The 144,179-nt window shown below is 38.7% G+C and overlaps 3 protein-coding genes across 9 annotated transcripts; 1 reads left to right on the top strand and 2 right to left on the bottom strand.

Moving 5' to 3' along the window:
- Positions 1-10,230: 10,230 nt before the first annotated feature.
- Positions 10,231-63,090, bottom strand: CCDC25 (coiled-coil domain containing 25). Of its 3 annotated transcripts, XM_087437364.1 has the most exons (10): positions 62,951-63,054; positions 62,355-62,382; positions 58,024-58,071; positions 53,475-53,514; positions 47,965-48,016; positions 42,763-42,838; positions 38,950-39,053; positions 38,530-38,732; positions 17,207-17,252; positions 10,231-13,550 (listed from the first exon to the last, which is right to left on the bottom strand). In XM_087437364.1, the coding sequence occupies exons 3-10, from the start codon at positions 58,043-58,045 to the stop codon at positions 13,521-13,523; spliced, it is 573 nt and encodes a 190-aa protein (XP_087293490.1). In that variant the 5' UTR covers positions 58,046-58,071; positions 62,355-62,382; positions 62,951-63,054; the 3' UTR covers positions 10,231-13,520. The 3 variants fall into 3 exon arrangements, with proteins under 3 accessions (XP_087293490.1, XP_004433601.2, XP_087293489.1); XM_004433544.3 differs by lacking the exon at positions 62,355-62,382 and having other exon boundaries at positions 62,951-63,090; XM_087437363.1 differs by lacking the exons at positions 58,024-58,071; positions 62,355-62,382; positions 62,951-63,054 and adding an exon at positions 57,984-58,004.
- Positions 63,091-65,067: 1,977 nt separating this feature from the next.
- On the top strand, positions 65,068-91,030 carry ESCO2 (establishment of sister chromatid cohesion N-acetyltransferase 2). Of its 3 annotated transcripts, XM_014789919.2 has the most exons (11): positions 65,068-65,165; positions 65,748-65,813; positions 66,605-67,433; positions 69,549-69,642; positions 75,164-75,221; positions 78,418-78,544; positions 80,425-80,556; positions 81,639-81,728; positions 82,380-82,523; positions 85,484-85,659; positions 89,516-91,030. In XM_014789919.2, exons 2-11 carry the CDS (start codon positions 65,761-65,763, stop codon positions 89,646-89,648), a joined length of 1,836 nt encoding a protein of 611 aa, XP_014645405.1. In that variant the 5' UTR covers positions 65,068-65,165; positions 65,748-65,760; the 3' UTR covers positions 89,649-91,030. The 3 variants fall into 3 exon arrangements, with proteins under 3 accessions (XP_014645405.1, XP_087293492.1, XP_087293491.1); XM_087437366.1 differs by lacking the exon at positions 85,484-85,659; XM_087437365.1 differs by lacking the exon at positions 82,380-82,523.
- A 4,263-nt stretch (positions 91,031-95,293) lies between these two features.
- Positions 95,294-119,223, bottom strand: PBK (PDZ binding kinase). Of its 3 annotated transcripts, XM_087437367.1 has the most exons (10): positions 119,064-119,195; positions 118,799-118,938; positions 118,429-118,474; positions 114,315-114,392; positions 109,961-110,054; positions 105,352-105,494; positions 104,646-104,815; positions 103,899-104,028; positions 96,739-96,918; positions 95,294-96,227 (listed from the first exon to the last, which is right to left on the bottom strand). In XM_087437367.1, the coding sequence occupies exons 4-10, from the start codon at positions 114,370-114,372 to the stop codon at positions 96,028-96,030; spliced, it is 975 nt and encodes a 324-aa protein (XP_087293493.1). In that variant the 5' UTR covers positions 114,373-114,392; positions 118,429-118,474; positions 118,799-118,938; positions 119,064-119,195; the 3' UTR covers positions 95,294-96,027. The 3 variants fall into 3 exon arrangements, with proteins under 3 accessions (XP_087293493.1, XP_004433599.1, XP_087293494.1); XM_004433542.3 differs by lacking the exon at positions 118,799-118,938 and having other exon boundaries at positions 119,064-119,223; XM_087437368.1 differs by lacking the exon at positions 118,799-118,938 and having other exon boundaries at positions 118,342-118,474; positions 119,064-119,223.
- Between the last annotated feature and the right edge of the window lie 24,956 nt (positions 119,224-144,179).

Consider the following 144,179-nt stretch of genomic DNA (forward strand, 5'->3'; position numbering starts at 1 on the left):
GAAGCCCCATCCCACTCCAGATTAAATGCAATAAAATGCATTCATATCACCCACTCAATATACATTTGTATTTGCTATAAAATTTTGAAGTTTTTCTAAATTTTGCTTTTGAAAATTTCATTCATTCAACAAATATTTATTGAGTGTCTACTATGAGCCAGGCACTGTTCTAGGTATTAGGGTATAGAGTTAACAAAATCTCTGTTCTTATGGAACCTATGTGGGATTGAGTTCAACAAATAGAGACAAAAAATACATAGTTGGGCAGATGGTGATAAATGCTATGGAGAAAAATAAAGCAAGAAATAAATTTAAAAAATAAAGAAAGCAAAAAATAAATTAAAAAATAAAGCAAGAATAGGGACAGGGTTGGTTTGTTGCCCATAAAGGCCTCGGGGTTTTAGCAGTTAGTCCTGGCCTTTGGCAATGATTGATAAAGGACAACTGAGATTAGCCCCAGTCGCCTCCAGTGAGATTAAGTCAGTGAGACTGGGAGTCTTGCCAGGAACACTCAGGACTCTGGGCTCAACCTTAATTCAGGGATGATTCATATGTTGTTTGGCTTTGATGAACTCAACAGTTTACAGATGATTACGATTTCGCAGCAGTCAATGCACATTGCTGATTTACGTGTTTAAAATGGAATGAAATATTTATGAATGCTAAATCTAAACATAAGGATGGCATACTAGTATTATATTTGTAGACATTAGTTAAATATGTATTAGGTCGTGCTGGTTTCTATTTGAATTTGAAAGCCACTACATGTTTTTAAAGGTCTCACACTATTTTGCATGCCCTGGAAAAGTGTGCAGATATTGTGCTGGATGAACTGTCCTCTTCAGGAACTCCTTCTGAGGGGCAGCTCCTCCTGTGGACATGAAGATGAGTAAGGACCCAGGCAGGCCTTGCTTGCAGAGTGCTCACTGTTTATGTTCATATAGACTCTAGGCTTCTGCATATATAAAAGGGAGATCATACTCATCTCATAGGGCAGTTTGAGGCTTCAACAAGACCACTCCTGGCCTTCACACAGACCTCTCAACTCTTTGTGCCCTCATCCATATTACCCACAGATCTCTCCTTGAAAAGCCATCCACCAGCTCCCCGCCACGTCCTGCCACTCTCCAATCGGCCTCAGCCCCATTCCTGAAAGCCTGACTCCATTTCACTGTCACAAGCCCCAGTGTTCCAGCTTTATCATTGCGAATTTCCATTCGCTCTCAACCCCTTTCTCTCCCTTGCCCTTCTCCTTAGTCAAAGTGGCTTTCCCTGTCCTATGGGGACATCTCCCACCGCCATCACATTCTATGACCATGCAGGAAACTCTGCCTGATTCCCTGCTGCAGCCTCCAAACCACGAACCTATCGCTGTCCTCCTGCTCTGCCTTTGAAGTTCACACCCTCCGGTTCTGGTACTTTCTCCTTCAACTCTAGTGACTCTGGCACCTAACATGTGGGCCTGGTGCCCTGACCAGCACTGGAGCTCACCCGTGTGGGGATGCCCCACCTGAGCCTGCTCCCGCCCTCCTGACGTCACTCTCTGCTCTGTCTTCAGCAGCATGCAGCACCACTTCCCCAGGCAGCACTGTCACCGTACTCCGTGCGTCCATTCACCAAGGCTCATACTTGGTACCTTCCCTTTCCTACCATAACCACTCACCTCTCATCAGACCGCCAGTCACATACCCTATCCCATTTTTCCTGGTCCATACCTCCTTTTGTTCCATCTGATTTCCTTTCCCTGGGGCCTGGAGCCCCTCAGCCCCTTTGACGCTGCCCTCACAAATGGCCTAAACTCATCTAAATTTACCCCTGAGCTGGTACGCTCTCAGTCCTGGACTACCCTGTCTTCTATCTTCTTTCCTGTTCCTTGGCTGGGAGTGAGTCAGCTGGTGGAGAAAGTTATCGTTCCATCTAAATGGATCACCTACAAAATCATCCTTACTCCACCATTTCCTTTTGGCAATCTGATTCACCTCTCGTAATAGCATGCTTTTCATTACTCCAGTGACTATTTCAACCTCGCCCCCTCACCCTCAAATTCTTAATCCCACTCCTACTGCCAATTTCTTAAAATTACTTCATCCACCACTTTCTGGAAGCCAATCATTACGAGCTTTGTCCTCTTCTCTTCTTTTCACTGAAAATGCCTTCCTTGTCTCAGGGGATTAGCCACCTCTTGTCCTCTCCAAGTCAAACTTCCTGGCCCAGATGAAAAATTGGGTTTTGAAAACTTGTAAAGAGAGGTCACTGAGGCATTACTTGTGAACTTTGAGAAATCGTGGAAAGCAATAGTCAGAAAGTGTACTTCTGATATTCCAGATGTGGAAGTCAATTTCCCACAACTATAGGCTTGGTGAGCTTGCCACCAATCTCAGATAAAATCAGAGAAACCAAAGGGCTGCTTTATATTATTTAGAAAATGCTACAGCAATTACTAGGAGCCAGTGCATGTTCTCTAAGGCTCATTCTGACAAGGTTGCTGGACTGGTAGATCAGGACAATGCCATCAATATATTTTATCCAGATTTCAAGCAAGTATTTTTTGATAACCATGTGAGCAAGTAGGAAAATATAGGCTGGATCAAAGTAAAATTAGGAGGATTTAGTTACTAGGTGAGTGTGCCCAAAGAGTGCTGAATAATTGATTAATCTCAGTCCGAAAGAAAATCTCAGCTTCTAGAAGTTTGCTGAAGGTACTACCCTGAGACCTACCTCATTCAATGTTTCTCCAAATTTTCTGGATGACAATATAGAAGGAAGGTTTAAAAATATGTAGATAATGTTTGTAAAGGGGATTGTGTTTGAGGAAATCATTAAAGCCAGAATTAACTCAATAGACTCTAACAAGATATCTTTAATAGGGGAAATTCATTAAACACATAATATTGAGTGAAAGAAGCAAGTCATAGAAAAAAATTACAGTAAGATTCCATTTATATAAAGTTCAAAACAGGCAGAACCAAACAGTGTATCGTTCTGGGAAATGCATGTAGGGGATAGAAGCCATGAAGAAAAGCAAGGGAATGATCACCATCAAGTCAGGACAGTTGGGAGGGAAGGAAGGGATGGGATTAGGAATAAGCACAAAGGGGGCTTGGAGAGGGGAGCTGTTCTATTTCTTAGCTTGGGCGATAGAACACAGGTATTTATATTATTATTATCCTTGAAAAGAATATATCTTTCCACGCACTCTTTTGGGTGTTTGTTACATTTTACAGTAAAAAAAAAAATTAAAAGAAATAAATCTAAAATGCTCTGGTCCAAAAAACCCCCCAAAATCCCAATGGTCTAATCAACATGATGTGTGGAAACGACTTAGGGGAAGTCTTGTCAACTTACTTAGTTAACAGTGTAGGTCAAAGAGTCAGTTGATCTAGGCGACATGTGAAGAAGAATGGTCTCTACTGTGCTCTGTGCAAGCTGCTGGCATCACGGCCAGGGCCCGGCACACACAGCCGGGGGGCTGCCCTTTCCCTGGGAGTTAGGGGGACTTGACCCACGTGATGTGAGGAGCCACCTTCTGTCCTCAGAGGCCTGCTTTTCCTGCTAATGGCGTGTTGAGGAGCAGTCACAGGTGGCAATTGATGGCTATCTTCAAACCTTTCAAGGCTGTTACTTTGCCCCGAGTGGCTCCAGAAGACAAAATGATGGGTAGAAATCACTGTGAGGCTGACTTTGGCTCAATAAAATAACTTTCTAATAGCCAAATGGCTTTAGAAAGTAATGAGCTTCCCGTCTCTGCATGCATTCACGCTGAGGCTGGAGGAGTTCTGTTTCGGGATATTGTAAAAGGTCCAGAGAGAACAATCAGTTGAGATTGTTGATCTCAGCTATGATCCTATGAAAGAATTATGTGCATTATGCCTGCGAAGGAAAGCTAGAAGTTGATTCTGAAACAAAAGAGGTTTGTTTTTTAATATAAGCATTGTGTTTTGACAGCCATTTTCTTTTTAAATCAATACACGGTGTTGGTTTAGAAGGTTCAGGCACCTTCTACCGCACATTTCTAAGATTTCAATGGCAAAGAGCTCTGAGACCCCTGCAGAAGCACAGCTTTTCCAGATGTGCTTTAAGATTCTTGGTGCCAGAAGGGTACGTGAGGTCCTGTGTCAATCTCCCCTCCAACTGCAAGAACACGATATGGACTCACAAGGACAGCTGGAACCACACCTGGACAGAAGCTGAGACCCACGCTATTCTCTCCTGCCACCTGCTGGCCCTTCCCTTCATCTGGACACTGGTTGTGTCCACTCAGGACAATACATTTCCAGGAGGCCTCTGCTACACAAAACTCCTAGCAGGGAGGGACCCTGCCTACACGGGGAAAAGCTTGGATGACTTCCAGTGGTTCTTACTAAATCTAGAAAAATCGTGAATTCCCAGACAGTGAGGACTGGAAGAGACCTTAGAACTCATTCTAACCTAGAGCCCTCAAACTGACAGCCAGCCCATGGGCGGTGACAGCCCACAGACAGACTTGGTTTGGCCCAGCAGTTTTTAGTTAACATATACAAATTTAGAAATTTGACTTAAAAAGCAGATTCGTAATGTAATTTGCTATTGGATATTCATGAAGTCTTAAAGCTGAGAGCAGTAAGTAGTTGAGTACCAACAACCAGATTACAATAGTGCCAGTCACAAAAGAGTCCTACCCCTGGGCCCTGTTGAGGAGGAATAAGCAATATCCCTCCTTAAATCTACCTTTCTAGCCTATGCCCCACTTCTAGAGGAGCCAGCTGCAGGGGAAGAGGGGAGCATCAGGGAGAGCTGGAAGGGGCGGAGTGAAGAATCAGACCTGAACTAGAAGGTGGGCTGAAGTTTTGAAGTGTATTTGTGATTCAAGTTTTGATTTAAACGAGGCAGGAATTTTTATTATCTAAAAGGAAGTTGTAATTTTAAAATGAAAATGTTCCTGTTCCATTGGGAAGTGATCAGAAAATCACAGAATCGGACCTATTCAACCAAGATGTCAGGAAAGGGTGGGGAAGAGAAAGGGTGTTGAAGAAAGCCACTGCAAGAAAAAAACCATTTCTCTTTTCCTGTCCTATCAAGTTCAGTCCCTTCAACAAGTCAGTTATTAACTGGCTCCTCTTATACAACTTTATTTCCCCACGGCAATTCTTCTGGGAGCTGCCCCTTTAGCAGAGCTAGGAGCTCACAAGTGGTGCATGTATAGAGTGCCCACCTCGCCTCACCAGCCTCCATTTCCATTACCTGCCTGACCCCTTGTCTCGACACAAGGACAGCCATGTTTGGCCACTCCATTGACCTACAGCCACTAGCACACAAAGAAATATAAAGCTGCTTCCCGTGTGGTGGGAACTGGCCTTTCTCCCACGGAGATAGCTGCAATTTGTAAAAATTTCAAGGTCCTTTGGGCTTCGCAGCCTGGGGCAGACTGGCCACCTGTGCCGGGCTGGGACGATAACCAGGGAAAACAACGCACGTACACAACTACCGGGGTGGGACGATAGCCAGGAGGCTCAGTGCACGTACGCCACTGACAACCATTTGTGCATGGAAACACTGAATGCTTGCTCTGTAAACTCTGTAACTGTTTACTCTGGAAAGTACTGATGCTATAAAAACTGCTGGAGATTAAGGCCTGGTGAGAGTCTCACCTGTGGAGGGGATGCCTGGCCCAGGACCTCTGATGATTGGATTCCTGCCCAGCCGTGTCAATTGAAGGGACTCTCCCTGGCAGTGGGGCGTGGATGTTGTGAGTAACCAATCTGATATGTTATCTTTTTGGTCAACCTGGTGTTTCTCTTTCTGGTTGATTTGTGTCATCTCCCTTCAGTCGATGTGGATGTTTTCCTTTTCCAGTCAAGCTGATGCTTTTCCCTCTTAATATTTGACCTACTCGGATCTGTTTGCGAACTATCACCTTTACTATCCTCTATATGATAAAATATACCTTCAGTCCATTTGTTTGGAGTGAAAAGTTTCTTTTAGGTCTCCGATCGAATCCCCCAAACCTCTCATAACACCCCGATAGCACTGGATTTATAATCCTTGCTCTAGTCCTAGTCCCTTTTTCCAGTGGGCAAAAGGAGGCTTAGAGGGGACAAGTGGGGGCCAGCTCAGTGGGGCAAGCGGTTAAGTGTGCGCACTCTGCTGCGGCGGCCCAGAGTGTGCCGGTTCGGATTCCAGGCACGCACCAATGCACCGCTTGTTAAGCCGTGCTGTGGCGGCATCCCATATAAAGCAAAGAAAGATGGGCACGGATGTTAGCCCAGGGCCAGTCTTCCTCAGCAAAAAAGAGGAGGATTGGCATCGGATGTTAGCTCAGGGCTGGTCTTCCTCACAAAAAAAAAAAAAAAAGAGGGGACAAGTGACTTGTAAGTCACATAGAAAAGCAGCAGTTATATTCTAAAATCCACACTCCTAACGTGAGGGGAACTCTAGGGTTAGAAATGGTGCATGGCTCCCTTTCCTTCATTATACTGTGCATACCCTCACCAAACTGTATCTTTTCTCCCATCCTTTCCGCCGCGGTATGAAGAGGCACCAGGACCCTGGGTAACTAAGGTAGCAGGTTGGGAGTGGGAGAGAGAATCAAAGGGGAGGTGGGGCGCTGCCATCTCTAGTTGCCTGAGGCCAGTCCTGTTCCCACCACCTCCCTTCCCAAATTGAGCACAAACTGAGATGAAAGTAAGCGGCTTTCCTCCTTTTCTTGGTTCATTCTCCACTGAGCTCAGGTTTTCACTGGAACATAGGTGCTTCCTGAGAGACAAACTGTACTGTAACTCGTGTCTAAGCAGAGGTGGTTTCGTGGGTGGGGACACCAAGGCACTCCTAATCCATTGTTCCTCTCCATTTCTGAACTCCTGACCTTCCCCTAAAGGCTCAGCCACCAGGTGTGACGTCTGGGAAGCAGCTGGGCATTTCCTCTTGGATTAAAGGCCCCAGGAGGCAAAGGCATAGACAAGTCAAGCCGCTCACCTCCCCTCCTTAGCTGAGCCAGGTACACCCAGGCCAAGAAGCAAGCAGAATCCCCAAGCCCAGCTGAGTCCAGATCTAGAATTTCTGCCTTTAATAAAAAGCTGGTAATACTAGTTGCCTCCAAGAAGAGTGTCAACATAGAAAAAAGAGGCAACAGGGGAACAAAAGGAGAGCATTTATTTGGGGTCTTAGAAATGCAATTCAGGGAACACAGGTTCCCACAGCAGCCAGAAAAGTGCCCCACTGAGGAATAAAAGTCAGGAGTTTTTATTAGCAACAAGGAGAGCCCAGAACAATTACCTCAGTTGTTTGTCAAGATTTACGATTGGAGGGTAAATTTATGTTACAGTTCATTGGCTTACTCAAGGACATCTTGTTGCTACCAGAAAAAGTATATTTTTGCACAGTCTTTCAGAAAGTCCCTTCTCAGTAAATACCTCTTTTTGGCAAGTCAGCAAGGTCAGCACAATTTCATTTTTAACAAGATGGAGTCCAGGATACAAAATGGAGTCACTGCTGTCAACTCATTTCACAAGGGGAACTGGGAACACACATCGCCCTATACCCTTTTTTTCTTTTAAGTAGACTATTTTTTAAAGCAGTTTTAGGTTCCAAGCAAAATCGAGCAGAAGGTACAGAGATTTCCCATTTACTCCCTACCCTCACACATACACACAGCCTCCCCCACTATCAACATCCGCACCAGAGTGGTGTATTAGTTACAATTGGTGAACGTACACTGACACACCATAATCACCCAGAGTCCACAGTTTACATTAGGGTTCACTCTTTTTTTTTTTTTTTTTTTTAAAGATTTTATTTATTTATTTATTTCCCCCCCAAAGCCCCAGTAGATAGTTGTATGTCATAGCTGCACATCCTTCTAGTTGCTGTATGTGGGACGCGGCCTCAGCATGGCCGGAGAAGCGGTGCGTCGGTGCGCGCCCGGGATCCGAACCCGGGCTGCCAGCAGCAGAGCGCACGCACTTAACCGCTAAGCCACGGGGCCAGCCCTAGGGTTCACTCTTGGTGTTGCACATTCTATGGCTTTGGACAAATGCATAATGACATGTATTCAGAGTGATGTATCATACAGAATAGTTTCACGGCCCTAAAAATCTGTGCCCTATGCCCTTTTACATCTTTTGAATTTTGAACCACGTGTACCTATTTTTATAAATGAAAATATTTTAAACATTCTTCCCAACTTGGATTCCCAGGAGATCCTGGGGAGGCCACTCCTCCAGTGGAGTTCACAGCCACTTGGAAGGAGGAGTTGGCATACTCAAGTGAGGGAAGGTTTGCGTGTTTCCTTTACCCTCTTTAATCCCTGATACATGAGCAGTTGTCTGGATAGAGTGAGAGAGAAAAAAGTCCAGGTAATCAACGTACTGCTCTGTTCACTAAGGTTTTACTATATTACAAAGCCCTGAGCAACAACTGGTTTCAAAGATGGCAGCATTAGCCTTTCCACCATGGCAGAAGAAGAACCAAGCAGGGAGGGGCTTCACTTTGTGGGTTGGGGGCAGGAACAAGGCCTTCTCCCTTCTTGTTGACAAAGGAAATGTTTTCTAACCATAGGTACCAGTAAAGCTTTTTGTGTGACCAAATTTAAGCTCTATTTCAGATCTTCTAGCCCTTTCCAAAGACTCTTAAAGCAATTCTAGTTTTAAAATACATTATGTAAGCCTCATTGATGCTGAGTACATTAACCATAAAATAAAGATTTCAGAGTTTTGAAGAGATGTAATTTAATGAAGCTAAGGGCTTCACAACTGAAGATAATTCTGGCAAGGCTGAGCTGGATAAAATGGCATTGCCTCTAATATTTTTCTCTTTACCTTTTTCAATCTGTAATTTTGACCTGTTAACCTTGGATTTGACCAAAGAGCTAAAAAGGTTCAAGACCAACAGACCAGCCTTTAACACCTGAAAAATCCTGTTCCCATAAGCATATCCCAGAAATCACAAGCAAATGTTAGCCTCCTCTTTGTAAGGCAAACTGCTGAGGCAGAAACCAAAATACCACAAGAGTGCGGGCAGCTAAGGCCTCATCGAGGCAGGATGTGAAATGTCAGGCCATTAGTCTTATATTTTACTGCAGCGGTTACAGGATGGGGTTGATGTGGGAATGAAAACCAATACTGACTTTGGAGAATTCCTTTTTTTTTTTCAGCCTTAAATATTGACACCCACTCACCAGGTTTGGGAACTAGCAAAAGCTGCATGGGATTTCTAGGGTGAGCATTCACTTCCCCTGGCCTCCATTCCTTGGCTGTCGACAAAGGCAGAAAATGACAAGGCAGTGCCAACTGGCACATGCCAGTGGCAGAGACCTGTTTCTTATTTCATCTGACTACGGTGCAAAACTATAATCACAACCACCGAGGTGGAAAGCTCTGAGTTCCTCCAATAAGCAATACAACCACGAAATCAGGAAGACAGAAAAACGTAGGTACGTATATTCTAATGCGAGACAGAAAACAGAGGTACGTACGTATGTTCTAATGATAAACATGGTTAAAATATAGCATTAGATAGATATTTGTATTTTCAGTGTACTTCTGAGTCCAAGCATACAAATGGGTCTCTACATTTTTCTATATGAAAATTCTGGTTTCAACCTATATTCTTCATATAGGTTAATTTACTCAAAAACTTACACCCCTGAATTCCACTAACTAAGGCAGTTAAAGCCAAAAGGATGAAGGTATTGCCCTAATAAGAAATTTAACCCAAATATCCTCTAATAAACATTTAAGAACTCAAATATGCTTTTACAGCTGCGAGAGACACTTGAAAGTTTCTGTGGCTCCCTCTATCCCAATTCCTCCCCACAAACAAACTGAGTAACATTAGAATAAGCACTACCACAGAAGGGGTGGATCTATAAACAGAACGCTGGCCCAGAGCCACTACATTCATCAATGATACCATTCCAGCAAGTCTTCACATTTGCAGCCTCATTCCAGTCAAAACCTCAGGCAGACTCCTAGGAACTGTGGGAGGCAGGGAATCAAGTTGCAAACTTCAAATACAATTGCTCCAAGATCACGGCCCTTGAGCTCCAGGTTCTGTTCTCTTCCTGGAATTCTTGGGCAATCTTCCTTTTACTCGTTTACTCTTTTCCTCCTGCTAAGGAGCAAAACTGACTGTTGGAAGGGCATCATCTCAGGTAGCCAAGAACCTCCTCCTTCTTATTTGCCTAACATAAGTATGCACATCCCACCAGTGAGACTGAGTCTTGGAGGAGAAAAGTGAAATCACACACACACTTGGTTATACTCAAACTATAAGTTTTTATTATATTTTACATATCATTCATCCAGGACATAATGAATCTCATTTGTGAAATAATAAATGCACATAAAGGTCCCCTGCCCCATGCTGGGCCCACGTGCATCTGGCAGAGAGGAGCTCTAAGTGAACCTGACGTGAGCCTGCTCAGGCCCAGCAGTGCCGTCCTCATTGCTGAGCTGCCACACACTGGCTGGAGCCAGATGGGTCGAGCCTGACATTTAGCTTGGAATTTAAGATTCTAATTTTATACTTCTGATTATAGTTTGATTGTTTTACAATCTACTTTAAAATCAAAAGGTGGCCTACTCACTCTACTATGATCATTTTGAGTGTGGGATTTGTTATTCACAATGCTGTACGTCAAATCAAACAGAAAAAGCAGGCTTCAAAATCACAGCTCAGGAAAAACTGGAAAAGTGCTCCACTTCTCCATCCTGCTCAGTGTTCCCCATAACTGGTTCCAGCCCAGAAAACAAGAGCTTCCCCTCTCAGACAGGTGCAAAGGCAGAAGAAAGAGCTTTGGTCTTAAACTGGAGGCTAGGGCTGAACTCTCCCTCTTTGATCTTGCTGTATGTGTGGCTCACACCTTCCTTCCTGAGTGGGGGATACCACTGGCACTGAACAGTTAAAAGGCTCACCAAAATCTATGCTTCAAGAAAGAGTTAAAAACAATACAACAAAACAAACAAAAGATATTGAAGGGATTCAACTAAAGCCTACTGCCTATTCTGCTAATGTCAAAACCTTCCATACTTTGGTAAACTTCCCAACATCTGTTCCAGCACAAACACTGTGACAAACCTCCCTTGCCCAGAAATCATGACCCTAGATTAACAAAGGTGGATAAGAAACAAATTCTAAAGCTACAGGAATATAACAGAGTTTGTGAAGCAAATTAAATGATAATGTGAACCTCACCTGCATGCAGATCAAACAGAGTGGGGAAAACTGGAGGCAGAGTTGGAAAGAGAAATCCTCAGGACGCATGAATTTGATCAAGGGCACAGCTCATAAAAATATCAACAATTTGGAATTCTCCTACAGGAAGTTTGGGAAACATGCCAACAGCAAGAAATGAGATGACTTCATGACTCACGACAATGAGTTTGACCTGTTGGCACTGAACCAATGTCCTCAAAAGAAAAGGTCCTTGCTTTCTCTGGGACCACAGGAGCTAGGAGAAGATATTACCCAACACACAGGCAGAGGTAAGGTGGAAATCAGCACAGAGCAGCTGAAAAGATTCAAGAGCTAGGAATTCAGCTCAGAGAATTCAGAAGAGAGGTCTTGACATTTTAAACCAGCCTAAGCTGAGTTGTGAAATGTTTAAAATTTGGACCCCAGGATCTCTCACACTACAGCAAAACCAGATGTATTCTTCAAAAGCTCTATCCATACATATGCTGTAATGTGGGGTACAGAGGAGTCCTTCAGAAGCAGCAGAGAGCTGAGGTGACGCAAGTGATGCCAGAGGCAAATTTTAGATGTTTGCAGCACAGTGTTAAGTGCCTATGGTAACCAGCCAGGAGGGTCACCTTACTGAAGATACACAGCTATTGACTTAGACTCAACCAAGGGTGTGTCTGGAAAAGGTCGTTCACTTTTACCCAGTGGGCATCTCGGGGAGAGACGCATTTATCCGTGAGGGAGGAAGATGATAACCCTGTAGAACCTGCCAGATTGAGCCTATGATACACAAGGTTTTCTACAGCCAGATCACCCTCAAAACGAACTTGGGGAAGCGGATAACGAGCAAATTCTAAGAATTCATATATCGATGTCCTTCCAAATAAAAAATATTATTCTATTTTTAAATCACAAAACTCCAGGCTGAATATCATTAGACATACACACACACAAAATTACTAATTTCTGGAGTCGTCTCTCATACTCTGTCTCAAAACTTGGCCAAGTTCTGCCTCAGGGAATTTTCCAGTTTAACCCCATGCACCAACTTGGGATAAATAGAAACACTGAAGTCTTGGTTTTATCCACAGTCCCAAAGTGCTATTATAGATAGAATCTTTGAGGAGATCATTTTTGCTGGGTTAGAATAGATTTAAGAATAAGAATGCTGCATGTACGGCTCTGGGTGTGGTTAAAATGTGAATCTGTATGCCTCCTGCCCTGCAGGCTTTGTTCTCTTTCCCTTTCATTGTTTTGTTTTGTCTCTTTTTACAGGGGTTGCCTTACACACTGCAATAAAAATATATCTTCTATTCAGAATCACACTGGAGAGCAGGTGGTTTGAATGAGCAGTACTGTTACATATTAAGTTTCTGAGTCTACAATTGATAAATCCGAACTCTGGGTTCACAATTCAAAATAAATATTATTTCAAGGTAAACAAACAAATTACTTGGCTGGCTAGTAAAATGCTTCTTTCTCTCTAAAGTCATACTTACAACACAGACTTTTGCTTTCTGCTGTATTCCAAGACAAAAGTTGGGTAAGCTACATCTTCAAAATGATTTACAGAGCATCCTTTCCTATTTGTCCCCTCAGTGCTGAGAAAGGACTCCAGAGCCTGGAAGTTGTAATTTATGTGGCCTGGGTTACTTGGTGCTCAGTTAAAAACTGCCACAAGGCCCAACCCTGATTAACACCAACTATTTCTTCAAGCATGATGGTACCTAGCTGGAGGCCCTCACTCAGAGAAAGGATGAATGTAGACGCTAGGAAAAGCTGTGAGTTGAGGGCAACTCCACTAACAGACTCAGATGACACAATGGAACGTGAATACTGAAGCCAGCAATCTTCTGAAAATATCACTATATCTTCAAAACCCATATTTTTTTTTTTCTAATCAGGAAATTGGGAGTGTGGGGAACATTCGCATATATTGCTCACCAATACATTCTTCTTAACAGAAGTGAGGCTATTTTAAGAATATGAAAAGCTTTTCAAGGCATCTGTTTTCAGGGACAGACCACAGCAACAGAAATACTTTTCAGAGGTGGCTTGTTCTAAAGTCTATCCCAAGAATAAGGGCAGCCAACTTTCATGAGGTACAAAGACATGTTCAGGCAAAAATATTTTCACTTTCCTAAAGTTATATGCTGTCTTCAAGTCCAACTATATTATATATAACTGATCCTTTTCTGTCAGCAAACAGAAGAACAATTTTCTTTAAAACTCCAAAGTTGGTAATTGTGTAGAACTGAATGTAGAATTTTGGTTGGTTGTTTTTTATAACTCAGAACATAGATGAAATCAAAACATCTGCAACTGTCCCTAAATTCATATCCTTAAAAGGTCCTTTTCTCCATTCACATGAATTCATCTGAATCATTGCCGTCCTGTGGGAAACAAAAAAGTGAAACCATAAAACCCTTCAAAACAATTAACTCAATTTTAAAAATTTACAATTAGTCTTAAGTAACAAGCCTCCTTATGCTTGTAGAGTTCAGAAAGTAAAAAGTAAAATAATTAAATTCACTCATCACTTCTCTATCTTAAACTGTAAGTTGTTTAGAATAACTGGATTAGTAGTCATAATCTCCAAGGTGTCATGACATGGCCTGGATTACACAGCTATGAGTGACCAGTGCTTTCCAAATTATGAAATAAGGCCCAATTGACCTAGTATAGACTGTAACAAGTGTAACTACAAGAAAATGTGATTGCTCCTTCAACAAATATATCATAATATAAAACCAAACAAATATACTGCCTCAGTATCCTTATGCCAACAATGCTACCAATATACAAAAATATTTTTGGCCTAAATTCTATTATTTTGAGCCTCAAGGTTGTTACATAGTTGTGACATCACAAGATGGCTCTGATTTTTTTTTTCTAACTAGGAAAAGTCGTTAGGAAGCCATAGGCTAGTTACCGAGTTAGTTGGCTTGCCAAATTTTTGATTAAAAAACCTTACATAATGGTATACAGTATAAAGGGACTGATTTTATGGTGTGGCTTATAAACAAGTCCTGAAGACCAAGTACCAAAGTAGAGTCCCAGGCTCCTTTTTGAGCTACTGCACACCCTAAGAAAACTGCTCTGACTACCAACATTCACTAATAGCGTAAGTTCTGGTACATTTGCTTGAAAATGTCACAACTTGAACATGTTACTTGTTTCAGCTTCTATCTCTTTCCCATTGCTTGATACCCAAGTGGTTAGAGAATGGGAGAGGACTTGGGCTGAGAGGTATATATGCTTTTCTCCTTCTTAATAGCTCTTTATGGGTAGGGAAATATGAGATAAGGTAGAAAACAATGGTTTCTGCGAAGTTTGGTTTTATCTCCTTTCATTCAGTAGTTTTCTCTGTGCTTCTCTTCAATTAGCACAATGAACTGAGGCCACAGTAAAATTGCCTTAGATAATTGTACAAAGAGCAAACCAATGTTTGTATTCTATGCGAGCACCAGAACTGTGACTGCCTTAGAGTCCTAAACTGAAATACTAGCATTAGAGATGTTGAAGGAGTCACCATATATCCTTGAAGGTCAGCTTTAGGTTCCAGATACTGAGGATGAAACACTCACTAAGATAATTTGGGCTGATGACAATGAAAGTGCATTACTCCCTATAAAAGCTGTGAGGTAGATCTGCAAAGAATTCTGTGTGTCTGGGGATCTGTATTTTGGGATTACAGGAACTTTTAAATATATATCTGAGATTCAAGATTTTATTTGGACAATTTTTATATTTTACATACCCTTTAAAAGTCAACATGTTTTCCAACATAGCAAAATAGGTTTCTTGTCACCCACTTAAAAAGTGATAAGCAAATAAAATGTTAAAAGTAATTGTTTATAATTCCTGATACCAAATTTAGTAAGATTAGAAATTATAGATTGAAGAGAATTATTCCAAATAGGGGAGCAAAAACTCAAAATTAAACCAACTTCAGAGTGGAAGATTAATATTTTTCCTGATGAACCTGCATAAGCTAAATTAAAAATCAAGTCCTATCTTATATAAACACCAGCCTTTAACTGAAAATCAACTGATCACGCTGCCTAGTTGGATCATAAAAGGTCTGTATCCCCTTAAGAGAAGATGGTTATAAGAATTAAAGCCTATTCCTTTGAAGTACGGGGAAAAGCTGTAAGAGTCCTTCCACTGCAAGAGAGAAGAAAAACAACCAGCGCAAAACTTCCTTGGAAACCTGAACCTGATTCAAACCTGGAGCTCAGGAATAGGGGTAGCAAGCAATAGATGGAGAGGAAAAGCAGAGGGTTAGTAATCCTTTGGTCTACAAATCTGATTTCTTAACCCTGGAACTTCTAACATCTGTCACTAATCAGATGGTGTTTGTATATTCATTATATGTGTGTAAGTATGCACTTATTTCTTAATTCCAGAACATCCAAACTTTAAAAATCCACAATGATGGGAATGAAAATGCCTAAGGTCATAATAACATAATATAGGTGCCAGATTTCTGCCGGTAAGTAGCCTCTAAATAACAGAAAACTTCAATAAGCAACAACAAAGACGTTAGATTTGGGGTACGTTAAACCCTTCTGTTTAACTGTTCAACTGTTTTAAGAGTTTCAAGAAATCTAAGAATAATTTCCAGAAGGTATTAAATACATCTCCTCTTTTAATACTGATCCTTTGTGGGAAAATAGCAACTAAGGATTATATGGATAAGAAATAATAATGACCATTTATATTCATAGAGTGACTAAGTCGAGGAAGAACTTTTACATATATGATCTTGTTTAAATTTTAGAACAGCCCCATGAAGTAATATGTCTCCCTTTTACTGCTAATGCATACTCACTTAGAGAAGTTAAATAACTTTATTAGACTTATCCAATTAGTACCTGATAGTTTAAGTCTCTAAACTTCAAATTCAAGGCTCTATTTAATTACATAATGCTGTTCTGGAATTTTCCAGGAATAAATTATAAAGATACATCTCTGACTCATAAAGAAGCCTCATGAATTTAGTTCTTCAGAGAGCCAGGAATAAGGATATTGTTCTTATTCATTTTTAGAAGTAAATATAGATATGAACGAGATGTGAAATCCTACTAACAATTCCAATTCATGCACTAAATACGGGGTTTAACTAGATGACCTGTAAGGGACCTTAAACTCTTTAATTATTTCCAAGCATCTAAAGCAATGCTGTTTAACAGTATTTTCTGTGATGATGGAAGTGCTCTATTTCTGCACTAATATGGTAGCCACTAGCCACATGTGGCTAGTAGGACTGAAGAACTGAATTTTTAAATGTTAGTTAATTTAAACTTAAATAGCCACATACACTGAGTGCCTAGTGCACTGGACAACACAGAACTCAAGCATATATTTGTAAACCATACTATAATACATGTAATACAGCAAATATGTCCACCTAGTTTCAATTTTCTGCAAAGACTGTTTAACAGTTTAATATTAGTTAAATTGTACTATCTCCAGACAATTAAAAATAAATTTTGCGAAAGACAGTACTCACAGACAGCAAGTCCCTGACATAGTTCCAATAAAATAATTAGGTGCTGATGCTAAGAAGACCCTTTCAGTACTATAATATGAATCACCACTGAGGAACACGAAAACCAATGTTGTCACTTAGTCAATTACTTTTTAATTGAAGGTGATAATTTTATTCTCACTCAATTACAATATAGAATCTACAGTCACATTAATGTAGAACATTAATAAATAAAGGCACTTTTGCACGCCTGCAACTAGAAAAAAGGAAAGTGAGGAATGGGGAAGTCCTGTAAGTACTAAGAGACCTGCACTTCAACAACAGACAAGGTACGACAATCTCTCTCCACGAAGTGACCTACTTGAAACCACACACATGAGGAAGTCCACAGGGAAGGAGAGGCAATGCCTAATAGCATCTACCTGAGTGCACAGAGTAGCCAAATCATGGCAAGCCACGTGTAATGTGAATCAACATTGGCCAGTAACTCAATTATTAAAAACTCTTAGTGAATTATTTCAAGGCACAACATTAGAGCAAATAACTTGAACATACCTGATTTGAAGACATATTCTCAACTTTCATTAGTGATGAATAGCTCCTAGAGAAAAAAACACATTCAAAATAAGGTTATCCAGCTGGCAAGTATTTCATCTGCCTATCTAGCACTGCTGAGGGTCTCTCAAAGAAAATATAATCCTTGCCCTCCTCTTGGAAATTACAACATAAAAGGGACAAATATCTATGAACAATAAATAAGACGTGCACAGTACTTTATAATTTACAAAGTGCTTGCTCATACTCATTTCATGTCACCTCCACAACTGTGAGGTAGGTGCATTATTCAGATGAGGAAATTCATCTATAGCCAAGAGCAGATGACGCATCTACTGCCCAGACTGTAGGTGTTACAGGAATTCAAAAGAGGAAACACATCAGTGCTGGCAGGGTTGGAGCACTCTTCTCAGACGAGGTGGAACCCAAACCCAGCCTAACAAGTGGGGAGGATGAGTGAGGGGGTCAGATCCAGAGAATGGTATGAGCAAAGGCAAAGAGATGGCATTTATAATGACATTTCAAACCAACTCAATCAAACTGACTCAAGTGCAGTCTTCTGAAAGCAAAGGAGTGGGAAATCAGGTTGGATGTGTGGGGCCTAATTATGTTGTCCTAATTGCGTGAGTTAACATGATGTGATCAGAAAGAAGCCACAATATAAGATGGAGATGAGATATATGAGATTTGACAAGTATTTATTAAATATCCACAATGTATAAGACCCTGTGCTAAGTCTGGATGGAGGATGGGATGTGAAGAAAACAGAAAATGATGAATAAGACAGTCTACCCCCCCAAAGAGCTTACCAGCAGGGAAAATAAGACCTATTCAGCAATAGCTACAAGAAAAGTTCTATTAAAAATACACAAAGAGACAAAGGGAAATGAGAGCATATAATACCAGTGTTTTAAAGAGCACTCTGTAGCAGACAGAAGAAAGAGAGAAGGAAAATCAAGGGAAGGAGATCAGTTAATAACAGTAATTACCATGTACCAAGTATTCTTTATTTGCTAGGACCTGTGTTATGTGCTTCATAAATTACTGCTAAACCCCACAACCACCTTGTAAGGCAGGGGACAGTATTATGCCCACTGTGCCCACAGGAGGCAGAGTCCGGGAAGTTAAGGAAGCTGTCTATGGTCTTACAGCTAATGAGTGAAGAAGCCAAGTCTGCCTCCTAACTCACACTCTTGCCATCATGCTCCAGTCTACTACCATATCCCAACCCGAGGGCATGAATCCACTATGTTAACAGCTGTGCTGGTAGTGAGAAGGGATAAATCTGAGAGGAATCAATGATGACATCCAGGTTTCCACCCTGGGTGATCTGAAAAAAATAATGCTACAACTGAGAGAAATGGGAAAGTGTTGCACAGATGTGCTTGGTTTGGGACATGCTGCTTTTGAAGTAATGGCGGGACATCCAAGTAAATACGAACCGAAGAAACTGAAAATTAGGGACCAGAGGGAAGAATTGTCACAGTGCAGACAACACGCTGGGAAACATCCACAGAGAGATATCAGTTGAAGCTTGTAAGAGTAAGTGGTATCTATAACAAATAAACAGATAAGATCAATAAGCTGCATGAGCAGAAAGACGTGTTGATTAAAAAGTGGTTAGAGGAGGAATGATGTCAGCATCATGGTGGAGTGAGCTCTCCCCTTAGACTCTTCCCCCTAAGAAACAACAAAAAGGACATTCATATGCCAACAGAGGACATTCATACAACACAAAAGACATCTGAGAGACCCACGTAGCCACACGTCTGAAGGTGGAGGTGCTGAACACCCCAGGGGAACTGGAAGGAGGAAAGGAGATCTTCTCTCCCTCCCCAATGGCAGTGACTCTGGGCTCTGAGAGAAGTGGGGGGAGGGGTGGCCCTCAGCAGGAACACCTTCACTCTCCAAGTTCCCTCACAGCCCATGGCAAAGCCCCACACAGAAGTGACTGAGCTATTGTGGGGGTGTCTTCATCAAGCCAGCACCCCAGGAGAGTAGATAGTGAGGGCAGAGCGAGAACATCCCCAGGATCGCGCAGGAGAAAGCAAGGGCCCCTTCCCCCGCCTGGCACTCCAGCTCAACCTGTTGGCCAGAGTGCCCGGGCAGATGATAGAAAAGCAGCAGCTGTGGGCCAGAAAGCCAGAGATTGCCATGGGCTCAGAATACACAGCTCTTGAGCCCCACCCAGTGGCGGCAGGTGGAAGCTGCGACCAGATACTATCACTATGCAGAGGCACAAATCCATGCTGTCAAACAGTATGAAAAAACATATTAAATCTCCAGACCAGAAGGAAAATGACAAGCATTCAGAAATCAATCCTGAAAGCACAGAAATCTTTTAATCTAAATGACAGAGAATTCAAAATAGCTATCATAAAAAAATTCAATGAGTTTCAAAAAAATACAGATAGACAGTTTAATGAAATCAGGAACTTCTTCACAAAAGAGATTGAAACTATAAAGAAAAACAATCAGAAATGTTGGAGATGAAAAACACAATGGATGAGATAAAGAAAAATCTGGACTCCCTGAAGAACAGAGCTGATATTATGGAGGAGAAATCAGCAGTCTGGAGGACAGAAATATAGAAATGCTTCAGATGGAGGAGGAGAGAGAACTAAGGCTAAAAAGAAATTCTCCAAGGAATATCTGACTCAATTAGGAAATGCAACATAAGGATTATAGGTATTCCATAGGGAGAAGAGAAGGAGAATGGAGCAGAAAGCTTGTTCAAAGAAAAAAATAGTTGAGAACTTCCCAAACCTGGGGAAGGAGCTGGAAATACAAGTCAAAGAAGCCAACAGAACTCCTAACTATATCAATGTAAAAAGACCTTCTCCAAGGCATACAGTAGTAAAGCTGGCAAAAGTCAATGACCAAGAAAAAATATTAAAGGCTGCAAGGTAGAAGAAAATAACTTACAAAGGAACCCCTATCAGGCTTTCAGTGGATTTCTCAGCAGAAACCTTAAAGGCTAGGAGAGAGTGGAATGATATATTCAAAATCATGAAAGACAGAAACTTTCAGCCGAGAATACTCTATTCAGTGAAAATATCCTTCAAATATGATGGAGAAATAAAAACTTCCCCAGATAAACAAAAGCTAAGGGAGTTCATCACCACAAGATCCCCCCTACAAGAAATGCTCTAGAAGGCCCTCATACCTGAAAAAAAAAAGAAAGGGGTTGCAAAGACTTCAGCAAGGAAATAAACAGGTAGAAAAAAATCAGAAAATCGCAGCTCTCTATCAGAACAAGTTAGCAAACACTTAATTATAACATTATAGATAAAGGGAAGGAAAACACCAAAAATAAATACAGCCTCATCATTTTAACCACAAACTCATAACACAAACTGGAATAAGTTGTGACAATAATAACTTAGAAGAGGAAGAGGAAAGGGATGGGATTGGCTTAGTCTAAGGAAATAAGAGGCCATCAGAAAATGGACTATCTCATCTATAAGATTTTTTATACAAACCTCATGGTAACCACTAAACAAATAATCAGAACAGAGACACAAATGGTAAATGAAGAGAAAACTAAGAAAACCATCATAGAGAACTACCAAACTGAATAGGTAGTCTGAAATACACGGGACGAGAAATAAAGGAAATGCAGAAGAACCAGAAAATGAGGGATAAAATGGCAGCATTAAGCCCTCATATATCAATAATCACTCTAAATGTAAATGGACTGAATTCTCTAATCAAAAGACACAGATTGGCGAGATGGATTAAAAAACAAGACCCAACAATATGCTGCCTTCAGGAAACACATCTCAGGTGTAAAGACAAAGACAGGCTCAGAATGAAGGGATGGAAGATGATACTCCAAGCTAATGGCAAATAAAAGAAAGCAGGTGTTGCCACACTTAGACAAAGTAGACTTCAAGATAAAACTGGTAATGAGAGACAAAGAGGGGCAATATATAATGATAAAAGGGACACTCTGCAAAGAAGACATAACACTTGTAAATATATATGCACCCAACACAGGAGCACCAAAGTACATAAAGCAACTATTAACAAACCTAAAAGGAGATATTAACAACCACACAATAACAGTAGGGGACCTTAACACCCCACTTACATCAATGGATAGATCATCCAGACAGAAAGTCAACAAGGAAATAGTGGATTTAAATGAAAAACTAGACCAAAGGGACTTAATAGATACATAGAGAACGCCTCATCCAAAGACAGCAGAATACACATTCTTCTTAAGCGCACATGGAGCATTCTCAAGGATAGACCATGTGTTGGGAAACAAGGCAAGCCTCAATAAATTTAAGACGACTGAAATCATATCAAGCATCTCTTCCGACCATAATGCTATGAAACTACAAATAAACTACAAGGAAAAAGTGAGGAAAGTGACAAAGATGTGGAGACTAAAAAACATGCTATTGAACAACCAATGGATCACTGAAGAAATTAAAGGAGAAATCAAAAAATATCTGGAGACAAATGAAAATGAAAATACACGATACCAACTCATATGGGATGCAGCAAAAGTGGTCCTGAGAGGGAAATTCATGGCAATACAAGCCCACCTTAAAAAACAAGAAAAATCTCAAATAAGTAATCTTAAACTATACCTAACAGAATTAGAAAAAGAAGAACAAACAGAGCCCCAAGTCAGCAGGAGGAGGGAAATAATAAAAATTAGAGCGTAATAAATGAAATTGACACACACAAAAAAACAGTAGAAAGGATCAATGAAACTAAGAGCTGTTTCTTTGAGAAGATAAACAAAATTGACAAACCCTTAGCCAGACTCACTAAGAAAAAAAGAGAGACGGCTCAAATAAATAAAATTACAAATGAAAGAGGAGAAATTACAACAGAGACCACAGAAATACAAAGGATTAGAAGAGAATACTATGAAAAACTATATGCCAACAAACTGGACAATCTAGAAGAAATGGATAAATTCTTAGACTCATACAACCTCCCAAAACTGAATCAAGAAGAAATAGAGAATCTGAATAGACCAATCACAAGTAAAGAGATTGAATCAGTAATCAAAAACCTCCCAAAAAATAAAAGTCCAGGACCACATGGCTTCTCTATAGAGAATTCTACCAAACATTCAAAGAAGATTTAATAGGAGACAAGTCAAGATGGCGGCGTAGGCAGACTCTGAACTCACCTCCTCCCATGGACACAGCCAATATACAACTACTCGTGGAAAAATTACCCCAAGAGAGAACTGAAAATGGGATAAGAGGAACTCCTGCAACAAATGACAATCCTAATTGAGGTGGAAGAGGCAGAAATTCCCTTCTGGAAAGAAAAAACACCACCTTCACAAGCAGCAGCGCATCACGGCCACCTGGGAGCAGCCCAAAGATACAGAGCCCTCCCTGGAGGAGTGGGGGCCTGAGCAGGGGAGCGCTCCCGCTGTAGGCATTTTTTGGACCCAGCACAATAGAGACAAGTAGCATAATATTTGACTTTGCTTGTTACTAAAACATTGGGGAGTACCTCCAGGAAAGCTGGTTCACAAAGAAATTAAAACCGGCTCTTAGGGCCGGCCTGGTGGCGCAAGTGGTTAAGTGCGCGTGCTCTGCTGTGGCGGCCCAGGGTTCGCCAGTTCAGATCCCAGGTGTGCACCGATGCACCACTTGTCAAGCCATGCTGTGGCAGCATCCCATATAAAATGGAGGAAGATGGGCATGGATGTTAACCCAGTCTTCTTCAGCAAAAAGAGGAGGACTGGCAGATGTTAGCTCAGGGCCGATCTTCCTCACACACAAAAAAAAGAAATAAGGATTCTTTCATGGCAATTACAGAAGCTGTCTAGTTTTGGGCCGGCCCCGTGGCTTAGCGGTTAAGTGTGTGCACTCCGCTACTGGCGGGCCAGGTTTGGATCCCGGGCATGCACCGACGCACCGCTTCTCCGGCCATGCTGAGGCTGTGTCCCACATACAGCAACTAGAAGGATGTGCAACTATGACATACAACTATCTAGTGGGGCTTTGGGGAAAAAAAAAAAAAAATCGGCTCTTAAAGGGCCCAGGCACAAATTCACCCATTTCAGAAAGCAACCTAAAATGACCAGCAAGACAGGTGCACAGTGCTTTGGTGAAAAGGGACTCACCTGATAGGCTCTGAGTGCATCTCAGTGAGAGGTGAGACCTCTCCAGGGACTGGGATATTGGCGGCGGCCATTGTTGTGGCCTGGTGTGGGTGTGCTGACACAGACACTGGCAGACGCCACTGGAGCTCTCCCTGGGGCCTGCTAGCCCAGGGCCTGCCCCACCCACTAGAGCACCAACTTAATCCAGCTCAGCCAGGGCAGACAGCCCACACTAGGGACCGGCCCCACCCAACAACAACTTGTGGGCCTGCTAAGTGAGCTGCCTGGATTCTCTGCAGCCTGGCGAGTGGCTCCACCTCTGTGGGGTAGGAGTGGGTGGAGAGTGTGGGTGGTGGTGGAGTGTGTGGGGCTCCCGCCTTGGAGAGACGGGGACCACTTCAGGAGGTCGGGGTGCGCACACGGGGCAAGACTGTGCTGACTGTGTGTGTGGACCTGTGGGCGGCAGGGCTAGTCAGCTGCAGAAGACGTGTGCTTCTCAAAGACCCACATAGGGGGTTTGCCCCATCTTCCAAAGCCTGAAACAAGTGGGTGCTCCCATGCCTGAGGCCAGCCCCACCCAGTTGCAATCCTCAGAGAGCTGACAAGAGACCTAAAGGCTGGAGGCTTATAGCAATTGTAAGCCCCTGAGCCTAACAACTTGCCACGCTGGGAGCTTACTCACTTAAAAGAAATACTGCAACACAAACGTGCTATTAGAACTTGTAGCCAACTGTGCTGGGGCTCCCCACACCTGATAAAGAGACTGAAGGGCCCATAACAACTACAAGCAGCTGAGCATTACAACAGCTGGCCAGAGGCATAGCTCAGCCTCCCTGGGCACCTACAGGGAGAGCAACCACACCAAAACAGGACATATGTAGCCCACATAGGGGTCACTCCTGGAACATTCACAACTGAGGGAAGCGCACTGCAAGGCCTCATAAGGCATCACTTATATAAGGTCATCTCTCCAAGAGCAGGAAACGTAGCAAACCTACCTAATACATAAACACAAACACAAGGAAAGAGGCAAAATGAGGAGGCAAAGGAATACGTTTCAAGTAAGAGAACAGGACAAAACCCCAGAAAAGGAACTAAGTGAAACAGAAATGAGCAACCTACCTGACAGAGAGTTCAAACAAAGAGTGTTAAGGATGCTCACTCATCTTGGGAGAAGAATGGATGAACTCAGTAAGAATGTCAACAAAGAAATGGAAGATATAAAAAAGAACCAATCAGAAATGAAGAATACAATACTGGAAATGAAAAATTCACTAGAGGGACTCAAAAGCAGAGTAGAGGACACAGAAGAATGGATCTACAAGCTGGACAAAAGACTAGAAGAAATCATCCAAGCTGAATAGGTAAAAGAAAAAAGAATTCAAAAGAGTGAGGACAGTCGAAGGGACCTCTGGGACAACATCAAGCACACTAACATCCGTGTTATAGGTGTCCCAGAAGGAGAAGGGTGAGACAAAGGAGCAGAGAATCTATTTGAAGAAATAATAGATGAAAACTTCCCTAACCTACGGAAGGAAACAGACATCCAGGTACAGGAAGCACAGAGAGCACCAAACAAGACAAACCCAAAGAGGCCCACACCAAGACACATCATAATTAAAATGTCCAGAATGAAAGATAAAGAGAGAATCCTAAACGCTGCAAGAGAAAGACAAATTACAGACAAAGGAAACCCCATAAGGCTATAAGCTGACTTCTCAGCAGAAACCTTACAGGCTAGAAGAGAGTGGCATGATATATTTAAAGTGCTAAAAGGAAAAAACCTACAGCCAAGAATACTCTACCTGGCAAGGTTATCATTCAAAATGGAAGGAGAGACAAAAATTTTCCCAGACAAGCTAAATTAAAGGAGTTTGTCACCAAGAAACCAGTAATACAAGAAATGCTAAAGGGACTTAATTTAAGGGCAAAAGAGAAGACCACAAATAGGAAAAATTATCTATTTCCACAATAAGAGGGTAATGGATACAAATGCACAAAAAAGAGGTTAGATATGATATCAAAAACGTAAAATGTGAGAGGAGGGGAGTTAAAGAGTAGAGCTTTCAGACAGAGATCAAACTAAAGAGACCATCAACTTAATATAGATTCCTATATACGTAAGTTAGTGTATATGGATCCCGTGGTAATCACAAACCAGAAACCTATAATGAATACACAAAAAACTAAGAGAAAGGAACCCAAACATAATACTAAAGAAAGCCATCAAACCACAAGGGAAGCGAGCAAGAGAAGAAGAAAGGAACAGAGAAGGACTACTAAAACAGAGAAAAAAACGTTAAAAAATGGCAGTTAGTACATACTTATCAACAGCTACTTTAAACGTGAATGGACTAAATGCTCCAATTAAAAGGCACAGGGTGGGGGCCGGCCTGGTGGCGCAAGCAGTTAAGTGCGTGCGCTCCGCTGCGGCGGCCCGGGGTTCGCCGGTTCAGATCCCAGGCGCACACCGACGCACCGCTTGTCAAGCCATGCTGTGGTGGTGTCCCACATAAAGTAGAGGAAGATGGGCACGGATGTTAACCCAGAGCCAGTCTTCCTCAGCAAAAAAAGAGGAGGATTGGCAGATGTTAGCTCAGGGCCAATCTTCCTCACACACACACAAAAAAGGCATAGGGTGGCTGATTGGATAAAAAAACAAGACCCACATACAGGCTGCATGCAAGAGACACGCTTCAGACCTAAAGACACTCACGAACTGAAAGTGAAGGGATGGAAAAAGATACTCCATGCAAATGGCAATGAAAAAAAAGCTAGGGTAGCAATACTCATATCAGACAAAATAGACTTTAAAACAAAAACAAGAGACAAAGAAGGGCATTACATAATAATCAAGGGAACACTCCAACAAGAGGATACGACACTTGTAAATATCTATGCATCCAATGTAGACGCACCTAAATATATAAAGCAATTATTAACAGACATAAAAAGAGAAATAGACAGTAACACAATAATAGTAGGGGACTTTAACACTCCACTTACACCAACGGATAGATCATTCAAACAGATCAATAAGGAAACACTGGCCTTAAATGACACACTAGAACAGATGGACCTAGTAGATATATACAGAACATTCCATCCAAAAACCGAAGAATACACATTCTTTTCAAATGCACATGGAACAGTCTCCAGGACTGATCACATATTAGGCCACAAAACAAGTCTCCATAAATTTAAGAAGATTGAAACAATACCAAGCATCTTTTCTGACCACGGGGGTATGAAACTAGAAATCAACTATATGAAGAAAATCAGAAAAGCCACCAATATGTGGAGATTAAACAACATGCTACTGAACAACAACGGGTCAATGAAGATATCAAAGGAGACATCAAAAAATACCTGGAGACAAGTGAAAATGAAAATACGACGTGCCAGAAGTTATGGGATACAGCAAAAGCGGTTCTAAGAGGGAAGTTAATAAGCAATGCAGGGCTATCTCAACAAACAAGAAAAATCTCAAATAAACAATCTAACAATACACCTAAAGGGACTGGAAAAAGAGGAACAAACAAAGCCCCAAATCAGTAGAAGAAGGGAAATAATAAAAATCAGAGCAGAAATAAATGAAATAGACACTAAAGAAACAACAGAAAAAATTAACGAAACCAAGAGCTGGTTCTTTGAAAAGATAAACAAAATTGACAAACCTTTAGCTAGACTCACCAAGAAAAAAAGAGAGAAGGCTCAAACAAGTAAACTCAGAAATTAAAAAGGAGAAATTACAACAGACACCACAGAAATACAAAAGATCTTAAGAGAATACTATGAAAAGCTATATGCCAACAAATTGGACAATCTGGAAGAAACAGATAAATTCCTAGAATCATACAACCTTCCAAAACTAGATCAAGAAGAAATAGAGAATTTGAATGGACCAATCACCAGTAACGAGATCAAAACAGAATCAAAAACCTCCCCAAAAATAAAAGTCCAGAACTAGATGGCTTCCCTGGTGAATTCTACCAAACATCAAAGAAGACTTAATACCTATCCTTCTCAAACTCTTCCAAAAAATTGAGGAGGGGGGGGAAGCTCCCTAACTCATTCTACGAAGCCGACATTACCCTGATACCAAAACCAGACAAGGACAACACAAAAAAAAGAAAATTAAAGGCCAATATCACTGATGAACATTGATGCAAAAACCCTCAACAAAATACTAGCAAATCGCATACAACAATACATTAAAAAGATTATATACCATGAGCAGGTGGGATTTAGTCCACGTATGCAGGTATGGTTCAACATCTGCAAATCAATCAACGTGATACACCATATTAATAAAATGAAGAATAAAAATTACATGATCATCTCAATAGATGTAGAGAAAGCATTTGACAAGATACAGCATCCATTTATGATAAAAACTCTGAATAAAATGGGTATAGAAGGAAAGTACCTCAACATAATAAAGGCCATATATGACAAACCCACAGCTAATATCATCCTCAATGGTGAAAAACTGAAAGCTATCCCTCTAAGAACAGGAACCAGACAAGGATACCCACTCTCACCACTCCTATTTAACATAGTATTGGAAGGCCTAATGAGAGCAATGAGGCAAGAAAAAGAAATAAAAGGGATCCAAATTGGAAAGGAAGAAGTGAAACTCTCACTATTTGCAGATGACATGATTTTATATATAGAAAACCCTAAAGAATCCACCAAAAAACTTTTAGAAGTAATAAATGAATACAGTAAAGTGGCAGGAGACAAAATCAACATACAAAAATCAGTTGCATTTCTATACACTAACAACAAAGTAGCAGAAGGAGAAATTAAGAATACAATCCCATTTACAACTGCAACAAAAAGAATAAAATACCTAGGAATAAACTTAACCAAAGAGGTGAAAGATCTGTACACCAAAAACTATAAAACATTGGTGAAAGAAACTGAAGACACAAAGAAATGGAAAGATATTCTGTGCTCTTTAGTTAAGATGTCGATGCTTCCTAAAGCAATCTATAGAGTCAATGCAATCCCTATCAAAGTTCCAACAACATTTTTCACAGAAATAGAACAAAGAACCCTAAAATTTATATGGAACAATGAAAGACCCTGAATTGCTAAAGGAATCCTGAGAAAAAAGAACAAAGCTGGAGGTATCACACTCCCTGATTTCAAAATATACTACAAAGCTATAGTAACCAAAACAGCACGGTACTGGCACAAAAACAGACACACAGATCAATGGAATAGAATCGAAAGCCTAGAAATAAACCCACATATCTATGGACAGCTAATCTTCCACAAAGGAGACAAAAACATACAATGGAAAAAGGAAAGTCTCTTCAACCAATGGTGTTGGGAAAACTGGACAGCCGCATGCAAAAAAAATGAAAGTAGACCATTACCTTAGACCATACACAAAAATTAACACAAAATGGATTAAAGACTTGAATGTAAGACCTGAAACTATGAAACTTCTAGCAGAAAACATAGGCAGTATGCTCTTCGACGTCGGTCTGAGCAACATCTTTTCAAGCACCATGTCTGAACGGCCAAGAGAAACAATAGACAAAATGAACAAATGGGACTACATCAAACTAAAAAGCTTCTGCACAGCAAAGGAAACCATCAACAAAACGAAAAGACAACCTAACAATTGGGAGAAGATATTTGCAAACCATACATCTGATAAGGGGTTAATCTCCAAAATATATAAAGAACTCACGCATCTCAACAACAAAAAAACTAGCAAGCCAATTAAAAAACGGGTAAAAGACCTGAACAGACATTTCTCCAAAGAAGATATACAGATGGCCAACTGGCACATAAAAAGATGTTCAACATCATTAACTATTAGGGAAATTCAAATCAAAACTACAATGAGATATCACCTCATGCCCGTCAGAATGGCTATAATTAACAAGACAGGAAACAACAAGTGTTGGAGAGGATGTGGAGAGGAGGAAACTCTCATACACTGCTGGTGGGAGTGCAAACTGGTGCCGTCAGGATGGAAAACAGTATGGAGATTCCTCAAAAAATTAAGGCTAGAACTACCATACAATCCAGCTATTGCACTGCTGGGTATTTATCCAAAGAAGGTGAAAACACTAATGCATAAAGATACATGCACCCCTGTGTTCACTGCAGCACTATTCACAATAGCCAAGACTTGGAAGCAACCTAAGTGCCCATCAAGGGACAAATGGATAAAGAAGATGTGGTATATATACACAATGGAATACTACTCAGCCATAAGAAACGATGAAATCCAGCCATTTGTGACAACATGGATGGACACTGAGGGTATTATGCAAAGTGAAATAAGTCAGAGGGAGAAGGTCAAATACCGTATGATCTCACTCATTAAGTAGTAGATAATAACAACAACAAACACATAGAGACAGAGATTGGATTGGTGGTTACCAGAGGGGAAGGGGGGTGGGAGGAGGGCGAAAGGGATGATTCAGCACATGTGTGTGGTGATGGGTTGTAATTAGTATTTGGGTGGTGAACATGAGAACATGATGTAATCCATGCAGAAATAGAAGTATCATGATGTACACCTGAAATTTACACAATGTTATAAACCAATGTTACCACAATAAACAAACAAACAAAAAACTGAGAAAACAAAAAAAGATTTAATACCTATCCTTCTCAAACTATTCCAAAAAATTGAGGAAGACTGAATACTTCTAACACATTCTATGACACCAACATCACCCTAATACCAAAGCCAGATGAGGACAACACAAAGAAGGAAAATGATAGCTCAATATCGCTGATGAACATAGATGCAAAAATCCTCAACAAAATATTGGCAAATCGAATACAGCAATACGTTAAAAGATCTTACACCATGATCAAGTGGGATTTACACCAGGGACACAGGGATGGTTCAACATCTGCAAATCAATGTGATACACCACATTAACAAAATGAGGAATAAAAACCCACATGGTCATCTCAATAGATGCAGAGAAAGCATTTGACAAGATCCAACATCCATTTATGATAAAAACTCTCAATAAAATGGGTTTAGAAGGAAAACATCTCAACATAATAAAGTACATACATGACAAACCCACAGCCAACATCATACTCAATGGGGAAAAACTGAAAGCCATCCCTCTAAGAACAGGAACAAGACAAGGGTGCCCACTCTCGCCACTCTTACTCAACATAGTACTGGAGGTTTTGGCCAGATCAATTAGGCAAGAAAAAGAAATAAAAGGAATCCAAATAGGCAATGAAGATGTGAAACTCTCGCTGTTTGCAGACGACATCATTTTATATATAGAAAACCCTAAGGAATCTATCAGAAAACTATCAGAAATAATCAACAACTACAGCAAAGTTGCAGGGTACAAAATAAACTTACAAAAATCAGTTGCATTTCTACACTCTAATAATGAAGTAACAGAGTGAGAACTCAAGAATACAATCCCATTTACATTTGCAACAAAAAAGAATAAAATATCTAGGAATAAATTTAACCAAGGAGGTGAAAAACCTATACAATGAAAACTATAAGACATTATTGAAAGAAATCGATGATGACATAAAGAAGTGGAAAGATATTCCATGCACATGGATTAGAAGAATAAACAGTTAAAATGTCCATATTACCTAAAGCAATCTACAGACTCAATGCAATCCCAATGACATTCTTCACAGAAACAGAACAAAGAATCCTAAAATTTATATGTGGCAACAAAAGACCCTGAATAGCTAAAGCAATCCTGAGAAAAAAGAAGAAAGCTGGAGGCATCACAATCCCTGACTTCAAAATATACTACAAAGTTATGGTAATCAAAACAGCCTGGTACTGGTACAAAAACAGGCACACAGATCAATGGAACAGAATTGAAAGCCCAGAAATAAAACCACACATCTGAGGACAGCTAATATTTGACAAAGGAGCTAAGAACATACAATGGAGAAAGGAAAGTCTCTTCAATAAATGGTGCTGGGAAAACTGGACAGCCACATGCAAAAGAACAAAAGTAGACCATTATTTTTCGCCATACACAAAAATTAACTCAAAATGGATCAAAGACTTGAAGGTAAGACCTGAAACCATAAAACTCCTGGAAGAAAATATAGGCAGTACACTCTGACACTGATCTTAGAAGGATCTTTTCAAATACCATGTCTACTCGGACAAAGGAAACAAAAGAAAAAAATAAACAGGTGGGACTTCATCAGACTAAAGAGCTTCTACAAGGCAAAGAAAACCAGGAACAAAACAAAAAGACAACCCACCAACTGGGAGAAAATATTTGCAAATCATATATCCCACAGGAGTTAATCTCCATAATATACAAAGAACCCACAAAACTGAACAACAAAAAAATCCAAACAAAAGATGGGCAGAGGACATGAACAGGCATTTTTCCAAAGATACACAGATGGCCAATAGGCACATGAAAAGACGTTCAACATCACTAATAATCAGGGAAATGCAAATCAAAACTACACTAAGATATCACCTTACGCCCGTGAGAATGGCTATAATCACCAAGTCAAAATATAACAAATGTTGGAGAGGTTGTGGAGAAAACGGAACCCTCATTCACTGCTGGTGGGAATGCAAACTGGTGCAGCCACTATGGAAAACAGCATGGAGATTTCTCAAAAAATTAAAAATAGAAATACCATATGACCCAGCTATCCCACTACTGGGTATTTATCCAAAGAACTTGAAATCAACAACTCAAAGAGACTTATGCACCCCTATGTTCACTGCAGCATTATTCACTATAGCCAAGAAGTGGAAGCAACCCAAGTGCCCATCAACTGATGATTGGATAAAGAAAATGTGGTATACAATGGAATGCTACTCAGGTATCAAAAAGGACAAAATCGTCCCATTCGCAACATCATGTATGGAACTGAGGCTATTATGTTAAGCGAAATAAGCCAAAGACAAAGGCAAACACTGTGTGATTTCACTCATATGTGGAAGATAAACTAACACACAGAGAAAACAGTTAGGTGTTACCAGGAAGAAGGGGGTTGGGAGGTGGGCACAAGGGGGTGAAGGGGTGCATTTATACAGTGAATGAATAATGTACAACTGAAATTTCACAGTGTTATAAACTATTATGACCTCAATAAAAAAAATAAAAGTGGTTAGAGCAGAGAACCTCAATTCTGGCTGCATTTTAAAATCACCTGTGAAGATTAAAATATATTCAGATACCCAGTTACGGGCATCTACAGCCCAGGTTCAAAACCCACGGGGTCTGAATTCCCACTCCTATGAAGGCAACACACACATTTACCCTTCTTTCGGCCATTTGTTTCCTCTGAGCTCCATCTCATTAATCATATTTGCCTTAATCCTATTAAGCCTACTCGACACTTTTTTGGATGCCTCAAAGGTATTTTCAGATCCATATGTCCATACTCAGCTCATGGTCTTCCCCCTACCAAAATCAGTTTGGTTCTTTTCCAGCATTCCTTAGCTCAAAGAATCACATCGCTATCCACTCCATTGCACAAACTGGAATCCTAGGAGTCATTCTTTTCCCCTGCCCCTCCCCTCAATCCAATCTATCTCCATATCCTGTAATTTCATCTATGAAATTACTTCTCATTGGTCCACTTCTCTCCACCTCCACATCACCCCCACAGTACAAGCTAGCGCCATCTGTCATGTGGATAACTGCAATAGCTTCTTAACTGGCCTAGCCACACCCACCCGCTTTCCTTCCCAAAACACAAACCTTATCATACTACCCCTTGCTTAAAACTCTTAGATGACCTCACAAAACTCTTAGGATGAAGACAAACACAGCCAATGAGGCCCTGCAGAGACTGGCACCTTGATTCATGCGTTCCCTCACTCCTGCTCCAGACATTTGGGCCTACTTTCAGTCCTGTGTTTTGCCTTGCTCCCTCCTATACAGGGTCTTTGCACACACAGTTCTCTCTGTTTAGAGCACTCTTTCCACTTCTTTTTAACTAGCAAACATAGTTTTGATCTTAGCTCAAGGATCACTGTATCAGGGAAGCTAATCTCAGTTACTTATTCATCCATAATATATTGACTAATCACTCACTGCATATGCAAAGCAATGGGTCACATATAAGGGGATATAAGGATGCACATAAGTGCATCTTTGAAGGAGCTTATTAAAACGAAGAGCTATGGCACATACAGCATTATTTATGGAAGGCAGCAGTAGTAGAGTATGAGAGAAACAAAAGGAGGGCACAATTACAGCCGTCATTTCTACATCAGACTATATCATCCTTTTAATCAATGGTCTCATCATTACCTCTTCTACATGTTGCCACTAAACTCATCCTACAAGTCTACTTCTTCCTAATATCCAAGAAACCTATCATGGCTCCTTATCACTTATAAGATGAAATTCTGGACTAAACAAAACCTTTTAAGTCACTCTCCACAGTACCTAATTTTTCATTCTTTTATTTGCCTGTGGATAGCCTTGACTCTGGCCTTGCCAACCTGTTCATTCCTTGCTTTACAGGCAGCATGGTATAAGCAGAAGTATGGACTTCAGAATTAGACTTGAATTTGAATCCCTGCTTTGCCACTTATCTGCTATAACCTTTCACACATCAACCTCCTTGCTGAGGTAATCTTTGCCCCCAAATCAAGTTCACATCAATGTTCAAAGTGATGATACATTTACCTGTGACTTGCCATTTTACCTTGGTCTTATACTTCTCTGACTTTAATCACCTGAACCTTGGGTTCCAATTCCAATTTTCCAGACTCCCAATTTTTAAATATCTCTACCTCAGGCAGCCATAGTCCACACCCTTTGTCTTTTCTGATCTGTTACTCACTTATCCTCTATTAACCACTTTTCCCTGACTATTGCTTATTTCTTCTGGTTTCAATATCCATATGGCGAGCTTGACTTTGATGTTAATAAATGTGCGTTATGGTACCACAGAAGCCAAATAAGTGAAGACAAGGTTAAAATAGAGCAGGTGAGCTTTCATTTGGATGTAATCACAAATTCAACTCCTGAGATGAAACAACATTACTATGACACACTGAAGGGAGCCACAGGTACTCTTCCCTCGCATATGTCAATAAACGGTAGTGTCTACTGGGAGACTCACAGGTACCTGCCCAAAGGACTTCTCCAAATGCTCGCTCTCTAAAACCAAACGCAGACCGACTAGAAGCTGTTCTGCTTCTCTAACTCTCCAGGAAAGTCACTTCTAAGACTCCGACTACTTTCAAAACCTATGTTGAGTCTCTTCCCCTACTTCTTCTTACTTTATGCATGGCTTACAGCATAGCAGGTATGGAAAGGAATCAACACGTAAGGCTTCCTCCCTACACAAAGATTCTCTAAACTAAAGTCCCATTAGATCCTAGGCTGACAGGACAAGTGCGAGCTACAAAAGCTATACAAAGAGCTAGCAAACAAGATGGATAAGTGAGTATTAATATGTGAAGTCAAAGGAAAGGAAAATTTTCATTATTGTTTAAATAATGAAGGTGTTAATACACTGCTGTTATCTAGCCTTCACACTTTGGTGTCCTCCCAACAACTCAAATATTTCTAAAAACTACCTGAAAGGATGATCGTTATGTAGACCTATTCACATTATCACATCATTACTATTTCTGCACACTGAAGACAAGGACTAAAGCGCTCATTTGCAAGAACAAGGAGTTCCATCTCCAGGGGCTACTGCTCTTTTCATCAGAGAAGGAAGTCAGAAGTCACTTGTGAGCAGAGGGCTGATGGATATGATCCTGACTAGAGCTCAAAGAACTTGGAATATGCAATAGCAATTCCAACCATTTTCTTCTCCTGGTAGAAATTAGAAACGAAAAGCTTATTGCCATTCTTGTTCAAAAAGTTGAGGATAGAAAGGAGTCTAGAGTCTAAATAATGGTTTTAGAATTGGAAAGAAGTTGGAAAGTAGCTCTTCTGCTTATGGGGCTGGTATGTATTTCTTCACTGAAATCATCTGGAAACATTGGGGATACTGTCTGGATAAGAATGTCTTAACAAATACCTGTAGAATCCCCCCCTCAAGATCCAAAAGTCAATTTTTAAAGCAATCATAGCAACTAAGGTAGACATTCCTTACCAGATGGTCCAAACAAAAGAATCAACTTATGGTGAAATTTAATGGTATTTTCATTGTCAGAAAGCCAAGTGAAAGACTTTAGAATGAGAAGATTTTACGTGCACAGCATTCAATCTCTTGGGTGAAGAGGCAAAGAGAGAAATTAAAGTGATGCTAGCGCTACAAATGAATAAAGACAGATTATGAAACAAGTGAGAAGCTTAGAACTTCCTGTTGGGATTTCACAAGAGCTGCAGAACACAGCATGCAAACAGCAGCTCTGGACATGCTGAGCAAATCCCCGACAAGTCACCGGATCACCTCCTCACACCACAGCCCTGCTTCACGTTCTGCCACCTTCTGCGGCGCGGGAAAGAAAGACGTTTTTGTGGCATATGTTTCACAGAAATAAACACATCAACTGTTTCTGGTTTTCTGAGGCCCATGATAATACTAAAAATAAAGCAGTAGGGATAAAATTGTATAGAAAAACACGGACTAGAAAAGCGATTTTTAATTTATTCCACTTACATTTTCCTTTTTATGTATATGTACCAGAGTGATATATGATAAAAAGTTATGTCTGAAAAGCAAATGTAAAAAATACAAGTGACTAGTGACAGCTCAGAAAACCAGACTGATTAGATCAACTTTTGAAGCAAACAGTTTGTTCAATAACAATGAGAATTTTTTCCCCCTCAGTTTATATGAATATTTTATATACTATTGACACTATGAAGAAAGTCCAGAAGATACGAAAACTGTGTTTCAGTAGATGGTTTCTTTTGTTTAAATGCTCGCAACTTTTTAAACTAGTAAAATCAAACACACAAAATCCCCTAAATTTTAGTAGTATTCAGCTTAATAGGAAAAAAACGTAATGTATTTTAAGGTAAATTATGACGCCTATATATTACTTGGTTGACTTATATGGAATAAATACCACTTTAGCATTAAATAGACTGAAGAAAGGGCCGAGAGTGGGGTAACACTGTGTGTGAGCCTGAGAATCAGACTGAGACTAGCTATGTGACTTTGAGCAAGTTACTTAACTGCTTCTCAGTCTGTTACCTCTTCTACAAAATGCAGATGATAAAAATATCTGCCTCATATGGCTATTGTTAGGATTAAATGAGTTAATGCAGTAAAGCACAGTGTAGTATTTGGCAGATAACAGAAGTCCAAAAATGTTAGCTATTCTTTCTCACTAAATTTTATAAATAAATTAAATGACATTATATTTCTAACATAGAACATTATGTTTCTAAACAAAATTATGTTAGGTTTGTAAAGGGCAGAAAAAGGCATGTTTTCAATTTTTTCCCTACTCCACACTAAAAACAAAAAAAGAATAAAGTACTCTAAATCTCGCATCACTCAAAATTCCACACATTTTACCACCATGATGGAGTTGATAATTTTTCTTTCACTCGTAACACAGAGCAGACTCACAATTCTAGGTCAAATCAAATGTTTAAATCTGTGCATTAGTCTGTCTCTTGTTAGCAGATTATAGCTCAGGATAATGCTTCTGGAGTTCTCCACTTGTATGTTATATTTAAATGAAGCTACTCATCCCGTGTTAGCAGAATCCCCAACAGGAACAGTACCACTACTTGATCATAATACCAACATTCTGACCGAACAATCTTTCTAATACTCCAGGGTATTCCAAGGAAACTAGGTCAGGATATGACAAGACAGCTCATTTTGATACTACACCATTCCCAAAGGCAATAACACATCAATACCTTTTTTTTTTTTGGTATACTTATCACAAATGACACCTATGGACAACTGCCAAAAAAATCTAGGAATTCTGTGACTAGAAGTCACAGGATTAACTTCTTTCACAAGGAAAAACTAGAGGCCTCTTCAGGGATAGTACTATGCATCTGTTATAGATTCAGTGTGGTAGGCAGACTAATGATCCTACCCAAAAATATCTACAAACTAATCTCTGGAATCTGCGAATATGTTTATGTTACCTCACATAGCAAAAGTGACTTTGCAGATGTGATTAAGTTAAGGATCTTAGATGGGGAGATTATCATGGATTATCTCCATGTAGGTGGGTCCATGTCTTCACACTGGTCCTTAAAAGCAGAGAAGGCTGTGACTATGGAAGGAGGGTCAGAGAGATGCTATGCTGCTGGCTTTGAAGATGGAGGAAGGAGTCATAAGCCAAGGAATGTGAGTGGCCTTTAGGAGCTGGAAAAGGAAACAGATTCTCCCCTAAAGCTCCAGAAAGGAACACAGCCCTGCCAACACCTTGATTTTAGCCCAGTGAGAATCACGCCAGACTTCTAATGTACAGGACTGTAAGATAATAAATCTATGTTGTTTTAAGCCACTAAATTTGTGGTAATTTGTCACAGCAACAATAGAAAACTAATATAGTCAGTATTCCCATGAACTTATACACTGAAATTTCAGGATCCAAATTATATTTTAACTACCATTTACTGTTTAAAAATACAGTGTTTTGGAGTAGGTCTCACTAAATTAATTAAACTTTCAAAATGTAGAAAAGAGGTTTTATTTATTTTTTTGTGAGGAAGATCAGCCCTGAGCTAACATCCATGCCAATCCTCCTCTTTTTGCTGAGGAAGACTGGCCCTGGGCTAACATCTGTGCCCATCTTCCTCCACTTTTTATATGGGATGCCGCCACAGCATGCCCTGACAAGTGGTGCACCGGTGCGTGCCCGGGATCCGAACCCAGGCTGCCTGCAGTGGAGCGCACGCACTTAACTGCTACACCACCAGGCCGGCCCCGAAAAGAGGTTTTAAAACCAGCTTTTAAGAGTTACTAGCACTGGCCTTTAGAGCTAAGATTACTTCATTCAAATACCATAGCTAGTGAATGTTAAACACTTAATATAGCATCTTTTTTTTCCCTGAAGACAATTACAAACCAAACTCTAAAGATCACCTACAATGGTTTATCTAAGAAGAAAATTAGATATTTTATTTCATACACTCTCATATCCTGCCTCTATAAAAGGGCAATTCATTTCACCAACACATTAGTATAAATGCCTTTTTCTAACTTGTTTAAAGCTCTGAGCTTGTTATATGTCCGCCCTCCACCAGTATATCATTCTTAAAGATTAATTCCTGATTAAAATCAGCAGTGAAGAATTTTTGAGGTCAATACCAAAACCGCAGCTCCCACATACCTAAGTTCATCCATTTCCCTCTTCTTCTTCATCTCTTCCTTTTCTCTCCTTTTCATTTCCTGAATTTGGGCTTTTTTCTCATTCCTCTCTTCACGGTCTCTGCATTCTTTCTCTGCTGCTAGGTCTGGGAACCGCTCCATTTTGGTCTTTTCTAATCGGTTCAGGATCTCATTCACTTTCTTCTCCACTGTCACAATTTTCACCTTTGAGGGAGATAGGAGAAGAAATATTGAATCTTTATTATATGTTTTTTCCCCCAGAACAGGGTAGAGGCTTTCCAGGGGCTTAGCAACCCAGCTTAATTCCCTTTAGAAAACATACATCATGCTGAGCCCTCAACAACAAAGGTGTTAGACAGAAAAGTCGGATACTCCACTCAGCATCAGAACTCCGCCTCCTCCAGTGGTGCAGAACACTTACATCCTTTTGCCTGTGAAAGCCTATCTGTCCCACATCCATGTCAGCTGTTTTCTTCAGGTTAGACCACGGTGTATATACCACATTAACGTTGTTCATCTTGCAGCCTGCCAAGAGAGACTGTCTTCAACATGCAGGCAGGATGACACTGAGCAAGGCGTTCCCTTACCCACTGGCAAATTAGCACAATCCAACAAAGGAAAAGGCTTAGAATGAACAAGCCATCAGGTGTTTCAGACCACAAAATACTTTTTTAAAAAACCACCCACAAAAGGCAATGGTAAAGCTGACAACACAATCCAAGCAAAAGTATTACGATGGAAAGCAGGGGTCCATGGATTCGCTTCAGGGACTTCTGAGACTTCCTAAAATTGAGCACAAAATTTACTAGACGTGCTTTTTAAAAAGAAAAGGACCAAACAGGTTTCCTCAGATTCTCAAAGGAGTACTTGATCCAAAAAAGGTTAAGCAGCAAGATAAAGCAAAAAGCACTGGCCTGGGATGCAAGAGACCCGCACTCTACCCTGGCACTATCACAAACCAGCTGTGTCACTTTGGGAACATCCCCATGGCTCTTGGAATCTCATCTGAAACATGAGGAAATTGGACTCGTTTAGTAGCGTTTTTGTTTTTTGTTTCTTTTAGCAGTGGAACCCCTTTTACCAAAGAAGACATATCAAAGTAATCAAAGCAGAGAAGCCCTGGATGAATGGGGTTCCAGGTACCCTGTTCATTTCTCCTCCTACCCCCTCGTTCCCCTCTACCCCTGACAGCCTCCCAGGCAGCTCCAAGAATCACAGTTAAATCATTGGTCCAACACTCTTTAAGGCCCTTTCAAATCAGATGGCAATATATTTTGATGTTTATTAAATCACCATGTACACTGGAGAAATCTGGTGAACACCACCTTACCTAAGTGATCAAAATTAACATCAACAAAAATGAGGCAAAACAGCACCACGTGCCTCTGGACTGTAACGCACAAGACTTCACTTATGTGGTACTCCTGCCTGAAAACACATAATGTGATCCTACTCAAGAGGAAGCATCATACCAACCCAAATTGTGGGATTTTCTACAACTGGTCTCCACTCTAAAAGTGTAAAAGACAAAGAAGTATCTCCAGATTAAAGGAGACTAGAGAGACATGACAAGTAAATATAACACATGATCCTGGATCAGAAAAAATTCTATAAAGGAACGGTAGTGGAACAACTGGCAAAACTTATATACCAACTGTATATCAGATAACAGTATCCTATCCATGTTAAATTTCCTGAATTTGATCATTGTAACGCAGTTACCTACAACAATGTCCTTTTTCTTAGGACATGCTGAAGGGTCGTGATGTCTAGGATTTTCTTTCAAATGGTTCAGCTAATAAAGTTATCATGAGTATGTTAAAGAGAGAAAGCAAATAAATACGGAAAAATTATTGAATCTAAATGAAGGGCATATGAGAGCTGTATTTTTCTTGCAACTTTTCTGTAGGTTTGCCTTTTTTTTCAAAATTAAGTTTTTAAAAAACCTCCACGTACAAGGCACTGTGGGAGATACTAACATGGATCAGACAAGGGATCCTGCCTACCAGGACTAAAGGATGGCAGATAAGTACATACATAACTTCAACTAAAAGTAGAACTCGTCAAATGACACTGGAAAGGTAGAGGGAAAGTGCTAATGTGGTTCAGAGACGGCAGGGGTCACTCAAAGCTGGAGGAAGGGAAAGGCTCTATGGGAGAGGTTAACATAGCTTAGTGGTTAAGACAGAAGACTTTAAAGTCAGACTGTCTGACTTCAAATGCAGCCTCTACCACACTTCAGACCTCTGCGACCTTGGGCAAGTTCCTTAATTCTCTTCAAGCTCAGCTTCCTCATCTAAAAAATGAAAATAATATCCAATTCAGTAGGGCTGATAAGTGAAATAATTCGTAAAGATTTTAGCACAGTGTCAGGCATGTAATTAACATGCAATGTCAGCTATTACTACTATTACTACAACTACTATGTGGACCTTGAAACTTAGCTTGGATCTGGACATGTGATGAGTGAGGAGGACAAAACTGAGGGCAGAGGCAACAATATAAGCAAAGGCACAAGGCAGGAAAACAGCAAATATGTGCTTTGGCTGGAGTGTGAAACATGAGAAGGGAAAAGAAGTCTGTAGTCAGATCAGAGATGCGTAAATGCCATCTTAAGAAGTTTGGACTCAACTGTATAGACAAGGTGGGGCGTGTCACAGAAAGGTCTAAGCTCTTAGAAAGTTTTATCTTGCAAGAGATTATAAAATGAAGATAGAACAGGTTGACCAGATTCTATTACAACAAGCGAGTTTAACCACAACTCCCTTGATTTTGAGCACTGAAGGTGGTCAACCAGGGAGGAAAATACTTGAACTCCACAGTGACGCCAATGGAGCGTACTCAGCAAATCTCACAGCAAAGATAATCTTCTTCACTCCTCAGCATCCTCTGCTATCGACTCACGAGTGAGACTCTTAGCTCCATATTCTGCTAAGTGAACTATCACTGTGGAAGGCTGAAAAGGAGAGAAGAGTAATTCGGTGTCATGACTCTTCCCTCCTCTTTCCTGTTTCCCCTAGAACTAGTAAACTACAAAGAGATTAAGAAGAAAGAGGCGGGGCCAAGAATAGAGTCCAAAGCTCTTTTAATAAAGTCACATCTGCTAGCCAGGGGCATGGGAAGTGGACAAGAATGTATGAAAGAGGTTGCAACACACAAATAAAGAGCATAATGATTGTTTTAATTTTTATTATTTTTATTTCAATAACTGAAGATCTTAAGTGGAAATCTTAAAAACTCTGTTCTACTCATAAAAATGGAACTTCCTAAAACTAACTGCAATTTAATGATTTATGGAGTTGAAAATCAGTGGCTTTACAAGACACTTTCTTTGGCTAGGTATCTGACTCATTAAAGCTGCCAGAGTTAGATTCAGGAAATGCAGTCTAAGTGATGGGGAAGGGGGTACACTGGCTAGCTCCTGTCCTGTAATCACCAATCTCTGGTATCTGCTTTCGGCTATGTGTCTGCCCCATGCTTTTTTTTTTTTTTTAATAAAATTTTTTTTTAAATTTTATTTATTTATTTTTTTCCCCCAAAGCCCCAGTAGATAGTTGTATGTCATAGCTGCACATCCTTCTAGTTGCTGTATGTGGCACGCGGCCTCAGTATGGCCGAAGAAGCAGTGCGTCGGTGCGCGCTCGGGATCTGAACCCAGGCCACCAGCAGCGGAGCGCACGCACTTAACCACTAAGCCACGGGGCCGGCCCTACCCCATGCTTATCGTCTACCCAAACCACATTTCTTTCCAACCTTCTGGATCATCTCCCAACTTCATATCGAACCAGAGAAGGAAAGAAAGAAAAAGTAGGAAAGAGTGGTTTGGAGACTTGAGTTCTAAAATCTAATGACAAGGGAAATAAAGACATTGAACAACACTTAAAATAAGGCCATGAGACACATCTCTTGCTTAGCTATTAACAATTTCCAAAAAAGTCTTTCTACAAATAACCTTAAGGGTAGGCAGGTCTAGACAACCTTCTATTCAAGGTAAGGAAAACAGGGTAAAAAGAGTTGATATACGGCCATGAACATTAGAAGGGTAGGGAGACTAGTTTTCAGTTCTTTTGTAGGTAGCAGAACTGCCATCTTAAAGAACAAAACAGGGAAAGGCATATTACATGTTATCCCTTTGACTCAAGCCAAAGGCAATTAACATGTTCTTTAAAATGTAATCCATTTCAGACACAGAGAAATTGGTGCTAATTCTGAGAACACCTCTAGGTAAACTGACCTTGAATGCTATTGGCCTTCACAAGATGGGCACAGTCCATCAGTACTTCCTTTGGAATGTCTTCTATCTTCTCCCCCTGAAACAAAAAAATAAACCAAATGGTCCACTACCTTGTTACTGACTGATACTGGAGCACAGATAAGGCTTTGCTGCCTTACTAAGCACAATTTTATTAAAAGCAAGGGCTCTTCAATTGTATTTCAAAACATTGAAAAATGAAGTCCATTATGGGAATGTTTATTTAAACTAAGAGCAGGCAGTAACATGGAAAATACCGATACTTAATAAGTGAAAAAAAACCCAAAAACAACAGTATGAAGGAAAACCACCAAAATATTAACTGTAATTATGTCTGAGTAATTTTTCCCTCTTTCTTCTCATTCTTACTTCCAGAACCTTGTGGAGAAATGGTGCCTATTTTTGACAATTGGAACTCTTCTTAGCTGAGGTCCCCATGACCTTCCTCTCAAAGAGACATCTTATAGCTTTGGGTCTCAAACATCTGGTAGGTCATCTGTCCTTAGCTTTAATCAGGAAGCAAGCTCTTGGTGTGTTAGATATAATGATCCACCATAAGGAAGAAATAATATTGATTTATTTTCTCTACAGATACTGTATCAAAGTCAAAGCTGAATAAGCAAAGCCATTCCAAAAGAATAAAAATAGCTCAGAGGCAAAGGCGAGTGGAAATCATCTCAGCACTGGCTCTTTCTACACATGGGATTACAGAAGCACCTCTGTCTGGGAATAAATGTTCTGCCTACCTAAATATTTGAGATAAACTAAGTTTATTCTATAAGGTTTCTGAATTTTTTCCTTATTTTAAATGTTTTAAATGGGAATCTCTCAAATACATAAATTTTAACCAAAAAATAAGTGATTTAAGTTGTCACTACTTAACAACATATCTCATCCCGTGCAATTCCCTGACCACTTAAATAGAGGATTCTGAATTTAACATCTTGATAACACAATGTTATCATTATGAGTATCAGCCATTACACTAGGCTATAATATAGTGATAGAGATGCCTTCGGAGGCTTCTAAAATACACTGAAGCTGATTGACCCTATACTAAATAAATCAAAACAAGTAAGCAAAAAACAAAAAAACAGCTATCACTTTTTGAGTACCCACCACGTGCCAGGTAGTACGTAAATAGTCATAACGAAATGGAAAGTATTATCCTCACTCTGCCAATGAAGAAAATGAAGCTTAGTGAGGGCAAGTAACCGGACCAAGGGCACCCCAATCTAGTAAATGATAGAACTGAGAGACAAACCCAGGACTAAATCTGTGCTCTAACAGCTGGCCCCAGAGTATGGCACTTATGGAGTTCTTGTAGAAACGTAGTTTCCTGGTCCTTGATATCAGGCTATGTCCCAATATCCCTTCTTACCTGTGGCTGTCACTATTCCTGAAGTAATCTCCTTTTTCTATTTTGCTACTTCTAATATAATATGAACAGAGCCCCCCCCCCCCCAAATCATTCAGTTTAGCATTATGCATGGTCAGAGTAAATAACTCTGAGTGGAGAGTCTATGGTACTCTCATAAAGGTCAGATTTTGATTGTGGGCTTTGTGCCATCTCTGTTAATGAGATAAGAAAACTCTAGATAAGTGAGATTTTTCTATGGGTTTTCAAAAATCAAAGAAGCATAGGAAAGAACACTGCTGAAAATCTATGATGTCCAAGGTTTGGGCTGAATTCAACCGAATTCAACAAAAAAGAATGAACACATATAGTGCTTAGCACATGCCAGGCATTATTCTAAGTGCTTCAGTTACGCTAGCTCAGTTAATCCTCACAATGACCCAAGAAGACAGGTACTCTTAGGTCCCTTTACAGATGAGGGACTGGGCACAGTTAAGTTACTCGCTCAAAGTCACACAGCTAGCAAGCAGCAGTCTGGCTCCAGAGTCTGGGTTCTGAACCACTTAGTCTTACTGCATCTCTAACACTTACTTGGTACCTACTAAGTACAGAGGGCTATGCTGTTTACTGCAGGAGATCGATCAGGTAAAAGTTCCTTAAGGAGCACATATTTTTATTGAGCACATTATGTGCTTCAAAAAGAAAATGAAATTAAACCTCTATTCAAACAAGTAGCAACTGGTGGTAATGTGAACTTGGGACTACCACCATTATTTCCATTTCTGACAGAGAAGAATCCAAAGGAAAAAGTTTAATCTGAACCAAAAGGAAACTTGCTAACACCATACTCTATTTTCTCTAAACTTAAAATAGTTCCAAAATGGCAAGAAGTTGCCTAGGAGAAATCAGAAGTTTGTTCCAGCACAGAGTTCACCATCTTCTTCTTCTTTACAATATAGTTTTCAAAAGCATAAATAGTATAAGTAAAGATGGAGCATGATGTTTAACCTTGCTAGTAAATCAAGAAGTGAATATTATAACTATAATGAAGTACCATCTTGTATTTACCGACATGTCAAAAGGTTGCTTTTTTTTTTAAGTTATAAAATCCCAATAAGTGTTTGGAAAACCTATATATAGCAGATAGCATTTTAAACTAGCACAATACTTTCAGAGGGTAATCTGGCATAAAAGGAGTTACCAAACTGTTTATATCTTCTGACTCAGTAATCCCATTTCTGAGAATTACTCTAAAAAAATAATTCAAAAGAAATATCCTAGTTCATAAAAAGATATTTCTTGTTGGGGATTCATAATGCCTAAAACTATAAACAACCTAAATTCTGACAAGAGAGCTTTCATATTAATTGTGGCATATTATCAACTCAAAGCAGCCAGCCAAAATAATAAATATGAAAACAACAGTTACATAAAAAAATTTATAAACTGTCACTTCAGAAAGTAATACAGGGGCCGACATGGTGGTGGTGTGGTTAAGTTCACATGCTCCACTTCGGTGGCTCCAGGTTTGCAGGTTCAGATCCCGGGCACGGATCTATGCACCTGCTCATCAAGCCATGCTGTGGCAGCGCCCCACATACAAAAATAGAGGAAGATGGGCACAGATGTTAGCTCAGTGACAATCTTCCTCAAGCAAAAAGAGGAAGACTGGCAACAGATGTTAGCTCAGGGCCAATCTTGCTCACGAAAAAAAAAAAAAAGTAATACAATCAACCAGGGTATGACAGGATGGAATGTAGACTGAGACAAAAGAATCTAACTGTATTATAAGTATATGACATAACATCACCAAAAAGCATGGGGGGGATAAAGCAGCTTACAAGTAACTTTGGAAAATAGTGTTTTGACTGGAAACTATATGGCAAAAAGACATAAATACTATACTTTAGTTGATAAAGTTGTTTCTTATGGGGATACAGGTTAACAAATCTGAAACCACTTACACATATACTGGAGTCAAATAAATAAGCAAATGGATGGTGAATGGTGGGAGCCAGGCCTCTCACTGTCTGAGAAGGAAGTTATAGATAAGCAAGGAGGAAAGGCTAAAATGACCCCTGTAGTAATGGATTAGTCAGAGACATCAGTATGAGTTTGTATTTAGCTAATGTAGATACAGATGGGGAGACACAGAAACAATCATTCATGTGAGTGCATACACGGGTTAGTATACATACATATATTTCCTAGCTTTGCCAGGTGAGAGGGCCTAGAAGCAATGACCACACGCAGAGTCCAGATTGTGGTTTCTAAATACCATTCCCCAACAAAAGAAACCAGGGTTCCTTGGAGAAATGGCTGATTGTAGGGCCCGGGCAGGGAAAATACAAGATGAACCTAGAGCATCTTGTAGTACTAGAAAGGAAGTACTCAAAAAACAAAAGGACAGAGCATGTCAAAGGAACACAGGAGACATGTTGACAAGAGCTCCAGCCAAAGCTAGAATAATTTCAGCAACAAAATAACATAGTACAAAATCAATACATGAATCTATACCGATGCAAATAAATAACTGAATAAATAAATGTAGAAGAGACGAATCTTCCTCACAGAAGAATTCCAAACAATATATGCAGATATTCCCCACTCCAGGAAGTGGAGCTTAATTCCATCCCCTCTCTCTGAGTATGGGCTGGACTTAGTGGCTTCCTTCCAAATAACAGAGGATGGAATGGAGGAGAAAGCAACCCTACAGTGGAGAAACCTGGCAGACATTACTCTGGCCCAGAGATCAAGGTTACCATCATCAGTGATAAATCCTGTTAATACATGTACCCCTGATGTGATGTGATGAGAACGGCATTTCACCTTTGTGCTACTCTTCCCCCAAAACCCATAACTCCAGTCTAGTCATGAGAAAAACAGATAAACCCAAGTTGAGTGACATTCTATAAAATATGTGACCAGTACTTCTCAAATTGTCAAGGTCATGAAAAACAAGAGAAAGAATGAGAAACCGCCACAGACCAGACACTAGGCAGACACGATAAGTAAATGCAACGTGGGACTCTGGACTGGATCTGGAACAGAAAGAGGACATTAATGGAAAAGCTGGTGAACTCCAAACAGAGTCTGGAGTTTAGTCAACAGTAACGGACCAGTGTTGGTTTCTTAGTCCTGACAAATCTACCAGGGTAACATAAGATGTTAACAATAAGGGGAACTGGGTGTGAGGTATATGAGAACTCTGTACTCTCTTTGCAACTTTTCTGTAAATCTAAAATCACTCCAAAATAAAACATTAAAAATAAAAGCAATACACATAACAAGTATATATACTCTATGACTTAACTATACAAAATATAACATATGGATGTAAAGACAGATTGGAAAAACAGTGGTTTATGTTATGAGGGAACATTAAATTTTTTTCCTTTACTACTATATTGCTGTTTTAACCTTCCCAAAGCCCCGATAACTGGGAACATCTGCCCTTGGCGAAGGAGGAGAATCACATGAATCTGAGAAAAAGGAACCACAACATGATCTCCACTGGAGAAGACAGAATCCAGTAGTATCAACTGAAAGGAAGGGGAGAGAAAGCAGAGGTGACATACAACACACCTGAACTGGCAGGACAAGGCAGTGTTTCTAGCTGGGAAATATGCACTGCATCCCCTTCCAAATCTTGATTTCCCTAAGTGATTTTCTGGGTCAGGAGGAAGACATCTCTTCATCTGCGAATTTTTAGACTTCTGTACATATTTATCACCTTAAGCAATTTAATTGCAAAAAAAGGATAGAGTACAAGAAATGATGTTCATGACTAAAGAAAAAGTCACAAATCCATGTTTAAATCTAGTTACCTTATGTAATCGAAGGTATACATGAGCCGAAGAGAGTTTGTCCACATGAAACCTACAAAGAAGGAAAACCACTTTTAGCAAGAGGTACAAGACAACCATTTCCTCAGGCCACTTGCATTTAAAGCATTCCAATCCAAAAAGTATTAACTCAGTGCCTACCACATGCTAAGCACCATGGGGAGTATAAAACACAGTCACCACCTCCCAAGGGCTCACTATTAACTGGGAGAGGTAAGATAAACACGGAAAGTTCTGCAGCTGTGTGAGACTAAGTGCCAAGAGGAGTACTAAAGACATTAAATGTGGGCCGGCCCCGTGGCTTAGCGGTTAAGTGCGTGCGCTCCGCTGCCGGCGGCCCGGGTTCGGATCCCGGGTGCACACTGAGGCACCGCTCCTCCAGCCATGCTGAGGCCGCGTCCCACATGCAGCAGCTAGAAGGATGTGCAGCTATGACGGGCAACTATGTACTGGGGCTTTGGGGGAAAAATAAATAAATAAAATCTTTAAAGACATTAAATGTTAAATGCCCTGGGAAGGGTGATTTCCCAAGTGAAACAAAGCTATCAGTGACCAAAGGCTTCATTGACAAACTGAGATTTGGTGGGTCCCTGACTGAAGCACAGGACTTAGAGAAAACACAGAGAAAGGAATTTCAGGTGAGAAGAGAAGGGAATGAAAGAAGTCATCAAGACTCTAGTATTGCAAGCTTGGGAGACTTGCAGGACCACTGACAGAAATATCTCACAGTTGGAGAGGACACCAGTTTGGAGAAAAAGATGAGGGGCTTGATTTGAGACATCCTGAGTTTCAAGTGATGGCAAAACAACCCAAAGAGAATGTCAAGCACAGAGTTGGAAGACTCAGGTGAGGACTGAAGACAGTAAACCCCAACCACATCATAAAATGCATCAGGCCAATAATTCATCCAGCCTTGCATCTGACAATGGCACTAATACATGTCTCCTGGGAGAGAATGGTGATTGCCCTTTATGACACTGACCTAAAAACATTCAGAATGCCCTCCCACTTCAATGTCCTAAATTTACCTATCATCCACCAATTTAATCTCTTTAAACTTACTTCCTTTTTCGCCTAGTCCAAACATCTTGGGATATCGAGTTTTTCATATTTACAATTCAGTTGAATATGAAATTGACTTTCTCTCTTTCCAACAGCCAGAGATGCCCCCAGAATCCTAGCATCAAACAACGGTAACCCATGATTGTCACTTTGTGATTCTGTTAACTTTAGTCATCTTTTCCTTAGTTCTTACCTTTCCAGACTGAAGAATGGTCAGTAAAACCCTAAGGAGGCACCATTACATCCCATTATATATTTCTCTAGACATTTTCTTAGCATTAATGTATTTTTTAGAAGTGAAAATATTCACACATTCACATCCAGTACAAGATGTAGACAGTGTGATTCTATATAAAGGTTAAGATTATGCTGTTTCTAATGCCCTCTTTAAAGAGGTTAAGCATCTTGCTAGTCACTTTGGATAAAGAAAAAATATTTTTGGCAGTCTATGATGACTCTAGGTTTTATTCTTAAGCATAATTGATAGCCAGAAATGGACACAACATGTTAGTCTGATTTACTTTTCTCCAACTGATTCATTACTCATTTGCATTCTCATGCAAGAGATTCCTACCATTATCTTCAGCTTGTCATTTTCCACTCAGAAAATATGTTTTTTTTGCAAATCTAGAAATTATATATCATATTACCCTCTTTCAGGATCTTAGGAAAATACCCTACTAGTAAGCAAGCTCAACTGAGAGGTAACTCGTCCCATTCCAACTTGTGTCAAGCCAGTTTTCTACTTACAACTCTTTCTTACACAAACCCATAGTAGCTCGATTGTATTCTGGTTTTTCTTAAAGGTCTACGATGTAGAATTTTGTCAAAAGAAATACACAAATAATTAAATATATATCAAACGGATTTATACATAAAGTAGTCAAAGTACTGAAACACACATGGGAATATCATTGCTGATAAGCACCAAATTCAGGCTCGCAGGTAGGAGGTAAACCTCTACAAAGGGCAGAGGGAAGGCACGCAAGTATGGGGCTTTGGTTGAAATGTAAAACAAACAAACAAACAAGCCAGCTCTGTAAACTATCTTGAACAAGTTTCCTTAGAAAACCTTTCCAGGGCCGGCCCCGTGGCTTAGCGGTTAAGTGCTCGCGCTCCGCTGCTGGCAGCCTGGGTTCAGATCCCAGGTGCATACCGACGCACCGCTTCTCTGGCCATACTGAGGCCGCGTCCCACATACAGCAACTAGAAGGATGTGCAGCTATGACATACAACTATCTACTGGGGCTTTGGGGGAAAAAAATAAATAAATAAAATTATTAAAAAAAAAAAAAAGAAAAGAAAACCTTTCCAAACCTCCCAAAACGCTTCCTCAAAGTTTAAACTATGCCCACTAGTTCCCTACTTCCCTCTCGTCCTTGTTATCTTCCTCTCCCTGCTTAATTGCCATTACCCTTTACTGAATGCAGAGACCAGAGACTTCAATAAACGAGCATTGATGACCTGACAATGCAGAAATGCAGGGCCCCAGATGCTGGGCCATTTAACTCCTCAAAGTCGGGTCTGTGGAATACTACTCACTAGGGAGTTTGGAGGCAGTAAATGCACACTATTTCTATTTCCCTTTGTTTAAAGACGAATTTAGTTCCAGTCTCATTTAATCTTGGAAAAATTCTTTGCTTAAAGGAACCTCAGGGGCCGGCCTGGCGGCTTAGCGGTTGAGTGCACGCGCTCCGCTGCTGGCGGCCCGGGTTCGGATCCCGGGCGTGCACCGACGCACCGCTTCTCTGGCCATGCTGAGGCCGTGTCCCACATACAGCAACTAGAAGGATGTGCAGCTATGACATACAACTATCCGCTGGGGCTTTGGGGGAAAAAATAAATAAATAAAATCTTTAAAAAAAAAAAAAAAAAAAAGGAACCTCAGGAGGTTTCCCGGTATAAACTCAGATGCTGACATTCACAGAGGTAAAGTTCCAAAGTCTGTGTCAGAGTGAACCAGGCTGAAAATCTGCCCTGGTATGTACATCAACTGACTCATTCTTAGCACAGTGAGCAATACTTCCAGGATTGACAGTTGATGAACCAGAACAGGTCTTGAAATTTAGGGCTATTCCAGTTCACATTAGACCTCGAATAGCTTCTGAAAGTAAAAGTCGATCACTTCTGACAGCAGTCGTGAATCTCAAGACTATTAAAGAGTGTCAAAATGGGTGTCTAGGTACCTGTAGACACCAATTTGGTAAGTAGCATTCCATGAGATAGTCAGCCTTAATGAAATGAAAAACCCAAGTCACAACACATGGGGTATAGGTTGTAAATTGGAAATTTCTCTTCCACTTACTCTTTCAAAATGTCAGGTAAAAGGCTGTAGTAAACTGACTTTCACGGTGCATCTGAATACATGACCTTTGCTATGCAGGTATTTATGCCTCACAACTGACATGTGAAAAACTTACAGCAGGCAACTATATACCAGCGCAGTCCTTCTTATCTCCCTTGACAGCATCTGGGGATCTTTGGGCTTTAAGGACAACCAAAGTAATCCAGCTGGGAGTTACAGGTGCTCAAAATAGAGATAACCAGAATGCACTTATTATGAAGAAATGTCCAGTGGAGATCATTTCTAGACAGGCAGCGAGCTAGTCAATTAGGAAGTCAACAAATATTCACTGAACATCCACTCTGTGCCAGGTCCTACGCTGGGTACTGGGGATATACTAGTAAACAAAACAAGGGGATCACTGTCCTCAGCGGGCTCACAGTCTAGAGTCCTGGGAAGGTAGGCAGCACCCAATCAAGAAGCCCTCAGCAGTGCAAGTTGCCCATCTGAGGTAAGGGGGTACCAAGCAGTGTCTACCTTGATGACTATTTGAGTTCAGAAGACAGGCCACTGTGCTGGGACAGGGGACAGATAAAAAAGACTTTAAAATTCCTCAGGTTTCTACTGCCTCTTGGTTCCCGGAGTATGGACTTCAGAGACAGCAGCCAGACAGGAAAGCATCTGCACTGGGGTCATGAATTAGCCCCTTCATAATGGGGTGGGCTGGAGCGAAAGAGGAAGTGCCCTTCAGCAGGTGCCTGCAGATAGGCCTGGGGGTTCTGAGAATGGCCACATCCAGGGGTAGCTTAAGTCTCTGTGTATATTTTTCTTACTAAATGTCCAATGCTGTATACCCTACTGAAAATCAATCAACTCTTCTGAAAAGTGGCAGCCTCAACTCTGTCACTATAGGGAATTAAGTGAAGGGTCTGGGGCCACACTTGGGAGAAACGAGGTCCAGAGAGAGCCACAGCCTCAGCCTGAGGGAAGAAAGAAGTGACCTGCAGCCCAAAGAGTAGCGGCCTAGGGGAAGAGAGAAGCGGTGATGTAGAAGTAGAGCCAGCTGGGGGCCAGCAACAACCAGAGCAGATCCGTTCAGTTTCTCTTAGCCTTAGTTTCCTCATCTGAAAAATGGGCATAATACCAGTAACTATTTCACAGGGTGCTGTGAAATTAAATGTATTAATGGAGGTAACCACTTAACAGAATTTGGTATATAGTTAAATGCTCAATAAATGTTCATTATTACTATCATTAAAGCAACAGGATCCGTGTGCTTATCTTCAGGGACAGCATTTGGGAGGGGGTGTGAGGAGTTGTGGAGACTACATCCTGTTCTATAGGTGGAATTAGGCTCCAGGAGAGAGACAGCAAGGGTCAGAGGGAGTGGTGGAAGCTGAAGAAAGACAATGAGAGCAAACTGAGTTTGAGAGTGTTAACAGGAAAGAAAACCAAAGCACCAGGAATCCACACACTCCTAAAAGGTCCTGGGTCTGAGTGGTAGAAAAGTCCACATGGCATTCTAAGTCAGTTAGAAAAAGAAAAGAATTCAGCTAAAAGAAGGGCGGGGGGTTTGTTCATTTGTTTGGTTGCTTTTGGACTGGGTTTAGTGAGAAGCAAAATAAATTTTCTTAGAAGGAAGCTAAGAAAATATATATTATTATTTTTTAAATTTCTATAAATTATTTTAGAAAGGGGAGCAGGGGCTGGATCAAGACAGGGCTAACTCATGAGGGAGCTGAGAAGACAAAGGGAACACAGTCTGTGTTCTCTTTAAAGCTGGATCTGGTCAGATGCTCTACTGCATCTACATGGAAGCTTGTGTCCATTTTCTTCACCGCTTCTGTGAAGCCCTCATCCACCCACTCAAGAGGAGTGGTCTGAACGTGTGAGAGTGGTGGTCACAGTAACTTACTGTGAGGGGACACACCAGAGGTAAAAGAAAGCCTACGTTCCGGAGGCCTTTGCGGTCAGTCCCAGTTTCCATGGTAATTATAAAGGAAGGGAGCTGGCTGCCAGCTCCTTACCACTGAAGGTTCATAAAACAAAGCATGAGTGCTAGTTTTAATCATAGGAGTCAGGAGGTTGGCCAAGTCTAAGAAAGTAAATGATGACCCATAGAAAAATGAACCAAATTGTTACTTACCAAATATCTTCAGGCCAGCCATACTTTATTAGATCTTCATCTACAGTGAGATACAAGAGAACAAAGAAAAGGTGAAAAAACTGTCAAATGAAGGTAGGCCAGAGTTTATAGTAAGTTGGGAAGGGGAGAAATACTAGTCCTTTCCACAACTTGTTTTCTCCCTTAAAGAAGAGTAATTCAGAGGCTTTGATGCTTGAAAATACAGAAAAAAACCTGTAAGAATAGTTTTTACAATAGGACAATTATAATCGTTATAATTTTCATAATAATACTTATAATTTAGAGTTCAAAGATATTTCTATTTGAAGATAATAAAACACTGACAAATCAGAGCAGCTGAGAAGTTAGATGATATCTTAGAAAACTGGTTTCACTGTAATAATACTTAAAGGTTAAAATGGTTTTGCTAAAACTTTAAAACTAATTGACTGCATTTTACTTCTTTAAAAAAACCTCTCAATTATACAATTGTAGAAAATTAGGAAAAATAACACAGGAAGTATAATAAAGAAAATAAAAATCACTTAAAATTCTGTCACATATGAAAACAAAAATAAAATAGAATAAATAGCTAAAAGTTAAAAGTAATTGTCTCTGGGAGGTGGAAAATGGGTATTGGAAAGGATAGGGCAGGCAACTGACAACTGACGTTTTTTATTATGAGCATTCTGTTACTATTTGAATTTTTAAACTATGTATTTGTTAGATAAAAAATAAAACTTTTAAAAGTTCTTTGGAAACAATGACTATTTAATTCTATCATACGACTAAACTTTTCTATTGCTAACATTTAGGTTATTTCTAATTACAAATGCTTCAATAAATACTTTTTAAATAAATACGTCTATATTTCTAATTATTTCCTCCAAGTGTATATCTAAGAGGTGGAGTATTAGTTGAAAATGTATACACAATTTTAATGCTAACAATATATATCGCTACAGAAAGGTTATATCAATATATATTTCTAATAGCTGTATTAATAATTAGTAACCAATTGTGTTTAATACAGAAGCATTATTTAAAGTATAAGATATCAAGTTAAAAACCGTAAGGTAAACAAAATGATGCAAATACGATGATTTAAATACTCAAGAAAGTATAATCTATCTAACTTGAATGGGGTATTTATTTTCCAGAAAAGCAAAGGGATAATAAACTTGGATGAGGGTACTCTTAGCAACTGCAGAACTATGAGTTTTCTGAAGGGCTTTCTACTAGCTTAAGTGGGAAGCTGAGCAAATAGCCAAAAGCTAATAAGAAAAAGTAAAGGGAAATAGAAAAACCTCTTTTCCTCAGTCTGGCAATGTTTGGCTCCCTGGTGACACCTGCTGGCTAATAAAAAGAACACACCTGAAAGCTTTTTGGTGAAAAGTAAATCATTCAATTTAAAATTCATTTATGTCCCATCCAGTCCTTAGTCTGAAGTCATCAAGGCTATTAGAAATAGGTGTGATGTGCAAGGAGCACTAGAGAACAGGGTGCTTTAAAACTGTAATACCTTTCTTACAAGGCAGACTAGGCAAGTTGACGCCTCCAATGACTCCAAGAGCTCCAGGGGAAAAAGTGTTCTATACACAGACTTTTTCTACATACATTTTAATGACAGCAAAACACCTCTCCAGCGGGCTCTAGATAGAATATAAATTGACATCTGTAGACATAAATTCTATATCTACATTTAGATCTGCAGATATAAATTCCTACAATGGACATTTAAAGGATTTCTCAATCTAGCCCATCCTAACCCACTCCTCCACAAAACCTTCTCGGCTCTCCTTTATTACATTTACTCTCTCTGTCCCCTCTACTTCTACAGCATTAACTATTAATTCATTTCGCCCATACTTTTTTTTTATAGACTTTATTTTTTAGAGCAGTTTTACGTTCAAGCAAAACTGCCCCATACTTGTTTTTGTGTGGGCAACTGCCTGAACCCTGTGCAAGCACAGATTAAATCTTCCTCTTTGGACACTCACAGAGGCTGGCATATGGTCCCACACAGATAGGCCCCAGCAAATAGTAAACTAAAATAGAAGGAAGAAAAGACATGTGAGAATGTCACTGGCACAGGTGCCTTAGGTCAGCTCCACTGCTAATCCATCAGGGTGCACCAGAATCAGCACAGCCCTTCACTGTAAGAAACATACCGAGCCCCCTCCCCAGAGCTGCACAATGCAAAACCTGCACAACCATACGTAGCAGCTCTGCTTTAGGTGCTTCTCAGAAACCTAAGCCTCGGGTTCGCACTTTTGATGTGGTAGAAAAAAAAGTAGATTTGGTCAGGTTTAGATCCATATCTACTGTAAACAACCATGATTCTTGTAACTGCCTTACTGTTCAACCTAATATAGGGAGATAGCATCCTCTCTCAGCTACATTCATCAGGAGAATGCTATGAGAAAAACACAAATCACCTATGACAATTTATGGGTTACTAGGAGAAATTTAAGACTCAAGTATTAACATACTGCAGACTGCTTCTCCATTAAGTCACACCCAGAGCCAATGTCATAAAGTCATTATAAGAAAAAAAACTGTTTAAAAATGAGAGTTATTCTGTTGTTTTTGTTTTTCTCTCTTGGCTAGGATGTGATAGTCTTGCTTATACTGATTCTGCTTTATGGCAACTCATGTTACAGCAAGGTTCTAAACTGTTCATATGGATCTGATTTATAACTACATATATTTATGTAACTATTATATATATCACATTATATGTGTATAGTTATCTATAACTTATCACTGCTCTTTGACATCTTTTAATTTTTGGCCTTATTTCACTAATGTCAAATGTCTCATATTGAAGAATTTTACACTTGCCTCTTTTAAAGGCATACAAAGGATCAAGTCTAAACTGTTGTCAGGGCCGGCCCCGTGGCTTAGCGGTTAAGTGTGCGCGCTCCGCTGCTGGCGGCCCGGGTTCAATCCCAGGTGCGCACCGACGCACCGCCTCTCCGGCCATGCTGAGGCCGTGTCCCACATACAGCAACTAGAAGGATGTGCAGCTATGACATACAACTATCTACTGGGGCTTTGGGGGAAAAATAAATAAATAAAATCTTTAAACTGTTGTCAGTTTCAAACTGCACCTAGAACAGACACTCATGGTTTCAGAAAAGAAACAAAGAAACAAACACAAAAGCAACATGTGGGGGTTAAAGAAAGGTAACTATTGTGAATTGCCAGCTCTCAGACTACCACAGGCAATCATCCAGCCTGGAGGGTTCCCAGGGGAGGGAGGAGGCCGCTCTGCAGAGCTGAAGAGGCTCCAGTGAGTGACTACTATTTACTGAGAGCCCACTATGGGCCAGGCCCTTCACCCAGGCTCTTTCACCTTACCTTCACAACCCTGCAAGGTAGATATCGTCCCATGATCCTCTTCTTACATCTAAGAAATCTGAGCTTCAAAGAGGTTAAGTAACTACAGCTAGCTTGCTAAAGAGCTGGGATTTTAATCCAGATTGGCCTGACTTCACAGCTGACTACAACATTGCAGTTCTTTTCTCCCTACCCTCAGCGTTCCACACCGTGAGGGCCAGTGCTGTTAACTTACTACTCTCTCGGTCAAGAAAGCTAAACTTCACTTTTGTCTCCTTCCTCACTCATCCAGTCAAAAAAGCTATCCCCTAAACCAGTGCTTTTCTTTTAAACTTTAGTTTAAATTCATTAGTGGGTCAAAAAATTAATTTATCAGGTTGAGACTAGCTTTTTGAAAATGAAATAAAACAGAAAATAAAGGGCACAGCAAATAGTAAGGGTATTTTTTGTAAATTTTTTTAGTCATGTGAATGTGTACATCATTTAGTTATATGAATGTGTATAGTATGAAACAACGTATTTCATTCTGAGGATAGTGGTCAACAACAAAACCTGTTAACATTTCATGACTCAAAAAGAGCCTTCTTCAGGGGGCCATCCCGTTGGTGTAGTGGTTTGAGTCCATGCGCTCCACTTCAGCATCCTGGGGTTCATGGGTTCAGATTCTGTGTGCGGATCTACACCACTCATCAAGCCATGCTGTGGCGGCATCCCACATACAAAAGAGAGGAAAACCTGGCACAGATATTAGCTTAGGGCTAATCTTCCTGAAGCAAAAAGAGGAAGATTGGCAACAAATGTTAGCTCAAGGCCACTCTTCCTCACCAAAAAAAAAAAAAAAAAAAAAAGAGCCATCTTCAGCCTCAAAATAGCCAAGATATGTTTCTGCTAATCTTAAATGTGGTAAAAATGTACAGAAAATGATCTTTTCAAAGTCCAAGTCACAGATTATTTTTATTTGATCTAAACTAGCACAGGTTAACCTCTGATTCATATCACCCTAGATCAAATGACACCACAAAACTCTTTGTAAAGTAAGTGTCTAATCAGCACCAGGTGGTCCAATTAGTTCAAATATTATTTGGTATAACTAATCCTCTGGAGTTCCTTATAATGGGTTAGTTAGTAGTAGTTAGTTAAAAATTCATATCCAACAAACCATGGGGGGAAAAGTCGATTAACACTTACCTGCCGGAAATTTCAAAATCAAATGCTTTTGAAAACTTACTTTCATATTTATCCTTGCCCATGTAAATAGTGTAAGCAGATGAGTTAACTAAGACAAAATAAAAACAAAAGACAGTTAGATAACTTCATCACTAACACAACTGTTTAACAGGAAAAATAAGTGACAGATGCTTGGGGTGAGGAGGTGGCAAGGCCTGGAGGCCAAATCCAGCCCCTCACCTGTTTTTGGACAGCCCTGGTGCTAAGAATGATTTTTACATTTTTAAAGGGTTGGAAAAAAGGAAAACAAAGAAGAGTAAGCTATAGAGACAGTACGTGGCTCACAAAGTCTAAAATATTGACTATCTGGCCCAAACAGAAAAAGTTTGCTGACCCTTATAAATGGCTACTTTCCTACTTTCTCAGGGATATAGTTCAATGCAATTCCAATTCAGTCCTATACTTCTGCCTTCTTCTAAGAGTTAAACAAACAACCTTCACCTCCACCGTTTAAACATAGGTTCCTGTACTTGTCAAGCATTTTTCATAATTTTATTTAGCCAATACTAGTTATATTCCAGGTGTGCTGCAAATTATAATGGGCTCTCTATCCCAATCAGGGGAAACATAACTCTGAAACTTCTTCTAAATCAGTGACTCTGATCCTGATTACACACTAGAATCACTTATGCGCCAGCTCTACCTCAGACTAACCAAATTCAAATCTCTGGAGGGTAGGCATTTGTGTTTTTTAAAACTTCTCCAAGTGATTCTAATGTGAAGTCAGCATTAGGAACCACTATCCTAAATCAAAAGGAATATTCTGGGTATGGCTTACCTTACGAATGACATTTGCTTTACTGAGGTAGTGTTTTAAAATGTGGGCATCCTCCATCTGGAGTCAAACAAAAAGCCAAGTTTCTTATTGAAATTATAACTGGGTACTGGGTTTCCAAGCCAGTCTACCAAAACTTGTTTGACCCCATTTGGATCTAAACTCCTGAATTAACAGTCTACCAAGCCTGACAGATAGGTGCAAGGTTGGGCTGGGCAGTCTGCAGGCTGTCACTCCAGATCACAGAACTACCACATATGAGTGGAGCTCTGAAGGCCAGCGAGCAGCACTCTTTCATACACAAATTCTTAAATTCAGGATTCCCTATACTTTCAGTAATGAGGCCCTCCTTAAATTATCAATCGTAGTTACCTCTCTTCGCGGAGTTGTTGACAGAAATAACTTGACAGGATAGGATGTTTGTACTGACTAGTTGACAGAAATACCTGTCTATAATTGAGCATTTTATTAGCTTGATAAGGCCTTAACATAGCATGTAACAAATGCCAGAAGTGCAGAAATTAAAAAGTGTTTCAGATTCTCTCTACACAACCTGGCACTATTACATGTATATACCCTTTTGATCATATAATGTCACCACTACGAGTATATCCCACTAATTTAATACTCCATCAAGCAATGATGTTCTTTTTACAACCTAAACACTCATTAGTTAAGACTGGTTAAATACATTATAGAACATCCAAAACAAAATACCATGTACCCATTAAAAAGGGTAGGTGAAGAAATTAAACAGCACAACAGTATTTCATATTGTATATTATATATAGTAAGATTTAATTTGTAAAAAATAAATGAATATATAATTGTGTATACATATACAAATGTTTACATATATTTTTAATATACACACCCATTTTTTTTATATGTATGGAAGGATATACACCTAACTGTTAATAGTAGTTACTTTGGGTAGCTGGCTTACAAAACATATAGATGGCTTTTGTAATCAGAACAAAAGTAATCTGAAAAATTATTCAAATAAAGTTGTCTCTGTGCAGGCCAAGCTATCTAAGTTACAGCCAGGAGAATGAGAGGAGTGTTTGGTCTACCTATAAATGAGGTGGTTAAGAACATAACTGCTAGAAACAAACTGAAGGGCAGTCTACAAAGTAATCCTTCAACTAACAGTGTCATGAAAGACAAACACTGATCAACTGCTCCAGATTAGAGGCTAAATAGTAAGGACAACTGAATGCAACAATTTGCAATTTTCCTTTGTTATAAATACATTTTTGAGGGCACTGATGAAAACAATAAAACCTGCTGATTAGATAAGAGTATTGTTGCAATGTTAATTTCCTAATTTTGATAATGAAGAATGTCTTTTGATAAGAGAATATCCTTGATTTTAGGAAAAAAATACTAAAGTATTTAGTGGTAAATTGCAACTTACTACCAGATGGTTCAGGAAAAAAATCCGTGTGTGTGTGTGGAGAGGGAAAGAGAAAGAAAAGGGGAAAGAGATAGGGCAAATGTGGCAAAATGTTAGAATTTGGGGAATCTGAGAGGATATAAAGCATATCTTTTACTATTCTTGCACCTTTTCTGAAAGACTGAAAATGCCAAAATTAAAAATTAAAAATAAAAAGGAACATGATTGCTGAGCAAGAAGTCTGAATTAAGCTCCTGCCCACGTTAAAGAAATAAAGGAAAAGAAAACTGAATTATTCTAGTACTTCTGTTTTTCTCACCCAAATAATATGGCAGATTAGTATGGGAAGTAGTTATCTTGAAGACAGCTTGATTCAGGTGTAGCAACCAACCCAATTTTAGAGGTGCTGTGATAATTTCATAATTTACAGAACAATCTATCTTGAGATTGATGCTACTAAAAGCTACTAAAATTACAAGTGGACTTAATGAGCCAAGTGTAGGTATTTTGTGACTGCATAAATCAGACGGTTTTAAATTTGACACTGGAAATATAGTAAGGCCAACGTTTCATTATTCCATTATTAGACAGCACGAAAAAAAGAAAACTGAAGAGATTTAGTCAGATACTAATCTTAACACAAAAGGAAAGACAAACTTTCTACAGGGATCTTCTTCCCATTTTTTAAAAAAAGTTTTTATGTAGTAAATCATTAGTTGGCTGAAAAACTTGGCTATCTATAGGAAGTCATTTCCTGAAGATTCTATGCTCAAATTGTTTTTTGTGGCGCAAAATGTAAAGTTTTACTACTATTTCACCAGAAAAGCTATAATTTTTCCATCAGCTTTGCAATTTTAAAAGATTTGCTGCACAAGTGCAGTTTTACTAGACTTAGAGGCCAAATATTTTTCCAACAGGAAGCAGTTCTGATGTTATAATAGAAGACAATGGGAAAAACAGGATCCACAAATCTGCTGAAGCCTTCTGTTCTACTAAGGGCACCTGTGTATGCATGACTAGCATTCAAAGAATTAAGAATAGCTTTAAGGAGAATAAAGCAGCTAGCATAAAATACATTTAGTACCTTTACACTCTGTCTGTATTTTTTATTTTATTGTTGGGCTTGTATGGATATCTATGTTGCTGGAGACTCTCATGAATGGAGAAGCTACAAAGAGATGCTCGAGTTATGACGGGGAGCAGAACAAGGATGAAAATGCTGTTAGGGGCCTATAACAATTTTTCAGGCTAGTTTGAATTTTGTTTCTAGTAATTTGAATAATACTGAATAACCGCTCCCTGACGCGGAGCGGTTAAGTGCATGCGCTCCGCTGCTGGCGGCCCAGGTTCAGATCCCGGGCGCACACCTACGCACTGCTTGTCAGGCCATGCTGTGGTGGCGTCCCACATAAAGTGGAGGAAGATCCCCATGGATGTTAGCTCAGGGCCCGTCTTCCTCAGCAAAAAGAGGAGGATTGGCATGGATGTTAGCTAAGGGCTGATCTTCCTCACAAAAAAAAAAAAAAAGAAAGAAAAACCAAATCTGCAGAAGCAGAGAATTAGCTTACGGCTCACTGTGGAAGTCTAAACTGCTGAGAAAAATAATGAGATGTGACAGTGTAGTAGAATAGAAAGAACTGGGCCTGTGAGTTTCAACTTCCCTGGGCCTCAATTTTCTCATCTCTAAAGAGAAAGTACTAACCTATTCAAACCCACACAAAGCAGAGCTAGTTTCACTTAAATCTCACCTTTAACAAGCAAGCAGAGAGAATAGTAATAGAATAGAGTATGCCATGAGTAAGTAAAAAAAATCATTCATTTATTCAATAAACATTTATTGAGTAACTATTATGAGCTAGCCACTATGCTAGGGAAACAAGACAAAGGAGATCCTGTTCCTGCCCTCAAAGGGCTTCCACTCTAACTTAGGCAGACAGCCTTTAGCACCATATGATAAGCGCAATGCAAAAAGTAAAGAGGGGATTTTAAAGGGGTCTGGAAGAGGTATATCTAAGCAATCTCTGGGCGGGAGCTGGGTCGAGAAAGGTATTTGGAGAAGAGAGGCCAGAGCCATCTTACCAGAGCAGACGTTAACTGGGGGGTTGATTCTAAGAAAAAGGAACCACATAAGCAGAGAAAGGAAGTTGAGACATAGCATTACCTGGGAACTAAAAGCCCCCTTTCCTTTCCTGCCAAAGACAAATCAAAAACATTATCACACGTCACTTTTCAAGATCTGAACATCAACTCTGCTCAGGGAGTGGCTGGATCGCCATTCCAGGGTCTTTTTATCGCTTTCTGTTGCATCCCAGGCCCTACAACCCTTTCCTAGAAGGGTAAGGCGCACTTCCTATGAGGCAGAGTAGTTGGCAAGTGTCTCCTTTCTTTCTCAAAGTGGATAATTACCCGGGAGCAGCCAGAGTAAAGCCCGGGGGAGGGGGGAATGGGGGAACGGAGGTGTGAAGAAGCCCACCGACTCGGCCCAATCCCAGGTAGTGACGAGGTCTTTCCAATCGAGGGAAGAGAACAACTCCCGGACGCAAAGACCACAGGGGGGAATGGTCCCTCTACGACCCCCAGGCCCTGATGAGGGGGCACTCGGGGACGGCGGAGGGGGACCGAGAGGACGCGGGGAGAGGCACCCACTGCCGACGAGGCGCCTTAGGACGAGGTCCAGGCTCAGCGGCGGCCTGGAGGTCCCGGCTTCGGAGCCCCGGCTGTTGAGCGGGGACCCGGGAGGTCGGGGCGCCCACTCACCGCTGCTGCTGGTGAAGCAGAACACCATGATCCCGGCGGCGGCGCAACGAATCCACCGCGCAGCAACAGCACCCAACTCGGGAAGCCTAAGATACCATAAGCGCCGAGGCCACCGGTTCCCGGGAACTCCTCCGCGCACTTCCGGCGTACGTCGGGTCACGTCACAACGGGGGCCGGCGACGCCATATTTAATCCTGGCGAACAGGAGGGTGTTGGCGGGCTAAAGAGCTTCAAGGAGTTGGGGGTTGAGGGAAAGAGGATGCGAGCGAGGACCATTGGTGTTTGGAAAACATAGCGGGGAAACTCCATCATCTTAAAAGAAAAATGGCATTGTCCACTTTATTTTCAGAACCTCCACCTATTGGGCGGTCATGTCTTGAGGCTTATCTATTGGTTTATCTGCCTCCCCTCACCTCCACATGGACTCCCTGAGAGCAGAAACCGTGCGCCTTCTTCACAGTTAGGCGTTCACTGCACCAGTGACAGTACTTGACACTTCGTAGGAGCTCATTAAATTTTGAATGAACCCAAATTCCTCCACTATTCTCATTCTAGCCCCACCACTTATAAGGTGCATGTCGGACACATTACGTGCTTCACTTACTTCATCTGCAGAATAAAGACGAATAGAGCAGCTAGTTCATAGGTTATTTCGCTAGGGTTAAATAACTTGATAGGCGAAAAGGGTTTAGAACGTAACAACTCACTAGAGTGAGTTGTTAGTGATATACCCCAGAGGCAATCTTGGGGTTTGGATTCGGACTGTGCTGTCTTTAAATCTAAGATCTGCCATCTATTACCTATGAAATTGGGCGAATTCCAATTTTCCAATTTGAAAAATTTCCAGATTTCCAATTTGAATCTCAGAGACCTTCCAGCTGTAAAGTGGGAATAATCTTACCCACGTAAAGCTCCCGCAGCACTGAGCTTTCACTTGTTCTGACCGACTTCGTTCCATGAAGTGAAGTGCATCACTTAACTAAATTTATTTAGAACTAAAAATATGCCAGAGACTGCACCAGGCGCCGGTGACACAAAGATCATAACAATAGGTAACAATGAATGCTTCAGGAACCTTCCGGTTTCCTAAAGCAAGAACCTAGACGAGTCCTGTAAATAGTCATTGTTTTCAGGCCCTCAGTTTTATTTTCTGTAAAATGAGAGTGATGATACATATCTCATAGATTGTGGGGAGGAGCAAATGAAATAAAACACGTAAAGAGCGCAAGAATGCCTGGCACATAGCAGATGTTAATGCCATCATTTAATTTTTAAACTTTAACTTAAAAAATAAAAAATGAGCTAGAAACCTAAAGTATTACTAACAAAAAAAGTTTAATTATAAAGCTTCAAATGTGAAAAATAACTGCCTCGAGAATCTTGGAGAAACCACTTTACAAAAACTTCCTACGCCCAGCAACCCCAGAATACCTAGAGTTCAAGAGGATGCCTTTGGGCCGGCCTGCGGCTTAGCGGTTAAGTGCTCCAGCTCCTCTACTGGCAGCCCGGGTTGGGATCCGGACGCACACCCACGCACTCATTCTCCAGCCTGTGTCCCACATATAGCAACTAGAAAGCTGTGCGACTGTGACATACAACTATCTACTGGGGCTTTGGCGGGGAAAAAAAAAAGGAGGAGGATTGGTGATAGATGTTAGCTCAGAGCCCGTCTTCCTCAGCAAAAAGAAGAGGATTAGCGTGGATGTTACCTCAGGGCTGATCTTCCTCACACACACACAAAAAAAGATGCCTTTATTGGGCTGAAAACTACAATTCCCAGAATGCATCTAAACAAGGCCTTAGGAATGGAGCCTGCGCTGCCCCAAGGGCTTGTGGAAGGCGTGGTTTCCCTGAGAAGAGAGGGTTTTTTGCCTCCCAAAGGCGGGAGAATCTTGGAGACCGCCTCCCCAGAGGGCGGGGCAATGACTAGCGCGTGACCAATCAGCGAGCCAGCCCCTGGAAGCGCTGAGAAGCGGCGAATCAGAACGCAGCGGCTTCAGACTTGACTGGCGCGCAATAATTTGAATACAGTGGAGGAGCAACTGGCTCGGCTGAGGAGAGGTTGTGGGTTCTGAGGCGCGGTTAATGCTGTGGGGGGCCGGGGGTGGGAGGCCGAGGAGAACGGGGTGTTCTGTGGAACGTAGGGGTGCGCGTCAAGGAAAAGGAGCCTTTGCTCTAGCTTTGGCGCTCTGGCGGCTCGAGAGCGAAGCCACCGGTAGGTTCTCGGCACTTCCAGGTCTCCGGTTTCCCTCTTTCTGCCGCGGGAGCTTCCTTGAATTTTTGCCCTGACAGGGTTCCGGGCCAGCGGCGCTTTTCTCGCATACCTTTCCTCATTCCGCCCCAGAAGGGGCTTCCCTGAAGCCGCAGCTCGGCGTTAATTCCCAGAAACCCAGGTCTTTCTAACTTTGAAATTACGCTTACGTAATTTTTTTTTTCATATACCTGATCCGAAGGAAGGGGAAGGGAAAGCTTTTATTGAGCAGCGTGCCACCTGCTCGAGGGTTACCGCGCGTGATCGTGTTTATTTCCAGCAGCCGTAGGAGGCTTTTATTTCCTATTTTTAATTGCCACTGTGATATAGTGTTTTTCTTTTTTTTTACCTTCTTGGTTTAAATCTTTATTAAAGTGATTTGCTTTTTAAAAAACCCTTTTCTTGGATCTTTGTGGACCATCACGCATCTGAAAACTTGTTCAGACTTTTAAAGTACAATTTTGATATGGTGATTTTAATACACATTAAATGAATTTAATACACATTGGATGAATTTGGTTATTATAATCGTCCTGTTGCTTTTAGGAGTTCAGTTGAGATGTCAGCTTTTACTCCAAGGAAGAGGAAGCAGCATTCTTTGAACTGTGACAAGTGAGTCTCATGCTATTGGTAAACTCTTAAAAAAGAAAAATCCACCTTCTTGTCTTTCTTAGCTTCACTCTTAAAATTTCCATTCTTTCACTTGCCTACCCCTTGTGGCTATAGCAATATTTCATATTCTAATTATGGTCTAGAAATACTGTAAGCTTTCATAATTAATTATTTAGTGCCTTTGGAGGGAATCAAAGAGCTGTCTGTTTTCTGTGGCTTGAAAACGTATCTATAAAATCTTTTATTACTTTGCTCCTTTCCTCTCTCTCATATAATATTTAACATAGTATTTTGTATACCCTAAGTGCTCATCTGTAAGCAATCCTAGAAAGTCTGTGTACTCAGTACTTACTACATGTCATACCAGAGATATAAATTACTCCCCACAGAACAGGCCTTAGTGGGTCAGAATTAATCATTTTAGGGGATTTGTAGCCAATGGAGCAAAGTATATGGGCTATAATTTGTATATGGCCAAGATGTAGAAATAAGTTTTAAAACACACACACAGACACATATACGTATGCATGTATATCAGAGCTTCTTTGTAAACAGTGTTTGTTTTCACAAACATTGGCATCTTAACTTTTGAAAAATATTTGAATGCTTTGTTTGGTAAAGACAATTTGAGAATCCTACTGTTAAACTCATAGATAATGTATATGGATGGACGTTTGGTGGAAAAGATGTTTTTAATATGACCTACGGGTAGAGTTGTTAATTAGTTAGCGTCAGATTGATATAAAAATTGAAGCAAAAAACTTATCAATGGACTTTGTTTCTTTTCATAGGCTATTATCAGATATTCCCTCGAAGAAATTCATTTTGGACTTGACTGAAAATATATTTCCATCACCTAATAAAAAGCACATTTGCCAAAGCAGTGATAAAAACGAAGAAAAGATGCATTGCTCTCAACAAGACCATTTCATTTCAAGTCCATTTAAAACAACTAAAAAAAGTAGATTGCCGTCTGCAAATCAAGGTTCACCATTTAAATCTGCTGTGTCTACTGTATCTTTTTATAACAAAGATAAGTGGTACCTCAATCCATTGGAGAGAAAGCTGATAAAAGAGAGGAGACCCATTGCTAAAAATGAAGATAAGTCTTCTCCCAGTGTGACAGAAAAAATGCAGGGAAAACCAGTCTGCTCCAAGAAAATGAACAAAAAAACACAGAAGAGTTTAACTGCTAAGTATCAACCAAGTTATAAGTGCATCAAGCCTGTATCAAAGAATTCTAAAAATTCCAAGCAAAATCGAGTGGCCTATAAGCCAATTGTGGAGAAAGAGAATAATTGTTATTCAGCTGAAAATGATCTGAATGCTCCTCGGGTTCTAAGCCAAAAAGTCAAACCACAAGTTACACTCCAGAGTGGAGCCGCATTTTTTGTTAGTAGAAAAAAATCCTCTCTTAGAAAACTGACTCTAGAAAATAAGCCATTACTGGGACTCACCCAAAAGAATAAATCAGAAGTGATTGAAGATTCTGATGAAGAGACTGTCAGTGAAAGAAAAGGTTTTGAGACAAGGCAAGTGCCAAAGTATTTGTTACTAGAAAAGGGACTGAACATTGAGCTGCTGGGTGCAAGAAGTAAAAACGAAGAGAAATTAATAAAGGTAAAGAAAACCAAATATATCACTTTAAACACTAAGTTGGCTACATAACAATAGTTCAGTATACATTATACATATAACATAGTTGAGCAAAATTTAATTTTCTTTGCAGTCTGGAGGACTGCTTTTATGAAGCCAAATAGTATAGTTTTAATCACTGTGAAGAATTTAGAGGCAGGGTGGAAAGATGGGGCTTTTCTCCCTTTTTTGGCTTAAAGAAGCCTACCAGCATTTTCTTGGCATTAAGGTATACATTTCATTAAATTCCCTCATGGCAAAACTAAAGTCTAGAGAAGCTTAACATAACAAAATTCAGGTAGTAGATTTCCAGAGTATGAGCATATTTTTTATGTTTGTTTCAGCTCATTATCTAAGTACTAGATTATTCTTGAAAATTTAGAGAATACAAAAAGTATAATAAAACCTACCTTCTGTAATCCCACTACTTGGAGATGATCACTGTTAACATATAGTTGGGTTTTTGTTTATATAGTATGTTTTCATAGTTGCATTCTATGCTCTTGCTCATATTTAACACACCTAGCGTAGACTAGTGTTGTCTGATAGAAATAGAACACCAACCACATGTAATTCAAAATTTTCTAGTGACCACATGAAAAAACGTACAGGGAAAAAAGGTAAAAAACAAAATGTTTCAGCCAGTATATTTTAAATGTTACCATTTCAATGTAGTCAATATAAAAAGCTATTAATGAGGTATTTTACCTTTTTTTTGTACTAAGTCCTTGAAGTCTGTTTATTTTCACTTGCAGCATGTCTCCATTGGGACAAACCACGTTGCAAATTATCGTTAGCTACTTGTGGCTGGTGGCTACCATAATAGACAATGCAGGTCTATACCTTGTATCGATCACTTCCTATCAGTAATCTCATCAGAGAAAGGTTGTTTTTATCAGGTAGCTAGAGGCAGAAAGCAGTTGAGGCAACAGGCCTTAAGAAAGGCTGTCTGGGGGCCCGCCCCGTGGCTTAGCAGTTAAGTGCGCGCGCTCCGCTACTGGCGGCTCGGGTTTGGATCCTGGGCGCGCACCCACACACCGCTTGTCTGGCCATGCTGTGGCGGTGTCCCATATACAGCAACTAGAAGGATGTGCAACTATGACGTACAACTATCTACTGGGGCTTTGGGGAGAAAAAGGGGGAAAAAAAAAAAAGGAGGATTGGCAGTAGATGTCAGCTCAGGGCCGGTCTTCCTCCCCAAAAAAGGGAGAGGAGGATTGGCATGGATGTTAGCTCAGGGCTGATCTTCCTCACAAAAAAAAAAAAAGAAGAAAGAAAGGTTGTCTGGGGCTTCCATGTCTGTGGTGACTTATTTCTTCTCATCACAACCTTGCAGCTGGAAATGGTAGACTTTCAACGCAGTGCTCAGTACACTCTGAGACTTATGTATTGAGCAATTCAGACTCCCTCTATAGTCATTTCTCTCCTCACCCACCTTCTCTCATTATTGTTCTCCTCATCGCTCCTCTCAAATTCAACCGCAGTTCATACCTCTTGTAGTCATCTAAATTTCAAATCCCAGTGGCAAAGATTATTAAATTGGTGGCCAGTGGACCACATCCAGCCCATGGGTGTTTTGCTTGGCCTACATAATGTTAAAAAAAATTTGAGCCAGCATTTTTTAAAAATATAAAGTAACAGATTTCTGGTGTTTCATGAAAAATTGAGATCTGGCAGAGCTAAGCCCTCATTCCTGCATAGCATTAATTTCTCAGAACAGAGTATCAGGATACCATTTGACAGGTAGGGGCTTCTCATTTCCCTCCACTAAATCAGTGTATGTATACGTATTTAGATCAGGGCAGTTTTGCTTTTAATTTTGCTTACCTGATGCTCTTGTAGTCATTTAAGTTTGCAGTCCCCATTGTAAATGCTTTTTGCTGTTTATCAGGTATTGCCAAGTATATTGTTAAATGGAACATGTTCTTGCTGACTAAGCCACGGTAGTCCAATTCTACTAATTCTTCATGTTGTCTCTGCTGCAAAAAAACACCCCTAAAAAGCATTTAGAAACAGATCTGTTGGGATTCACTCCCTAAATAAAAGACGATTAAGAATTATAATTGGTTTCCTTTATTTTTACCTATTCATTATATTCAGGATTCATCAGGTGGAGTAGTTTCTTCAAGGGAATGTAAAACTCATGAAAATAAGTGTTTTCCTTCAGAGAATTCTCTCAGTGAGAACAAGGCAGGTAAGTAAGAGAAGACTTCTCTTCTAAATAATGAGTTTATTTACCTGTAATAATGCCTCATTACATGTGTCAATATGAAATTATATATAATAATATTTTGGGTTTTTTTTTATATTCAATATTTGTGCCTGTGTTTGTATCTCTGTGTTTGTCTTGGTGACACTGTTTTCTCTGGTAAGTGGTGTAGAGCATTTTGAAAAGGAGGAGACATGGAGACCTTAGGCTGGAACTTAAGACAAAAGACTATTGCTTAATTGGTCTATGGGATGTGGCCAAGTTACTTAAGCTCCTTAGAGCTGGGTGTTCTCATCATACCTGACCTATCTACCTTTTACCCAAAATAATATGAAGGAGTAAAAACAATTTATGTTATATGTTTGTCATCAAAGCCCGGTTGTAATCAGAATTTACTAAGCTATAGAAAGGACACTGAATTGGCCATCAGGAACCTTGGGATTTTGTCTAGGTCTGCTACTAATTAGCTATATGATCTAGGGAAGAGATCTCTAAGGGGTTAGTCTTAATTTTTAAATTCCTTTTGGTTCTGAAATCCTATTACTAACTTATAGTGCCATTGTTCAATTAAACAGTATTTACTAAACTATGAATATATAAAGATGTTAATTAACATTCTACTTACCAACCAGATTCTTGGAACTTTACTTTGTTGATTATATCTATAAATTTGGAAATAAATTATAATTCTAGGAGTAGACATGCTGACTATTAAGAAACTATAGCTCATAGGAAGAAAACAAAAAAAGATAAAACTAAAAGCATAATGTGAAACAATAGCCCTTAAGAAGATCTCATAATATATATATAGAATGATTATTCATAGTGATAATTCTGAGATACACTGTTAGTACTGTTAATAACTAGTATTTACTGGGTGCTGTACCAGGCAGTGCTAGGTATTTAGTATGGTTTATGTTTCCCATGGGTTGTACTATCACTGATATAATAGAACACGTTAACAGAAACATAATAGCTTTCTATTTACAGTAGTTATAAAATTTTCTTTTGAAATAAATTTATTTCAGTACATCGTCTAAGTCCACTTACATAAAAATATTTAGTGCATAAAAAATAATACAGATCGTACAAGGATATGGCAAAATTCGTGAATATAGTATACAAATGATAAAAGTTTATTACTTAATAGCTGTGGTTTATCATTTAATTCTCACAACAATCCTAGGAAATAGGTTTGTATGCCAATTTTATAGATGAGGAAACAGGCTTGCATTAAGGAACTTACCCATAGCAGATCAGACTCGCACCTGTCTTGGCCTTGTATCTAGAGAAAGAGCTCTAATTATTTTTCAATGCAAAGTTACAAGTTTGCTTTTTACTAAATAGCCCACTTTCATCGTATTTTTCTCTAATCAGCTATTATTTTAATTTTGGTATTTTTTTTAATAAGGTTTTTGTTTTGCAATAATTTCAGATTTACAGAAAAGTTGTAAAGATAGTACAGAGAGTTCCTATATATCATTCAGCCTATTTCCCCCATTGTTACCATCTTATAATCACATGGTACCTTTGTCAAAACTAAGAAACTGATATTAGTATATTACTATTAACTGAGCTCTAGACTATTTGGAGTTCACTGGTTTTTCATTAATGTCCTCTTTCTGTTCTAGGATCTATTCATAGTACCACATTGCATTTAGTTGTCATGTCTCCTCAGCCTCCTCTGGTCTGTGACATTTTCTCGGTCTTCCTTGTTTCCATGTTTTTCATGACCTTGACATTCTTTTTTTTTTGTGAGCAAGATCAGCCCTGAGCTAACATCTGTGCTAATCCTCCTCTTTTTGCTGAGGAAGACCGGCTCTGAGCTAACATCTATTGCCAATCCTCCTTTTTTTTTTTTTCCCAAAGCCCCCCAGTAGATAGTTGTACATCATAGTTGCACATCCTTCTAGTTGCTGTATGTGGGACATGGCCGCAGCATGGCTGGACAAGCGGTGTGTCGGTGTGCGCCCGGGATCCGAACCCCGGCCGCCAGTAGCGGAGCGTGCGCACTTAACCACCAAGCCACGGGTCCGGCCCGACCTTGACATTCTTGAGGAGTACTGGCCTGATATCTTATAGAATGTCCCTGAATCTCGGTTTGTCTGATGTTTTTCTCATCATTAGACTGGAGTTATGGGTTTGGGGGAAGAATGCCACTGAAGTGAAGGGTCCTTCTTAGCACATCGTATCAGGGGTGCCAATGTCCACATGACGTTACAGATGATGATAACTTTTATCACTTGGTTAAGATTGGTTTGCCAGGTTTCTCCACTATAAAGTTACTCTTTTCCTTTTCCATACTCTATTTGGAAGCAAGTCACTAAGTCTAGCCTACCCTTTCAGGGAGAGTTGGGGATTAAGTTCCATCTCCTGGAGGGGGAAATATTTACATGTATTATTTGGAATTCTTCTGTAAGGAAGAGTTGTCTCTTCTCTCCCATTTATTTATTCAATCTTTAAATAAATAAATGGACTGATGGATACTTATCAGTATGGACTCATGAATATTTAGTTTGTATCTTGGGTTATAATCTAATACTACATTATTTATTCTATTGCTCAAATTGTTCCAGCTTTGACCATTGGGAGATCTTTTCAGGTCTATTCTCTTTGACATGTCCCATCCTTTTATTTTTTTGAGCACTTCTTTATTTTCTGGCATTACAAGATGCTCCAGGCTCGTCTTGTATTTTCCCTGCCCTAGTCCTAGAATCAGCCATTTCTCCGAGGAACCCTGGATCCTTCTATTGAAGAATAGTATTTAGAAACCACAATCTGGACATGGTGTGCTCGTTGCTACTGAAGTGTTTTTGCTTCTAGGTCCTCTCAGCAGACAGAGCTAGGAAATATATGTATGTATACTAACCCATGTATACACACATATCTGTGATTGTTTCTGTATCGCTCCATCTGTACATATACTAAATAAACATAAGTTCAGACTTGATGTCTCTGACTCTAATCCAGTACCACAGGGTTTATCCCTTCCTTTCTTGTTTCTCTGTAACTTCCCTCAGACAGTGAGAAACCTGATCCCACCATTCACTTCCCACCTATTTAATTGTTCAATCCCAGTATACCTGCAAAACAGTTTCAGAATTGTTAATTCATACTCCTGTGAGAAACAAATTTAGCAATTAGAGTATAATATTTAAGTACAGGTCTTTTTTCCGTAGCCTTATAATTTCCAGTCAAAACACCATTTTGTAAAGTCACTCAGGTCAGCTTCCCTTTCTTCTACCTCCTTCAGTGTAGTTCTGCCATACAGTTCTAATATAGTCAGAGTCAAGAGTCATTTGTCACAGTCTGCATTCCATCTTGGGATCCCTCAACATCATGATTGATTTTTGTTTGTTTGTTTTTACATACATTAAATTTAACTCTTTGTTATATACATGTGTATGGGTTTTGTCCAGTGCATAGAGCCACATATCGACGACTCCAGTACCCTACAGAACAGTTCTCTCATCCTAAAATTTCCCTTGGGTGTACCCTTATAGTCAGCTACTCCTCCCTCCCCCATCCCCCTGGCAACCCCATTCTGCCCCTATGGTCTTTACCTTTTCTGATAAAAGTGTCACACAAGGGGAATCATGCAATATGTAGCCTTTTGGATCTGACTTCTTTCACTTAGTAAAATGCATTTAAGATTCATCCATGTTGTTGCATGTATCAAGAGTTCATTCCCCTTTTTTGTTGAACTATGGATGTTCCATACATAGTCTGTTTATTCATTTCCCCATTGAAGGACTTCTTGGTTGCTTCTCGTTTTTAGCGATTATGGATAGAGCTGCTATCTGACCACACACTCAGTTGCATGAGCAGTGTGGGATAGGTTGAGGAGAGACCAAAGAAAAGACCCGGAAACGGCGAGCAAGATGTATGAGTTTATTGGGACTTAAGTACAGGGAGTCTGGTGGCGACCGACTGGACGAAGTTGTGCATCTACATCTACTACTGTGAACAGAGAGGGGGTTGCTTATATAGGCAGGGGAACAAAGGCTACGTGCTTGCCATGAGGGACTGTCCTTGCATGACCAGCGTTCCAAGGAGTAGTAGCTCATGTGGAAGGGCTCTGTGTTCCTTCAAGACATGATGCTCTTTGAGATAAACAGTACGATACCAGATGGTTGGCGTCCTGCCCAGAAGGGGACCAGAAGGACACATGGTTATGATAGGGCATGTAGACTAGTGCCCCTACAGCTGCTATAAACATTTGTGTACATGTTTTTGTGTGGACATAAGATTTCAAAACACTTGGGTGAACACCTGGAAGCGTGATTACTGGGTTGTATGGTAAATCTATGTTTAACTTTATTAAAAAACTGCCAAACTGTCCCACAGAAACTGCCATTTTGCATTCCCGCCTGCAATGAATGGGAGTTCCTATTATCCTGCATTCTCACCAGCATTTGTTATTGTCAGTTTTTTGATATTAGCCATTCTGACAGGTGTGTAGTGATATCTCATTGTGCTTTTAATTTACATTTCCCTAATGAAAAATGACGCTGAGCATCTTTTCATGTGTTTATTTGCCATCTGTATGTCTTTGGTGAAGTGTCTAATCACATCTTTTGCCCATTTTTAATTGAATTGTTTGTTTTCTTATTGTTGAGTTTTAAAAGCTTTTTTATATTCTGGATACAAGTCCTTGATCAGAAATATGATTGCAAATATTTGCTCCCAGTCTGTGGCTTGTCCTCTCATTCTCTTAACAGTATTTTTTTACACATCAAAAGTTTAAATTTGATAAAGTCCAACTTAATTAATTTTTTCTTTCATATATGGTGCTTTTGGTGATATATGTAAAAATTTATCACCAAACAAAAGTTCATGCAGATTTTTCTCATATTTTCTTGTAGAAGTTTTGTGGTTTACATTTAGATCTATGATCCATTTTGAGTTAATTTTTATATGTGAGCGTTGTCATTTTTTTGCGTATGGTTGTCCAGTTGTTCCAGCACCATTTGTTGACTCTCCTTTCTCCATTGAATTACCTTTGCCTCTTTGTGAAAAATCAGTTGACCGTATTTGCATGGGTTTGTTTCTGGGATCTTTATTTTTTTTATCTTTTTTTTTTTGTGAGGAAGATCAGCCCTGAGCTAATAACATCCAATGCCAATCTTCTTCTTCTTCTTTTTTTTTTCCTGAGGAAGATTGGCCCTCGGCTAACATCCATGCCCATCTTCCTCTGCTTTATATAGGATGCTGCCACAGCATGGCTTGACAAGCGATGCCTCGGCGTGCCCGGGATCCTAACCTGTGACTCCTGGGCCGCCGAAGCAGAGCACGCACACTTAACCGCTGCGCCACTGGGTCGCCCCTCTGGGCTCTCTATTTTGTTCCATTGATCTATTTGTCTGTCTTTTTGCCAATGCCATACTGTCTTGATTACTCTTAAGCCTTGAAATCAAGTAATGTGGGTATTTTGGTTTTATTAACCTTTAAAATCTTTTGAGTTTATTTTGTAATACAAATTATTGTCATTTTTTCCCCCTACCAGTTTCTCCTGAGTCCGTTGTCTATCCCATCTTCAGTGTTTCTTCAGTCAATACAAAAAGGTAGGGATTGCTCTTATTTTAATGTTCAAAGTTTATTTAATTATGAGTCTTCTGGGTCTTTTTTTCTTTTTTATACTATTTAATTTGGAGAACATTTTTTTCTTCCTCACTAAGGGGATATTGATAATAGGAGATGAAATCAGACTCTCTTATAGAAACTTCATGAGAACCTAAGAGTTGAGAGAAGGAAAAGATCTTTATGGGCTTGAGTAATAATAATTGCTAACATTTTTATATAGTACCTAGCCCATAATAAGTAGTTTATATCCATTATCTTACTTAATCCTCACAGCAACCTAGAAGGTAGATACTATTATTAATTCTATTTTCAGCTGAGGAAACTGTTAAGTAATTTAGCCACAGTTGCACAGCTATGAGGTGGCAGAGCCAGGACTAGAATCCATATCTGAATCAAAGCCCATTAGGCTATATTGCCTTCCCTGGGTGATAATATTAATAATAGTTAATGTTTAATGAGCATTTACAACCTCATGATGTAGGTACCATTATTACCCCATTTTATAGATGAGGATACTCTGGCCAGAGGAGTAAGTAACTTGCAGCAGCTTAATGCTTTTATAAATCCCGGCTGAAGCTACCACTATCCTGGTCAAAGCTGAGACTAGGATCAGGGAGGCAGGGGTGAGTGTGAGCATGATAGGTGGAAAAGCTACGAAAAAGAAGTTTCTTATAGTCTCAACATCTTCCTAAGCAGCTTTGATTCTTCTCTCCCCGTTTGATGATAAATAACTGGAGGTATTGAGCAAGGAACTTCCTAACTAAGTTCTCTTACTCTTGGGGCACCTCATCTTAAATCACCTTAGAGATTGGGTTGGGTGGACAACTTTTCCCCTTCGAAGGCCATATTGCTGTTTTTTTTCACCTTTCCCTTTTCTTATCTATGTCTTCTTTCATGACTTTATTGAGGATTGAAACCTACCACAATTAGCTGATAAAAGTGTGTAAACTAATTTAATCTAGCATAAGGAGATATTAGGATACTATTGGTTGAATCATTTGAAATTGCTCTCTGTGTAGGACCCAAAAGGTCAGATATCATCAATGTCTTCTGGTTTAATCTATTACTTGTATGTTGGGTAGATTACAGATTCTCCAGGTTCATGGTCTCACATTCATTTTTTGTTTATTCAATCATTTGGCAAACATTTATAGAGTACTATGTGGTGTTGAACTATACTGAGTTTTAGAGATATGAAGAGAAATAGCACATGATCCTGCTATCAAGGGAGTTATGGTTAGAAGAGGACAGGCGTTTAAACAAATATGTATAATAAAGTGTTAAAATTGCAAAGATAGCAGTAAAGAGATTGTGGTCATGCACACAAGGATGGGAAGAGCTGAGTTACTTAGCAAAGGTTGCATAAAGAGAAGGGGATCAGCAACCTAGATGACTGTTTTTTATATTACAGGTATGTACGTACCATTAGTAGTTTGTCAAATCAGTTTAAGGGCATCATATCCAGCATTTTTTTGTGTGTGTGTGAGGAAGATCAGCCCTGAGCTGACATCCATGCCAATCCTCCTCTTTTTGCTGAGGAAGACTGGCCCTGGGCTAACATCTGTGCCTAGCTTCCTCCACTTTATGTGGGATGCCGCCACAGCATGGCCTGACAAGCGGTGTGTCAGTGCGCGCCCGGCATCTAAGCCCGGGCCGCCAGCAGCGGAGCACGAGCACTTAACTGCTACGCCACGGGGCCGGCCCCCCAGCATTTTTTCAATGGAATAATGCATCTCACATAGTAAGTGTAGTTAAATATATGTGTCTGTATTGATCATGATGTAAAATATATCTCTTACCATAGGTTTGTCAAGTCAGTTTGAAAGCCATTCTTCTAGTCAAATGATAATAGGACAGCTTGGCTCAGCTTAAAGAATTAGACAGTTTTTTCCTACTGTTTTCTTGTCAGGTTTTTTTCTGTTTGAACCTCTTGCTTTGGGCGCTTAGTTTTTCTCCTTGCCTCTATTCTGTAGAGATTTCTATTCCTTTGGTCCTTTGAAAACCGAGGTCTTTTCATCATAAGACAAGGGTTACACATTCATTGCCTGCAGAGCCAGCCAGCCTGGGCGGAGCCTTGGAGCCAGCTGGAGAATGCATGCCCCATCTGAAAGAGCATGTGCTGTTGAGCTCCAACTAGTAGATTCTTTGAAGAAATAGAGGTTTAGTGATCTTATAGTGTCTCTTGCACTGTTGGAAATACACATTTTTAAGTGAAATCTCTAGATTTTAAAATATCGATAGCTAATCCAAAGTTTTAAACACTATGTGAGCCTGTCAAAACATATCTGCTAGCTGTGTTTGGCCTGAGGGGCTCCAGTTTGCAACCTCTATAAGCCAATCCCAGCATTCTTTCTTATTGGGAAAAGGTTGCCTTAACAACATCTATCTAGGCAAAAAAAAATTTTTTTCCTAAGAATTTGAGAATAGTAGGGTGCTGCTTTAGGTATGAGAACTCACTGCTCAAGTAAAAAGTTGTTGGATCATAATATGCTGGTGACTGGCTTCCTGTGCATCTGTGAAATTCAATATTAGAGTCTAGTTAATATTATTTGCTGTGGTATTCCAGGAATTTATTTATACTTGTGTAGGTAAATATTGTCCTAAGATTTAATAAAGTAACAAAGATCATTTTTTAAGGATATAGTCAACTTACAAAGAGATCCTGCACATGTGCATCTGATACTGTAGATGAAAGTCCCTTGGACTTGGAGTTAGAAGATGAGGATTTGAGTCTTACTGCCATTCTTTACTAGTTACTTTACCTTGGGTAAATTACTGATCCTCTCTGAGTGGACCTCAGGTTTCTCATTGTTCCTGGCCCTATTACTTCATGAAGTTTTTTGTTTAATTTAATTTAATTTATTTATTTATTTTCCTCCCCAAAGCCCCAGTACATAGTTGTATATTCTAGTTGTTAGTCCTTCTAGTTCTTCCATGTGAGCTGCTGCCATAGCATAGCTACTGACAGGCGAACCTGGGCCACTGAAGTGGTAAGAGTGTAGAACTTTAACCACTAGGCCATCAGGGCTGGCTCAACTTCATGAAGTTATTGTCATTAGAAGACACTAAAAATTGCAAGGTGCTCTGCAAATGTTATATACATACGTTTTCTTTTCATTGTAATTTCTCAAAAAATTTTAAATTATTAAATAATGTTTATCAACTTTCTATTTCAAGATCTCTAGTTGAAGAACAGTCTTCTCTGGGATCCATCATATCTACTAACTTTTTGAAACAGATCAACACACAGAAAAGTACTAATACCAGAGATACAAATAAAGAAACAAAAGACCAGCTCATCATTGTGAGTAAATTTAAAACAAAGCTCCTCATGTACTTGGCTCTCACATATAGAACATGAAATCAGACATGTTGTCTTAGCATAGTTGACATGGGTTATATATTCTGAGTTTTGTAAATACCAGCTTTGTTGTAGTGGCAGCATTTAAAGCTAGTCAAGTACATTTTCAAACTGATGCTGTTGGGCAATGCTAGTAATTTTGTGAATGCTGATGAATGAGTTGTTTCCAGATAAGGAAAATTCTCATTGATCAACAAAAGATTTAATGAGAATAGCTACATTGTGTTAGACTTGGGTTTGGCAAACTATGGCTGTGGGCCAAATCTAGACCATGGCCTGTTAGCTAAAAATGGCTTTTACATTTTTAAAGGGTTGGAACAAAAAGAAGAATATGTGACAAACCATGAGTGGTCTGCAAAGCGTAAAATATTTACTTTCTGGACCTTTGCAGAAAAAGTTTGCCAACCCCTATATCAGATAATTCAGAACCTGGTATTTTCAGTAGCGTTGAGCAATGCCTTATGAGACAGAACAGGAGTTTAAAAACCATGACATTGAATATCCCTGACTTCCCTATATTCATAAATTTGTCTGTGCTTTTCCTAAACTTTTACCATGTATTATTTTATATATATATATGTATACACATTTTTTTTTTTAAGCTTCAGTGCATGGTTGTGTATCCTAGTTGTTAGTTTTAATTCTCTATGTGAGCCACCACCACAGTATGACAACTGACAGATGGGAGGTGTGGTTCCACCACCAGGAAACGAACCTGGGCTGTGGCCGTGAGAATAGCAAATCTCAACCACTAGACCACCAGGGCTGGCTCTATATTTATTTTTTATCAACTTGAGGGGCAAAGGATTTTAGTATTCCTAACCACTTAAGGAAAAAATACTATATAATGAATATAGAACTCCTCAAATTTTTGCCCTGCCTTGAAATAAATAATAAAAAGCCTTGAAATAAGGCTTTTTTAGGTCTCATTTAAGAGCTTTTTTTTTTTTTTTTTATTTATTTTTTAATTTTTTGTTTATTGCAGTAACATTGGTTTATAACATTGTAAAAATTTCAGGTGTACATCATTGTACTTCTATTTCTGCATGGACTACATCATGTTCACCACCAAAATACTAATTACAACCCATCACCACACACATGTACTGAATTATCCCTTTCACCCTCCTCCCTCCCCCCTTCCCCTCTGGTAACCACCAATCCAATCTCTGTCCCTATGTGTTTGTTTATTGTTGTTATTATCATTTAAGAGCTTATTAAAGAAGTTTCATTATTCATCTTAGCTGTAATTTGTATGATTTAATCATATTCCTTCTTAGAACTATGCATGTAGCTAAAGAATCTTGATTTTTTGTGTGTGTGTGTGAGGAAGATCAGCCCTGAGCTAACATCTGCCAATCCTCCTCTTTTTTTGCTGAGGAAGACTGGCCCTGGGCTAACATCCATGCCCATCTTCCTCCACTTTATATGGGATGCCGCCACAGCATGGCTTGACAAGCAGTGCGTTGGTGCGCGCCCAGGATCCCAACCGGTGAACCCCAGGCTGCTGCAGCGGAGCGCGCGCACTTAACCGCTTGTGCCACCAGGCCGGCCCCTGAATCTTGATTTTTGACACCATCCATTCAAGCAGACAATTCCATTTGTTTCATTAATCTGTTGCATCTTTAGTTCTCTTCTCATTCCATTTTGTTTGGGCGGGAGGGAGAGGAGGATATAGTCACCACATTTTCATTTAGTATTTCAGTTATGCCAGCATAAAAGAAAAATAAGGAGAAATTTGAATGAATGGTTACATGAACTAAATACAGAGCTATTCGTGATGTGTTTAGATGGGCTTTGTTTTTTTCTTTTTCCAATTACAGGATGCAGGTCAGAAACATTTTGGAGCCACCATGTGTAAATCTTGTGGCATGATCTATACTGCTTCCAACCCTGAAGATGAAATGCAGCATGTTCAGCATCACCACAGATTTTTGGAGGGAATCAAATATGCAGTTAAGTCAGAAAATAGTCTTTCAATTTGTTCTAAAAATAAAACTTCTTTAAAAGAAACATTTCTTTTACTTTATTGAAAGATCTACATATCCATAAATATTTCATCATCTGCAATTTTATCCTTAATATATGAAGCAGACAGTATTTAAATGTTATCTTTTAATACAAGTGCCATTTCAAACTTTCTATCCTAATACAAAAGAACCACAGTCATGCACTGCATAACAACATGTCGATCAATGATGGACCGCATGTACAATGGTGGTCTCATAAGATTAGTACCATATAGCCTAGGTGTGTAGTAGGCTATACCATCTAGATTTGTGTAAATACTATACACTCTGTGATGTTTGCACAGTGACAAAATCGCCTAATAACACATTTCTCAGAATGTATCCCCGTTGTTAAGCAACACAACTGTATTGTTCTAGGTTGAATGAACATCCTGCATTCTTAGCTCTAGTTTTCTGAGCAGAGCTGAACAGTCAAGATACAAAACTCAAAGACTGAGGAGACCCTGCTCTTCTCACTTTAGTTTCTTTATAGATAGCCTTAGAAAAAAACCTTTGCTATGACTTCTCCAGGCTTTTTCTTTTCTGAGGGAAGGGGTCCTACCTCCTTATCAAACAGCTGTCTAGTCCAAATACATCCTATTGTTGGCCTTATCTTTATGATTGTACCTGTTACTCAAATGCATCCCTTGTTTTTCCTGTTTTTATTGTGGTAGTTCATGCCTTCACGTATTTTTAGCCTGGTTTATTAAAACTGCTTATCCTACCCCTCCTCCACTTTCCCACTTCTAATAATTCATCTTTTTCTCTTTATATTCCTATGAAGGGCTCTTATTTGACTTTGCCTTCATTTATAATAGATTATGTATATGGCTCCCAATAGGGTGTCAGCCCCTTGAGGACAGGTACTTTGTTTTAGTCATCATTTATTTCCCTTCCCACATTCCTGTAGTGGGATTTTGTCCTCTTTTTTATGTCACTCATTGTTCATCTTCTTGTCCTCTCCAGACCAAATTACTTACATTTTTCTTTTCTTCAGATTAAACTGTGGCTTTCTTTTCCTTTGGCAGGGCTGGAAAAAAGAACGTGTAGTAGCAGAGTTTTGGGATGGGAAAATTGTGCTGGTCCTGCCACATGATCCAAGTTATGCTATCAGAAAGGTATGGAATGTTAGCTTTTTTAATTCCTATTCTTCTACTCCCTCCCCCTCCCACACCAAAAAATCAACCTATGTTGAAGAATAAAACACCTTTGCTCATAGGTAATCCACTTTGGTGCACATGTAAGGATGACTTTTATAGTAGTTCGTACAAAACTAAATTTATAATTACAGGACAAAGCAAGAAGTGTCAGTTGGAGATTAAAGAAAACAGTTAAGGCTCTATGGCTTATCTTTTACCTTTGTCTTCCACTTGTGAAAGATAAACCAAATGTTTCAATGTCGAGAGATTAATGGCCCTAGAGTGTATTTCTTATGTTGGTGTTGCTTATGTTTCTTGGGCTGGATGTTTAGCCCCAGTGAACAGTGAATAAAGCTGAAACAAAATTGGCACTTCCTATTCCTTGTCCCTCCCAAGAGTGAATTTCTTTCTCCTGAAAGTGATCTTTAAAATAGGGTCTTAAAACTCTGTTTCCAAAGTGGCAGATACATGCATCAGTAAGGGAATAATCTTGGGGGTGTGCAAATTTAAGAAATAGAGATAAAAGAGGCTAAAATGATAGTAACCATAAAGTTAGTGTATATAAATATATATAGTTTCTGTTGTACTTTTTAAAACAAATTCACCTCCTTTGGTTTTTAACATCGTTAGGTAGAAGATGTCCAAGAACTTGTTGATAATGAATTGGGCTTCCAGCAAGTTGTTCCCAGATGTCCAAATAAAACCAAAACTTTTCTCTTTATATCTGATGAAAAGAGAGTAGTTGGGTGTTTAATTGCAGAGCCCATCAAACAGGTATGGTATATGTCTTTTAAATTATTGGCATAATTTGTAAGCAAAATTAAGTAGTTGGGAGAAATCTCAATAAGCATTTAAGAATGCTATTATTAATAACTTTTTTCCTACTGAAATATCTTTGACTCCATGGATAGCTGAAGTCATTTATTTCTATTATATTTGATATTTTGCCTTATATAGGTAGGATAAGTAAGTCAGTCTTATGTTCTTGTAGTCATTTCCATACCTGGACTATAAAGTATGTGATTTTAAATAAGCAAATCTAAAGAGCCCACTTATTGAACATGTGGCTTAGTGCAGGTTACTATATTTGGCAAAATAGTCAATACTTGTCCCTTAGTTAGAATCTACTTTAAATACTAATTAGCAATGTTCTAGAAGAGGAGTTGGCAAACTGCAGCCCGTGGCCCACCACCTGTTTTTGTGAATAAAGTTTTATTGGAACACAGCTATGCTCATTCATTTCCATGTTACCTGTGGTTGCTTCTGTGCTGCAATGGCAGTGGAGTAGGTGCAGCAGAGACCACATGGCCCAAAGAGCCTAAATTATTTACAATTTGGCCCCTTACAAAAAAAGGTTGCCAATCCTCGTTCTAGAATGGAGAGATGTAGTTTTGCCTTCAAGGAGGTTACAGGGTAATCTTTAGCTGTAGAAAATTATAGTTCAACGTGTTCTTTTTTAACTGACTCTATATATCCCACACTTACATCTCCTTTTAAAAATATTTATCTGGGGGCTGGCCCGGTGGCATAGCAGTTAAGTTCCCGCATTCTGCTTCTGGCGGCCCGGGGTTTGCAGGTTCAGATCCCGGGCGCGGACCTACGCACGCTTACCAGGCCATGCTGTGGCAGCGTCCCACATAGAGTAGAGGAGGATGGGCATGAATGTTAGCTCAAGACCAATCTTGCTCAGCAATAGAGGAGGTTTGGCAACAGGTGTTAGCTCAGGGCTAATCTTCCTCACACACACACACAAAATATATTTATCTGTCTCAATATGTCTTGAAATGATGCTGGCGTGAATTTATCTAATACCTTTTTGTAAGTGCCTTCCTTTTTTCCCCTAATTTCTACCATCTTTTTTTCTCTCTCTTATTTTCCTTTTATTTCCTGCATTTTCATCATATATATATATATATATATATATATATACACACACATATATATATATATACACACACATATATATATATACACACACACACACACATATATATATATATACACACACACACATATATATATATATATATATATATATACACACACACACACATATATATTCTCCTGTGTGTGTTTATCAGAAGTTGGAGAGAAAAACAGCTGGTTTGTATAATTGGCGGTAAAAGTGATCAATTTGGCCTTTCTTTGATCTTAAAAAAGCAGACTATTTATATAGTGACAATAGGCAAAAATAGCCAACTAATTCATACATATTCTCTTCCTCTAATTTTCATTTCAAAAGCACAGTTTTCTTAATGGTAATTAAAACTTAAGTACACAGCTATCAGAACAGCTACAATAAAAAATAGTGACAATACCAAATGCTGGCATGGATGCAGGGAAATGAGATCTCTCATACATTGTTGGAGGGACTGTAAAATGTTACAGCCACTCAGGGAAAAGTTTGGCAGTTTCTTGGGAAACTGATCATGCACCTACCATATCACCCAGCAGTCGTACTGCTGAGCATTTATCCCAGAGAAATGAAAACTTATGTCTATACAAAAACCCATACCTGAATGTTTATAGCACCTTTATGCATAACGGCCAAAACCTGGAAACAATGAAAGTGTCCTTCAGTAGGTGAATGATTAAAAAAACTAGTGTATCCATATGGTGGAATATTACTTAGCAATATAAAGGAACAAACTGTTGATATATACAACAACTTGGACAGATGTCAAGGGCATTGTGCTGAGTGAAAAAGCCAAAAAGTCACATGCTGTATGATTCCATTTATATGACACCCTCAAAATAACAATTACAGAGATAGAGAACAGATTGTGGTTGCCAGGGCTTAGGGATGGTGGAGGGGAAAAGGTTGGATGTGTTTATAAAGCAGCAGCAAGAGGAAGATCTTTGTGATGATGCAACAGCTCTGTATTTTGATTGTGGCAGTGGTTAAATGAATATACAAATATGATAAATTTTCGTGGAACTATACATACACGTTGTACCCATGTTAATTTCTTGGTTTTAGTATTATACTATAGTTATGGAAGATGTAACCATTGGGAGAGACCCCAGGAAGGATCCACGGATTCTCTCTCTACTATTTTTTTAACTTCCTGTGAATCTAATTATTTCAAAATAAAAAGTTTTAAAAACAACTTAAATTCAAACCAAATTTCATAGTTAATATGCAAAAATCTTCTTTAGTGCTTTCTGTTTTTGAGGATGTCATATATACACATTTTAGGCTGTAGAGAATGGGAGAAGTTTATGTACTTTATTAAAGGTAACAGTCTGAATTTTACAATTTTTTTTAATCAACAAAAGAAGGATGTTTCATAATGGTATATAATACACTGGAATGTGGGAATATCTCAACACCACTAGTACTTTTTACGCATTGTGTAACTATAAATGGACGAGAATTCAAGAAATATCAAAGAATTTTGACATTTTTGGTGAAGGTATTAAAATATTAATTTCAGATACTTAAGTTTTATTTAAGGAATGGTTTTTTTTTCCCCCGCCCCCCAAAGCCCCAGTAGATAGTTGTATGTCATAGTTGCAGAGCCTTCTAGTTGCTGTATGTGGGACGCAGCCTCAGCATGGCCGGAGAAGCGGTGCGTCAGTGCGGGCTCGGGATCCGAACCCGGGCCGCCAGCAGCAGAGCGCACGCACTTAACCGCTAAGCCTTGGGGCCGGCCCTTTAAGGAATGGTTTTTAAAAAGCAATGTGAACTCATCTGTATTGTTAGCTCTAGATGCTTCTGTATATTATTGCAGGCCTTCCGTGTCCTGTCCGAACCAACTGGTCCAGAATCTCCAAGCTCTAAAGAATGTCATAGGGCTTGGCAATGTTCAAATGTACCAGAACCTGCAGTCTGTGGGATAAGTAGAATATGGGTCTTCAGACTGAAGAGAAGAAAGCGCATTGCAAGACGACTGGTAGATACTCTCAGGTAAGAAATACAATAAAATGGGGCTGACCTGGTGGCATAGCGGTTAAGTTCATGCACTCCGCTTTGGAGGCTGGGGGTTCGCCAGTTTGGATCCTAGGCACGCGCCTACGCACCACTCATCAAGCCATGCTGAGGTGGCGTCCCACATAGGGCAACTAGAGGGACAACTATGACATACAACTATCTACTGGGGCTTTGGGGAGAAAAAAGGAGGAAGGTTGGCAGCAGATGTTAGCTCAGGGCCAATCTTCCTCAAAAAAGAAAAAGAAATACAATAAAATGGATCTAGATCTAGATTAGCTTTCCCAGAACCTTTCCTGGCTCATGAGCCAAAGGGAATGATGTTGGTAAGACACTTCTGTATAAATACTATCAAAGTCAGGCTAAGGCAAGTGTTGGTGCTGAAAAAAAATACTAGATGTACTCAGTTTAGGGCACAACATTCCAGGTGTGAAACATTCTAGCCCAGTGCTTTTCATGCTACCTGTGGTGAAAGACTAGTTTAATTTGTTACAGACAAACACTTTAATAAAGTAAAATAAAGAAGAATTGCTAGAAAATGAAATAGGAAAACAAAGCAAAAAAAAAAAAAGGAAAATACAAGCACAGATTTTTATTAGATTCTACAGATGTAAAATTAACATTTCAATAAATATAATCTATACAAAGGTTTAAAAAAGAATTACAGAAATTGTACATGGTCATTGACAGTGTGCAACTAGGTAGTTAATAAAGACTTACTATAACTCGTAAGTGTAACTAAATGTAAAAGTGAAATTAGCAAGACAACCCACAGAATGGGAGAAAATATTTGCAAATCATTTATCTAATAAGAGTAGTACATCTAGCATATATAAAAGAACTCTTACAACATAAAAATAAAAAGACAACCGAATTTAAAGATGGGCAAATGATTTCAATAGACATTTCTCCAAAGAAGAAATACAGATGGCTAAAAAGCACATGAAAATATGCTCAACATCATTAGCTATCAGGGAAATTACAAACCAAAACCATGATGATATGCTACTTCACACCCACTAGGATGCCTATAATCAAAAAAAAAGGGAAATAATGCATGTTGGTTAGGATGTGGAGGAAATTGGAATCCTTGTATGTTGCTGGTAGGAATTGTAAAGTGGTGTAGCTGCTGTGGAATACGGTTTGGCAGTTTCTCAAAAAAATTAAATCATCATATGACCCAGCAATTCTGCTCCTAGGTGTATACTCAAAAGAAATGAAAGCATATGTCCACACAAAAACTGGTACATGAAGGTTTATAACAGCATTATTCATAATCAAGGAAGTGTAAACCAAATGCACAATTAATGGATAAATACAATGTGGTATATCCATACTTTAATACAGTGGGATATTGTTCAGCCACAAAAAGGAATGAAGTATTGACACATGCTACAACATGGATGAACCTTGAAAACATGCTAATTGAAATAAGCCAGTCACAAAAGACCCATTTTGTGTGATTCCATTTATAGAAAATACCCAGAATAGGCAAATCCATAGATAGAAAGTAGTTTCCCAGTGACTGAGGGAAGGGTGAATGGAGAGTGACTATTGGGTCCAGGGTTTCTTTTGGGGATGATGAAAATGTTCTGGAATTAGATATTGGTGATGGTTACACAAATTTGTGAATGTACTGAAAACCACTGACTTCTACACTTTTAAAGGGTGAGTCTTATGGTATATGAGTTATATCTCAGTAAAAAATAAATTGGCAATTCTCCATTTTAAACTCCTATGCTCGCACTTTGAACTGACACTGTATATTGATACTTAAAGTTTCTAGTGTGACAAATTAGCTTACTTCTTGCTTGTTAATTTACCTAATCAAGGTTGGATGGATGAATTTCACAACACTTATTCTCTCAATTTCTGTACTTAAAATAACGGATTATAAACCAGTGACCACACTTTGACCAAACCAGTGACCACACTTTGAGTAGCACTATTCTAGCCTTTTGAGTTCTATATACTTTTTAAGAAAGAAAACCAAAGACCACTGTGGGGATCCAGTCTTGAGCCATAATCCTAGTCACCCACACATACCTTATAAAAGGAAGCAATGAGAAAAATTGGTGTCTGTAAAGATTTTTTTTTGGTAGTTAATCATGAAATACTTCTATTTTCTATATTTTATACTAAGAGATACATAAATTTGGTATGGGGAATACCAGTATCTAACCTAGTTCTACCAGTTAGTAGTCCCGTGCTACTCAAAACGTGAGAGTGCATATGAATCACCTGGGGATCTTGTTAAAATGTGGGTGTGATTCAGTAGGTCAGGGTGGGGCCTGGGATTCGATATTCCTAATAAGCTCTCAGGTGATGCTGAATGTTGCTAGTCTGTAGATCATACTTTGAGTACTAAGGCAATAGGTTATCTATAAGCAATAATGAATTAAAAATAAGTTGCCCCAAAAGGAGAAATATAAAACACATTCATTTGAGAACATATTTATCTTTCCTCACACATTTGAATTGAAGATACAGGTAATATAATTGACAGCTGTCCTGTATATGAGGAGCCTTAGGCTGAATTCTCTTTTTTAAACAGGCAATATATATTTAAATCCTCACACAAGGAGAATATTATTCCTAGTTGTTTTACTTAAGGAGCTGCTGAGGCTCAGATGGAATTATTAGCACAAATTTACACTGATGAGCTAGTAGAAGGACAGTTAGGACTCCAGTCTACAGATCTAGTCTTCTAGATATCACTTATAATAAGAACTAATCAAACCAATATTTTGCTTTGGATTCTAGTAAATTTAGCAATAAAGTTGCATTCAATTATATAGTAAGTGTACTAGAAGCTTATATCTTAACTTCTAATTGAATCCAATTCTTTAATTTTTTTTATTTTGAAGTAATTTCAAACTTATAAAAGATTAGCGAGAATGGTAAAAAGAACCCCCTAAATACCTTTGCCCAGATCCATCAAGTTTAACATGTACTTTCTTCCTGAATTATTGAGAGGTAAGTTACATACATTCTGCCCCTTTGCCCCTTCATACTTCAGTATGTATTTCTTAAGAACAAGGGTATTCTGTTTCATAAGCACAGTTCAGTTATCAAATTCAGGATATTTAATATTGACATAATGCTTTTATTTCATGTATAGTCCATATTTCAGTTTTGTCATTTGCCTCAAATCTCCTGCATAGCATTTTTTTTCCTGTGCAGGACCACATATTGCATTTAGTCATCATATCTCTTTAGTCTTTGTCTTCCTTAACCTGGAACATTTTCTTCGCCTTTTTTTGTCTTTTATGACATTGATGAATACAGGCCAGTTATTTTATAGAATGTCCCTCAATTTTGTTGAATTCTTTCAACCTTTTCATTTTATTACTTTTTAATCCTAGTTGAGCTGGATCAAGGAGAGTTGTGGTCAAAATGCAGATTAGTTTTTGCATTCTTAGAGCTCTGAGTGTGTGGTGTAGTTGAGAAGAGTATAAGTTATTGGTTAAAATTGGTGATGCTTATTTCTTGGTTTTAATTATCTGTGGCTTTTAATTAGCAATCTTATCTCCTATTAGTTGCTCATGACCGTGGATCACCTAGAGGCAGCTGGGTGGTTTATGTGGTTCCCTTTGCCTCTCAGCAGAATTTTTTCTGGATCTCAGTTTTCTCATCTGTGAGATGATATCATTAGACTTCCATCTCTTAAATCTAAGGCATTAAGTCATTTTATGACTTAATAAAATAATTTTTATTTTATTTTATTCAGGAGACTGAAATTTTATGTTGGGTTTGCTTTAAAATCAATTGTGCTAGTGTTTAATCAGAATTTTAAGTTTGTTCCATTGTTAAATTGTCTTTTCTCCTTTTTTAGGAATTGCTTCATGTTTGGCTGTTTTCTCAGCACTGATGAAATAGCGTTTTCTGACCCAACGCCAGATGGCAAGTTATTTGCAGCCAAGTACTGCAACACTCCTAATTTCCTTGTGTACAATTTTAATAGTTAAAGCTAATTTCAACTCTAGAACAGTTACTGTGTAGATGAGTTCAGACAGCCTCTTATCATATAATACGAACTACTTAACAAATATCAAAATAAAAATACTAAGACACAAACACACATACACACAAACTTGCCTCAGTTTTTTCCCTTATGAATTGAAAAGTCAGGGATAAATTTGTTAAAAATTATCTGGGGATTCAAAGAAAGGAAAAATCTTTGGATGATATATACTGACTAGCACTCTGAATCCTTAATTATGAAACTTTGTAGCTATAACTGGAAAATTACTTGCCTCCTACATAAGAACATTGACAAAGCAAGATGGTTTTCCACAGAAATGTGACCACTTATCTTTTATAAAGCACACTTTGGGACCAGGATTATCGCATGCCTGATCAGAAGCAAACGGAAAAATTTAAAGACAGGCAAATAATTTCTGTGCCCAATATTTAAAGATAATTCCTGAATTCTGTACACAAAATTCTCGCTTTATAGGTACTTGGCTGTAGCGACTCAGTTTTGAATATCTTTAGAAAGTGTTTTGAATTTCTAATTTGTAACAGGGAAAGATGGTAAAGAATGAATAAAATGTCCATATCCTTTTATGTAGAACAGAATTCTATAGTTTAATGTTTCAATCTTTTTAAAAATCATGTTAATCGAAAGCACACCTGTCATCAGATTTAATTAAAATTAAACCTAGTAATAGCACTATTGTCATTTTATTAATTTTTGGTGTATGAAAATGTTAATTGTGCTACTTTAGTGAACTTATTACTGGTGATTGATGTCATTAATAAAATGGACATCTAGTTGGAGTAGATGATTCATATGGTTACATTTTAAGATTTTTTGCATGTGTAAAATACATCTTGTTCTGAGATATCTGGCAAAAGTGCTGACAAAATATATAGTAACAGAACTAAGGTTAGTAAATAAATATATCTAGGCTGATTGCCAGAGAATATGATAACATTATGTAAATATGCCTAAATATGCACACATTTTCCTAGTATAATTCTTGGATACTTACTTGGAAAAGCAAAGAATTATTCAGATTGTTTTGATTCTAAAAAAATAATTTAACTGCTATCTGGCAATAAGACCCTAGGGAAGTAGTTTTCCAGGTTGTAACTCTATGTGCAATCTGTTCATCTGCATTCTTTTATTTGCTTGTATGTTAACATGGTTCCAAAATTTAAAAGCCTGGGTTCCAAAAAGAATGTAGAAGTGTTAAAATGTGTGTAATTATGCAAACATTTTAATGCTATTTTCTGCGCTGCTGGTTTTTTTAATTGTTTTAAATATTTTATTTAAAAAATTTTATTAACATTTTGTTTGCTCAATGCTTTTGTGATGAATCAATTAAAATTCTTTTCAATATTCTCTTTGTCTAGTCTCATGATTGAATATACTAATTTTCTTTTTAAATTATTTTTTGTGATTATAAAAATAGTACATGTTCTTTGTTAAAAACAATAATTGAAAACATATCCACACAAAAACCTGCACATATAATTATAACAGCTTTATTCATAATTGCCAAATTTGCAATTATGAATAAAGCAACCAAGATGTCCTTCAGTAGATGAATGAATAAACTGGTACATCCAGAAAATGGAATATTATTCAGCACTAAAAAGAAATGAACTATCAAGCCACAAAAAGGCACAGAGGAAACTTAAATGAATATTACTAAGTGAAAGAAGCCAATCTGAGGCTACATACTGTATGATTCCAACTATATGACATTCTGGAAAAGGCAAACCTGTGGAGACAGTGAAAAAATCAGTGGTTGCCAAGGGTTAGAGGTGAGGGAAGACTGAGTAGGCAGAGCACAGAAGATTTTTAGGGGAGTGAAAATACTCTGTATGATACTATAATGGTAGATATGTATCATATATTGGTCCAAACCCATAGAATGGACACCACCACGAGCGAACCCTAATTGTCAATGTAGGTTCATCAGTGGTAACAAATGTACCACTCTGGTGGGGGATAGTGATCTGGTGGGATGCTCTGCATATGTGGGGGCAGGGAGTGTATGGGAAATCTCTACCTTCCTCTTAATTTTGCTGTGAACCTAAAACTGCTCTAATAAAATAAAGTGTTTGAAAAAAAACAAGGGAAGTCTGAGAAACTATTATAGCCAACGAGACATGACACCTGAATGTAATGTGGTGTCCTGGATGGGATCCTGGAACAGAAAAAGGACATTAGGTAAAAGCTAAATAAATCTGAATAAAGTATGGACTCGAGTTAATAGTAATGTACCAATATTGGTTCATTGGTTTGTTAATTGTGACAAATATATTCATGTAAGATGTTGATAATAGGGGAAGCTAGGTGTAGGGTATATGGAAATTCTCTGTCTTGGCAGCTTTTCTGTAAATCTAAAACTTATTTAAAAGTTTATTTTTAAAAATGTACAACTCTGAATTATCACAAACACCTACTACCCAGGTTAAAAAAACAAAACATTGCCAGCTCCCCAGAAGTCTTCATGTCCTCTTCTATCCTATCACATCATCTCAAATGTAACAACTACCTTTTGATGTCTAAGATTTTAGTCTGTTTTTGAACTTTATAGGAATTGAATCTTTGTTGTCAAGATAACAACCATGTTATTGCATCTAGCTGTATAACATTCTATGGTGAGAATATATGGTAATTTATACTACTGTTGATGAGCATTTTAGGTTGTGACTATTCAAGTCTCTTGCCTTTGTATTCATTTTATGTTTTTTATTATTAATTTACTACCTTTGTCATAAATTGTGCCCACGGTGTAGCTCTATTTCTGCCTCTGTTTATTCCCACTAGTCTTATTGGTTATCCTTATGCCAATACCACATTGTGTTATCATATTCTTGATGTTTGGTATAGTAAATTCTCCCACCTTTTTTTCTACAGGAGTATTTTGTCTGTTTTTGGCCGTTTGCATTTCCATATACGTTTTAGAAACAGTTTATTAAGTTCCTCGAAAAGCCATCACTAATTAAAAAAACCTGTTGGGATTTTATTGGAATTGCATCAAATCTGTAGATCAGTTTGGGAGGATTGATTGCAAGATATTTTATCTTTCTGCCTGTGAACATGGTGTATTTCTCCATTTATTTAGTTTCTCAGTAATTTGTGTTTTTCAGTGTAGAGGTCTTATATAATTTATTTAGATTTACTCAAATATTTGATACTTTTTTTGGAGCCACTGGAAGTAGTGTATTTTTAAAGTTTCGTTTTGTTTGCTGATATATAAAATACAACTGACTTTTCTATATTGACCTTGCATTCAGCAACATTTCTAAACTTATTTTCTATGATTCATCTGTAGATTCTTTTGGATTTTCCGTGTTTACAATTCAGTGTCGTCTGTGACTAATGACAGTTTTATTTCTTCCTTTTAGAATCTTATAGCTTTTATTTCTTGTTCTTACATTACATTGGCTAGAACCTTCAGCACTGTGTTGAATAAAGGTAATGGTAGTAGACATTTTTGTCTCATTCCAGGTTTCATAGGAAAAGCTTTCAACATTTCACTAATGTCTTCGTTAGTTGAGGCTGCTATAGCAAAAATACAGTAGACTGTGGCTTAAACAATTTCTCACAGTTCTGGAGGCTGGGAAGTGCAAGATCCAGTACCTGCTGAGGGCTCACTTCCTGGCTTGTAGCCTTCTTGCTGTATCTTCACCTGGCAGAGAGCGATCTCTCTTATGGGCACTAATCCAATTCATGAGGGCACCACCCTCATGACCTAATCACCTCCCAAAGGCCCCACTTCCAGATACCATTACATTGGGGATTGGGTTTCAACATATGAATTTAAGGGGGCAAACTTTCAATGCATGGCAACTGTGAATTATGATGTTTACTATAGTTTCCTTGTTAGATATGGACACCCTTATATAAGGAAGTTCCTCTCTCTTCCTAGGTTTCTATGAGGCTTTTAAACATCTTGAAGAGATACTGGATTTCATCAAGAATTTTTCTTCCATCTTTTAAGATAATTTTTATTTTTCTTCATTGTGTTACTATGGTGATTACATTGTTCTTTGAATGTTATGTCAACCTTGCCTTCTTGAAATAAACCCAACTTGGTCTTGAAATTTTTTTTACCTTACTGGCTTTGGTTTACTAATCTTTTGTTTGGGATTTTTCGTCTATGTTCATGAATGAGATTGGGTATCAGTAGTAGGAGCTGCAGTGATGTTTCATTTTTTCATTCATGACACATCTTTTTTACTCCTCTAGATGAGTCTAGCTAGAGACTTAGCAATTTTAAACCCAACTTTTTGGCGGTGTTGATCCTATTACAGGTTTGTTCTGTATTTTCTGATAGGTTTTGTTTTGTTCTTAAATTTCTGCTCGTTTCTTTACTTCTATTGGAAGGTAATCTTATTTTGTTTTTCCTAAATTCTTAGCTCACCAATTTTTCACCCTTTCTTTTCTAATATAGCATTTAAGACTATAAGCACAACTTTAGCTGCATCCCACAAATTTTTATATATAGGATCTTATTTAAAAATCTTTTAATTTTATTTTGATCAACAAATAGATTAAGTAGGTACCAGAAGGCATGAAAGACTAGTCCCTGACCTTTCTTAAGCAGCTGCTTATCATCTCCATTTTCTAGAGATGCAAACAGGCTCCTGGAGGCCTTACACTGCGAGTAAAGGGACATTTGCTGGGAGGTGAGAAAGGTACTCGGGTGAAGCCTGTTTTGATTTGCCGGTTATAATTAATTCAGCAAAAAGATTAGCCTGCTGTAGCCTCAACCCAGTCACGTTAACCTTCTTTCCTGAGAATGAGGCAAATGGCCAAAAAAGAAGCTAACACCTGAGACTTAAAGAACAAGTTCTAGAACAAGAATTTAAAGTTTTCTTACAGTTGGTAGCAAATTGTCTGCAACCTTGTGTTGAGGCTTCAAGGCCCTATCCAGACTTGAGGGAAAAGCACGCTGGGATCATTTTGCATGTCTGCCTTAGACAAATGCTGTGAATTGGCTGGCCCAGTCCTTTGTTCCCATTTAGATATTCCAACTATAGGAATCAGAAACAAATTTCTCAAGTATTTGTTTATGTATTAAAAAGAAGTTGCAATTCCTGAGAAAGGGCTAAAAGACAGAAACTGCTCTGTCAGCTTGGCAGACCTAGTAAGAATGACACAAAATATGTCAAAGTGAGAATAACAATGTCAGAATGCAAAATTGTACATAAATAAGATTTTTCCATAAATTAAATCAGCTTTCAACTTACTTTCTTGTCACTTTAATATTTTGATAGAAGATATGCTCATTAATGATCTGTGTATAATTGGTACAATCTCATACTAAAAGGACCTATCCAGTGAATTCTAGAATTGTTTAAAGCCCAGAGTGCAGTGGTTCCTAATCTTTCTAAGATCCCCCAGGTGACAGTAATTTTAAACATTCTTTCTACAGTCAAGTCTGGGCATACCACCTAGATTCACAAGCACAATTCAATAAATGAAAATTCCCAGGGGGCTGTGGCTCACAGAAACTCCAGATCTGTATCACCCTCATTTTACAGATTAACAAAATTAGGCCAAGAGAGAAAGTAACCTATTCTCATTCACTCAATAAGTTTAATGACAACACTCATATCACTGGAGTATAAAATAAGATAATACACCTTCTGGTAATAAAGCACCCTTTATTCTATATCGTCTTATTAAAGTTTTACTATTTTTACATCAGAACTGCAAAATGCTTAAGATATAGATTAGTAAATAAAAAAGGGATCTCAGTACAGAAAACACATTTAATAAATTAAAGTAAAAACCAAAGAGCAAGACAAGCATTAACCAAAAATGTTTGGAAATGCCCAAGGAACTACTCTTTTGAGCCAAATTCATTAAGTTTCCAGTGACCATATTTAATAATCACATCAGCCAAGAAAGGCCAGAAAAGGATTTAATGTTTTAAAAGATAAGGAAATGAAGACTTATTTTGTACTGCACAAAGTTCTAATTTCAAAAGATCCACTAAACAGAGAATATTTGAGAAAGATCATTAATAAAATGGTCACGCAAACCAAATTAACATTATACATAAGTATTTTCAGCATTTTATTGCTGGTGTTTTAAATCTATATGAACAAGCTCAAATACTTGAGTAGCTAGTTCCTTAAACTTTATAGAAAACCCAAAACAATCTCAAATGCTTATCATTATAAGCATATAAGAAATACCTTTATAATAGAAATAGTTGTTCAAATGTTAACAAGGTGCTATGGTCCTAAAATAGGCGACTTCCAAAAAGTCTAATAATTATGGATTATCATAGTAACTACATAAATGTATGACAGTAAACAGAACAGTTATACACATGAGCCAAACTTGAAGCTCAGGGAATGAATATGAGGTGATCACTGGACATCTGTTTCCAAAGCTTCAACAATGTGCGCAGCAGAAGGACGATCTCTGGGATCTTCATTAGTGCATACAGAGAAGAGCTCAATTACTTTCTGGTAGGTTTCATCCAGTTCTTCCATATTAACAGGTGGCCGAGTTCCCAAAGCTGCATAGTATGCTTCATCATCAAAGTCACTTTCATCAAAAGTTTTGTCTGCTCATGAAGGAGTTGGAGATTAAAACAATTAAACAAAATCACTTTTAAGTCATGGAAAAGCTTAGCAACTATTCAATGCACCCTCCTGAAACAAGAATTCATCCTCAGTATGCTTTACATTACACTGCAAGCACTCTCTTCAGTTGTCCTGCTATGGTGTGGCTTAGCTTCTGTCATGGATTTACAGGTTATCAACCTCCACCCCTTACTACGATAATTTTCCAATCTTTTTCTCAGGCAAGGGGAGTTTTTAAGGTAACCTTTTGCTCCTCTTGATTGTCTCAATTTCTCTCCGTATTCTCAATTAATCTACATTTCATTTGTATGAGATTAAACCAAGATGGTACCAAATTAGTCATCAGTATTAATATAATCTATATCTCACGCCACAAAATCAAACAACTTGCTCTTTTCAATTTTAACTTAATAGAAAGATAAAATATAATTTTACAAGCTAATCTTTAGTTTAAACTGAAGAGATTGGGATTTTAAAAATACGCAGTTATACCTTCATCATCGTCATCATCATCAGGAAGATTAATGTGTGGAATAGATAAAGTCATCATTTCCCACAGAGTAAGGCCAAAGGCAAATATGTCTGCCTTGTCAGTAATAACACCATTCTCCTCTAGAGCTTCCTTGGGTTTCCAAGGCTCAGTGCCAATATAACATGCCTCGGGGTCAGTCACTGAAACAAGTAAAATCGGGTAAAATGATCATTAGGTGAAGCACTAGAAATCACTAAGAAAGGCAATCAACCCAAAGAAAAATGGGCAAATGATTTAACAGGTAGGTTAAAGGTTAATAAATGTAGCCAGGAAACATGAAAATACTCAACCTCATTAATAAAAATTACTTTTTCCCTATCAGATTGTTACATATTCAAAAAGCTGGTCAGTTGGCAAGGGTGTAAAGACACAGCAATGCTCCTAGAAAGTGGCAGGAATACAAACAGATTGCAGATGTCGAGTGCAGACCCTGGAGCCATATTGCCTTGCCCGGCTTGAGACGTGTGCAAGCTGTGTGACCTGGAGCAGATCACTTAACCTCTGTGCCTGAGTGACTTCATTTTTCAAACTATGCTGTCATTAGACTGAGAGAAATAACATTTCTTTGCTTCTGTGATTGCTAAATGGCAAAGGGTTGAATTGCATATTGGCTCTTAAAGCTCCTGCCCAGGAATGACATAGGTCCACCCATATTTCCATTTAAATTTTAGAGTCAACTTATTGATTTCAATGAAAAACCCAGCTAGAATTCTAATTGGGATTGAATCTCTAGAAAATTTGGAAAGAATTAACATCTTAACAGTACTGAGTCTGCCAATCCACAATCATGATCTCTCTCTCTCTCTCCCCATTTACTTACGTCTTATTTAATTCTCTCAGTGATGTTTTATGGTGTTCACTATAGAAATTTTAGACTTTTTTGGTTAGATTTATTCTTAAATATTTTATGCTTTTTGGTACTTGTAAATAGAATTAAATTTTCATTTTCCAATTAGTTACTGCTAATATATAGAAATACAATACACCTAACTTCATTTACTAGTTCTAGTAGTTGTTTTGTAGATTCCTTGGGATTTTCCACCTAAACAATCATATCAACTGTAAATACGAATGATTTCATTTCCTTTCCAATCTTGATGCCTCTTTTTTCTTGCCTTATTTTAATGGTAAGACTATAGCACAGTGTTAAACAACCCTGGTGAGAGCAGGCATGCTGCCTTGTTCTCTATGTATGATGCTATGCTGCCTGTAGGTTTTTCTGTAGACACCCTTTCTGAGGCTCAGCTCCCTTCTGTGTCTTTTTTATCATGAATGGAAGGTGGATTTAGTCAAACGCTTTTTCTGCATCTCTTGAGATGACCATGTTTTCAAATCTGTTAATATGATGAATTTCGTTGACTTCTGAATATTAAAATAACTTTTCTTTCCTGGGATGAATGCTAGTTGATCAGATGTACCATCCTTTTTATATACTGTTAGGTTCAATTTGCTAATATTTTGTTAAGGATTTTTGCATCTATGCTTGTGAGGGAGACTGATCTGTGATTTTCTTCTTTCATGATGTATTTGTCAGGTTTTGATATTAGAGTTATGCTGGCCTCAGAACAAACTGGGCAGTGGTCCCTACTCTATTTTCTGAAAAATCTGTGTAAAATCGGTATCATTTCTTCCTGGATGTTTGATAGAGGTCAACGGTGACAACATCTGGGTTTTGGGTTTTCTTTGGGGGAATGTTTATATAATAGATACAGGGCTATCTGGGTTTCCTATTTCTTCCTATGTCAATGTTGACAAATTGTATTTTTCAAGAAAATTGTTCTTTTCATCTAAGTCATCAAATTTGTTGACATAGAGCTGTTTGTAATAGTCTGTTAATCTTTATAATTTATTTATTTTTTTTCCCCCAAAGCCCCAGTAGATAGTTGTATGTCATAGATGCACATCCTTCTAGTTGCTGTATGTGGGACGCGGCCTCAGCATGGCCGGAGAAGTGGTGCATTGGTGCGCACCCGGATCCGAACCCAGGCCGCCAGCAGCGGAGCCCGCGCACTTAACCGCTAAGCCACGGGGCCGGCCCTGTTAATCTTTAAATGTGTGTAGAATCTGTAGCAATAACCTCTTTTTCATTCCTGATTTGGTGATTTGTGTTCTCTTTTTTCTTGATCAATCCAGCTAAGGATCTGTCAAGTTTATTATCTTTCAAAGAACCAGCTTTTGGCTTTATTAATATTTTCTAGTGTTTGTTTTTCATTTCATTGATTTCTGCTCACATCTTTACTACTTCCTTCCTTTGACTTACTTTGGATCTGTTTTGCTCTTTTTTCAGCTCAAGATGGAAGATAGGTTATTTATTTAGATCCTTTCTTTTTTCTAGTATAATCATGTACACGGCCACAAATTTCCCTCTAAGCCCCGCTTAAGCTGTATCTCACACATTTTGATATGTTGTATTTTCCTTTTTCATTCAATTCAAAATATTTTCCGATTTCCCTTATCATTTTCTTTGACACATAGGTTATTTGAATTTGTGTTGCTGAATTTCCAAATACTTGGAGCTTTCCCAGATATCTTACTATTATTGGTTTCTAACATAATTCCATTGCAGTCAACAAAGATACTCTATCATATATCTTTCATAATTTTATAAATTTCCTTTGGCAAATTAGAAACTTTACTTCTGCTATGACTAGGATAAACTCAAGCTCTTACCACCAGAACATTCACTAGGCGGTGTTAGAGTATATTATACTAATAATGCAATGTACAACTAGGTAAGAGTCTACAGACATGGGCCACATGGACAGTGACTCTGTGGCACTACCCCATTCTAAGCAGGTGAAATTCCTATAGGGATCAGCCAGGCTAAAGAGCGGCTTTCTAGAACTCTGGGTCCAATATATCAGCTCCAATTGGAGACTCTAGCCAACCACAAGTGCATTTCTTATATGTCTGCTTACATTTCTCCAAGTTGGTGATGAGAATTTACGCATAATGGAAATGGGTCTCCACAGACATTACTGCTTAAGTTTGCTTCTCTGTGAAGATGGATTCTGACAAAAGTTTGATGAGATCATAAATTTAATCATTCAGTTATTCCTTTTTGTCAATACAGAAACAACTTATATGTTATTGCCCTTTACTACCTTCAAAGAGTTTAAGCAGACATTACCTTATTCAGTTCTCAAGGACACTACACTATGTCAAATTGAAAAACGATGAAACTGGAGCTTCTACTCATGCTTCAATTCTCAGCTTAACCATTATTTATTTAGGGAGGCCTTTCTCAACATCTAGGCTGGGTTAAGTGGCACTGTCATGTTTACATAATCCCTTATAACGGTCATTATACTTTAGTATTAGTTGTTCAAGAGCTGCTTTCCATCCTAGATTATGAGCCCTAAAAGGGTAAGGACTATGTCTATCCCATTTTCCTCTATACTTATAGTGCCTAGCACAGTGCCTGACTGTACTTAGTATTAAAAATATCTGCTAAATCAATCAATCAGAGATAACCACTTAACAGTGGTTTGCACTTTTCACAGAACGCCCTACATATATTATAGTTGTGAAACGTAAATATATTACCAATTAAAACACAAAACTTAAAAATAATTTTTAAAGATTTAGGTTTTTTTTTTTCCCAAAACTTTCTTAAGGTGTATGTAAATACATATTTTAAGTGCTATTTTACAATCTGTTCATCTCACTTAACATATTTGGATATATTTCCATGCCTACAAATATAAACCCATATAATTTTAAAGGCTATATGGTATTTTATTGTGTGGTGGTACAGTAAATTAAACCATCCCTGCCTTATTAATGAACAATCTGTTACATTTTTGCATAGTCTGTTCTGCTATAATCTGTATTTTTGTAAGACAAATTAGCTCATACACAATTAGTAAAAAACATTATGTGATTTTTTTTCCCCAGTACATTAATATTATTTTTGAAGTGATCAGGAGTAAACCTCCTCACAAAGAGAAAGCCTCAGCCCACAGAAACACCTTCCTTCAGTGCGTGACTGTTCAGTAGCCTTAAGAACCAATATGCTGACTGTAACATTAAACTACCTGGTGAAGCTGAGAGTGCAGGTAAGGGAGCTGCCAAGACATTTCCCCCATATTTTTTTAACTGAAAAAGCCAGATCAAATTTTAAATTTAATGAATAGTATTTATTGAAAGTAAATACCCTCATATATACCTTTAAGGAAGTACAAACCCAGGGTTTACGGCTTCACAGGATTGACTGATGCTGGGTGCCAGTGAAGATCCTACGTGTTAGTATTTTTATCAGGATTGTCATTGTTTTTGTTATTGCTTTGTTTTCAAGGTTGCATGGGTTTTGCTTCTTCTGTCCCAACTCTATTTTTCTATAAACCTAGTTCTATCTTTTGACTTTCACAGAATGTGAGTTTTAGCAGAAGTTAACACACCAGGTTATTGTAAAAAATGCCCACACTGCCCAATTATTTCTTTGGAATGTGTTCTTGGGAATGGAATTATAGGATTGAAGGGAATAAACATTTTTAAGGGTTTTGTTTTTTTAAAAAATACATATTTTCAAATGGCCTTCTGAAAAGACTATACTACTGTGGCAGTTACTAGTGCTATTCATCAAGTAGTTCATGCTCTCCACCTTCTAGACACACAGAAGGATTGCACTTTCTGGCCTGTGGTGGTCAGTTGGAGCCATAGGACTAGTTCTGGTCAGTAAGCTGTGAAAGAAGTGACTTGTGTGGGTTCCGAACTGGAACCTTTAATTGTTAGTGCAAGACTTTCTAAAGTAGCACTGTCCAATAGAACTTTCTGTGATGATAAAGATGTTCTATATCTGCAATGTCCAATATGGTAGCCACTAATCACACATGGCTACTGAGCACTTGAAATGTGGCTAATGTGGCTTAGGAAATGAACTTTTAAAATGTTTTATTATTAATAAATTTAAATAGCCATGTGTAGTTAGTGGCTACTGAAGTGGACAGCACAGCTCTAGAGCTTTTTTACTTTCCATATAATGATGGCAGTATTTCATATGGTGGATGTTCCAGCAGCTTAGGTCCTAAAGTGAGAACGACATGGAACACAGCCCTAACGGTCATGTAGCTTGAATAATAAGCCCTGGTTGTTTTATGCCACTGAGGTTTTTGAGAGTCTATGTTACCATAGCAAAACTTATCCTAAGCTGAATGATACACCAATTGCAACTTCTACTTAGTGTACGAAAGTACATGTTAACCTATACTGCAGCTTACACTAGCATACAGAAAATTTTCAGCAGTCATGGCTTTTGTTTTTAATGGTTTCTAGCTTTGGTGTCCTTAAGCCCAACATTAAGGAAATACTTACCTACAATTTTTTCTACTACTTTTTTTTCAATCTTCAATCTACAGGGATTAGAGTGTGCAGATAGAAAACAACTTTATTTTTTCTAAAATATCCAGACATCACTGTTTACTGACTAAATTACCTTTTTGCATTAATACAAAAATATCACCTTTATCATATAACAAATTCTAAATATTTGGGAACTGTTTCTTGACTCATATTTTTCTGCCTATTTGGCATGAGTATGACTGCTTTAATTACTATAGCTTTATGATACTTCTTAACGTCTGGTCAGGAAAATTCCTACTCGTCATTCTTTCATAGAATTTTCTGGCTATATTTGAATATGTATCCTCAAGGATGAACTTTACATTCACTTTGACATGTTCTAAAATAAAACAGATCATATTGGGATTTTGTAGAATTTATAGATTTTTCTGGGCCAGCCCTGTGGCCTGGTGGATAAAAGTTCGGCGTGCTCTGCTTTGGTGGCCCGAGTTTGGTTCCCAGGTGTGGACCTACACCACTTGTTGGTGGCCATGCTGTGGGGTGACCCACATACAAAATAGAGGAAGACTGGCACAGATGTCAGCCCAGGGCAAATCTTCCTCAAGCAAAAAGATTGGCAATAGATGTTAGCTCAGGGCGAATCTTTCTCAACAATAACGAAAAAAGAATTTATAGATTTTTCTAATTCATTCATTTCTGCATTCTACTTTTTTTAGGGCCTCACTTTTTTTTGATTGAGTTGAACACTCAACTTAATTTCATAAAGGTTAAATAATGAAAATGTTTTCCTTTGAGTAGTTTTGACTATTATCAACTAGGTTTTGATTTATTGTTACATTCTCATTATTTCCTAAGTATTTTGTACCTGGAATTTGATTTCTTCCTTTACCCAACAATTATTTACAAATATTTTAAATTTATAAAACATTGGGAGATTTTTGTTTCTAATTATGTTACTAATTTTTAGATCTACAGGACTGAAGACAATGAATGTCAACCATTAGACTATTTCTACTTTTTAGAATCTGAGGTTTTCTTTCGTAACCTAGCTAATAAATGGTCAATTTTAATAAATATTCTAAGGCAGAGATTGGCCTTATTACTCAGATTTTCTACATCTTAGTTTGTCTATTTAATCTATCAAGGATTGAAAAAGTTATGCTAAAAAATCTTATTTTTTATTCTGTTTGACTATTTCTCCTTTTATTTTCTAAAGTTTCAACTTTATAGCAGTTATTTGGCCTAACGGTTCATGGCAGTTCTATCTTTATTAATGATCACAGACATCATTATAAAGTCACTCTAAATATCTTGGCTTTTTCCTTCCATTCAACTTGTAGACCTTTACTTTAGCTAGAAAATAAGGTTTACGTAAGTTCTGAACAGCATTCATTAACCTTCCCTTTACCTTATATTCATATAAAAAGGCAAATTTAAATGCTATTTATTAATAATATATTGAAAGCAGAAGATTTCTCTTTGAGGCTGGTTCTCGGTTCTCACCAAGAACATGTCTTAAATTCCCCGAGAAGAGAATGGTCAGTATTTGCAATAAAGAGAGATGAATGAGATGGGGTGGGCCAAGGGGCAAAAAGCAGAAGACCGGCCCCTGTAGCACTCTCTTTCCTATCTCCACTCCAGTTTCTCCTTCTATCAGTTTCCCAAATCTTGTCACTCTGTTGATGCTAAATGAATTCCTTTTTAAAAACCTTATTAAAATTTTCGAAGAATGTGAACTTACCACCTATTTCAATATGTAAAAATTAGAAATTTAAAAACTGTATGAAAACAAAATTTAAAAAATTAGAATACTACTTACCAATCATATTTTCATCCAATGGTAGAGAGACTCCTACATCACAGATTTTAATTGTTTCAAAATCACCTTTAATTACAACATTTGAAGACTTTATGTCTCCATGAAGCAGTTTCTTTTCTTGGTGCAGATACTAAAATAGTGGAAAATTTAACACATCTGAGCAAAAATACAAACTAATAAAAAAAATATGATAACCTTCAAACAAAAATAACAACTTGAACTCCTGTGCTAAACTACAGGCTTATGTCTATCCATCATTTCAAATTACTTGAAGCTAGAGAAGGGGACATCCCATGTTATCTCAGTCTGCCATACTGACCAGAAATCTAAATGATTCTTTGGAAATTGATGGCTATTTACAGGTAAGCTAACTCCAAAACTTATACCACAAAGCAATCTTTAGGAGGCTTATTTACATCAACAGGGGGTTAGGCTATACCTCCAGAAATAATAACTAAATTTGTGTTAAATTTATTAATCCTTTTAACTAAATCTAACATGTGATCTCGATAAGGAAAACTACCTGACTTGGGTTATTTCAGGCTATGGGAAGGCCTCCAACAACACTTCGCTGATCATAAAAAGGAAATAGTACACTCTGCAATATGAGAGATTCTATAAAGACTTTAACTTAAGGCAACCCCTCTTTCGGGGAAAAAAAAAAATCCCACCTTGTAATTAGGTATATAAAGTATTTAGTTTTTTCATGTTCCACAGAAGTCATTTGAAACATAATGGCATAGTTACCTTTAACCCTCTTGCCATGTTCAAAGCAACTTTTAATATTATGGCTGCTGGAAAAGGATCTCGGCTGTCTTTATTTCGTTCTTCTATTAAGTCATTTAGAGACTTTTCACCTCCGTACTCCATAGCAAGACAGAGACTACCATCACTGGCTTCAGTGAAAGCACGATAACCTTAAAGAAAACATGACATTTTCTTACTGGAATAGGGAAGAACAACAGTATTTAAATTCTTTACAGGAACATGATTGAAAACGGATCTGGATTAACGCTGACAAATACACAATGATATAGCTATTATTTACAAAACTAATTCAATAGACCTAATTTAAAATGCCTTCAGTGTTTGCCAATTGTATAAAAAATTAAAATATTTTTAAATACCCTATGCCTTTCTAAATATAATGGTTTCAGCAGTCCTACTTATATTAAAAATGAAAATAAGAAAATTATCTAAATGAAGATCATTTTATATTCCTGAATTCTTCATAGTACCAGCACCATAATGACTATATCTATTCCCATGAAGTTTTATATATATACTTAAGCATCTAAAAGTATTATATACTAATTTTTATTTTAGAATGTTCGAATTAATTTGATTCTTGCCAAACTCCCACCATCCTCTTCATTTTTATTAGTGAAACCAGTGAAGAGATTACATAAACAGAATAATACCAGATACTACTACAAAATAAATTTAAACTTACCTACAATGTTTGGATGATGAAGGCTTTTCAAAATCTTAGCTTCATCAGTTAGTCTCTTTAGATACATACTTTGATAATAATCATTACATCTAGGATTAATCTTTTTCACAGCCCAAGGAGAATAAGACAAACCTCTTGGAGATCTTAAAAAAATATTAATCAAAAAATGTACAGAAAGATTAATAACCATAATACATCAAATGACTAACAAGAACTTCCAAATTTTGCAAAGGACTTCATAGTAATATGTTGTTTTTTTAAAAAAACATTTAAAATATTTTAGACTATCACATTTCTGCTATGTATCCTTTTTAATTGGGAGCTATATAGCTAATATATCTATTGATTACAAGAGGTCTGATATCTATTGCTGGAAGGGACAGGTTAAAAAGAGAGAACTAGAAGAAAAAAGATGGAATGCTATGAATTTTAAACTTCAAAACTATTATACTATTTTCTAATTCTTCCATTCGAGCATGTCAGACTACCTACCAACTACTTATCAAACATTTAACTATGTGTACCAGAGACAAGTTACAGAATGTTAAAGTAATAAACACTAATGTCTAAGAAACTTAAAGAAGAGATGTACAAAAACCATTTGGCCCACATTTAATCATGCAAAGAATAACAGACTGGGCCGCCCCCGTGGCTTAGCGGTTAAGTGCGCGCGCTCTGCTACTGGCGGCCCGGGTTCGGATCCTGGGCGTGCACCGACGCACCGCTTCTCCAGCCATGCTGAGGCCGCGTACCACATACAGCAACTAGAAAGATGTGCAACTATGACATACAACTATCTACTGGGGCTTTGGGGAAAAAAAGGAGGAGGATTGGCAATAGATGTTAGCTCAGAGCCGGTCTTCCTCAGCAAAAAGAGGAGAATTAGCATGGAGGTTAACTCAGGGCTGATCTTCCTCACCAAAAAAAAAAAAAAAAAAAAGAATAACAGACTGCTTTTCACTAACGAATACTGCGCCTCTACACTAACCAATCCATTTCATACCTTTCACCATATACCCAAAGATATGCATTTAAGGAGATAATAAGAAAACACACAATTGAGAAAAAATGTAAATTGTCTATTTTCTAGGAAGATTCAGCCATTTTAAGAATATTTAAGGTGTAAATGTTTTGAAACCTAAATAAACAAACAGGTAAAACAAAGTCAGAGATAGGTTTACCTGGTAAGGTATGCATTTATTTATGGTATGGTGAATTACGAAGGACAAAGTGAATGCAGCATGGAGGCACAAAAGCTAGTGAAAGAGCCTCAAAAGCTAAAGATAAAAAGTTTAGCTTAACCATAAGAACATAAAACAGTAGACTGAAAATCAAGAATCTGTGTGGCTTTGTACTACCTCAGGAACATAGCACTATGATTGCCAGATCTTTTTTTTTTTAAATGAAAAAACATGTACTCAAACGATCATTAGATTTCTTAATTCATATGCGTCTATCATCCATAAGTTTATCTAAACTATTCTTAAACCTCTGGTTTTGGATAACAATACTATTTGGAGATAACCTCTTCCATGTCATTTCATTATGAAAAATATATTTTTCAAGTTTCAAGGGGGACCCTACAGCTCTCGAATGTTTAGAATTCAGTGAACAAGTCCATCTTCACCTCTTCCATAACATATTCTAAGCTACAGAACAACAAGAATATATGCACAAAATCTGAATAAAATACTTTGCCAAGCTAAAAGTTGGTTCACTGAAAAGACTAATAAAACAGGCAAATTTCTGATTAGATTGCATAAGAAAAAAAATAAAAAGAGGCACAAATAAAAATGGGGACATAACTACAGATTCAACAGATAAAAAATGTAAGAGAATAAATACTAAAACTTTTACACCAATAATTTAAAAGACAAAATGGACAAATTCTTAGGAAAATCTAAGAACACTGATGAAAGAAAAAAATGTAATCAGGAATTTAAAATCGTCCCACAGGAAATACAAAGTTTAGATAATTTTACAGGTAAGTTTACTAAACTTTCAGGGAACCTATCATTCAATCTTACACAGACTATTCCAAGGAATCAAAAGCAAAGGGACTATGAGTCTATATAACTTTAATTAAAAAATCAGACAGAGACAGCAGAAAAAGGAAAATCACAAGCCAATTTCTCTTATATCATAGACGCAAAAATTTTAAACAAATAGCAAAATGAATCCATAAGTTTATTAAAAAATAATAATCACAACTATGTTGGGTTTAATCTAGGAATGCAAACTTGATTTTACATTAAAAAATAATAGACTTCTGGATTAAAATGATAGCTTGAACATATACATATAATTTGGATCCCTCCGAAGCCCCACTAAAATAAAAGCAAAGGGATATTTTAAGACATATGCCCAAGGATAAGGATGGAAATAACGAAGGAGACAATAGCAACAATCTTTTGGAAGCTGGGAAAGCAGATGAAAGTAACTGACTTAACAGGCCCAATGAACTTCTTGAAAGTTATTTAAAAAGGAGGTAAATTCCTAGACACTCTCCTCGATTCTGTATCACTGGGCAATTGCCCATCCTCTATCCCCCAGTTTCTGAAGACTGGTGACTGGCCTTGGAAGAGGCTAAAGCAGAGGGTCTTCAGCCTGAGGCTTACTGGCATAGTTGAGAACCTATGAACCATACAGGCACAGAGTAATTCATGAGCATATGCATACTAAATGCTCGCTGAGTTTTCACATGTGTATATACCTGTGTTATCCAGATCAAGATATAGAACACTTCTAGCACCCTCAAAAGCTTAGGATGTCATTTAAAAAAGGAAAACTTTCAGATAATTAAAAACAAGATAGACAAAAATGAAAAACTCAATAGAAGTATCAGAAGATGAAACTGGGGAAATCTCCCAGAAAATAGAGCAAAAAGACAAAGAGAAAATAGAAAACCAGGCAAAATTTTTTAAAAAGGTAGATCAGTGATCAGTAAGTTTAAGATCTAAAAAACAGGAGTTCCAGATAGAGAATAGAAAAACAGGGGTGAAAATTATCAAACTAATTTAAAAAATAATTTCTCAAAAATTTAAGAAGAGAAATTTTCAGATTCCAAGAGGCCCACACCCACACATGTCACTGTGACATTTCAGAACACTGGAGACAAAGAGAAGATCATACAAGGTTCCAGGACAGGGACAGATAACATAAAACAGATTACATAAAAACAATTAGCAATCAGAAAGGCTTCAGAATTCTCAACAGCAACACTGCAAGCTAAAAGACAATGGAACAATGGCCTCAAAATTCGAGAGGAAAATTATTTCCAAAAGAGAATTCTAACCCAGAAAAAAAAAAGGGTCCATCAAGTAGGAGGGTAAAATGAAAACATATTCAGAAATGCAAATTCTCAAAAATGCACCTCCTGTGCATCTTTTCATGGGGAATTACCAGATGTCCTTAACCAAAATGAGATGTAAACCAAGAAATAGTAACACATAAGACAGAAAAAGAGAGGATCCAATTCACCAGAGAAGCAAAGGAAATCTCCAGGTTACCAGTCAGGCTGACAGGGCCACATTACAGAGCAGTAGGGTCAGGCAGGGTCTGCTATTTTTTATTATCAGTCACATGAATCTTTCTAATTAAGTCACATACAGTGTAACTTTGTTAACAACACACTTTACATTTAAAAACATTCTTTTAAAACGGGAAAAATAATGAGACTAGCCATGAACCTGTGAGAATTTTTTTCTTTCAAAATAACTCAGACATGAGTTTTTACATACTAAAAAACAAATGTTCACAAAACTAATAGCACAAAAACACACAAAGGGGGTGTTTAAATGGCAAAAATGCTTTAAGAATACTCACTTATATATAATTGCTATGCTATTCTCAATTCATTAGCTTTTTATTAAAGAAAAGCATTTTTATTTGGAAACAATATAAACCTAGATGAAGCTAACGATATGCCTGGTTGGACTAGTCAGGCTGATTCCAAGAGTGCATTAAGGAATACATATTAACTTACTTGTTTGCCACTTAATAAACATAAAACTAGGTGCAGAGTAATGAATAAAAGAAACAACTTTTTAAAAAATGATTTTGTTGACATCTATAATATTATTAGCTATTAGCACCTAGTCTACTATTTCATTTTTCTTTTAACACAATTTTCCTACTTTAAAATCAGGTATTTATCCTTCTTACTTAACAAAGATGACATAAGAAATAAAAACCTTTACTTCTTTAGAAGAGAATATCTTGAGAAGGACACTCTCCAGACAGGATTAACAGTCACTGACATCCTCCCCAACACTGGCATCCTCTTGGAGGTTTTCTTATTGAAAATCCTACATTATCACCACACAGGAACCTCTCTCCTCTGTCCCTTTCCCTTCCCACACAAGCCAAAGAAAAACTTATGAGGTAAATCACTTCTCCTTTAATGATCCATCAGGAGGAAGCTAGGAGAAAAGTATACCAGGCAGAGCTCTGGCAGTTATAGGGTCCTAGGACTGGTATATAGTGGTCAAGTAGGATCAGGAACATACCCTAAATTTAAATATTTGAATTTTCATATTCCTTTTTTGTCTCCAAGTACAGTGGAACTATGGTTCCGTGTAAAAATGTTAATTTGAAATCTTATACTCACCTTTTCATAAGGTAGACATTTACCCCAGTACCAAAGCCAAGCTTCTGCATAAAAGGAGAGGCAGGAATATTTATACATGGAGTTAAACATAATCCTAAATGTCATAAAGAGAAATAAAAAATAAAATTAGTATTTGAAAAGACCTCTAAAAATGCATCCTAACAGTCTCTAATAATTAAGAGTATTAATTGGCATAGTCTTTTGGAGAGCCATTTGACACTATCTGTCTTAATTTTAAATGGATACCCTTTGACCAAGTCTACTTTTGGCGCTCTACCTTACAGTAACACTGAAGCAGGGGCAGCAATTAGCCTGTTTTTCTGTGGCCCACAAGCTAAGAACTGTTTTTACATTTTCAAAAGGTTGTTTAAAAAATAGATAAAGAATATACAACAGAGTCCCTAGGTGGCCCACAAAACCTGAACTGTTTACCATCTGGCCCTTTACAAAAAGCTTGCTGATACCTGCACTGCAGCATGTGCCCAAAGACATCATACACATGTGTGCATGCACGCATGTATATTTGAATTTGGGATTTGCTTTTGTGGCTGCAAAAAACAAAAAAACCTAAGTAATCATCATTAGAGTCATAATTATAGTATATCTGTATTACAGAGCACTATACAGTCATTAAAAAAGATGAGATAGAGGAGTCCTACTTTAGCTCATGAACAATTAACTGCTCCTGGAATTGCCATCTTGCCATGAACAACTAGAAAACTTGACAAAATGTAATAGTTTTCAGATACTTGACAACAGGCAGAGCAGGGTTGTAAACTCTGAGAGAAGAGAGACAAGTGAGGTGAGCCCTCTCATTGCCCTAACTTACTGCTTAACAGCAGTGTCCAAGCTGCAGCACAAAGAAACACAGCCCAGAGGTCTTGTCATATCGAGGAGACAGAGATCAGGGGTCAAGGAGACCTAAGTAGCTAGAATTTGTGGAGCAGAGAACTAAAGAGGGAGCCAAAAACCAAGAGAAAAAGCTCCAGAGATCTGAAAAGAGGTCTCTCTTTGAGTGGTTAGCTAAGTACTTATCTATACACACAATGGAAAGAATTCCCCCAAGCTGGAGAAAACACCAAATGCAAGCAGTAGGCTAAACAATTATCACAGATTACACAGGTCTAGGAATAGCTCACTTACAATCAGCCAGAGTATGGTAACTGTAACACACAGAGTATTGAGTAAAGTCCTCCTAAAGGGTCACAACTTAGTAGTACAGCTAAATTTCAGCCAAAGGAAAAAGTTTAGAACAAAGTTTAAAAGCAAGCCTCAAAAGAAACTAATGTACAGGTAACTTAACCACGGACTATAATAAAATCACAACATCATTGAAAGGAATAACAAAATCCAGCACTCAATAATGTTAAAGGTCCAACAGCCAATAAAAAACTACCAGGCATGAAAGAAGAATATATGACCCATAGTAGAAGAAAAATAAACCAAAAAAAACATACCATAGAATGACAGTGATGTAGAATTAGCAGATAAGAACCCTACGATACAAATCTTAAAAACATGCTCAATAATGTAAAGGAAAATATGAGCATAACAAAGAAAGAAAAAGAGGTAAAAGGAGATCCTAATGGAACTTCAAAGAATGAAAAATACAACGGATAAAAATAACACCATCTTAGAGCAGAAGAAAAGGTAACTAAATTTTAAGATAAAGCAACAAAAACTACCAAAAATGAAGCATAGAGAAAAAGATTAGAAAAAAATTAAGAAATCATCAATAAGCTATGGGATATTAGCAAAATAGCAGATTTAAATACAACCACAGAGAATTACATTAAATGTAAATGGTCTAAACAGTGTCATCCAATAGAACTTTCTATCATGATAGAAACGTTCCACGTCTGTGTTGTCCAGTACAGGAGCCACTAGTCACGTTACCAAGCACTTGAAATGTGCGCTAGTATAAGTGAGAAACTAAATTTTCAATTTTATTTACTTTTAATTCATTTGAACCTAAATTTGAATTTGAACCTAAATTTGAATTGCCACATGAGGCTAGTGCCTAAACAGTCCAATTGAAGGCAGAAGTTGTCAGAATGGATAAAAACAAAACAAGACACAACTACATGCTGTGTACAATAAACTCACTTTAAATATAAAGACACAAATAGGTTAAAAGTAAAAAGGTTGGAAAACATATACCATTCAAACACTAATCAAAATAAAGCTGGAGTGGCTCTATGAATATCACATAAAGTGGACTTTGAACAGAGAGTACAACACTGGATAAAGAAGGACATTTCATAACAGTAAAGGGCTAAATTCATCAGAAGAAATAACCATCCTAAATGTATATGTACCTAAGAACAAGCTTCAAAATACATAAAGCAACAACTGACAGAACTGAAAGAAAAAGAATAGACAAATCCACAATTGTAGTTGGAGACACTCTTCTCTCAAGTAATAGAAAAAGTAAACAGAAAGTCAGTAGGGATACAGAATACTTGAGCAAAACAACATAAGTCACCAGCTTGACCTAACTGACATTTATGGAACACTGCACCCAACAACAGCAGAAAATATGATCTTTTCAAGTGCATGAAATATTCACCAAGATAGATAAACCTGATCAAGGAAGAAAGAAAGAAAACATAAAACACGAGTACCAGAAATGAAAAAGGAGCTATTACCACAGATCCAAGTGACATTAGAAGGGTAGTAAGAGTACATCATAAATAACTTTACGCCAGTTAATATGGCAACTTAGAAGTAATGGACAAATTCCTTCAAAAACACTAACAAAGCTTACACAAGAAGAAATAGACAACTTAAATAGCCATATCTCTATTAACTGTGAAGTCACTGTTAAAATCTTTCTACTAAGAAAACTCCAGGCCCACAAGGCTTTACTGGTAAATTCTGCCAGTTAAGGAATACATACCATCAATTCCACACATACTCTTCAAGAAAAGAAAAGGAAACAGTTCCCAGCTTACTTTATGAATACAGAATACCCTGATACCAAAACTAGACAGACATTCCAAAAAAAGACAACGACAGTCCAATATCCCTCATGAATACAGAAAATATTAACAAATTGAATCAAGCAATATATAAAATACATCATGACCAAACTGACTTTACCCCAGGAATGAAAGGTTAGTTTAATATTTGAAAACTAACATAATTTACCACATCAACAGATTGAAAAAGAAAACTTCACCTCAATAGATTCTGAAAATGCACTTGAGAAAGTTCAACACCCATTCTTTATTTATTCTATTTATTTATTTATTATTATTTTTTTTGTGTGAGGAAGATCAGCCCTGAGCTAACATCCATGCTAATCCTCCTCTTTTTGCTGAGGAAGACCGGCTCTGAACTAACATCTATTGCCAATCCTCCTCCTTTTTTTCCCCCAAAGCCCCAGTAGATAGTTGTATGTCATAGTTGCACATCCTTCTAGTTGCTATATGTGGGACGCCACCTCAGCATGGCCGGAGAAGCAGTGTGTCAGTGCGCGCCCGGGATCCGAACCTGGGCCGCCAGTAGTAGAGCACGCGCGCTTAACCACTAAGCCACGGGGCCGGCCCCTCAACACCCATTCTTGATAATAACAAGGAATAAAAGGAAAATTCCTCAACCTGATAAAGGGCATCTATGAAAAACCTACATCTAACATAATACTTCACTGGGAACAAGGCAAGTATGTTCACTCACATCTCTTCCATTCAAAAATATACTGGAACCAGTGCCGTAAGACAAATAAATAAAGTAATACTGACTGGGGAAAAAAAAGTAAAACTGTCTTTATTCATCCACAACATTACCAACTATGTACAATATCCTAAGCGATCTATAAAAAAGCTAATAGAATAAATGAATTTAGCATGGTTGCAGGATACAAGGTCAATATACAAAAATCTACATACTAGAAATGAACAACATAAGATTTTCTCCTACGTTATTGTCTAGAAATTTTATAATTTTAGCCATTTTGTATATGATGTGAGCTAAGGGTCAATTTGCAAATGAATATCCAATTGTTTTCATTTGATGAAAAGATTATCCTTTGTCCACTGACTCGCCTTGGAAAATATCTTTCCCTCACCATAGCCATGCAGGTATGACACTGGGAATGGTAAAGTTTCTTAATGGTTCAAGTTGATTGTTCACCAGGGAGAACTTCCAAATCTGTTAGAATGTCAGTAAAATTAGCTCATAGATGACCCAAGCCTGGCCTATCAAATCAGTCTTATTTGTTAAGATCAACATTATAAAGAGGACTTATGCTAAAATTGTGCATGATAGATAATAATTAAAGAATCAAACTACAATAATACTAAGATATTTCTAATAGCAATAATAATGAAGAAGGGTTTTATATCTATCTTACCAGATTTCTTTTTTTCAGATAATTTGCTTGGTGTCTTGAAATTACTGATTTCTTCCATTGTAGTTATCACTCTGGGTCCTGTGATGAAAGTAAATTGAAAGTTACACTGCAGTTACAGAAAATACAACTATTCTTCATGAAGAAAAAATTCCTATAACACTATCACTCATTTTATCATATAAATATAAAATTTGAGAACCGAAAAAGACCATGACAAATATTTAGCCCAATTTTACTTACAATGCAAAAACTGAAACCCAGAGAGGACACTTACTTACCCAAGGTAAGTAATCACATACTACCAGTGATTGGGTTTTCTCATTTGTCTCAATTAAAAAGTAATATATGCACTTGGTTAATAAAAATCACGTACTACAAAAAGGTAAAGAGTTAAGTCTCCCTCTCACATCCCCCAGAAGTAGTTGTTAACAGGTCTTTTATATCCTTTAAAGAAATTGTTTATGCAAGCAGTATTATTCATAATAGCCAAAAGAGGAAATAGAAATATCCATCAGATGATGAACAGATAAACAAAAGAGGTTCTACAATACACACAATAGAATATTATTCAATAGAATACATATTCTAGGGGCCGGCCCCATGGCATAGCAGTTAAGCGCTCATGCTCCGCTGCTGGCAGCCCGGGTTCAGATCCCAGGCACACACCAATGCACTGCCTGTCTGGCCATGATGTGGCAGTGTCCCACATAAAGTGGAGGAAGATGGGCGCAGATGTTAGCCCAGGGCCAGTCTTCCTCAGCAAAAATAGGAGGATTGGCATGGATGTTAGGTCAGGGCTGATCTTCCTCACCAAAAAAAAAAAAAAAAAAGATACATATTCTATAAAATAGAATATTATTCAGTCATAAAAAGGAATAAAGTACTGATATATACTACAGCATGAACAAACCCTGAAAACATTATGCTAAGTGAAAGAAGCCAGACACAAGAGACCATATATATGATTCCATTTACCAGAAATATCCAGAATAGGCAAATCTATAGACAGAAAATAGATCAGTAGTTGCCAGGGGCCAGGGGGAGGGTGAATGTGGCATAACTGCTAGTGGGTATGGGGTTTCTTTGATGAAAATGTTCTAAAACTAGGTAGTGGTTTAATATATTCAGCTCTGACTATACTAAAACCACTGAATTGCACACTTTCAAGGGGTAAATTTTATATGTGAATTATATTTCAATAAGTTGTTATAAAAAATTGTCTATAAAGATAAAATGTATGTACTGCATATATTAGCAAGTTAATCCAAGCTTTTTATTTCTTCTGTAACATATTTCTTAAGGAATATTTTTTTTTTTTTTTAAAGATTTTATTTATTCAGTTTTTTCCCCCCAAAGCCCCAGTGGATAGTTGTACGTCATAGGTTCACATCCTTCTAGTTGCTGTACGTGGGACTCGGCCTCACGTTGGACGGAGAAGTGTTGCCTCGGGGCGCTCCCGGGATCCGAACCCGGGCCGCCAGCATCAGAGCGCGCGCACTTAACCGCTAAGCCACGGGGCCGGTCCAAGGAATATTTTTAATAAAAATTTTTAAAATTACTTTTTCGTTTTTAAAAGTTAGGTTTCATATTAGATTTATTATAAAGCAACTGTTCCTACATGTCTATAAGTTTATTTGGTTTGTCTATAAAAAACTGGGAGGCAGAGAGAACATTTGCTTAAATTTTTTATAGAGCCCTTAATAGCATCTTTAAAAACTCTATGCCAAGAAAAAAAAAATCATGTCAAAGGCCCAGCTTGAATTGTCCATTAATGAGAAGCTTGTTCATTTTTTAAAAATGTAGCTACAATCACCACTGTCTTCAGATTGCCTGAATCTAGAACACTGAAGATTCCTTTTTCACACACTTGCCAAAAATATACTAATTTTCTAAAGTAACAGGTTTAACTAAAAGAAAGGAACAAGTTTTTCTGGAACAAGTTTCAGACCTTTGGGGAAGGATAAACTATTTTACAGAGTGGGTTGGAGGAGGTACTTCTACTTTGGAAATAAATTCTCCATGTGATTCTGATTCCCCTTCTTTCATCTTCATCAATCTTTCCTCACAGGAAGTTATGAAGGAGCACTTCAAAGAGCTTCTAAGACTTCTACCTACCTATGGGAAACTACTCTTCATTCACTCAGTCAACATACCCTTATTGAGAATGTACCACTTACTAGGCACTGTTCTAGGCACTGGAGACACTGGAACAGCAAACAAGACCCAAACAAACAAGATAAATACATAATAAGATACTGACTTATAGTCAGGGGAAATATACACCAGTGAAGGAAGACAAAGTGCTGGGAAAGGGCTTGAAATTTGAGTTAGGGTGGTCCAGGGAGGTGTCTTTGAGAAGGTGTCACTTGAAGGAAGTGAGGCGAGCTAGCCCATGCAAATATCTAGAAGTCTGCCGGATAGAGCAAGTAGTAAATACAAAGGGCCTGAGGCAGAAATGTTCAAAGAAAAGCTAGGCGGGCAGAGCTAGCAAGAGGGAGTAGAAAATGAAGTCACAGAGTTTGGGAGTGGAGGATGGCAATCAAGTAGAGCATTGTAGCAATAAGGAGCCATAAGGCTTTTATTCAGCAAGCTTTATTAACAGTAAGGAGTTCAGCTTTTACTGAGAAACTGGAAGTTATTGGAGGGTTTTGTGCAGAGGAGGAATATACTCCATCTTACGTTTCAAAAGGATAACTCTGGTTTGTGTTTATTAACTAAAGGGGAACAAGGGTGGAGGCAATCAGACCAATAAGGTGGCTACTGCAATAATCCAAGAGAGAAAATCCAGGTGGCTTGGATCAGGAGAGTAGAAGTAGAGATGGTGACAAATGGTTGGATTCTGGATGTTTTAAATCTGGAACCAACAGGATTTCCCAATGTTTGGATTTTTTTAGGAATGAGAGAAAAGTCAACGATAGCGCCAAATTTTCAGATTGAGCAACTGGAAGAACAGAGGTGTCATTATCGAGATCAGTAACTCAATTTTGAATACCTTATTAGACATCCAAGTAGCAATGTGAAATAGGCAGCCGGATATAGGTCTGAATCCAAGCTGAAGATATAAATTTGTAGGATATCAGCATATATATGGTATTAAAGCCAAGAGAATAGATATGATCGCCTAGGGGGTAAGTGTAAATAGAAAACAGAGCTCTGAGGCATCCCAACATGAGAAATGAAGAACAAAGTAGCCCCAGGTGGGGCCAGAAAAGCAGGATGCAAAAAACCCAGTAAGTATGGTGTCCTGGAAATCTTACTGCCTAAGTCTCAGTGCCTTTTTCGCCTCAGCATAAGGAGGATGTGACATTCAGAAGCAGCATAAGTATTTAAAAAAAAAAAAACCTTCCAGTTAAAAACACCTAAGTTTAAACATAAGTCTTTTAACATTTGATTTCATTCTAGAACACTCTAGGACTCAGTCCCACCCTCCACTCCAAGCCATTTGCACCTAAATATACTATATCCTATCCATTTCACAATTTTCTGAGGCAACTTTTTTCATGACTAAACAGGTTAGGCCTTAGTCTACTGATGGATGACTTCTGGCCACTAGCCCACACTCTGTCTCAGATTCTGTATACATTGTATACACATCCTATATGTATTAATTGCTAAATAACCATGCTAATCTAAATCGCAAGGTTCTTACAAAGAAAGCAGCATAAAATTGTGAATATCTTAGATGGAGATACATTAGAAATGAGAGTCATATGACTGTGGGCAGAATTTCAAAGTCTGTGCAGTACTTAGGATATTTTTAAAAATTTAAGTACCATTTAAGAACCAGTATTAAAAAGTTAACAAGGCTCAGCAAGCTAATCTGAAGATCTACTGGACCAGATGATAACTTTTGGACTCTAAGCCACCCTAGAACCAAACAAAAACAAGGATACTACTAGCAAAGCTACAGAGTAGACAGGCAGCACAAAAAGGAAACACAAAAGGAGAGAAAAAGTGAAGATAAGTGAGGGAAGAGAAGCAAAATAGAGGGAAAAAGAATGAAAAGGAAGAGTTCTGATCAGATTACTTCTAACGTCCTGTACACTTGACCACCGCAGTGCGCATCCCGGCGCGGGTAGAGGCTCAGGCTGTATGCCCGGATCCAGGAACTTACAAGGGCTGGAGGTTAAAATCCTCTTCCACTTGCTCAGTCACGTCATCTGAAAACGGAAGCAACATGAGTTGAGGGGTTCAAAGGAAGGCACTGGCCTCCATGCTTCTCTTTCTCAAGCCCTCCCCACTCCACGCCCACCAGAAATCCTTCACCAGCTCTAGCCTCCGCTAAGAGCTGGAAGTGAGACTCACTCGGCCGACGTAATGAACTGTTTACACCAGGCACAAGCCCCAGCGTTGGGAATTGGTGCAGAACTCGGATGTCCCTACAGACCGGGGTCTCGCCTCAGGCAGAGGCCTGGGCCCCACTATCTGTAAAACCGTTTGTAAAACAACGGCAGCTGGCTAGACCAGGGTTCCCCAAATCTAACCGTCGCATTCGTCTGTGGAGCTTCCATACAAAGTACAGATCACCAGGCTTCGCTTCGAGAAGAGGGCAATTTCTTCCTGAAATCCCCACTCCACTCCGTGATTCAGAGGTACACCCGGGTGTGGGTCGCAAAGACGATTCCTAAGATAATTCCCAGTTAACGCCATATTTCCAACGTCTTCAACTTTCCCTCTAGGCTCGGGGCTGTCACGGAAGCAAACGCAGAGGCCCCGGCTAGGGGGGCTCGGCCGCAAACCTCCCCTTACCGGAGCCGGGCGGAGTCACACGCCGGCTACAGAGACACCGCGGTGACGAGGGTTCTGGCCAAGGTCGTCTGGAAACTCGCCCCCAGCGGTCCCCAACAGGCCCCTGCTGCGGCCTCACTCCGCGCCAGCCCACACACCCGCCCCCAGCAACTGCCGTTGTGACTTAAACCCTGCGCGCTTTCAAAAGCGCGCGCTCCGCCCCTGCGGCGGCGCAAACTACGGGGTGGCGCGAAGGACACAATAAGCCGTGTTCGCCGTTCCTGTTCTTTTCGCGCTTTCCAGTTTTGTTACCAATCCTATCTTACTATCAAATAGGGGCGCTTTGAAGACAAATAAAAGGACAAAAGCACAGGAGGGGACAAATGGATTTTTATAGTCAGTCCTTCAAAGTGACAGGAGATTCTCACATATTGAGGTATATGGAGTAACTATTTGGGTTCAAAACCGATTCTGCTTGAACTAAAGAAGCCTGACTTATGGCCTGTCAAACATAACATTGTACATCTGCTTTAACCATTATGGTAAAGAATGCACTCTCTTACGATAAGAAAGCATACTTGCCCTCTTACACACTATTGGTAACGCCCTATTGCTAACACCGGCTTTAGTCCCTCTCCCGACATCAGGGTCATGTTGACCTGCTAATATACAACTATATATCTCTTTGAAACTTGGATGAATACGTATCCTGGGCCTGTTTAATGTAAGTTCTTTTTTCTAAAGGATAAAAGACTACTGAAAACCATGTTTCTAGAAATGCTTTCTTGCTTTCTTCCTTTCTGGAAAAGGCCTTTCTAGGCTATAATCCTCACTCTGGCTCAAGTAAAACTCACCTTATTTCTCTTATCTATAGAATGGTTATTGGTTATTTTGCATCCACAAAAGGAACAATTCTAGTTGAAAAGAATATATATGCTGGTATTTAAGGCTGAAATTCTTCCCCAATTACAAACACTGTGCTCAGAACTTGCAATGATTATTATATAAATTTGTATTACAGTTTTATTTGGCCTTGAAACACTATAACTAAAAATGCATTAGCCTAGGGTAGCAATCATTTTAGGCTGAGAAGAAAAATAGATATTTAGAAGTTTTGCTAACTCTTATAATTACCACATTCAGTTCAACATTTGTTCATTTATTCAACAAATATTTATAGAGCACTTGCTATGTGCCATGTGTGAATTGAATGCCCACTGCATAGGATTTTCTACAGTAGTAACTATGAGAGACCAGAGACCGTAAAGATGATTAAGTCACAGAACGCCTTCTACTCAGGTGGAGCTTAGAATCTATGGGGTGAGGGGAGTAGAGGAGGGATGAGAGAGTGTCCTAAGAAAAGAACACACACAAAATAATACAAAAGACACCGTATTATGTAGGTTACTATGATCGTAAACCCCACTTTTCAAATGAGGAAACTATGGAACAGAAAAGTTAAGTAATTTGCCTCAAGTCACAGAGCTAATAAATGGTAGAGTCAGGATTTGAATCTATGTTGGGGTTAGACTTCCTCTTTAGCAAATGTTTCAAAATCTCTTCCATCTTACACATACACACACACATAAACACACATACACATACACATACACATACACATACCTCTCCACCTCCAGGGCCTTCCTATTTTTGGTCACCCTCTCCTAAGCACATAGAGTCTCATTGCCCCTTCCCTCTAGTCTCATTCTAATTTTTTTTGTAGAGGTATAATATAGACCTCACCATCTTCTTTAAAGATATCTATAATTTTCTATACTTTTTAGTAAGTCCTACATTTTTACAAGCACTCTATTTTCTATTCTTACTGGCTAATAAAATCCTGCCTAAAACCAGAAACTGAGAGCTTCTTAATTAACGATTCTTGTGAAAACAAACTCTAGAGAGATGAGGGTATTGACACAGGTATAAGATGAAGCAGAAAATATTCACAAGAATGAGAGCCCTTAGGTAAAGACATATTTATAACTGTCCTATTCCCCGTTTTATAATCATAAAAGTACCTCCAGAGATTATCCAAAGAAACATCTGAACTTCACAAGCTTAATGTTATTGCCTATGAAACAGAATCATTAATCTCAAAATCTTGCATACCTGTCAGTTGTCATGGGAAACAGCTTCCAACCTGGATCAGTTATTTCTTCCAGTGTATAAATGGCCTGGATTACTTGGCTTAAGCAAAAGAGCCCAAAACTCTGTATTTGACTCTTGGCTGCTTGGGCCCAAAGGAACATCTGCATTGTCACCCTTTTATGGCATAAACTCTAATTTCTGGTCCATTCAGGGCCTCCCCATTTGACTTTCAAGAGCCTAGCTTGAAGGAAAAAAAAAAGACTGTTAATATTTTTTTTCTTTTCTTTACTGCTATTACATTTAAATTTTCTTTGAGGTCATGTGGATGCTGCTGATTGGCTAGAAGAATGGTGGGAATGTTTAGGAAAGAGGCAGAAAAATTAAGATTTCAAAATTTTATCTTGTTACATCTGTATATCCAACCAGTCAACTTGACACGTCCCTAGCATGCTGCCAGGCATCCTGAAGCCATTGGGTCCACAGCTGAAGCCGCCCAAGCCCCCCCGCCCCATGGTACTCCACTTCTGGGTCCTAGTTTTAGTGAATGACACCTCCACTACCGTCTATCCCCAGGGCCTGAGCCAAGAGCTTCCCTTTCCTTCATCCATCCAAGTTCTGACAACTCTTCCTCATGCATCTCTAAAATCCCTTTCCTCCTCCCCATCCCACCTTCCTCTGCCTTGGACTGTAAACTCTCACTTCTCTCTATTGATGACTCCAACAGCCTCCTAATTTGCCCCCCTGCCTCCAGTCACTGTTCTCCTCCAGTAGATTTCCACATTGCTGCCTGGTTAATCTTTCTGAAAAGTAAATCAGGTCGTGTCACTCCCCTGCTTGAAATCCTTCAGGGTTCTTCATTAACTTCAGGGTGAAAAACAGCCCCCCTTTAGGATCTGACCCTGAGTGTGTCTAGCTTGGGTCCCTCCAGCTCTGAGTCTGGTCTCCAGTTGTACTGAGTTAATGGTGGTTCCCATAGCACCATGTTTTCTCATGTCTCCAGCACATGCACATACTTTCCTCTCAGCCAGGAAATGCCTTCCCCGCTTCCTGACTAGATTAATATCTCCTCCTCTTTCAGCACTCAGCTTGGGTGCTGCCTGCCCCAGGATGTACTCTCTAATCCCCCAAGTCTGGGCTATTCCTCCTCCAAGCTCTTACAATGCCTTCCCATTCTCCCTGTCCCAGCACATATCCCAGTGCATTGAAATTTTCTCTCTACTTCTGTCTTTCTCCACTAGAGTGTCAACTATATCCCTCCCCCACATACCTAGGTGAGTGGTGAGGGATGTTTGGTGAATACATGGGTAAATGACAAGATGGATAAACATTGTTGCATATGGAATTCCCTCTGTCCTTCAGTGACACAGAACATGCCAGTTGGTCTGGGAAGTCACTGAGCTGATAGCTTAATGTCTTAGCAATGTCCCTGAATCAGTTTTCCTAACTGCTATGGACTGAATGTTTCTGTCCCCTCCAACTTCATATGTTGAAAATCCAACCCCCACTGTGATGGTATTAGGAGGTAGGGCCTTTAGGAGGTATTTAGGGGTAGATGAGTCACGGGGGTGGGACTTTTGTCCAATGGTGTCCTTATTAGATTAGTGTCCTTATAAGAAGAGACACCAGAGAGCTCTCTCTTTCTCTCTCTCTCTTTCTCTGTGAAGTGAAAGGACACAGCAAGAAGGTGGCTGCCTGCAAGCCAGGAAGAGAGCTCTCACCAGGACCCAACCACGCTGGCAACCTGATCTCCGACTTCCCAGCCTCCAGAACTGTGAGAAAGAAATGTCTGTTGTTTAAGCTACCCATTCTGTCGTATTTTGTTATGGCATCCAGAGCTGACTAAGACACTGACTCTCTCTGGAAGTGCTCAACTCCAGCACAGGGAAAGGGGAGGAAAAGACTCAGAAGGAAATTGAGGAGTTTTTGCTCCTGTATACTCTCTCATTCTTGTATTTACCTGTTTTTCCAATAGCTTCTCTTTTGATTACTAAAAACATGTGACTCTCCAAACTAGACTCCAAACCCTCCATTGTTCAGTAGACTAGTCTAAAATCTGTACTCATTTATAATGGAACCACCCTGCTGCTTCTCCCTCATCACTTCCAGTACCACAGTCTCCAAGTTGAGAGGAACTGTAGACATTGCTTTGTCAAGCTTTTCAAGATGTGGAAACGCCTTTGTGTCATCCTGTTCCAGAGAGAGGTCCTCAGACATGTTGAGCAGCCCATTTCTTTTCACACAGCTCTAGTATTCAGGAAATTCTTCCTAATATTGAGACAAAATTGGACATATCATCACAAACTCTAGCCTAACAACAGCATTTAACTAAGATTTTTGATGCAGCTACTGTATGCGAGACATAGGGCTACATGCTGGGGAACAAACAGTGGGCAAGATCAATAACTTGGCCCCTTTTTTCATAGAGCTGACCGTCTACTGGGGAAGGTAGACAATAAATAAGTAACTAAAGCACTTGCAAATGGTGATCAAGGCTGTGGAGGGCATTTGCAGGCTGCTGTGACAGAGAATGATGGGCAGTTGTGTAGAGGGTACTACTCTCATAAGGGAGATGGAGAAGCTTTATCTAAGGAGGTGATTTTATTTTATTTATTTTATTTTTTTGTGTGTGAGGAAGATCAGCCCTGAGCTAACATCTGCCAATCCTCCTCTTTTTTTTTGCTGAGGAAGACTGGCCCTGGGCTAGCATCCGTGCCCGTCTTCCTCCACTTTATATGGGACGCCGCCACAGCATGGCTTGACAAGCGGTGTGTCTGTGCGCACCTTGGATCCGAACCGGCGATCCCCAGGTTGCCGCAGCGGAGCGCATGCACCCAACCCCTTGCGCCGCTGGGCCGGCGCCTAAGGAGGTGATTTGAAACTGAGACTTCGGAGATCAGAAGAAGCCAGTCTCGTGAGGCGCCAGAGGAAGAGCCTTCCAAACAGAAGGAAAGGTGAATGCAGAAGCACTGGAGTCTTTGGGGGACTAAGAAGGTGGAGTGGCTGGGGCATACTGGAAGGTGGGCACAAGTGGCCCAGATGAGGCTGGGGAGGTAGGTGTCCTCTTAGTGCAATAAGAAGCCGATGAAGAATTTAAACAGGAGAATGACATGGTCTGATTTCTAGTTTAGGAGGATCACTCTGGCTGGAACATAAAAAAGAAATCTGTCATGCCTTTTCAACAAATGATGCTGGAGCAGTTGGACATCCATAGGGAAGAAGGAGGGAGGGACGGGGAGGGAAGAGAGAGGGGAAGAGGAAGAAGAGAAGGAGAAGAAGAAAAAGAAGAAGAATCATCTTTACCTAAACCTCATCTTATATAAAAATTAACTCAAAATGTAACATCGTTCACACCTAGATATATATGCAACTGAAATGCACATATGTGCACCACAAGACTTGTACATAATTGTTTATAGCAGCATTATCTATAATAGCCAAACTGGGAAACCACTCAAATGTCTATCAACAGTAAAAAGGCTAACTAAATGGTGGTATATGTATACAGTGGAATACTATACAGCAATGTCACTGTCAGTACCCACTAGGATTAACCTCACAATGTCTACCACAGTGTGCTAGAACTCTTTATAACTGTATAATAAAGTTCATCATGGCAAACAAGGGGAAAAACATGAACTCATAAGTAAAACATACAACTATAAAACTTTTAGAAACAGACTGGTGCTACTTGGGGAAAATCTTAAGAACCCAGGGCTAGGTGAAGTGTTCATAGATTTGACATTAAAAGTCAAATATTGACTATTTTGAGTTAAACTTACTTAAAAAGCAAAAGGGCTTTCTGACCCTCCTATCTCTGTTCCCCCTGAAAGCAGGAAATAAATCTCCCATGTGAAAGGTGCTCTCCCTTCATCCTTATCACCAGAGCTAGGGAATTCAAGGCTGAGAAATCTGAATAAACAAACCTTGCTAATTTATTACCTCAAGCCTAAATTCTGCTTAAATTCCTCACTAATTACGTCCCCCAAACCTAAGTTTCTTTGTCCTGTCAATTGTTCACAAATTTATGTTTCTTTGTGTACAAGATATATATACTACCTGTTTTGTTCCCTCTCCGAGCATCATTTCTTTATGGTCTCCAGTACATATGTATTAAATTGGGTTTTTCTCCTGTTAATCTGGTTTTGTGTCAATTTTACTATTAGTCCAGCCACAAGAACACAAGAAGGGAATAAAGGGGATTTTCCTCGCCCCGACTCTAGACTATTACATAAAGAACTCTCAAAATTCAGCAGTAGAGAAGACAATAGTCCAGATGGAATATAGGCACAAGACGTTGTAATAGGGTGAATAATGGCCCCCAAAGACATCAGATTCTAATCTTTGGAATCTGTAAACGTTAGCTCATTTGGAAATAGAGTCTTTGCAGATGGGATTAAGTTAAAAGTTGTTGAGAGGGAGAGATTATCCTGGATTATCCAGTGGGCCCTAAATGCAATCACATGTGTCCTTATAAGAGGAGACCTGACACAGATACACCAAGGAGAAGGCAACGTGCAGATGGAGCAGAGAGAGACTGGAAGATGCTGGCCTTGAAGATGTGGTCTTGTGGCCACGAACCAAGGAATGCTGGCGGTCACCAGAAGCTGGAAAAGGCAAGTGGCCCTTCCAGGGGATAACGGATTACCCCCTAGTCACCTCACTCACACTCTTCCTTCCATAAGGATCCAAACACCTGCCAAAGCCTGCTGCTGCCTTCTGGACAATGTTTCTGACTATAGTGTTTGCTCTTGCCACTTAATCTCACAAAGAAACCACCTTTGGCCCAACTTTTGTTATCTGCTTCATGGATGCACCTATGTGAAGTAGGAAAATGGTAAAACATTGCGCAAATATATCATTTTATTATGGTTTAATTACTTTTGGCTTCATACTCTGCCCTCTCCCCATTAAGGACAGGAAAAGGGTGTGTCAGTTCAGATGGTTGGTGATCATGAGATGCAAATGCTGGAGGACAGAAAAGAGAAAACAGGAATGGGAATATCAGTGAACTCTAAGAGGTTGCCTTAAACTGCTTCCTAATGCCGGGGATCTGGGAGAGGGGTGCAGCTGCAGCCTTGGAGCAAAGCAGGAGCTGGGAAGCCCTCCACACAGCTGCTTGTTAGGGAGGCTGAACCCCACCAGCCTGTACTCATCCTCGATGGCTAAAGATTTCCACTCACAGCTCTCTGACTTTTCCTACCGCCCAGTAAGAAGCGAAATTGTGCTGGTTCTGGGAATATGGGGTTTGAAAAACAAGAAGTGCTTTGGAAAATATGCTGGGATCTGAGTGGCCTCTAATTGATGAGTTCCTTCCTCCATTGTGGTCCAGCGAACTGAGAAGTTGTGACAGGGAATTCTAACCCTCCCTCAGGGAAGACGCCTACTTAATGCCTAACAAAGATGAGTATTCCATCCTCTGTGATTGTGTAAGACTGCTGGGCTGGCCCTGACATCTGGCCACAATTTCAGCACCCTGACGTTATTTTGCTCCACAATGTTCTTTGCTTTCTAATTCAACCAGAAAACATTTTGATTCCCAACTTCTATGGTGAATCAATACAGTGAATAATAGGAAAGAGATTTTGGTGGTTAACATTTTAACTACTCAACACCCCCCTGGAATGTATAGGGTGCTTAGAGGAAGTGGAAGTCCTTCTGCTTACTGCATGCTGTTGGAAATTATCCTGCCACAAAAGAACAGCGTCTACTGAACATATTGTGTAAAGACAAATAAACCGGATGTTCTCAAGACATATGAAAATCATAGGTTCAGGCCCTTTCCTCCAGGAAGATAGGTAAATGGAGAAGCTGGTCGCACTGTACACACATGCCCCATATATTAAAACCAGTGAAATAGAGCCATAAATACAAGCCCAGAGCTGGTTACCACCAGACTGCTCTTAACCAGAGATCACTTTTCCAGACACATGATACACCCAAGTTTTTTAAGTAATTGCTCCCGATACACCGTGAAGGGCTTGGTGGATATCAGAAGGGAAGGGCCCCCCAAGGTCCCAATACCTATGCCCCTTCATGTACCTGTTAATATTCTCAGCACAAATTCAGAAATCCCGAATCAGAGAACAGTCCGAAGCTAGGTATATAGCTTATTAGATATGGCTGCCATAGTGAACGGAAGGTATTTATTTATCTATTTAAATGTAAACCTGAACTAAGTGGACTTTGATGAGGTTCTTTCCCATGTATGGGAAGAGGGATTTTAAGAATTGCTCTTGAGGGCTGGCCCTATGGGTTAGCGTTTAAGTGCGCACGCTCTGCTGCTGGCGGCCCTGGTTCGGATCCCGGGTGCGCACCGAGGTACCGCTTCTCTGGCCATGCTGAGGCCGTGTCCCACATACAGCAACTAGAAGGATGTGCAGCTGTGACATACAACTATCTACTGGGGCTTTGGGGGGAAAAAATAAATAAATAAAATTATAAAAAAAAATGAATTGCTCTTGAAAACTGCAGAAGTGGGCGAACTCATTTACACTCTCCCTCCCTCTCCTATTCGTTCATTTATTCATTGAACAAATGATCCTGAGCCAGGGGGTTGGAGGTTAAAAAATAAAAAGATATAAAAAAAAACTCACTTTGCCTTCAGGGAGCATACAGACTATATAATTAACAAATAGGTACAGTGCAATGTGGTAAGTAGATAACGAGGGCCGACTGTACTTGCGCTATGGGGAAGATTTTACTGACTTGGGTCTTGAAGGATGAGATGTATGCATGACCATCCTCATTGGTGGGCAGAGGGGAGCAGCAGGGCTCTCCAGGTGGAGGACAGAATGCATGGAGGAGAGATCTCCTTGGTATGTATTGAAGGGGGTGGACAATAGGAGATTGTTGTGAAAGTCCAGATGAGAAATCAAGAAGGGTTAAACTAGCCAGTGGCAGCAGACTGGAAAGAATAAGATTAATCCAGGCAGTGTTTATAGGGTAGAATCAACTTGCAGGACTTGTGAGGCCGTTAGAGGCCTATCGCCAAAACAAAAGGAGGTTAGTTCCTCACAAAGAGTACTGGAACATGGTCAAGAAGAGAAAGGCCAAAAGCGCCTTCCCAGACATTGCTCCCCTGTGGCAGGGACAGGCAGATGGCTGGAAGGAAAGGAAGCTAGGAAAGGCACCCACCAAGCTGAGCTGAGATCACTTGGAGTTCCCATTGTGGTTTAGGCCTAAAAATCTAATAGAATATAGTTACAAACTCCAGGCCGGATCAAGACTGAAAGCATGCCTTTTTGCATCCTCTGAAAGTTCCTTTTTTTTAAAAAAAGACTATTTTGAAAAGTATATTTATTTTGATTTGCATTGAATCAAAATCCACGTAGAGCAAAATGCATAGATTTTATGTGCACAACTGATAAATCTGACTTATTTCACACATAATACATAAATGTATACATCTGGACAACAAACATCACAATCAAAATAATGCACATTGCTGTCACCCAGAAAGTTCCCTCTTGCCTCCTTCCTAATAATCCCCGATACCCATAGGTCATCATTGTTCTGATTTCTATCATCTGATTAGTTTTACCTGTCATTGAACTTCATATAAAAGAAATCATACAGTATGTACTTTTTTTTTTGTCTGAATGGAGGTACCACAATTTGTTTCTCTCTTCTTCTGTTGATGGATATTAGAACTGTTTCCAATTTGGGTCTCTTAGGAATATAATTGCTGAATTAAACATTCTTGTACATGTCTTTTTGTGGATATATATTTTCATTAGTCATGGGTAAATATTAAAAGTGGAATTTCTAGGTCACTGAGTAGGTGTATATTTAACTTTATAAGGAACTGTTTTTCCAAAATTGTGCTGTCTTACATTCTCACTAACAATGTATGATTTTATGTCTAGTAGGTGCAAAATGGTATCTTATTCTGGTTTTAATTTCCATTTTCTGATAACTAATGATGTTAAGCATCCTTTCATATGCCTATTGATCATTCATATTACTTCTTTTGTAAAGTATCTGTTAAAGTGTTTAGCCCATTTTTCAATTGGGTTGTTTGTCTTTTTATTATTGAATTGTAAGAGTTATTTGTTTATGTACTCTAAAAACAAGTCCTTCATTAGAGGTATATATTGCAAATATTTTCTCTCAGTCTTTGACTTGCCTTTTGATTTTCTTGACATCTTTTGATGAGTAGATTTTTAAATTTTTGATGAAATCCAACCTAACAATTTTTCATGGTTAGTGCTTTTTATGTCCTTTGTAAGACTTAATGTAACCCAAGTTGGCAAAGATATTCTCATAAGCTAGAAGCTTGATGGTTTTAGCTTTTAATTTAGGTTTCTGGTCTTCTTAGTTTTTGTGTATGGCATGAGGTAGAAGTCAAGGTTCATTTTTTCCCACATATGTATCCATTTCTTCCAGCACTGTTTATTGAAAAGACTTTCCTCACTGAATTACCTTGGTGACTTTGTTGAAAATCAATTGATAGTATATATGTGGGCATATTTCTGAACTTTCTAATATGTTCCATTGATCTATTTGTTTGTCTTTATGCCAAAATCATATTATCTTGATTAGTGTAGTATTATAGCAGGTCTTTAAATCAGGTAGTAGAAGTCTTCCAACTGTGTTTTTGTTTTCAATGTTGTTTTGACTATTCTAGTTTCTTTGAATTTCCATATAAATTTCAGAATTATCTCATCAATTTAAACAAAAAAAAGTCTGTTGGCATTTTGATTGGGATTGCATTGAATCCATAGATCATTCTGACATCTTAGTAATATTGAGTCTTCACGTTCATGAACAAAGTATATCTCTCCATTTATTTAGATCTTCTTGGCAATGCTTTATACTTTTTTTTGTAGAGGTTTTGCATGTCTTCTGTTAAACTTATTCCTAAGTATTTTATGCTTTTTGATGCTATTGTGAATTATCTTGTTTTCCACTTTAGTTTCCATTTTTTGTTGATAGGATAAATAGTACAATCAATTTTTGTATGTTGAGCTTATATCCTTCCATTTACTTAATTTATTTATTAGTTCCAGTAGGGTTTTTTTTGAGATTTTTTTTATACACATAGTTAACATATGTATTTCTGAATCGAATTTGCCAATTTTTTTTTTTTTTTTTTTTTTGGTGAGGGAGATTGGCCATGAACTAACATCTGTGCCCATCTTCTCTATTTTGTATATGAGACGCCACCACAGCGTGGTTTGATGAGTGGTGCATAGGTCTCCGCCTGAGACATGAACCTGCAAACCCTGGGCCGCCGAAGTGGAGCACATGAACTTAATCACTACACCACCAGGCTGGCACCTGCCAACATTTTATTAAGAATTTTCTATTTATATTCATGAAGAATATTGACGTGTAATTTTCTTTTCTTGCAATATCCCTCTTAGGTTTTGATATCCAGGTTATGCTGACTTGGTAAAATATTGGGGGAGTATTCCCTCCTCCTTCTCTATTTTCTGAGAAAGTTTAAGGTTAGTGCTATTTCTTCTTTAAATATTTAATAGAATTCATTAGTAATTTACAAATTATGAAAGTAACTACTTCAACAGATATGAGCTATTCAGATTTTCTATTTCTTTCTGAGTTAGGTTTGATAAGTGTATCTTTCAAGGAATTTATCTATTTCATCTAAGTCTTCAAATTTATTAATATAAAGTTGTTCATAATATTCCCTTATTATCATTTTATTATCTATAGGATCTATAGTGATACCTCTCTTTCATTCCTGATTTTACTAATTTGTCTTTTCCATTTTTTTTTTTGTTTGTTTTCATCAGTCTTGGAGAGATAATCAATTTTATTAGTTTTTCAAAGAATAAACTTTTGGCTTTGTTCATTTTCTCTGTTTTTTATCTATCTTCTTTTTCATTAATTATGACTCATCTTTTTTATTTCCTTCCTTCTAGTTGCTTTGGGTTTAAATTTTTTTATTTTAATTTTTTTCCTAGCTTCTTAAGGTGGAGATTTAGATAATTGATTTTAAACATTTTTTCTTTTATAATACAAGCATTTAAAGCTATACATTCTCTCTAAGGATTGCTTTAACTGCATCACAGATTTTAACATATTGCATTTTCATTATATTTTAGTTCAAAATATTTTCTAATTGCCCTAGTGATTTATTCTTTAATGCAGGGTTATTTAGAAGTATGATTTTTAATTTCCAAACATTTGGAGTTTTTAAAAAATATCTTAGAATTATTAATTTCTAATTTAATTCTATTTGGTCAGAGAATATACTTTGTAAGATTTTTTTGAAATTTATTGAAACTTATTTTTATGACCTAACACTTGGTCTATAGTATTAGAGAAATTTCCGTATGCGTATATAGAAATGGTTTGGAGTGGATCACCCTATAAATGTCAATTAGATCAAATTGGTTGATAAACAACATATATTCTATGTATATAGTATCTTCTATACCTTACTGATTTTCTCTCTACTTGTTCTATCAATTATTTAGAGAAGAGTGATAAAATCTCAAATTATGATTGCAGATTTGTCTCTTCTTTTAATTCTGTTAGTTTTCACTTCATATGTATTAAACCTTAAGTGGCAGCATTTTTTTTCATCAGGAGGCACATAGTATCTGGTTGTTTCTTTTTTTTTATGATGTTAATAGTTATTGATGCTCAGTCCCTAGATCCATTAACTTTATTGGAGGTTACAAAGTGGTGATATTTAATTCTATCAGTTCTTTTTCATATAGTACTTTCTTCTCAACTACTATTTGTTATCCAGTTATACCATTTATATAAATGCTTCATTCTTTCCATTTATTTATCAGTTTTCAAAATAATGAATCGATTGCCAATCATACTTCTAAGGTGACCACTTAAGGTTTTTGAAAATACGTGGATTTCAACAGATTTGATGGATTTTAATTCATTGCAACTATTATCCTTGTTGACACTCATACTATAACATCTTTGACCAGTGGAAGCCTCTTCAAATTGGTTCCTGAATCGTGTTTACATGATCTTAATAGTTTCATTTTTAATCGATATGATAAGATGTTTCAGACTCATCTTATACATTTCTCCCCCCAGACTTGGTAGCAGCCATTTCTTCAAAATGCTCTCATGGGGCTGGCCTGGTGGCATAACAGTTAAGTGCGCAAGCTCTGCTGTGGTGGCCCGGGGTTCAGATCCTGGGTGCGCACCAGGCACAGCTTGTCAAACCATGATGTGGCGGCATCCCATATAAAGTGCAGGAAGATGGGCATGGATGTTAGCCCAAGGTCAGTCTTCCTCAGCAAAAAGAGCAGGATTGGCATCGGATATTAGCTCAAGGTCGATCTTCCTCACCAAAAAAGAAAAAAAAACTCTCATGTCTTTCTTTTTTTTTTTTTGTGAGGAAGATCGGCCCTGAGCTAACATCTGCCAATCCTCCTCTTTTTTTTTTTTTTTTTTTGCTGAGGAAGACTGGCCATGGGCTAACATCCATGCTCATCTTCCTCCACTTTATATGGGATGCCGCCACAGCATGGCTTGACAAGTGGTACGTTGGTGTGCGCTAAGGATCCAAACTGGCGAACCCTGGGCTGCTGCGGCGGAGTGCACGCACTTAACCGCTTGCACCACCTGGCCGACCCCATCATGTTTTTCTTTTTAAAGTGGGAAATGTACTTCAAGACCACAACCTGGGTGCTAGGAATGATCATTGCTTTTGGTTTCGTCACTGTTTCTAGGCCTAATTGTTTCTTAAATAGACTTTCAACCAATCCTCTAATTTTAGCCACATCTTCACCCCCGCTTCCAAAAGTAGCTACTGCCACTGTGTCCTAAGCTTTTTGGGAATTCTGTAGCCTTCTCCGCTTCATGCTTAACATCCAGCCTTTTCATGTCTGGTAAGTCATTCGCCACTTATCCATCAGCTTTCCAGTTTCAAAAATGTTGTTTTTGTCTCCCCTCCTATTAGCCCATTCTTGTAGGTTTATAGCTATAAAAGACAAAGTTGCTCTATTCTTGTTTCACAAGGTTTTGGAAGGGAGTGAAAGAAGGTACATATGTCTAATCTACCATTTTAGCTCTGAACGTCTCTCCTTTATCTTTGTATTCCTGGTTCAAGTACAGGCTTCGTTACTCCTTAGTAAATATTTATGGAAGAGAACTAACCTCTCTTGGCCTTGCTTGTGACAAGATGGGTCAGTCTGGACATGCTGGGATGAGTTGCTCCCGGATGCTTTTCCTTTCAACTCAGTCCCTGACTATGCCTCGCAGGTTCCCTGGCAATCGCCTCTTCATTTAGGTTTTAGATCCTGAACTTGTGCTCCCCTGAGAACCCTTAGTTTCAGTACATGTCTGGTTGAAGTGCACTCTCTATTCTGTCAGTGTTAGAGTCTTTTCTTGGTTAGTAACCTTGCTACTAACTGACTGGTCACCACAGCTAGACCTGGAGCTCTGATTCCCAGGTGATGTTACTGTCAGCTATAAGCCACACCAGAAACCCTTATAGATGAGCAAGCCCTGAATATGCTGCCTTTGAGGCAGGTAGGCCGCCTCAAACAGGAAGAAAACTTGAGGAAAGGATAATTCTGGTCTGTCTGTAAAGCACGGAATGTCATCCACACAGATCTCCTTTTGGCTTGATGGAATCTGAACTTTACTCTCCACCCTAAAGTCCAGCGAGGAGAATCTTTGCCAGAATTATTATTTATTTCGAAACATTTTATATTCTGAGGAAACGAAAAAAGACACTTAAATGTTATTTGTTTTGGAAGATATTTTGCTTTGTTCCAGTTACTCCTCATCTTCCAAACCATTTGTGGGTTGAGTGGATTACCTGATTTCTCTTGTGAAGAGGAAAAAAGGAAGAGAAAAATAACTCTAATAATTCTCTGGAGGAACAACATGAAATTAAAAATGAAAAAGGAGGCACCAGTCATACATTCCATTTACCTCCAGCAAACACTGTGTAGAGGATGCCTTGACCACAGAATCCACAATGCCAGAAATGAATGCTGACTCCTTTTTTCAAACGTGACATATTTTCCACAGATTTTGATTCTGATCTTTGCTATGACTGCCTGTGGCCACTCAGTTACTGGAAACCTACAATGCCAGTTCTTTGCTAAGTGGCTTTGGCAAGGCCGTTGCTAGCGTTTAATCACAGTAAGAAGTCTCCAGAGACTTTATTAACTGCAGAAAGAATCATAGAGATGTTAGCCTACATTGGATGAAGCCCAGAGCAGCTGTACTGCTCTTCAAGTACAGGAGAATTTCTCAGAGATGTATTATGCTAACAGAAAAGTATCCTGGGATTTAACCCTAAATCATGTTAATAATGAACATGTCTTCTTTATTTTACAAAATAGCTGTATTCCTGAAAATTGTGTAAATCTGACATCTCACACCCATCCTACTTTCCATTCAATACATTATAATTTCAAAAATACTTAATCTTCATTTAGGCTGAATGTCAATGTACATCTTGTTATCTTTCAATTCCTCTCCTTCTTGGAGTTTCTTTGACAAGTACTTCAATATAAAAAATGTAAACTATGCATTTTGTAATATATATGTAAATATATGTAAAGCTATACTGTGATAGCTATGTATTTAGGGAAGTGTTTATTAAATATTTTGGTAAACTGAATATTCACTCGGTATTTTGATTTTTATATATTGACAGGAATTAAGTCTTGGCTTCATCCAAAATGACGGGGAGAGTACCTTGCCAAAACAAGGGAACCCATTACATTTGCCATTTTTATTTATTTAGCTTGCAAATTTAGATGGTTCCAAAATGCCAATTTTTTGATCAGTCTGTAACAGTTTCCACAGGTCTACTGTAAAAGAAGCAAAATAAGGGGAATAAACGACACTTCAGAAGGCTAAATGCATTCAATTTAAAAGATTATCCTTCATAATCCTGAGATTATGTCCTTCTTTCTTTATTGATGTTTAAATGCCCTCTCAGGGCCAGCCCCGTGGTTTAGCGGTTGGGTACCTGCGCTCTGCTGCTGGCGGCCCGGGTTCGGATCCCGGGCGCACACGGATGCACGGATTTCTCCGGCCATGCTGAGGCCGCATCCCACATACAGCAACTAGAAGGATGTGCAGCTATGACATACAACTATCTACTGGGGCTTTGGGGGAAAAGATAAATAAATAAGATTATAAATGCCCTCTCAGATCCGAAATTGTGATGGTTTGTGTAGATGGTTTTTCAAAATGTCCTTATATGGCAAATATTAAAAATAGGCAACCTTACAACAGTCTCCCAATATTTTTTGGAAATTAACTGGTCAGTGAAAGTCAAATGCATGGAATCTACTGGCGTACTTAACCTTTTTTTTTTTTTTTTTTTGTGAGGAAGATCAGCCCTGAGCTAATATCCATGCCAATCCTCCTCTTTGTTTTTGCTAAGGAAGACTGGCCCTGGGCTAACATCCATGCCCATCTTTCTCCACTTTATATGGGACGCCACCACAGCATGGCTTGACAAGCATTGTGTCCTTGCGCACCCAGGATCTGAACCGGGGGGCCGCCAGCAGCGGAGCACGCACACTTAACTGCCATGCCACGGGCCCGCTCTGTACTTAACATTCTAAAATTGCTTGTAATTAATATACACTGGAACAAGGTGGTGATAGTGCTTTGGCCATGCATAGTTTATCAAACTATTTCCCTTTGAAATCATATGTAAAAATATTTCACTCTTGAAATAGGCGCAGTCAATATATTTTTTCATTAATTGTTAAATGTTATCACTTTCAATTTAAACTAATTCTCAATTTATTCCAATACTTGATTAGCCTACATCAGTGTTTTTCAAAGTAAATTTTGTAGAGCACGCGTTCCCTGCGTAATAGTTTTCCGTGTTGCAAACAAGTTACCACAATCTTAGCATCTTTAAACAACCAACATTTAGATTTCCACTTCTGGAACGATAGCGTGAGGAGTTGCACAGTCTCTAGCAAAACAAGCATAACTAGTGAAAATTACTTTTTAAATCCTAATATTTAAAGTCTCTGGAAGTTGTCCTTAGGGCATATTTCAAAAAAGAAATATTTATTCAAGAAAACCAAATAAAACTTTGTAAGAACAGTGACAGTCTGTTAAATTTGAGCCATGACTCATTCCCTCCCTCCCTACTCACAGCTCAGTGTGACAGAAACTCCACTGGAGGCAGGTTAAGCCAAGAACACAGGCCTCCCTCTTCTCCTAGCTCTCACTTAAGGGACATGGTATCTTCCTGGGAGGGACAAGCACCAAAGTTTTTCATAAGCCCCAGCTATGTGTTGGCAAGGATGTGGAAAAATTGAAACCCTCATATACTGCTCGTAGAAATGTAAAATGGTACAGCTTAGAAAACAGTTTGGTAGTTCCTCAAAAGTTTAATCATAGAGTTACCATATGACCCAGCAATTCCATTCATGTATGTATACCCAAGAGAAATGAATACATATGTGCACACGAAAACTTGTGCATGAATATTCATAGCAGCATTCTTCATAATAGCCAAAAGGTAGAAACAACCCAAACATCCATCAACTGAGGAATGGATAACTAAATGTGGTATATTCATACAATGGAATATTATTCAGCAATTTTAGAAAATGTAGTACTCATATATGCTACAACAAACGTGGATAAACCTTGATAACGTATGCTAAGTAAAAGAAGCCACTCACGAAAGACCACATATTGTGTGGTTCCATTTATATGAAATGCCTAGAATAAGCACATTTATAGAGACATAAAGCAGATTAGTGGTTGTGCAGGGCTGGGGGAATGGAAGAATGGTGAGTGACTGCTAAAAGATATGAGATTTCTTTTGGAAGAGGTGAAAATATTATAAAATCAATTGTGGTGATGGTTTCACAATGATGTAAATAGAATAAAAACCATTGAATTATATACTTTAAATGGGTGACTTGTATGATGTGTGAATTATATAGCAATAGAGTTGTTGCCAAAAAACCTACAAAAACCAACATTTATTATCTCGCATTTTATCTCGCATGTGGATCCTGCGCCTGGCGCAACTGGGTACTCTGCTCAGGATCTCACAAAGCTGCAATGAAGTGTTAAGCAGGGCTGTGATCTTATCCAAGGTTGGGATCCTAATCTAAGTTCACTGGTTGTTTGCAGCATTCAGTTCCTCCCAACTGTAGGACTGAAGTCCTTAGCTTCTACAGGCTACCTGCCATTCTCTGCACATAGCCCTCTCCACAACATGGTAGTTTGCTTCTTCAAGGCCATTTGCTAGCTTCTGTGATTTTGAATAAATGATCTGTTGACCTTAAACAAAAAGCCAGTTATTTCTCCAACAAAAATGGGTTTATTTGAGATCATCAAAGGATTGCAATTTGGGGTCTACAACCATGGCGAGCCACATGCAACTCCCAAGCAGCAAGGGGAGGAGAAACTCTTCTATAGTTTAGAGAGAAAGAGGAAGTTGAGAGGCTATTGTAAACAAAGAGTCCATTGGAGAAATTGAGAGTTCAAAATATAGTGACTTTTCATTGGCTGAGTTGTGACAATGTCTCATGGGCTGAGCTTCTCCCAGTCAAGAAGAGAAAGTCTTTCTTCTTCCTGTGGGGCTCCACTATCAATGTAGGGCGTGAGAGCTCCCCCTTCTGGCCTCCCAAGTCCATTTTAAATGAGGTTTCTGTTTATTAATTTTCACAGATCTAACTTATGTCTCACCTTCTTCATTTGAAAATAGTAATAATAATAATAATATCTGCTTATTATGGCTGTTGTAAAGATCAAATAAGATAGTGCATGTGTGCCTGGTTCCTCAAATCCAGTCAATAAATCTTAGCTGATACTACTATTAATTGGCACAGAAAATTAATAGATGTTGCATAAAGAGTTTTATGGTTTAAAAATAAAAGTTTGGAGGGTCCAATTTCCAGACCAAGGAAGTAAAGACCTATAAAAATCTGCCCCTCCATAAAAGCAATGAGAACACTGGCAAAAGTTGGCAAAATCAACTTTTTTATAACTCTGGAAATGAAAGGTTTGCAACAATCCAAAGAGTGTTTATTTAAAAAAAAAAAGCATCTGCACCTCAGTAAGAAGAGTGAACTTTGTGGCGTTTTAACTTGCCCTATCCCATCCTCCTCTCCTCAGATCCATGGTAGCCTTGAAAACCAACAACCTCAGAATGATGGTAGCAGGCCGGCCCCGTGGCTTAGCCGTTAAGAGCGTGCTCTCTGCTACTGGCAGCCCGGGTTTGGAACCCGGGCGTGCACTGCCGCACCGCTTCTCCGGCCATGCTGAGGCCGCGTCCCACATACAGCAACTAGAAGGATGTGCAACTATGACATACAACTATCTGCTGGGGCTTCAGGGGGAAAAAAAAAAAAAGGAGGAGGATTGGCAATAGATGTTAGCTCAGAGCCGGTCTTCCTCAGCAAAAAGAGGAGGATTAGCATGGATGTTAGCTCAGGGCTGATCTTCCTCACAAAAAAAAAAAAAAAAGAATGATGGTAGCCGTGAATCAGCAGGTTAGCAACCACTGAAGGGGGAAAACATGTTGGAGCTGCCCTAAAAGCCGCATTCCCAGAGAATTGTCACTATTTGACCAATTGGCAGTTTCCTGGAAACACCCACTTGCAGGGCTTGTCTATTTGATCTGACTCAGAGTTTGCTCAGTGTGAACAGTATTTTTCCCTGGGGCATTTGTTGAAAACAGTTAGTGGCAATTGTTTAACATCACAGCTGCTCGAGACAGCACTAATAGCTGGGGCAAACTAGAAGCTGACCAAAAAATGTAAAAGGAAAAGCTGGGGAATATGTTCATAGAGGGCTTTGAAAAGCTCTGACACATTCCTGGGAATCTAGAAGACCACATACATGAGCAGGGCTGTGAACATGGCCAGGAAAGTTCTGAGAAGGCTGTAATTTCTCACCTCTGGCTGACCTTGAAGCTCCATGCAAGCAGAAAGTGAAGGCCAAGACAGTGTTGCAAACTGCCTGTCAGAGCATTGACAGCATTTTCCAACACAGACAGAGCCTCTAGGCAAAGGCTGGAAGACTTATTTGTTCAAAGTATTTAAGGAATTCTTTATTCAATCATTAGCTGACCACTAAGCCAACCTAGCAGAGACTTCAATGGCCACACATTGGGTGTAGACTTTAAAGAATTCATTTAGGAAAGTGACTAAACAAACAGTAACAATAGCAAGAACAACAACAAACCCTGTGGAGTGGGAGGAGGGCAATTCCCAGAGTTGCCACATTGTATTATTTTCAACAAAAAAAATTGTGAGGCATGCAAAGACCCAGGAAAGTGTGGCCCATACACAGGAAAAAAATAGCGGTCAATAGTAACAATCCCTGAGGAATACCAGATATTGGAGTTACTGGACAAAGAATTTAAATGAGATATTATAAATAATTTTTTTGTGTGTGTGAGGAAGATTGGCCCTGAGCTAACATCTGCCAGTCCTCTTCTTTTTTTGCTGAGGAAGACAGGCCCTGGGCTAACATCCATGCCCATCTTCCTCCACTTTATTTGGCACGCCTGCCACAGCATGGCCTGACAAGCAGTGCATTGGTGCGTGCCCAGCATCTGAACTGGCGAACCCCAGGCCACCACAGCGGAGCACGTGCACTTAACGCCTTGTGCCACTGGGACAGCCCCTGTAAATATTTTTAAAGAACTAAAGGCAACTATGTTTAAAGAACTGAAGGAGAGTATGAGAACAATGTTTCAGCAAATAGTGAACATTAATAAAGAGATATAAAATATGAAAAAGAATGAAAACAAAGGAAGAGAGCAAACATCCTCTTCAAGAAATACTGAAGAGAGTCCTTTAGGCTGAAATGAAAGGACACTAGACAGTAACTTGAACACATATGAAGAAATAAAGAGCACTAGGAAAGGTAACTACATAGGTAAACATAAAAGACAGTATGAATACAGCTTTTGTTCAGAAGTCTCTTTTTCTTCTATCTGATTTAAAAGGCAACTGCATAAAGCAATAATTATAAATCTATGCTGATGGGCACACAACATATAAAGATGTAATTTGTATGATGACAATAACAGAACAAAGGAGAGTGGAGGAAATGGGGCTGTATAGGAGCAAAGTTTTTGTATATTATTGAAATTAAGCTGGTATTAATTCAAACTAGATTATTATAAATTAAGATGTTAATTATTATCCTCAGGGCAATCACTAAGAAAATAACAAAAAATATAGTAAAAGAAGAGACAAGGGAATTCATGTAGTATACTAGAAAATAATTCAACACAAAAGAAGGCAGTAATGGAAGAACAGAGAAACAAAAAAGACATAGGACTTGTGGAAGGTAGATAGCAAATGGCAGACATAAATCTTACCTTATCAGTAATTACATTGAATGTAAAAAGATTAAACAGTCCAACCAAGGGCAGAGATTGGCAGAATGGATTTTTTTTTTTTTAAATTTGGGAAATAATGGCCTAAATAAAATTAAACAGATTTCTTTACTTCTCAGAGCCTTGAATAAGCTTTGGGATATACTGGTCTACATCATTCTAATGAGTAATAAATCCTATCTTGGAGTGAAATTTGGATGCACTTCTGGTCAACATGCGTCAGAAGTGGTTTGTACACAACCTTGCAGATTTTGTTGTCAAAATTTCCTTAGTTTCTTTAACACAATTGTTGGATTCCTGACGTTTTTCCCTTGCAGCTCCTCCATTTTAGCTACCACAAAAGTATTTCCCCAAGAGGAACACATTGTCTCTTCTTCAGTTTCCCAGTTCTCCGGGTTTCTTTCAAGTGGCATAAATAGGAAGGCAAAGAGTCATTTAACAGTATAATACTGCTGACGATGAGAATAACCCAGAGACAATTCTTTTTTTTTAATTTCTGTCAGTTTTTTTAATTGAGGTCATAACAGTTTATAACATTGTGAAATTTCAGTTGTACATTATTATTTATCAGTCACCATATAAATGTGCCCCTTCACCCCTTGTGCCCAATCCCCTTCCCCTCTGGTAACCACTAAGCTGTTCAGAGACAATTCTTAACAACTTTTCATTTCTCTATTTTAAAAAGATATTTCCAACATTAGCTACCACTTGCCCAGAAAACATTTCTCTAAGCTTGTTGCTATTAACTACCTACAATTTTTGCACTCTCCAATTCAAACTATTCTGTAAATAGTATTTAAATGACTTAAAACAAAGCTAAAATGTTATTTCAAGTCAGATTCTTGGCGTTAGGTCTTAGGTCATTTTATCTTTTCATTTTATACTATCTCCCAAGGCAATCTTATCTTTCTGCATGGCTTTAGTGCTGTCTAATATATGGTAAATGCTAACAGCTTCTAATTCTGTATCTCTAGCTAAAGACTCAAACATTAAACTGCCTTCCTGACTCCTCTACCTGAATGTCTCAGAAGCACCTCAAATTCAACATGCCTTAAACTAAACCTGTGTGTACCTCCCACCTCCACTGCCTGCCACATCCAAAGAATCCCTCCTGCTCGGCTATTTTTCTGTTGATGCTTCCAGAAACCTCTCCTCCACCTTCCACCTCCAGCCAATCAACTCCTATCAATTCTACCTTCTTTATATATATCTAGAATTTGGCCCTCATTGTCCATTTCTAATGCCACCTCCTTTCTCCATGACCCTATTATCTCTCCTGGGTCACTACAATTGCCTCTTATCTCTTACCTTAGGTCCTATTTCCCAAATATATCTATTACATTTTCATACCACTAATTTAATTAGCCCTTGTGAAGTCTTAGTACTACGGCTTACTCTAGCCAATTTTTAAGCTCTTACCAGGGATAGGAGATCCCTTTCTTTCAACTGTTTGCTTTGACACGCTCCCTTCTCCCAATTCTTAATTACTTTGTTGGTATTTTTAAAACTTCTTTGCTGATTTCATTGCCATTTTTAGATTTTCATATTCCAAATGTGCAATGTCATATAAAGCAAATGTCAAAACATACATTTTAAGTCACATTTAATACCTATAAGATAAGACCTTTTGAAAGAGAAAAAGCTATTTTCTGAGTTAGTACAGCTAAGCTGGCTGTGCACTGCAGAACTCCAGGGGAACTCTCCCTATAGACTATGAAGGGGATGGTACCCCCTGGAATTACACAATACAGAGACTCTGATTCTCTCCGCCTTCTGCTGAGGAAGGTTTAAACGGTTCAGATCAGTGTCGTGACAACTCAAGGAGTTTCAGATTAGCGTTCCTGCTTCAAGATACACAACATATGAGTAGTAGTTAATCAACATAATGGGGTGGCAGATGGGAAGAACTACAGCCCAAAGGAAGAGCATGTCAAAGACTCTGAGGCCTGATGGAGCTTGAAGCTTCTGGTGAAGTGAAAGGCCAGCATGCTGGAGTACAGAGGGAGAGGGGAATGGAGGCACCAGGTGAGGCTGGGGAGAGAGGCACTAGCCTGACTGTGCAGATTCTGAATTTCACCCTCAGCACAAAGGGAATTTATTGAAAGATTTTCATCAAGGAAATGAAAAGAACAAATTTGTGTTTTTATAACTTCTCTCTGCCCACTGTCTGGAAAACTGATTGCAGGCAGGTAAGAGTAGAAATGGTGTGACCAGTTGGGAAGGTATTGAAGTTGCCCAGGAGAGTTGGTGGTGTGGGCTGAGGGGTAGAGAGCTGCAGCCAGGGTGGGTGATACACTGGATGGAGTGGCAGGAGAGGGAGCTGTTAGCATACCAATTGGACAGTGGCGCGATGTTCACTGCGCTAGAGAATCCTGGATGGCAGAGGACCACCGTGTGATGGTGGTCATGAACGGAGGGGGAGCCTGGATTCAGTTTTGGACATGTTGTATTTTAATTTTTAAAATTTCACATACAGTAAAATTCAGAGCTTTTTTTTTTTGGAGGATATACATTTCTACGGATTCTGGCAAATGCATAGATTCACATGACCACCACTACAATCAGGATACGTAACAATTTCATCTCCAAAAATTCCCTCATGGTGTCCTTTGTAGTCAAATCTTCACCTTATTCCTAAAGGCTGGCAACTACTCATAAAATCTTGGTCCTTATAATTTTACCTTTTCAAGAATGTCATTTAAGTTGAATCATGCACTATGTAATTTTTCAAGTCTGGCTTCTTTCATTTAGCGTAATGCACTTGAGATTCATCTGTGTTGTTGTGTGCATCAATAGTTCATTTATTTTTATTCCTAAGTAGTATTGCATCATATGGGTGTACCACAGTTTGTTTGTCCACTCATGCACTGAAGGACATTTGAGTTTCCGGTTTTTGGCATTTATGAATAATGCTGCTAGAAAGATTCAGGTACAGCTTTTTATATGAACATAGGTTTTCATTTCTCTAGAGTAAATACCTAGAATTGGGGTTGCTGGCTTGTATAAGTGTTTGTTCAACTATAAAAACTGCTAACCTATTTTCCAAAGAGGCTGTGCCATTTTGCATCCCCACTAGCAAAGTATGAGAGTTCCAGGTGTACCACATCTTCATCACTACTTGGTATTGTCATTTTTCTTGTTTTTTCCATCAATTTTGGCCATTCTTATGGGTGTGGAGTGGTATGGTTTTAATGGTGTCGAGTGTCTTTTCATGCACTTATTTTGCATATGTATATCTTCTTTGTTGAAGTGTCCGTTCAAATTTCTTGCCTAATTTTTAATCGGGTCATTTGGTTTCTTGTTGGTGAGTTGGCCATATTGCATCTGATAGGCCTTTGTGATATCTGGGTGATAATGTAGCCTGTTGGAGATGTAAGCTTGGGGTTAAGAGGAGATGTCTGGTCTGGAGATATTCATTTGGGAGTCAGTGGCATGTAGTTGCATGATAGTCTGGGGACTGCTCATAGAACTGAGTCTTAATGGCCAGGGAAAAATGTGAGCCTGCAAAGGAAACTGAAGATATGTAGCCATAGAGGTTGGGAGAAACCAGAAAAGTGTGGTATGAAGGAAGCCAGATGAGTGTGTTCCAAAAAAAGACAGTGGACAACAGTCTTTTAAAGCCCATTTGGTTTACCAACTAAAGGAAAACTCATAATACTTCTGACACCAAAGTTGTGAGTTTTCCACACCAAGCATTTCTCCAGTTCTCTGAAGACACCAACTGGGTATCCCACAATTTAATTCAT

This window comes from Ceratotherium simum, chromosome 12 (assembly GCF_057802395.1).
Source record: "Ceratotherium simum simum isolate JZ-2026a chromosome 12, ASM5780239v1, whole genome shotgun sequence".
Lineage (NCBI taxonomy): Eukaryota > Metazoa > Chordata > Mammalia > Perissodactyla > Rhinocerotidae > Ceratotherium > Ceratotherium simum.

Excerpts from the sequence above, each read along its gene's own strand:
- CCDC25 (XM_004433544.3), bottom strand. The coding sequence starts at position 62,978 with ATGGTGTTCTGCTTCACCAGCAGCAGCG. Across the intron at positions 42,839-47,964 it reads TATACCTTCGATTACATAAG|GGGGAGAAGATAGAAGACAT; the intron begins GTAACTAGATTT and ends TTTTTGTTTCAG. Across the intron at positions 17,253-38,529 it reads AGGGAAATGGATGAACTTAG|GAGCTATTCATCACTAATGA; the intron begins GTATGTGGGAGC and ends TTTTTTCTCTAG.
- ESCO2 (XM_014789919.2), top strand. The coding sequence starts at position 65,761 with ATGTCAGCTTTTACTCCAAGGAAGAGGAAGCAGCATTCTTTGAACTGT. Across the intron at positions 65,814-66,604 it reads CATTCTTTGAACTGTGACAA|GCTATTATCAGATATTCCCT; the intron begins GTGAGTCTCATG and ends TTCTTTTCATAG. Across the intron at positions 82,524-85,483 it reads TTGCAGAGCCCATCAAACAG|GCCTTCCGTGTCCTGTCCGA; the intron begins GTATGGTATATG and ends ATATTATTGCAG.
- PBK (XM_004433542.3), bottom strand. The coding sequence starts at position 114,372 with ATGGAAGAAATCAGTAATTTCAAGACACCAAGCAAATTATCTGAAAAA. Across the intron at positions 110,055-114,314 it reads ATCTGAAAAAAAGAAATCTG|GATTATGTTTAACTCCATGT; the intron begins GTAAGATAGATA and ends TATGACATTTAG. Across the intron at positions 96,228-96,738 it reads TGATGATGACGATGATGAAG|ACAAAACTTTTGATGAAAGT; the intron begins GTATAACTGCGT and ends CTTCATGAGCAG.